We start from the raw sequence: 124876 nt of genomic DNA on the forward strand, positions 1-124876 counted from the left end.
CAGGACCAGGGAGCCCCAGAACTGGGCTTCTCCTAGCAGCCAGGGGACCGCAGTCTGTAAGCACCACTCAGCAGCGATGAGGAAGCCCATAAACAGGCGGTCCAGCCTTTCGGCCAACTTGAAAATCGGCGACTACAAGAAATGCTGCCTGACTCCCGAGGAGGAGGAAGTCTACATCCCCTTCGCTCAGGAGAGGTTGGTCAAGCAATGGGGGTCGATGCACAACGTAGCAGACAGGGCCCAGGAACGCCAGAGCATGCCTCCCCGGAGGAACCGCTACTTCCTGAACCTCAACGTCGGCGGGAAGTGCTTCCAGATCGCGTGCAAAGTGGCCGCCAGGTACCCCGTCACCAGGATCGGCCAGCTGGCCGTCGCCACCGACCCCATGAAGAAGCTGCAGCTCTGTGACGACTACTCGGTCCCGAGGAACGAATACTTCTTCGACCGGGACCCCCTCATCTTCCACTACGTCTTCCACTTCTACCGCAGTGGCGTCATGTGGATCATGCAGGAACTCTGCCCGGCCAACTTTGTGGAGGAAATCGAGTATTGGGGCGTCCACATGAAGTACGCCCAAAGGTGCTGCCGTATCCTCTTTGAGGAGAAGCAGGATGAGATGGCCGAGTACCTGAAGGTCCAACGGGAGCTGGAAGCAGAGCTGGAGCCGCTGGAGAGTGAGGTGAACTTTGAGGGCATGTTCCTGGGCACGTTCCGGAAGGCCATCTGGAACCTGGTAGAGAACCCGTTCTCCTCCATCCCTGCCAAGATCATCGCCATCATGTCCAGCGTCTGCGTGCTGGTCTCCATTGTGGGCATGACGCTGAGCACGGTGGAGGAGATGCAACACAAGACCAGCAAGAAGTGCATGGAGCGCGTGGAGACTGTCTGCGCCATCTTCTTCACCCTCGAGTACCTGATGAGACTCATCTCCGCCTCCTCTTGCCAGCAGTTCCTGCGGGCGGCCTTCAGCGCCATCGACCTGGTCTCCATCCTCCCTTTCTACATCCAGCTCCTCTTTGAGAACATGGGCGAGGGAGACACGGAGTACCACGAGGAGCTCCACAAGATGCGCAGCGTCGGGAAGCTGGGGAAGGTCCTCAAGCTCATCAAGCTCATGCGCATCTTCCGCATCCTCAAGCTGGCCCGCCACTCCACGGGCCTGCGGGCTTTCGGCTTCACCATCCGCCAGTGCTACCAGCAGGTCTGCTGCCTCCTCCTCTTCATAGCCATGGGGGTCTTCACCTTCTCGGCGCTGATGCACTCCGTGGAGCACGACGTCCCCGGCACCAACTTCACCAGCATCCCCAGCGCCTGGTGGTGGGCAGCGGTGAGTAGAGTGCCTCTGGTTACCCGCTCCACGGGTGGGGGAACCTCCATTCTTGCAGGGGGTTCCGGTTTGGCCGTTTTCCCCAAACTAATCCCCGCTGCCAATCACTGGGTGGCGTCAGCCGATGGTCACAGGGTCTAAGCCTGCTGGGTGCTGCTTCAAAGGTAGCCCCACGTAGAGCGCATTGCAGTAGTCCAAGCGGGAGATAACTAGAGCATGCACCACTCTGGCGAGACAGTCCGCAGGCAGGTAGGGTCTTAGCCTGTGTACCAGATGGAGCTGGTAGACAGCCGCCCTGGACACAGAATTAACCTGCGCCTCCATGGACAGCAGTGAGTCCAAAATGATTCCCAGGCTGCGCACCTGGTCCTTCAGGGGCACAGTTACCCCATTCAGGACCAGGGAATCCCCCACACCTGCCCGCCCCCTGTCCCCCCAAAATAGTACTTCTGTCTTGTCAGGATTCAACCTCAATCTATTAGCCGCCATCCATCCTCCAACTGCCTCCAGGCACTCACACAGGACCTTCACTGCTTCTGATTTAAAGGAGAGGCTAAAGGTCCCCGCCTCCCCCCCCCCAGCCACCAGTCTCCTCCTCTCCAGGGTTTCCGCCCCCCAAGCAATCAGAGACTGTGCCTGCGTACCTGTCTTTGCTCCTCTCACTTCATGCCTCTGCTGGTTCTGGGACACAAAGGAGGAGGGAGAGAGACCTGTGTCTTTTCACCAGGTTGACTCATCTCTGCTTCTTGGCCTCCCTCCTCCCCTGCTTCAGCTTCTGCCTCTGATTTTGGACTTATCTCTGTCACAGACTCTTCCAGCTCACTAAGCCCTGTTGCTCCTTCAGCTTCCAAACCTCCTCACAGTCTTCTCCGACCACTCATTGCTGTCCCACCCCCACTCCCCGGGCTCTGAAACTTCTTCCCTTGCTGGGTCCCAGCTAGTTCCTCCCAGCATTCCTCTGCATCCTACCAGTCCCTGACACCCTAAGCCTGTGGGTCACCTTTGACATGGGTCAGTCAGGTGATGGATAAGTAGCCCTTGCCCACCCATCTCAGCTCCCCCTTCTCCTGATTTAATCGTGTGGAATCAGACCATTAACCCACCCAGCCTTGCCCCGGGCACGAGCAACACACGCTATGCCCCTGCTTCCTGCAGACCACTGCTTGGTGCTTAAGGGATGCTGAGCAAAATGGGTCTAGGGACGCAGGTGGCGCAATGATCTAAACCACTGAGCCTGTTGGGCTTGCCAATCAGAAGATCAGCAGTTCGAGTCCACAAACAGGGTGAGCTCCCATTGCTCAGTCCTAGCTCCTGCCAACCTAGCAGTTCGAAAGCACACCAGGGCAAGTAGATAAATAGGTACCACTGCGACGGGAAAATAAATGGTGTTTCCATGCACTCTGGTTTCTGTCACGGTGTCCCATTGTACCAGAAGCGGTTTAGTCCTGCTGGCCACATGACCCAGGAAGCTGTCTGCGGACAAACGCCGGCTCCCTCGGCCTGAAAGCGAGATGAGCACCACAACCCCAGGGCTCCTTTACCTTTACGTAGTGGTCTGGCTCTGGTCTGTGTGGGCAGAAAAAGGCTTAGCTCACTGGGTACGTAGGGCACGAGATGGCAGGGAACAAGCCAAGCTGATTTGGGTGCATTGTCTCATAGAATTGCAGGCTTGGAACGGATCCCCAAGGGTAAAGGTAAAGGTAAAGGGACCCCTGACCATTAGGTCCAGTCGCGAACGACTCTGGGGTTGCGGCGCTCATCTCGCTTTACTGGCCGAGGGAGCCGGCGTACAGTTCCAGGTCATGTGGCCAGCAGGACTAAGCCGCTTCTGGTTAACCAGAGCAGTGCACGGAAACGCCGCTTACCTTCCCGCCGGAGTGGTACCTATTTATCTACTTGCACTTTGCTGTGCTTTTGAACTGCTAGGTTGGCAGGAGCAGGGACCGAGCAACGGGAGCTCACCCCGTTGCGGGGATTCGAACCACCGACCTTCTGATTGGCAAGTCCTAGGCTCTGTGGTTTAACCCACAGCGCCACCCGCGTCCCCAAGGGTACCATCTCGCAATGCAGGAATCTGGGGACTTTTCTGGCATGCTCTCGATGAGCCAGAAGGCAGGCGTGCATCTTCACTGCTTGCAAATGAGGCCCAATCCTGTTTTGGTTCTGTGTCGTTCTTTTCCTCCTCTCTAGGTCAGCCTCTCTACGGTGGGCTACGGGGACACCGTTCCGGACACATTTCTGGGGCGCATGGTGGCCTTTGGCTGCATCTCCTTTGGCATCATCTTGAACGGGATGCCCATCTCCATCCTCTACAACAAGTTCTCCGACTACTACGCCAAGCTGAAGTCCCACGAGAACGAGACCACCCTGTCGCTCAAGCTCTCGCGGAAACTCAACCTCAAGGCCAGAGCCTGGAGGAAGTTCAACGAGTGCTGCTGCGCTGAGTACATCATCCCCGGCCAGCAAGCTTCGCATCACGCCCATGCCCGCCACGGGTACCATCCCGTCCATCAGGGGCACCCCGTCACCCGCCCGCCGGGGCACCCTCACCCCCAAATGCCCCATTCTCCCGTCCACTGCTCAGACCACCTCGCTCCCCAACCGCACCCTCACCATGCGCACCCAGAGGCTCTCAACACCCACCTTGCACCGCCGTCAGGGCGGCCCACCCCTCAGCCGTCGCCGCGGCCGCCCTCCAACGCCAGGCGAGGGAGCCAGTAGAAGAAGCAGGTGGAGAGAGGGTTTTGTGGTCTTTTTTAGGAGGTTCTGCTTCGTTTGCAAATGGCCACATTTATTATTATTAGAGCCAGTGTGGTGTAGTGGTTAAGAGCGGTGGACTCGTAATCTGGTGAACCGGGTTCGCTTCCCCGCTCCTCCACATGCAGCTGCTGGGTGACCCTGGGCAAGTCACACTTCTTTGAAGTCTCTCAGCCCCACTTACCTCACAGAGTGTTTGTTGTGGGGGAGGAAGGGAAAGGAGAATGTGAGCCGCTTTGAGACTCCTTCGGGTAGTGATAAAGCGGGATATCAAATCCAAACTCTTCTTCTTCTTCTTACATATTGAGTTTATATACTGCCCTATACCCAGAGGTCTCAGAAGGGTTCACAGAATAGATCACAACATATGCCATCAGAATAAAAACAACAACCCAATAACACAAATAATTCAAAATTATTGGGAAACGATTTATACTGAACTTTTAAAGGTAAAGGGACCCCTGACCATTAGGTCCAATCGTGGAGGACTCTGGGGTTGTGGCGCTCATCTCGCTTTATTGGCCGAGGGAGCCGGCGTACAGCTTCTGGGTCATGTGGCCAGCAGGACTAAGCCACTTCTGGCAAACCAGAGCAGCGCACGCAAACGCCGTTTACCTTCCCGCCAGAGTGGTACCTATTTACCTACTTGCACTTTGACGTGCTTTCGAACTGCTAGGTTGGCAGGAGCAGGGACCGAGCAACGGGAGCTCACCCCGTCGCAGGGGTTCGAACCGCCGACCTTCTGATCGGCAAGTCCTAGGCTCTGTGGTTTAACCCACAGTGCCACTCGTGTCGCCACCGAACTTTTTAAAAACATTAAAAAAAAATTTGCTAAAAACCCAGAAGCATTATTGCTGGGGTTATTAATAACATAAGTTTCCAATAGAGAAATTTGTTTCTGTATGCTACAGCGGCCGGCCGCATATTATTAGTGCAAAAATGGAAAACAGATAAAGTGCCAGCGGAGGAAGACTGGCATATTAAACAGTTAGAATATGTAGAGTTGGCAGGGATGCCCTCTAGAATAAGAAAATGATGAAAGATATAAAGAGGACTGGATGCTATTTATAGAATATATGGGAAAGTATTATAAGGAAACAATTTACCTAGCAGGATGGTAAAAATTTTCAGCAGAGTAAGAAATAAATAAAGTATATAAAAGCGGTTGCGATAGACGGGGTGAACTAAGAAAACACGAGGAAAAATGGGGTTCAAAAGAACCATGGAAAGAGAGGACAGGAAGTCAAGGAATGTTTTCTGATTTTTTGTTTGTTAAATCTTTGAAAGGTTTTTCTTGATTGCATCATTTTTTGTTTATGCTTTGTTGATGTGGAAGGTTATCAGAAAAGCAAATAAATAAGAAATTTAAAAATAAAAATGTGCAGTGCAGATAGGGGCTTGCTTGCCTATGGCCCTGGCTTTGCCTCTGCAATGGAATACACTCACAGAACCCGAAAATAATTCCTCCAGACTCATAAACAGGCACCCATATGTCACGCATGATTCCATCACAAACAGTGAGGGAGCAGGTACTAATTTTGCATGTTATGTTGCCTGAGCCACTCTCACTTTTTTAGGTCCTTGGGGACTAGAAGCTTAGATATAAAGCTGAGAGAGAGTATCGCAACAACTTAAGATGGATATGTAAACGGGTCTGGAGAAGAGAGGTATCTAGGGTGGGGGTTTTAACTTTCTAAAAACAAAATCAAGGATGAAAAACCTTTCGCATTTGTGTGCATGGGGTCTCTGCCAACAGGACTTGGAATGGACACAGGGAGCTTACAGACAGCCACCCAAAAAAAGACACCATAGCAAATTTTGTGCATGGGTCGTCATCCAAAAAATCGCCAGCACCCCTTGTTCCGCTGAGAAAGTCAGCCATGGCGGTTGAACCTAAGCAAAGTGGCTGGATGATAAAAGGAGGAATGGTTTTCTGCTGGCAGCCGGACCCAGAGGCCCGTAGGTCATTGAAAAATGAATGGGCTGAGCTCAGGGCCAGATTTCAGTTTGATGTGGCCCTAAGCTACCAAAGGTAATGGGGCCCTTTATACGTCCAGCTGTCCTTTGTCAACAACGAATTCTCACTTTTTTTGTGTGTTGAATATATGCTATATGGTAATTTGTGGACCTAACAAGGTATCGAAAGCCATTTGCACACAACAAAATATGTATTTTATCAAAGTAATTGTTGAACTGAAATACAATTAAGAAGTATAAAGGTAAAGGTACCCCTGGCCGTTGGGTCCGACAACTCTGGGGTTGCGGCGCTCATCTCGCTTTATTGGCCGAAGGAGCCGGCGTACAGCTTCCGGGTCATGTGGCTAGCATGACTAAGCCGCTTCTGGCGAACCAGAGCAGCGCACGGAAACGCCGTTTACCTTCCTGCCGGAGCGGTCCCTATTTATCTACTTGCACTTTGACTTGCTTTCGAACTGCTAGGTTGGCAGGAGCAGGGACCGAGCAACGGGAGCTCACTCCGTCACGGGGATTCGAACCGCCGACCACCTGATCGGCAAGTCCCCTAGATTCTGTGGTTTAACCCACAGCGCCACCCGCGTCCCATGATGGGAATTGTAGTACACACAAAAAAAGCTGGGGACTGAAGTTTGGGAAACCCTGGAGTTAAAATGTAAACGGTGGCATTTCACCCCTTTGGCAATGCTCTCTTGCAGGGGTCGTCCAGCCCTGAGACCCACCTCTGACCCCATTTCACCTAGTCGCTTAATTAGTCCTGGAAACGGCACTTTTCCAGATATGCACAGTGCGACCTTAGAATTGCCCTTAAATGCAAACCAGCAAGGAACTGTGATGCCCTTCTGCATTCCAGAGAGCCACTGAAACAGACTAGAAAACCTGTGGAAAGTGATTGGTCTCGATAATATAAACATTTTGGAACTTTCGCAGCGGCAAGCTAAAGTCTGCATCGGCTGAAAGAGGGAGCAAGCTGGAGCAAGCATGCTAATCCAGGATTAAATGATTAAATGTCTCGACAGGTCAGGGTTTCTGAGCCGTAGAGCCTGACCACGATGAAGTTGCCAGGATCTTTTAATTCCCAGGTGAAGGAGAAGAATCGGGGGGGAGTCACATCCTCTGGGTTCAATTCCAGGATATTTTCTCTCTCTCTTAAAATTATTCCTATTTCCTCCCTGCCCTCCCCCCTTCTTTTTAACTGTTTTCTGTTGCTGCTCCTGCTGTAAAGATTTCTTCTAAATTAACCTTGTGTTCTTGTGTAATATAAAGGTAAAGGGACCCCTGACCATTAGGTCCAGTTGTGGCCGACTCTGGGGTTGTGGCGCTCATCTCGCTTTATTGGCCGAGGGAGCCGGCGTACGGCTTCCGGGTTATGTGGCGAGCAGGATTAAGCCGCTTCTGGTGAACCAGAGCAGCGCATGGAAACGCCGTTCACCTTCCTGCTGGAGTGGTACCTATTTATCTACTTGCACTTTGACGTGCTTTCGAACTGCTAGTTTGGCAGGAGCAGGGACCGAGCAACGGGAGCTCACCCCGTCATTGCGGGGATTCGAACCACCGACCTTCTGATCAGCAAGTCCTAGGCTCTGTAGTTTAACCCACAGCACCACCCGCGTCCCATGTATTGTTGTGTAACAAGTGTTTTATTTAAAGTTGCCATACGCCCAGAATCTCCCAGACATATCCGGAATACTGCAGTTGCGTCCAGGCGCAAATTGGTCAAATTTCTGGGAAAATCCGAACTTTTGGCAGTCCCATGTTGGCAGTGCCAAAGCGCAATAACTTTTCTGTCCGGATTTTCACTGTTTGAAATATGGCAAACCTTATTGCACTGTCGGCTGGGACTCTGTGCCCTCCAGAACCACTTATTGCTGGTGAATTTTGCAGTGTAGTCTTGTCACAAGAACACTGCACTTTTTTCTACTTCAGATTGTTCTGCGAAGCTTCCCCAGTACTGTCTTCGAGGGGCTATAGTCCAAGAGTGGGAACAAGAAGCCAGAACATTTGGGCTCCTCCAGATTTCCTTTCTTTTCCTGCATCCATGGCAATTTCTGCTCATGATGCTGTCCCATTTCCAACTATTTATAGCGCCTGCAAAAGCTTTGCTTCATTTGCAATCGGTGCTCTAGGGAAGGGTTTGTACCAACACCTGACCAATGAGGAATTTGTCAGCAAATGGCAGAAAACCATGGCTAGAAAAGCCACCTCTATTGGTCTCTCCCCCCCCCCACTGTATTACCTGGGTTATGAAGGCACCCAAAAGATGTTAAAGCAAAGATTATGGGATAATGCACACAGTGACTTGCAGTCTCGATCACACGCAGTCTGTAGTCCGCTGGCAGTAGGAGTACAATGTGGGCATGTCTTTAAGTTAACATCTTACATTAAAAACCTGACAGTACCAAACTATCGAAGGCTTTTCACTAAAGCCAGACTGAACGTCTTTCCTTCTGCAGTGTTGGATGGCAGGTTGAGAGGAGTTCCCTACCAGGACAGACTTTGCTCGTGTGCTCAAGACATCGATCCCATAAAACATATTTTGTTGCACTGTGCAAAATATGAGCAAGCCAGGGCTGAACTGATACTACACTTTCCTTTCCCGGGAAAATCAGAGGCTCACTATGTCAGGTTCCTATTGGAAGACAGGACAAATGCTAGAACATTAGCAGTGGCAAAGTTTTTATCGGTGGTTGCAAGAACAAATAATCCCTATATTCTGAACAAAATGCTTGTTTAACCTGGAGGTAGGCTGTCTGAATTGTGTATTGCTTTGTAATGATTTGTTGGGTCTCTGGACCGTAATAAAGATTGATGATGATGATGATGATAAATAAGAGACAGGACCATGGGAACCATTTTGTGTTGACAACCAAGCAGCATGATCAAACATTCCTTGTTACCTCTTCAAATGTATTTCTGTAAAAGCAGATGTCTTGCATTAACGTTTCCACCTTGGCTTGGCAATACAGAAACTTCTTGCTAAAGCCCCGTAATATATATATATTTTTAAAGGAAATCCCACAAATGTTGTGGTTTGATTTCTGTCCTGCTTTCATTGCACTGAAAGCCCTTCTGAGCAGCAGTAATTTGATAGCTTAACTAGCAAGCATCACAAAAGAGGTGATACAGAAAGCCATCTTCTAATATCTAAAGGGCTTTCGCGTGAAAGACGGGGCAAGCTTGTTCTCTGGTGCCACAGAGGGCCAGACACAAACCAATGGGTTCAAATTGCAAGAAGGGAGATTCCAGAGAATTTTCTGACCCTCCTCAGAAGGTGGCGGTTTAGGTTTTCTTGAGCTATGATCCTGCATTGCAGGGGGCTGGACTAGATGACCTGGGGTGACCCCACCCAACTTTACAATCCTCTGTTTCTAGTATTTTTTGGTTTGTTGCACTGTTTGAATTTATTTAGGTGAGCAAATAGGGCTCACCGAAAGGGCTGGGCAGACCATAAATCAGTCACAGGACACCAGTTGCTGAAATGCCAATACACTACCCCTCAGTTTAGGGACGCGGGTGGCGCTGTGGGTTAAACCACAGAGCCTAGGACTTGCTGATCAGAAGGTCGGCAGTTCAAATCCCCGCGACAGGGTGAGCTCCCGTTGCTCGGTCCCTGCTCCTGCCAACCTAGCAGTTCAAAAGCACGTCAAAGTGCAAGTAGATAAATAGGTATCACTCTAGCGGGAAGGTAAACGGTGTTTACGTGCGCTGCTCTGGTTCACCAGAAGCAGCTTAGTCATGCTGGCCACATGACCCGGAAGCTATACGCCGGCTCCCTCGGCCAATAAAGGGAGTTGAGCACCACAACCCCAGAGTCGGCCACGACTGGAGCTAATGGTCAGGGGACCCTTCACCTTACCCCTCAGTTTGGATTTAGATCTTAATTTACCTTTGCAGTTTCACAAATCTTGGTGAATCACCTTCTCACCTGTCTCAACCCCCACTTAAGACAAGAATACTATTCAGAGAAGAAGAAAAAGTCTAGTTTGGTCTTTAATAGGAAAACAGTACCACATGAAACACAGCACACGCCAAAATAATCATGAAAGCCGTAAGAAATATTTTACAAATATTTACAAGTGTCTCTGTACAGGGAACATCCAGTATTTGTATCCAACTAAATCCTACTCAGAGTAGGCCCTCAGAAAACGATGGGCTCTCCTCCATCGGTTGTCAACAAGCAGAGTTTGGGTGGCCATCTGCCAAGGATTCTTTAGCAGAGATTCCTGCGTGTCGGGGTCAGACTAGATGACCACGGGACCCTTCCAGCTCTATGATTCTAGACCCAGACCCATCTGGGTGCGACTCGCTTAATTCCATTGGCTTCAGCTGGTCTACTCTTTTGAGTCTGACGTAGCTGAAAACAACATCATCTGTACATACACACACACAAACATATATGTTTATATATTAACCCTTTGGATATTTACAGTATAGTACATTCTGTATTGAGAAGATCCTTTGGCCTGAGACCAACTTCTTTTTGCTTTATACCCACCCACTCCTTCCTCGCTTTCCCTCACCTCTCCCCAAAAAAGGAAATTCCATTCAATGGCAGGTTTATGAATACGCAACACTCAATTTCAGAACGCTGGATTTCCCTACAAGCCCATGAGAATGGAGGTTGCATGCAGGGGTTGGCGACGGGGCCAAATCAGGCCTGGAGAACAGGCGTTTCTAATGGGGCCACCAATGGTGAGACACCGCCCATGCTGAGCAACATGAGGGATGTGATACATAAGGAGCAGTCAAGTACGACATTCCTTGTTTTCCTAGAGTGGCCATGCAGGGGGATGTTTGGTCCAGCCAGTCGAGAACTTCCTGTTTCCTCCTGGCTGGGACATACTTCCTTTGCATGTGACTAGAGGTGGGCATGGCTTTACCTGCCCAGGTAACAAAAGGGCAAGGCACACCCCCTCTCTTTGATTCCTCCTTTTCCATCTTCCTTTCCTTGTGAAAACTCCAGTGACTGCCAGGATTAAACCCCAATGGGGTAGATCCACATGTACGTATTTGTAACTAAGTCTGCCTTCAGGGATCCAACTGTGAACTGAGGATGCGAGTAAACTTCTTTTGTATACTTTACACAAGATTGTGGTGCGTTTATTCTTTTAAGAGGGATATAAGGGAACTTACCAGGAACCTAATACAATGGATGCTCAGGTTGTGAACGTGATCCGTGCGGGATGCACGTTCACAACCCGCAGCGTTCGCAACCCGCGTCTGCACATCTGTGCATGCACAGGTTGAAATTTGGCAATTTAGCGCTTCTGCGCATGCGCGGCCGCCGAAACCCGGAAGTAACCTGTTCCAGTACTTTCGGGTTTCAGCAGTCCGTAATCTGAAAAAACACAATCTGAAGCGTCTGTAACCCGAGGTATGACTGTATTGAGAGGCTTAAACAAGCCTGCAACCAGCTATCCACTGTGCGTTTAAAAGGGGAATGTAAACTCTGCTAGAGCATAAAATATGGTCTAAAGCTCAGCATCAAAAAAATGAAGATCATGGCCACTGGTCCCATCACCTCCTGGCAAATAGAAGGGGAAGAAATGGAGGCAGTGAGAGATTTTACTTTCTTGGGCTCCATCATCACTGCAGATGGTGACAGCAGCCACGAAATTAAAAGACGCCTGCTTCTTGGGAGAAAAGCATTGACAAACCTGGACAGCATCTTAAAAACCAGAGACATCACCTTGCCAACAAAGGTTCGTATAGTTAAAGCTATGGTTTTCCCAGTAGTGATGTATGGAAGTGAGAGCTGGACCATAAAGAAGGCTGATCGCCGAAGAATGGATGCTTTTGAATTATGGTGCTGGAGGAGACTCTTGAGAGTCCCATGGCCTGCAAGAAGATCAAATCTATCCATTCTTAAGGAAATCAGCCCTGAGTGCTCACTGGAAGGACAGATCCTGAAGCCGAGGCTCCAATACTTTGGCCACCTCATGAGAAGAGAAGACTCCCTGGAAAAGACCCTGATGTTGGGAAAGATGGAGGGCACAAGGAGAAGGGGACGACAGAGGACGAGATGGTGGGACAGTGTTCTCGAAGCGACCAGCTTGAGTTTGACCAAACTGCGGGAGGCAGTAGAAGACAGGAGTGCATGGCGTGCTCTGGTCCAGGGGGTCACGAAGTGGCGGACACGACTAAACAACAACAACAACCAAAAGACTCTGCTAGCCCAAGTTAAGAAGGATATTAATAAACAACATATCCTCTCCTGCCTCCCTGAACATTCCCACACGACGGAGGCGATATGTGTGGCTCAGTGGCAGCCACAGCTCCCCGCCACCATGTCGTCGTACTGCTTGAGCACCACGTTTTCATCGTCGTCGAAGTATAGCAGGTTGATGGAGAACAGCTTGTCCGGCACGCAGCAGGGGCCACTGACTTCCTGGCTCAGCTTCAGGGCGTTGATGATGGAGAGGACGGTGGCGTGGTTCGTGGGCCTCATGTTCTCCCCCAGCGGGAAGGGGCAGGAACCTTTGCAATGATAGGCGTTGTACCCCCGGGGGGAGATGATCCAGCCGGACCACCCGATTTCCTCAAAGTCCACCGAGAGCGGGAGCCTCTTGCAAGGTAACTGGTTGTCCGCTGAGCGAGGGGTCCGCGTGCCGTTGGATTTGGGGGCTGCCAGGTGTCCAGGAAGGGGTGCGTTCTGATGGGACAAATCTAAGCAGGGGAGAACAAGATCGGAGTAGTAATAATAGTAATAATTTCTTATTCATACCACGCTCATCCGGCTGGGTTTCCCCAGCCACTCTGGGCGGCTCCCGACAGAATAGTAAAAGCACAATAGAACATCAAACATTAAAAGCTTCCCTAAACAGGGCTGCCTTCAGATGTCTTCTAAAAGTCAGAGAGTTGTTTATTTCCTTGACATCTGACGGGAGGGCGTTCCACAGGGCAGGCGCCACCACCGAGAAGTCCCTCTGCCTGGTTCCCTGTAACCTCACTTCTCACAGGGAGGGAACCACCAGAAGGCCCTCGGAGCTGGACCTCAGTGTCTGGGCAAAACGATGGGGGTGGAGACCCTCCTTCAGGTATACTGGACGGAGGCCATTTAGGGCTTTAAAGGTCAGCACCAACACTTTGAATTGTACTCGGAAACGTACTGGGAGCCAATGTAGGTCTTTCAGGACCGGTGTTATATGGTCCCGACGGCTGCTCCCAGTCCCTAGTCTGGCTGCCGCGTTCTGGATTAATTGCAGTTTCCGGGTCACCTTCAAAGGCAGCTCCACGTAGAGCGCATTACAGTAGTCCAAGCGGGAGATAACCAGAGCATGGACCACTCTGGCCAGACAGTCTGAGGGCAGGGAGGGTCTCATCCTGCGTACCAGATGGAGCTGGTAGACAGCTGCCCTGGACACAGAACTGACCTGGGCCTCCATGGACAGCTGTGAGTAGCATGAAAGGCCAGTTGAGAAGATTAACGTTCACTTATCTTTCCGAAGACATTTAGATGCCGCCCTCTCGTATTTAAAAGTGCCACGTTGCAAAATAAAATTTAAAGTGTTGTCTTGAGAGACAATGGAGTGCACATCCGAAGGTGAAACATCGAAATGACCTCCCTGGGGCACAAGACTTTTGGCACCAGTTTGGCCGCAGAAATTGCCGGAAGGAGCTGTACAGTGGTACCTCGGGTTACATACGCTTCAGGTTACATACGCTTCAGGTTACAGACTCCGCTAACCCAGAAATAGTGCTTCAGGTTAAGAACTTTGCTTGAGGATTAGAACAGAAATCGTGCTCCGGCGGCACGGCAGCAGCGGGAGGCCCCATTAGCTAAAGTGGTGCTTCAGGTTAAGAACAGTTTCAGGTTAAGAACGGACCTCCGGAACGAATTAAGTACTTAACCTGAGGTACCACTGTACAACTGTCCTAGGGACTCTGCTCTGGATTTGTGAAGGCCCAGGGTTTACTTCTGAGCTTTTTCTTCTCACAGCAGAGATTTAGGACCAGACTTTTCCTTCTAGATGATCTACATTCCCAGGTAGATGAAGCCCACTTTTCCCTCCCTTCTCTCTACAGCACAAAACTGCCTTCTTGGCCATCAGAGCCACTGTTGGGTGGGTGCTGAAAAATCACAGCCACAGGAATAGGGTGGGTTGTGAAAATGGATATTTCAAGTGCCAAGGAGTGGGGAGGACATGAGCATACGATGGAAACTAGGCGATGAAAGTGCATTATTCCTCGGACTATATGGAACTTGCTGAACTGACTCCGAGACCCGAGAGAAGAGACGGTGGAAGAAGACTGGAAGAAGTTTAAGGAATATTTGGAAAAATATGTTAACATTTAAATCTTAGAATAGCTTTAAAAGTGGATATAGGCTGTAGGGTTAGAAGTAGGAGATGGTGTATTTTAAAACGGTATTATCTGTAAGTAATAAAATGTGAAGATTTTTATGGTTAAACAAGTGCGATAAAAAAAATATGGGTGGAAATTACGATATATGTAATTGCTAAAGATGAGGTAAAATGAAAATCAGATAGGGGGGATTGGGGGAAACCCACCTAAGAATGTTTAGAAAAAATAAGGACAAGACAAGAATTTGTATTGTTGGTTTTTCTGTTTGTGTTGTTTATTTGTGTTATAAAATGAATAAAAAGAATTGGGGGGGGAGTGCATTATTCCAAGTTCACTACAGATGCTACAGTCTTGTATGTCCACTTTTATTACAGCAATGTCTTTGATCCTGCCGCACCGATAGACAAAAACACATTTTTCTTTACTCACCTAAGAAGGGGTTGCTGGGCAACAGGGCCCCTCGACGCCCGTCGTCGGTGAACAAAACCAGCATGGGCCTTTTGCTCTCGTGGTGATCTCTGCCCGACGCGAACTGCACGGCTCCATCGTCTAGGGGTGCTCCACCGAGGGACCGCACGGTCACCAACAGCCCCTGGTTACTGCTCTCCTCGTTCATCCAGGAGCGGACCTGCAACGTCACGTCAGACCGGTTAATGTTTTGCACGCAGAGCCGTGTGGCTCGAGAGAGCGAGCCAAGCCGCGCCCGGTGGCAGAGGCGAGGATAATTCCAGTTGTCCTTTTCTGAGCTCTTTTCCAACTCTGCAGTCTCCTCTTTTGAGACCAGAACGGCACACAGTACCCCAAATGTGTTACGCAAACATAAATTCACAGTTCTAAATACACATTGTGGGTTGTACGCAATATAGCACTAAGTCAGGCACAGGCAAACTCGGACCTCCAGCTGTTTTGGGACTACAACTCCTATCATCCACAGGACCAGGGGTCAGGGATGATGGGAATTGTAGTCCCAAAACATCTGGAGGGTTGAGTTTGCCTATGCCTGCACCAAATGCAAGGATATCTGCTCGTGGTGCCGTACTTTACAGGGGGCAAGGAGCCATGTTACGGATTGGTTATGATATCGCAAGTTACATGAAATGTTTAAATTATGTAGGGAAAAAAGGGTTTTCTGGACCAAAGCTTACAATTCGAAAAGCAACTTTTACAAAACAAAGAGAAACTTGTCCAAAATGTAGAATTTGTTATTAGAGTGGGGATCAAAAGACGAGTTTGTTAAAGCCTCAAGCGCCACACTGGGCAATAGATAGATTTTTAACCTCTGGGAAAAGTGACTTGAAGTTCACAGCATGTTATTCTTTGAAGGAGAACTACTTGAAAATGATTCACAGATGGTACTTAACTCCAAGTAGGCTTGCTAAGATGTATAAGACTGAATCAGATAAGTGCTGGAGATGCAAAGAGGCAGAGGGAACGTTCTTTCTTATGTGGCTGACTTGTAAAAGGGTAAAAGAGTATTGGGAAATGATCAAAAGCACCTTCCCAAAAAAGCCCAAGTCCTTTCTGTTGGGGATAATTCAGACTGAAATGTCCAGGTGTCTAAAAAGGTTATGTATGCTACAACTGCAGCCTGTGTTTTGCTCCATAAACAGATGGAATATTCCATAAACAGATGGAATATGCAGAGCTTGTGGACTTAACATAGAGAATAAGAGAACAAGAAGAACATACGTTTAGAGAAGATTGGAAAACATTTATTGAATATATGGGAAATAATGGTGTACAGCTGAAAACGCTGGCAGCATTAGAATAAATTCAACAGTGTAAACAAGTTTAAGGTAAAGGTAAAGGGACCCCTGACCATTAGGTCCAGTCGTGACTGACTCTGGGGTTGCATGCTCATCTCACTCTATAGGCTGAGGGAGCAGGCGTTTGTCCACAGATAGCTTCCGGGTCATGTGGCCAGCAGGACTAAGCCACTTCTGGCAAACCAGAGCAGCGCACGGAAACGCCGTTTACCTTCCCGCCGGAGCGGTACCTATTTATCTACTTGCACATGACGTGCTTTCAAACTGCTAGGTTGGCAGGAGCAGGGACCGAGCAACGGGAGCTCACTCCGTCACGGGGATTCGAACCACCGACCTGATCGGCAAGTCCTAGGCTCTATGGTTTAACCCACAGCGCCACCCGTGCAATAATGGAATACTGAATGGTTTAGTTTTTTGTAAAATATGCAGGGATGTACGATATGTGAAATGAACCATGGAAAGAGAAGAGGGGAAGTCACTGATATTTTAAGGATGTTGAAATGAGTATTTTAAATTGTAAAATGGATGTATATAGGATCTCTGCTTGCGACGCATTATTGTTCCTGCAGCCGGGTTCAAGTAGGGTCTGTGTAGACCAGAAACAACTGAACTTGCTGGATTCCTGCTCTGAGGCAAAGATCAAACACAGAACCAGTTGCGGCACGTAAAACAGTCCTGGAAACCTCTGGAGTCAATTTAGAGCCATCTCTTAAAAAAGGCATCGAAACAAACTCACCGCTTCATATGTGGTGGGAATGTAATCTGGTTAAGGAATATTGGCAAAAGTTTATAAAGGTAATTTCTGGATTATTTCAAATAAACATAGAAGTTAATAGGGATTTGTTATTTTCGGGAATACTTGGAAATAACAAAGTAAAGAGTAATAAGCAAGAGTTGTACAAGATTATGATTCTAGCTGGAATGGCAGTTATTGCTTTGGGATGGAAAGAAAAGGCCAAATGGAATATGGAAAAATGGAAGGATTATGTTTTTGAATACGTACAATCAGAAATATTCGCACAGATAGTGGCAGAGGATAGATGGGAAAATAAATGCCAAAGAATCACAAATAAATGGGCTTTTTACAGGAACTGGATAGAAAGAGGGGAAGCTAACCCTAACATACAAGCTAGAATGAACAGACTGTGTACATGGATAAAGATATGAAGAAGGAAGGACTGACCGGGGGGGGGGGCTGGAGTGGGGAGGGAGGGGACGGGGGGAAAAAGATAAACCGGATGGTATTTTGAATAGATTTTGTTATGTAAGCCTTTTTTCTGAAACCATATATATTAATGTTATGTAGTTACGCAATGTAGTATGAATGAACTTTGTTTTGTATTCTTTGTTTTATAGAATACATATAATAATGTTGTGTTACTAAGCAAATTTAATAAAACAGTAAAAAAAAGAAAGAAACAAACAAACTCACTGCTTGCGTGATGGCGAAGACCTCCCAGCCAGTTCCTTGCACGGCAAGGAGTTTAGCAGACAGTAGCTTCTTTCCTTCAGGGCTATCCATGCTGTCTTTGTCAAGGACCTGATAAATGCTCACCTGAAAGGATGGAGAGAGAGAGAGAGCAAGGTAAGCCAAAGGAACCAGGTCTTGCTCACACCAGCCCCAGAGTGCTCCAGTTTGTAAATATCCCTTCGAATCGAGGCCGTTTAAGCAATTCACAGGAAATCCCACCCCGAGGTGCGGCAGTGGGGAAAAGCACTCTGCACATGCTCTCTGGAAACATCATTTGCGACTTGTTTCAAAGCTCTGTGGGGCAGCAGGGGCAGCCCCCAGGGCTTGGAAAGAGGATTCGGATGTCAACAGTTGTATAATAATAATAATAATAATAATAATAATAATAATAATAATAATAAAATAAAATTTATTTATACCCCACCCTCCCTGGCCAGAGCCGGGCTCAGGGCGGCTAACACCAATAAAATCACAGTAAAAACGTAAGGGGGGGGGGCGATTTAAAATACAGGTTAAAATGCAGCCTCATTTTAAAGTAGCTGATAAATCAAGACCATAAGGGGAGGGGAACATAAGGGTCAGACTGAGTCCAAACCAAAGGTCAGGCGGAACAGCTCTGTCTTGCAGGCCCTGCGGAAAGATGTCAAGTCCCGCAGGGCCCTAGTCTCTTGTGACAGAGCGTTCCACCAAGTCGGGGCCAGTGCTGAAAAGGCCCTGGCCCTGGTTGAGACCAATCTAACCACCTTGCGACCTGGGACCTCCAAAATGTTGTCATTTGTGGACCTTAAGGTCCTCCGTGGGACATACCAGGAGAGGCGGTCCCATAGGTGCAGGGGTCCTAGGCCGCATAGGGCTTTAAAGGTCAAAACCAGCACCTTAAACCTGACCCTGTACTCCACCGGGAGCCAGTGCAGTTGGTGAAGCACTGGGTGAATGTGCTCCCATGGCAAGGACCCCATAAGGAGCCTCACCGCAGCATTCTGCACCCGCTGGAGTTTCTGGGACAGCTTCAAGGGCAGCCCCGCGTAGAGCGAATTACAGTAGTCAAGCCTGGAGGTGACCGTCGCATGGATCACTGTGGCCAGATCAGGGCGAGGAAGGTAAGGGGCAAACTGCTTCCAGTTGGAAGCTAACGGACTCAAACCAAGTTTTTGGGGGGAGACAAGCAAGCAGTGGAGGGCTGTGGGCGATAGCTCATTCAGTAGAGCATGAGGCTCCGTCTCAGCGCCATGAGCCCCACACATTGGGCAAAAGATTCCTGCATTTCAGCGGGGTCAGACTAGATGACCTGCGTGGTCCCTTCCAACTATGATTCTGTGATACGTTGCACACGAGGAAGACTTTATTTTATTTTATTTTATTTTATATGGGAGAACGGACTGCCTACTCCTCTTTATCATAATCAATAAACATGTCTGGAACATTTTTCTGCAAAGCTTTTCGGACCATAGATACCCTAATTCTCTTAGGCTGCCAGACCAATCAGCCTAAGAGAAATTAAAAAAAAACATTTAAAAATTTTGGCTTTCGTCATGTTTTTCAATTAATGCGTCTGCTCACTTGACAGGCGTTGATTATTAAAAGAGCAGACAACCTGACCTTTAATTTCAAAGGCAAAGTGTACCATGCTGAATTCTGCCAGAAAAGTCCTTCAACCAAAACGAAACACCAAATAAGAATATCAGCGGTACTGTAGAGAAGAGAATTTAAAGATGGAAAGCGCTGAAACAGTAAATCAGCAAAACAAAAATAAGTTTTCTGTTTATGCTCGACTGCCGAGTAACTTCAGCTGTTAACAGAAAACGAGGCAAGGAGCAAAAATATAGCAAACAACTTTTAAGCAAGCGCAAAGGTACCGTGAAAAATCATGAATATTGTCCAAGTTCCCTGCCAAAAATTGACGAGGGCACATTTTGAAGGGTTTTTGTTTTACTAGATACTTGGAAGTTTCTAATGTTCAGCGCACAAGGAAGACTTGACCATTGTTGACCCAGTTTCTATGGGGTGTGTGATTCCTGGCAACTGGGTCTTCCGAAGTCAAGAGTGCCTCTGGGCATGGAAAGAGTGGAGCTCTCGGGGAAGGCTTTGGCCACTTACCTGGCAGAAATGCTGCCTTCTGGGAAGAGGTCCGTCTGTGGTCTTTGCCCGCAGCTTAAAGAGGTGCAGCTCAGCCGTGAGGACTCTCTCGTTCTTTGCCACGCTGGACAGGATGAAGAGGAATCGCATCTGGTCACCGTGAGCTGGAGAGAGAGGAAGGGAAGGTGATTAAAAATGTCCTTTTGTCGTATTTTGTTAGCTAAAAAGTGGAAAACCCAAGAATTACCAACAATAGAAGAATGTCAGGTGAAGATGATGGATTTTTCGGAGCTAGCCAACCTAACCGGAAGAGTCCGCGACCAGAAGGAGGAGGAATATCAGGAAGAGTGGAATAAATTTAATGATTATTTAGTTAAATTTGCGAAAGTTAAACTAACTGGAAATAGCTTGCAGATACTTAATGGGCTTAGGATTTTATTTATGTTAAGTGATGAATTAATATGTTTAATTCCATAAGGTGAAGATCTAAGGATGTTAATGTTCAAGTTAAATTTCATAAAAATTGGGATTTGGAAAACCGTTAAAAGGACATGCAATGAAATTCAACCAAGGGGAAGCGAGGAAGTCACTTAACAAAGTTAATAAGTGTAATTTTCAATAAGGCTATGATGTGTGTGTGTGTGTGTGTGTGTGTGTGTGTGTGTTTATAACATTGTGAAAACTAATAAATTTTTTTGAGGGGGGGAAATGTCCTTTTGTCGCTCTCAATCAAGGCTCGTCCACACTCGACTGCCATTTGCTCAGATTCAGTGCTAAAGAGCAGGGGTAAACAGAGATGTTGGGAAAGTCCTTTTTTTTCCTGCAGCGCTTTCCAGCAAATAAAATAGCAGCTGCCAGAGGTTGGCTTGGCTGGGCAGGAACCGCTGAGCTCACCCCGCAAACCTGCTGATGCCGTGATGATGATCTGGATTCAGAACCTGGCTCAGCCGCGAAATCCACCTTTCTCTGGGTGTAGCACATAGGCAGCATTTCAGGGCTCAAAACCAGAAAAGGGAAGCGGTGGGTGAGAGAGAGAGAGAAACTGAATAAAGGACAGCTGATACATGCATCAAGGGCTCAGCCGAGATTCGAATAATTCCCAATAATTCCCCCTTCCACATCACATTCAAAAGGGCATCGGTTGTCAATCAGCCAAAGGCAAACCTCCTTGGGGAGATCATTCCACAAATGGGGAGCCATTGTGGAAAAGGCCCTGTTCTCTCCAGACCTCTCGTGGAGGAGGCACATGGAAAAGGGCCTTGGAGGACGATGGCAGGGTCAGTTCATATGGGGAGAGGTGGTCCTTGAGATTCAAACCAGCACTTTGAATTGGGCCCAGAAACTAATTGGCAGCCAGCGCAGTTGGGCCAGGATTGGGCCCGCTTTGATCACCTTCTGAAACACCGGCCTTCTTAACTTGCAAGGAACATTACTGGCCCTGCCCTTTTTTTAAATTAAAATGTCAGTGGAGGCCTTGGGCCCTTCACGCACAACAGTTCCTTCGTTGCTGATAATGCATATAAATGGCATTGAAACCATTATTGTTAGCAAAGGCAGGCAAGCACATCGTGAGCTGGGGTGGGGAGAGGGGCAGCTAGACCCTCAGGACTCACCTGGAGGCTCCAGTTTTGCCTGGCCCCCTCCAGATAGTGGTGGTGGTGGTCTGAATCTCCACATGGGTGAGATTATCATCATTATCATCCTCCAGAAGGATGTATGTGCAGTTTGCAAGCTTCAGCCCAATAGGAACCGGCTGCAAATTATCGCATAGACCCGAACTTTCCAAACTGTGTGTCACAACACCTTAGTGTGTTGGCTGCAGTGTGTTAGGCGTGTTGCACAAACGCTCCCTGCACTCCTCCAGGGGCTAGAAAGGGGTTGGTTTAACCTCCAGTTTGCTAGTAAAATAGAATTACTGTGTCGTGAAATGAAAGAGGAGGTAGAAAGGTGGTTTTCTGCTGCTCCAGAGAAGCGGACACGGAGCAATGGTTCCAAGCTACAAGAAAGAAGATTCCACCTGAACATTAGGAAGAACTTCCTGACAGTAAGAGCTGTTCGACAGTGGAATTTGCTGCCAAGGAGTGTGGTGGAGTCTCCTTCTTTGGAGGTCTTTAAGCAGAGGCTTGACAACCATATGTCAGGAGTGCTCTGATGGTGTTTCCTGCTTGGCAGGGGGTTGGACTCGATGGCCCTTGTGGTCTCTTCCAACTCTAGGATTCTATGATTCTATGAACTCAGCTCTCCTGAACAGCTCACCATACTGAAGCACAAGTTAACGCTTTGCAGATGGCATGGGAAAAAGAATTGCTCCAATCAGCCCTAGCAAATGTCCAGACCAAATGGATTTTCCCAAAGGAGGTGTATCGAGGGTCCTGATCCCAGGTCAAACAACAAAAGCCTGGTGGGTTCATTGTGCCAGCGCTTTTGTATGTTTGAGGTAGGGACCAAGCCTGCTTTAAGCCTTGAAGATGCCACTTGTGAAAAAAAGGCAAAAGATTTATACGATCTGAAGAGAAACCAGAGTATATTAAGAATATCATTTAGTAAAAGGCCAGAGGCATTCCTTTTAGGAATTTTAAATGACGATATTCCAAAAGACAAAGCTAATTTTTTTCTTATACGCAACGTCTGCAGCAAGAATCCTGGTGGCTAAGTACTGGAAAGGGAATCTGTTACCCACTAGGGAAGAGTGGCTATGTAAGCTCTCAGAATATTTAGAATTAGCCAAATTGACAGACATAATAAGACAAAAACCAAAAAGTGAAGTTAAAAAAGAATGGGAGTGCCTAAATGAATGCCTCAAAAGTCAAGGTTCGAGGGCAGAAATCTGGCTGAGTCTGGAATAACCTTGTGAAGTGAAAAGGATATGAAAGAAGGATTTATATCTAGATGTTAGGATAGAGATGATAAAGAAAACAGGAAGACACAATGAGAGATAAAGGAGGTGCTGTGGGATTGGTGGAAGTCAACGTCTTGTTGTTGCTTTAATGTTTATAATATTAACTTGTAAGATATGGATTTGTTGTTGTTTTGTTCTTGTTGTTGCATTTTTTAGTTTCCGAATGTTGATTTTTGTGTGTTGTGTATTATTTTTCGATATCTTTCGTGTTGTTGTTGTTGTTGTGTGGAAAATACTAATAAAATTTAATTTTAAAAAAAGAGGAGAAATGGATCACTGTATGACTCTGACAGCTTAGCTAAACTTAAGAACCATCAATAAGTGCCAGAACTAAGACGCATACCCCCCAAAATCTGATGGATTTGAATTGCGGTTTACATAGAGGGAGCTTATTGTGCATAGTGTTTACTTAACTGAAGTAAAATTGGTTTTATATGGGTGTTTTAACTTGGAACTGTTTAAATTGTATTGTTTATGGATAAATTTTGATGTATTGTTTTCGATATGGGCCAATGGCCGCAATAAATCTATCATCAATTTTAAAAAAAGAAAAAAAGAAAAGTGCCGCTTGTGGGGTGAAAACACACACACACACACAGAGCAGCATATGCCCAAATTTCTGCAAGGAAAATTGAATAGGTTTAATCCAGCACTTGAATGTTGAGAATCTCCTTTTTTCCAGGTGCTACAGAAACATGCATGGCCACCTAACAGAGCCAGGTGTTGCCCTCCTACATTCCACGTTAAAAGGTGGTTTGCAATGGCTCATGAGGAAAAAAAAATCCATGTTAGGGCAATTCCTAAATTAGACGTTTTTGGTGGGATTGTCCGTTAGTTAATGAATTCTGGAAACAGATTGCTACAGAAATATTGGGAATTTTGGGTAGGAAGGTGGAAATATCTAAATTAATGGTTCTTATTAGCCTGAAGTAGCACCGAGTTAGAAAGAAAAGAGGAATGTAAATGGGTAAATTTGATGGTAATTGCAGCCAGGCAGGTTATAGCGAGTAATTGGAAAAATGCAGAAGAGCTAGGGGTGAACCAATGGAGGAAAAACTGAATAATATTATAATCTTAGAACTGAGAAGATACATAAAATGAAAGGGTTTAAGGTCAGTGAAAAGGAGGAGGATTGGTTTGAGAAGATATTGAATTATTTGGGCAGGTTTGAATAATTTGGGGCAATTAAAATGTTAAAAGTTAAATAAACCTTGTGGAGGGAGGAGTGCTAAGGTATATAGAATATGGTTGAATTGAATATGTTATTATTGATTATGTATACCCAGTGTATCAGCTGCCAGGGGGGTTTCACTATTTGTGTTTTGATTGTTGGTAAAAAAAATTAAAATTAAGTGAAAATTCCTAAATTAGGCTGACGAAAAGGCTGACACAGGAATAGTGTGCAAGCTTTCATGTTCTCCAGAACTCTTCACCTTGCCTGAGGAAGAGCTCATGTAAAGCTTGCATGCTGATCATGTAACATTTTTGGATGACCTGGTAAAGAAATGTACTAATATGGAATTTTTTTTGATGGGGCCAACACAACTATGTTTATTTTTTGTGATACCTGGACATAACTTGAGTGCAGAAAATGGACATTTAAAAGAGTGAGTTTCAACACTTATTTTGACGTTAACCTCACCCCCACTCCTAAAAATGGGTCGCATCTGATGTTAGCCCTGTCAGAGCTGACCTGCTGAAATTGGCGGATACAAATCACTTGGGTCCATTAATTTTAAAAGGTTGACTCTAAGTAGATGCAACCCAATACGTTTAGAGTGTGCTAAATGTGATATATTTTGGAAAGCTAACACGTGCCAGAAGGCTGTTATTTTTGCTGCAACTGACTCGCAGTTCCCCCTCTGCAAGCTAAAATGCATGTTCGCAATTGTAAGTGAATCACTGGTTCGTTAGTAAAACTGAATTACTGTGCTGCAAAATAATGCACGTCTAAAAAAGTGTGTCCTCAACGTAAAAAGTTTGGAAAGCTCTGATCTGGTCCAAGTCCCTTGCAATGCAGGAATATGCAGCGTTCCCATATGGGGATCAAATCTGCAACCTTGGCATTTATCAGCGCCACACTCTAACCAAATGAGCTATCCTGGCTCCAATGAATCATTTCCTGATCTGGATAAAATATAAAGATACAATAAGAAGGAAAGGCAGCCGTGCTTTGTGCATAAGAATACCACCATCTCTGCACAGCTGTGCTGAATTTTTACAAAACAGTGTGCAAGCTTTGGAGTCCTTCAGAAAAACTGAAGGAGAGGTTTGTGTGAAGATCAAACCCCAAAACCCAACAGGGACAGAACTACCTAAACTATATAGAAAATTATTCATGTATGCTACTACAGCGGCAAGAATGTTACTCGCCCAAAAATGGAAAGGGAAGTTTTTAACATGTGATATTTTAGTGTATTTTTGGTTTCTATGGAAGCCGCCCAGAGTGGCTGGGGAGGCCCAGCCAGATGGGCGGGGTATAAATAATAAATTATTATTATTATTATTATTATTATTATTATTATTATTATTATTATTAAAGAATCAGAAGTTTCAGCAAAAGAAGAATGGATACAAAAACTTACGGAATAAGCAGAAATGGTGAAACTTACTGGAAGAATTAGAAGTCAAGACAAACTTTTTATAAAAGAATGGAAATGGGTTAGTGAATATTGACAGATAAATTGTAAACAGATAAGGACACTGGCAGGCTTATTGTAATAACCTGCAGTTTCATAAGAGTACATATTTAAAGCTGATGAATAAATGGGCATGTTAAGTTAATTTGGATATGCAGAAAAGATATTAAGAATAAATTTAAGGAACCGCAGAAAGAGGGGGGAGGGAGTTGAGTTTGGAAATGGCTGTAAAATTAATGTTACAGATAGGTAGCCGTGTTGGTCTGCCATAGTCAAAACAAAACAAAAAATTTTCCTTCCAGTAGCACCTTAAAGACCAACTAAGTTAGTTCTTGGTATGAGCTTTCGTGTGCATGCACACTTCTTCTGAATGCATGCACACTTCTTCTGAAGTGTACGTATCTGAAGAAGTGTGCATGCACACGAAAGCTCATACCAAGAACTAACTTAGTTGGTCTTTAAGGTGCTACTGGAAGGAAAAAATGTTTTTTGTTTTGTAAAATTAATGGAATGTATCAACCTGAAAAGCAAAAATAAAATAAAATAAAACAGGCCAAATGCCTTCATCACAAGGAAAGGTGTTAGGTTTTAGGCCAGCTGTGGGGAACCTTTGCTTTTCCAGATGTTGCTCAGCTCCAACAGACCCGGCCAATGGGGCCGTGGAGGTGATGGGAGTTGTAGTTCATCACGTCCAGAGAGTGCAAGGTTCCCCACACCTGGGCTTTAGATAGCCATCCTAAAGGCACTGCTGTTAGGGGTTGGGAGGGAGGGAAAGTTTGCAGCACTTGGTGGGGTCCCTAACAACAACCGCCCATCACCTCCCTCCTGTAAACCTCACTAAGAAAGCCTGCCTTGTGCCCCTGAGATCCTGGCGCCCCTCTTGCCAATGCCCCCTCTGCGTCGCCACTTACTTCTGTCCAAAAAGCTGCGCACCGTATTGCCTTCCAAGATGTCCGGGTCCTTGGTGACTCCATCGTCATCGGCCACCGTGTTGTAGAGGTCCACCATGTACTGGGGAGGCCGGATGATGTGCTGGGGAGATTGAGGGGGGTCCCCGATGCCAAAGACCTCCAGCAGCCTCTTGAGAGCCTGGGCTCTTGTGCCCTCGAAGCCCCCTGCCTCCAGATGGGCAGGAGAGGAGGGTCTGCAAGGGAAGGCGGGCATCCATGCCAGGAGAAGCAGAAGCTGGAGATGGAACATGGCTGATTTCTCTCCCTCTGGCTTCTGCTTCCATTTGGCTCCCCTCCAAGGCTGCACTTATAACCCAGGCTGCTGCCCATCTCTTGGCCCCACAATGAGCTCCATGGATTAGGTCCCCCTGTTAATGGGCCACTCAGGAAGGGCTAATTGCGGCGCTAACAAGGTGCGAAGGAACACACAAGCCATTTCTGGGGAGGGTTGTGGATTCTCTCCCTTTGACACCCCTTTCCAGAAAAGAGGAGGATGAACCTGGCTTGGCAGGAAGCAGAAGGGAAAACAGCTGCCAAAGTTTATTCAGTAGGCAAAGGCTGGGTTTGCTCTCCCTGGGAGGCTAACGGGTGTGTAATGGGGCCATTAAGGTGGGGATTAAGGCAGCCTTTCTGCAAGAAGGCAGGAGAGGAAAGGCTAATACACAAGCAAGAAAAAAAACGAGGAGCCAAGCAACCTTATTTCCCCGCAAAACAGAGCGTACATCATGGATTTGGATATAGATGCACAGAGACACATTAGAGGGACAGAGAATGAAAACAGGGGCATGCTTGAAACCCAGCTGTCAATCCCATCAAAACACCACACACTATTGCGTTATCCTGTAAAGCTGTATGAAAAGCTGAAGGATCAATACTTAAAATTGCTTGTCACCCTAAGCGACATCAACAAAATCAGGTATTTGCTGTCTTGCTTGGTCAAACCAGCCATGTCTCAAGCGAGCGGAGTTTGCGGCGGAAACCTCCCAACTCAGGAAAACCTCAGGAGTCCACCCTTACGCTTAATAATAATAATAATAATAATAATAATAATAATTTATTTGTACCCCGCCCATCTGGCTGGGTTTCCACAGCCACTCTGGGCGGCTTCCACAGAGGCCAAAAATACACTAAAATATCACACATTAAAAACTTCCCTGAACAGGGCTGCCTTAAGATGTCTTCTGAATGTCAGGTAGTTGTTTATCGCTTTGACATCTGATGGGAGGGCGTTCCACAGGGCGGGCGCCACCACCGAGAAGGCCCTCTGCCTGGTTCCCTGTAGCTTTGCTTCTCGCAATGAGGGAACCGCCAGAAGGCCCTCGGCGCTGGACCTCAGTGTCCGGGCGGAACGATGGGGGTGGAGGCGCTCCCAGAGATAAGAGATAAGAACCACCTGACTTATTTTAAGGATTTTTTTAAAAAAACAGATGCTTCTGAGATTGTGCACTCACTGCTTTCCTTTTCTTCCTTTTTTGCTTTTTGGCTATAACCTGTATTTGGCTGAGCAATACAATTTTGTACGTGCAAAATATTATTCCTGCGATTGTTGCATTATTATAGGAGCAGAGGAAGCTAGGCTCGCCACACGTAGCTCAGTATCCTTTACTCTCTGCAGACATCCTAGTCCTCGTGGTCCTGAATCAACGGCTAAAGAGGCTGTGTGTCCACCCAGGTCCAGGATTGCCTGTGTGGACTGCCAGAGGCTCGCTGGCGTTGCAGGCAGAAATTTATCCCAGTCCTGCATCCAAACTGCGCATCTAAAATACATTTGCAGCAGTGGCCTCTCCGGGGTGCAAGCCTGGGCAGTGTGCATGGTGGTCTTGGGCTGCTCAGACAACAAGACACCCCCCCTTTCTCAGCCTCGCTGAGGTGGTCCAAAAGAAAGCAGAGCAAGACATTTGGCCCCAGCTTGGCTGCAGGAGTTGCTGCTACAAGGTGCCATACAAACCACTCCAGATTTGCGTAGGGTCCACTCCTGAGCCTTTCCTTCTCCCAAAAATGTACCACAAGACAGAGGAGGTTTAGTATCCGAGTTTTTCTTTTCCTAGATGGGCTCCGTATAGTTCAAGCTATGGTTTTCCCAGCAGTGATGTATGGAAGTGAGAGCTGGACCATAAAGAAGGCTGAAAAAAAACAACAACTTTTTTTTGTTTTGTTTTTTACACAATTAGGGTTTTATTTTTAGCACTCACATGGGTATGTGTTTTGTGCATGTGTCTTCTACCATCATTCCAGGGAGAGCCCTGCCATGTTTTGCAAACGCCAGCCTGCAGAACTGGCAAATTGTGTTCACACAAGATGAGCCCCCCAAAAAGACCTCGCTTCAGAGAAATTATGTCCACAACCAGAATCTGTCAGTCAAGGTTATCCTTAGCCGAAAGCACACACGGCTAATGGCCATGAAATGAGTAAGGTAAAGCTAAAGGTACCCCTGCCCGTTTGGGCCAGTCTTGCCAGACTCTAGGGTTGTGCGCTCATCTCACTCTATAGGCCGGGAGCCAGCGCTGTCCGCAGACACTTCCGGGTCACGTGGCCAGCGTGACAAGCTGCATCTGGCGAGCCAGCGCAGCACACGGAACGCCGTTTACCTTCCCGCTAGTAAGCGGTCCCTATTTATCTACTTGCACTTAGGGGTGCTTTCGAACTGCTAGGTGGGCAGGAGCTGGGACCGAAAGACGGGAGCTCACCCCGCCGCGGGGATTCGAACCGCCGACCATGCGATCAGCAAGTCCTAGGTGCTGAGGTTTTACCCACAGCGCCACCTGCGTCCCAGCTCAAATCTTTAGAAGGTTCTGCTCATGATTAGACCAACTTGGGAATGGGCTTCTACTAGGGAAATACACACCAGCTAGTTCACACATAAGGTTCTGGAAGGTAAATCAAGCAAATATGAAAATGTACTTGGGTAAGGAACCCCTGACCGTTAGGTCCAGTCATGGCCGACTCTGGGGTTGCGGTGCTCATCTCGCTTTATTGGCCGAGGGAGCCGGAGTACAGCTTCCGGGTCATGTGGCCAGCATGACTAAGCCGCTTCTGGCGAACCAGAGCAGCGCACGGAAACGCCTTTTACCTTCCCACTGGAGTGGTACCTATTTATCTACTTGCACTTTGATGTGCTTTCGAACTGCTAGGTTGGCAGGAGCAGGGACCGAGCAACGGGAGCTCACCCCGTCGTGGGGATTTGAACCGCCAACCTTCTGACTGGCAAGTCCTAGGCTCTGTGGTTTAACCCACAGCGCCACTCTTTTATCACTTGAGCTGTTGTGGTTTTTGCAACCAATCGCTCTTCCCAGGGAACTGTAGTTCTAGGAGAGAAAGAGGGATCGTCAAACGACCGTTGGCCCTTGTAACAAACCATCAAGAGGAAGCCGTGTGCGTTTGAAGTACCATGAAACTGCTTTACAGTGGTACCTCGGGTTAAGTACTTAATTCGTTCCGGAGGTCTGTTCTTAACCTGAAACTGTTCTTAACCTGAAGCACCACTTTAGCTAATGGGGCCTCCTGCTGCCGCCACGCCACCGAAGCATGATTTCTGTTCTTATCCTGAAGCAAAGTTCTTAACCTGAAGCACTATTTCTGGGTTAGCGGAGTCTGTAACCTGAAGCGTATGAAACCTGAGGTACCACTGTAATTGCACGGTGAAGTTGTGACCCTCTCTCTAATAATATAGGACACTTTCAACACTTCTAGAGTTCAGTCCTGTATCCCGGCTGCGACATCTTCAAATGACCACTCTTTGCGACATTGGCATGTTCTTGTTTTTAAAAGGGGGGGAAAGCTTTTTAGCATTTATTAAATTCACTCTGTAAAAAGTCTGACACACATAAAAACAATGAGAGATAAGGAATGGAAAGTGACCCCACCGAAAGAAACTTGACAGTACAAATTTAAATCCATGCAATTTAAATTGGCTTAATCTTGAAGTGTAATCCAATGAGACTGAAGACGAGATACTTGAGGGCCTGGACAAGTCAGTAAAACACTCTTAGACCTTATGGATCCTTGGACTGATTTACATCAATAAGAGAACCAATTTTTGATGTGGTTAAAGAGATGTGTTCACCACCAGTTACAATTCCAAGCTCCTGCCGGTCAACTCTGTCAGGATGCGGCCATAAGGCATCATCTTCTTTCGTGATTTCACTGTCATCGATTATCCTCTTCAGTTCTTCCATCACACTTTTGTGTACTTAAGATCCTTTTGCCTGTTGTCTTTGTCCATTGTAGTCATATATAGTCATATTATAGTTAAAGCTATGGTTTTCCCAGTTGTGATGTATGGAAGTGAAAGCTGGACCATAAAGAAGGCTGATCTACGGAGAATGGATGCTTTTGAATTCTGGTGCTGGAGGAGACTCTTGAGAGTCCCATGGACTGCAAGAAGATCAAACCTATCCATTCTGAAGGAAATCAGCCCTGAGTGCTCACTGGAAGGACAGATCCTGAAGCTGAGGCTCCAAGACTTTGGCCACCTCGTGAGAAGAGAAGACTCCCTGGAAAAGATCCTGATGTTGGGAAAGATGGAGGGCACAAGGAGAAGGGGACGAAAGAGGACGAGATGGTGGGACAGTGTTCTTGAAGGTGCCAGCATGAGTTTGACCAAACTGCGGGAGGCAGTGGAAGACAGGAGTGCCTGGCGTGCTCTGGTCCAGGGGGTCACAAAGAGTCGGACACGACTAAATGACTAAACAACAACAATGGTTAAAGAGTACAAAACATGGAGCCAGTTATACCAAAGGATCGTTATTAAAGTATTAAAATGCCCTGAGTCACTATTTCAGGCATATTTGATCATAGGTCAAGGGGCGGGGGGTTGTCTTTGGTCATGTCCCTCCTTGCTTAGAGAGGAAATAAAGTCAAACCAAACAGGTCCTAAAACATCCTTTTTCCTTTGGTCCAGCTTATTAGTTTTTCCAGCAGGACAATATCCCAAACAGGAAGTTTGGCCCTGTCTAAACTTCTCCCCAAAACGTGCAATGATCATTCTAGCTGCTTATAAGTAGGTGCACTTTCGAGTCTTGAAGGCTGAAATAACTGAAACATCCCCCCCAAAGCATGAAAAAATTCATGTATTCGCCACCTCTTGACAACTACATCTGGGGGAGACGTTGGCTAATGGAATCCTCCTCCCTTTGGCTTGTTAAATTAAACCTCGTGTTTCGGGCGGCGCCCGTTCCAGACCCTTTAAGACCCCGCATTTGCAAGCTCGGACGGCAAAGACGGTGCGCAGCTCCCCGCTTCGGCTCCGGAAGGTATTTGTCTCATATTGGTGAGGGATGCAGGAGCTGGAGATGTCTTCGCGCCAGACAAGGCACTTGCCTCGGCTCTGAGGGTCCCTGTGTTGAGAAGAAGAAGAAGAATAAGAGTTTGGATGTGATATCCCGCTTTATAACTACCCGAAGGAGTCTCAAAGCGGCTAACATTCTCCTTTCCCTTCCTCCCCCACAACAAACACTCTGTGAGGTGAGTGACTTCAGAGAAGTGTGACTAGCCCAAGGTCACCCAGCAGCTGCAGGTGGAGGAGCGGGGAATCAAACCCAGTTCACCAGATTACGAGTCCACTGCTCTTAACCACTATACCACACAGTTGGCCGTGAGAGCCAGATTCAGGCTAGGGCGTCCTGTTAAACCAGCCTGGCTCCTTCCAGGTGTTGTAAGGCTACAACTCTACATGGGGCCCGATCCAGAGGTTCCCGCTGGTGCAAAACACCAAGTCCAGACTGCAGTCCCTGGCGTGCAACTCGCTGGCTCCATCTGGTACGCAGGATGAGACCCTCCCTGCCCGCAGACTGTCTCGCCAGAGTGGTGCATGCTCTGGTTATCTCCCGCTTGGACTACTGCCATGCGCTCTACGTGGGGCTACCTTTGAAGGTGACCCGGAAACTACAACTAATCCAGAATGCGGCAGCCAGACTGGTGACTGGGAGCGGCCACCAAGACCATATAGCACTGGTCCTGAAAGACCTACATTGACTCTCAGGACGTTTCCGAGCACAATTCAAAGTGCTGGTGCTGACCTTTAAAGCCTTAGATGACCTCGGACCACTATACCTGAAGGAGTGTCTCCACCCCCATCGTCCAGCCCGGACAATGAGGTCCAGCTCCGAGGGCCTTTTGGCAGTTCCTTCCCTGAGAGAAGTGAGGTTACAGGGAACCAGGCACAGGGCCTTCTCGGTGGTGGCGCCCCCACTCTGCACTGTGCATTTTTAAGCAGTATCGTACCCCCAAAGAATCCCAGGAACCATAGCTTGTTAGCATAGGGCGCAGGGATGATGGCAATTTATATTCACAAGCCCCGCTGAATTCAACAGGGTTTTCTCTCAGAATTGTGCAGCCTCAGGAGAGTTCAACAGCAATCCATGGAAAACCCTATCACTTGTTCCAATTCAGTGCTAAAGCACGCTGCAAAACATTGACACAGGTCTGAAGTGATATGGACACTGCTGCATTTTGGGGGGTGTGAACTACAGACCCTGTGCTTCCTGTATCAATTACTTGGCTTACGTAACATTGCAAAAAATAAATATGGGGGTGTGTTTTGCTGCAAAAAGGCTGCAAAACTTTGGCACGGGTTTAGGGGGGATCTTAAATGTTGGGGTCCATAGTTCATAATCCCGGGCAAGCACAGGTGCCCTTTCCACAGCAAAAAGACGGATACTGATGAACTGGAAAAATAAAAAATGCAGCTCCCTTCTACAATTGGATTGAAGACTTTTGCCAACTCCCAACAGACGAACAACTTGCATATAACCGCAGAGTTGCCATGGACAAATAATTCTACAATATCTGGAACCCGTTCGTGCAAATACTGTAATAGGTTAAGATCTGGTGAGGTACAATTAAAACCTTGCAAAGTATATACAGTTTTGGGAGTCCGTCCCCCCTTTATTTTCCTTTCCACACGGGTTCCATTTCTCTTTTTCTTTTCCTCTCCCTTTTATTTACGTCTCACCATGTTTAGCGCACATATAATTATGTACTTTATAATTATATATATGTACTTTATAATGATCTCTTTCAGCTTCTGCCTTCCGGATGAAGGTACAGGGTTATAAAGACTAGGACTAGCCGCCTGAGAAACAGTTTCTATCCAAATGCGATTCTGGTTTTAAACGCAGTGTAAGATAGTCTCTGTTTGAGTATATTGTATTTAATTATGGGGTATCTGAGTTTTTAGGGGGTTAACCAGGCTGGGATAGCAGGCTTGTTGGTTTTTGAATGTCTGATGTAGCTATTTTCCAATTTCGTTGTTCTGTATGGGACAACGACAATAAAGATTATCGTATAATTATATATAAACCTTTGGCACAGGTTTGGAGGGGTTCCCAATGTTGGGGTCCCTAGTTCATAGCGCAAGTGTGGATGAGCCCAGCATTGGTGTGTGTGTGTGTGTACTGAATGAATGACGCATTTTACACCTCTAGAAACCTCCCTTGGGGAATCGCTTTCCCCCAGTCTGTCGCTGAGCCCAATCCACAGAAATTAACAGGAACAATCTATTTAGATTCAGCTCTCAGGTGTTGCCATTGTGTGTGTGTGATCTCCTGTGCTTGTGCACCTTCCCCTTAGAGCAGTCTGTGGGCATTGCATGTAGAAATGCAATTGTCACTTTTTTTTGGATGTGCAGCTAGCACCTGTGCTCACACCTTTGGGGCAGCTGTGCTTACCTTAGCAGGCAAGGACTTCCAGGGTCACATTGCCCTAAGCATCTTCCGACATCAATTTCCTGGAAGATTTGAAACACAAAAGGAGAAGGGGAAATCACTTACCAGCCTCCCACTGTCTTTGCCAGGGTGGTGGGAATTCAAAAGGATATGTGTCATTCACAAATACACTACCTAGGACCACCGACCCACACCATGGAAGAAGGAAAACACAGCTTGTCTTTGCAACGGGGAAACCGGGGGGGGGGGGGGACACACATTTTGCCAAACATCATTTCCAGAGGAATTATTATTTTGGAGTTTTATCGCTGCAGAAAACAGCACACTGAAAAGGAGAGTCCTTAAAAGCTGAGCGCATAACACCAAACTGGGAGGGGTAGCTCAGAAAATAAAATCCAGATACAAGCTGACATCATCATCATCATCATCATCATCATCTATTAGGGACATGCGTGGCGCTGTGGGTTAAACCACAGAGCCTAGGACTTGCCGATCAGAAGGTCAGCGGTTCGAATCCCCGCGACAGGGTGAGCTCCTGTTGCTCGGTCCCTGCTCTTGCTAACCTAGCAGTTCAAAAGCACGTCAAAGTGCAAGTAGATAAATAGGTACCGCTCCGGTGGGAAGGTAAACGGCGTTTCCGCGTGCTGCTCTGGTTCGCCAGAAGCAGCTTAGTCATGCTGGCCACATGACCTGGAAGCTGTACGCCGGCTCCCTCGGCCAATAAAGCGAGATGAGCGCCGCAACCCCAGCGTCGGTCACGACTGGACCTAATGGTCAGGGGTCCCTTTACCTTTACCTTTAATAATTTCTTATTTATACCCCGCCCATCTGGCTGAGTTTCCCCAGCCACTCTGGGCGGCTCCCAATCAAGTGTTAAAAACAATACAGCATTAAATATTAAAAACTTCCCTAAACAGGGCTGCCTTCAGATGTCTTTTAAAAAGACGGATTGGGAGATTGGGCCCAGGCTAACAAAATGAATTTCAACAGGGACAAATGTAAGGTCCTTAGAAATAAACAGAGGCACAATAATAGGATGTGAGGGGCTGGGGGGAACCTGGCTTGACAGCAGGACATACGGAAATGATCCAGGGGTTTTAGTCGACCATGAGCTTAATGTGAGCCAACAGCGAGATGCAGCAGCAAAAAGAGGCGAATGAAATTCTAGGCTAGCATGGCGTCAAATTGAGGGAAGGAATAGTATCCCGCTCTATTCTGGGCTGCCCAGTTTAAGAGGGATATGAACAAGTTGGAAGGTGTGCAGAGGAGGGCAACCAAGATGATCAAGGGTCTGGAAAGCAAGCCATATGAGGAACGGTTGAAGGATCTGGGTATGTTTAGCCTAGAAAACAGTAGACTGAGAGGAGATATTGTCAGGAGTGCTTGCAGGAGCCAGGCCCTGTGACCAGTAGGACTTTGCAGGATTGGGGCCTTCCTAAGCTTGTTCTGGAGAGGCAAGGCGCGGCCGCACAGGTCAGGCTGCTTAGTAACTCACAGCACCTGGTGGCAAGAGCCGGGAAGGGATATAAGGTCAGCATTTCCCTTCGGCTCTTTGCCATAGCAACACGTTTCCTGCCTTGCTGCGTTTGGCTCCTTGACTCCTTGCTCCTCGGACCTCTGACTTTGTGACTCCTTGCTTCTTGATCCTCTGACCCCTGACTTCATAACTCCTTGCTTCTTGATCCTTAAACCCCTGACTTTGTGACTCCTTGCTTCTTGATCCTTGGACCCCTGACTTTGTGACTCCTTGCTTCTTGCTCCTGGGACCCCTGACTTTGTGACTCCTTGCTTCTTGATCCTCTGACCCCTGACTTTGTGACTCCTTGCTTCTTGCTCCTGGGACCCCTGACTTTGTGACTCCTTGCTTCTTGATCCTCTGACCCCTGACTTTGTGACTCCTTGCTTCTTGCTCCTGGGACCCCTGACTTTGTGACTCCTTGCTTCTTGATCCTTGAACCCCTGACTTTGTGACTCCTTGCTTCTTGATCCTCTGACCCCTGACTTCATAACTCCTTGCTTCTTGATCCTTGAACCCCTAACTTCGTGACTCCTTGCTTCTTGATCCTTGAACCCCTGACTTTGTGACTCCTTGCTTCCTGACCCTCGGACCCTTGGCTTCTTGACTCCCAGCTCTCTGACCCTCGGACTCTTGGCTTTCTAACTTAGCTTCTGGACCCGCGTTCCTGCACCCACCCCGCCATCTCACCCCCGGTCCCGACGTCCCCAGACGGGACTTTGATCGCCTGTGAACCGGACCATGACAGATATGATAGCCATCTCCAAATATCTTGAGGGCTGTTCTTTTGCCTTGGTCAAGCCACACCTGGAATACTGTGTCCAACTCTGGGCCCCACAATTTAAGAAGGATGTTGACAAGTTGGAACGTGTGCAGAGGAGAGTGACCAAGATGATCAAGGGTCTGGAAAGCAAGCCTGATGAGGAACGGTTGAGGGAGTTGGACAGGCTTAGCCCTAGAGAAGAGGAGACTTGCTTTCCATTATCATGTTGGTTGGCCGGGGCGGATGGGAGTTGAAGTCCACCCTATTAACATGAGTGGGCTTTGCAACAGAAGCAGGAAGAAGCATTTGCACCTTAATCAGCTCCAGCTTTTCTCCCTCAGAGTTGAACATCACCTCATAGTAGTATTCCATGTGGGAGACCCGGTAACAGGGCTCCCTCAGCCGGCAGCTACGCAGGATCTGGACCGCATGGTGCCCGTTTGGGGTCTTCATCAGAACAGAGTCGAAATCCGTGGACAGGCAGAAAAGCCCCTCTGAAAAGAGATCCGAGAGGGAAATAATAATTGTAATTATTAATTATTTATGCCACGCCCATCTGGGCGGCTTCCAACAAAATATTAAAATACAGTGGTACCTCGGGTTACATATGCTTCAGGTTACATACGTTTCAGGTTACAGACTCCACTAACCCAGAAATAGTGCTTCAGGTTAAGAACTTTGCTTCAGGATGAGAACAGAAATCGTGCTCCAGCGGCACAGCAGCAGCAGGAGGCCCCATTAGCTAAAGTGGTGCTTCAGGTTAAGAACAGTTTCAGGTTAAGAACGGACCTCCGGAATGAATTAAGTACTGAACCCGAGGTACCACTGCATCAAACTTTAAAAGCTTCCCTAAACAGGGCTGCCTTCAGATGTCTTCTGAAAGTCTGGTAGTTGTTCTCTTTGACATCTGGTGAGAGGGCGTTCCACAGGGCGGGTGCCACCACCAAAAAGGCCCTCTGCCTGGTTCCCTGTAACTTGGCTTCTCGCAGTGAGGGAACTGCCAGAAGGCCCTCGGCGCTGGACCTCAGTGTCTGGGTAGAACGATGGGGGTGGAGATGCTCCTTCAGGTATACTGGGCTGTTTAGGGCTTGAAAGGTCAGCACCAACACTTTGAATTGTGCTCGGAAACGTACTGGGAGCCAATGTAGGTCTTTCAGGACCAGTGTTATATGGTCTCGACGGCCGCCCCCAGTCATCAGTCTAGCTGCCGCATTCTGGATTAGTTGTCATTTCCGGATCACCTCCATCTCCACCCCTCCATCCCTCACTGCGAGAGGTGAGGTTACAGGGAACCAGGTAGAGGGCCTTTTTGGTGGTGGCACCCGCCCTGTGGACCTCCCTCCCAGCAGATGTCAAGGAAATAAACAACTATCTGACTTTTAGAAGACATCTGAAGGCAGCCCTGTTTAGGGAAGCTTTTAGTGTCTGATGTTTTATTGTGCTTTTAATTCTGTTGGGAGCCACCCAGAGTAGCTGGGGAAACCCAGCCAGATGGGCGGGGTATAAATAATAATACAAATAATACGAATAATAGTATGTTGTTGTTGTTGTTAAGCCCTGTTGGTTTCCCCGGTAGATGACATCCTTGCTCCTGCTCTGAAAAAAGTCCCAGAGCTCCAATCCACACCACCTCTTCCTCGCGTTACCTTTGGGATGTTCTGGATTGGAACACCTGCCGACGTCCAAGGTCTGTTCCAGAGGGGAGTCTGGGAAGAAGGTTTTCAGAGACGGCAGCCGGAGACATTCGGACGGGCTAGCGTTGCACTGGCAGCCCTCAATGACCTCCACCTGTCGAACGCCTTCCAGAAGCAGGAGCTCTTGCACCCGGACACTGCTGGGCTCGCAGCGGTAATTCGCCGGGCAGGAATGCTCCAACCTGGTAGAGGGTTCGGATCCTGCGAGAGAGCTGGGGAACCTCTCCTGTAGCTGGAAGGAAGAGCAAGAAGAAGAAAGCAGGGGAAGCTAAGCTTTTCGGGTACTACCGGTATATACAATTTACAGCATGGGAGAAGTCATGGAATTGGGATTTGAAATTTACAGCATGTTATAAAGGTAAAGGGACCCCTGACCATTAGGTCCAGTCGCGGACAACTCTGGGGTTGCGGCGCTCATCTTGCTTTATTAGCCAAGGAAGCCGGCGTACAGCTTCCGGGTCATGTGGCCAGCATGACTAAGCCGCTTCTGGCGAACCAGAGCAGCACACAGAAACGCCGTTTACCTTCCCACCAGAGTGGTACCTATTTATCTACTTGCGCTGGCGTGCTTTTGAACTGCTAGGTTGGCAGGAGCAGGGACCGAGCAACGGGAGCTCACCCCGTTGCGGGGATTTGAACCGCCGACCTTCTAGGCTCTGTGGTTTAGACCACAGCGCCACCCACATCCCCATACAGCATGTTATACGTTGAAAGAAAACTATATGAGATATAAAACAGGGTCAAATATATGTTGGAAATGTATGGAAAAAGAAGGCACCTTTTATCATATGTGGTGGACATTATGGTAGTAAAGGAATTTTGGGAAATGATATATAATGAGCTGAAAAAAATATTTAAAATAACTTTTGCTTAAAAACCTGAAGTCTTTCTTTTCGGAATTCCAGGTGCCGAAATCCCAATGGAGCAGAAAAGATTATTTGTGTATGTGACCACGGCTGCACGGATGTTATTGGCCCAAAGATGGAAAGAAGATAAAAGTCACTACCAGGGAAAAATGGCAGATCAAGTTGATGGATTATGCCAAAATGGCTAAAATGACCGGAAGAATCAGAAATTGGGAAGACCAAAAGTTTAATAAGGAACAGGGGAAATTTATAGTTTACCTTAAAAACCATTGCAAACAGTTAAAATTGTTAATAAGTTTGGAATAACACTTGTAATTTGATGGTGAATTTTGGCTATAATAGAGATGTAAAAGATTTGGAATGGGACGCGGGTGGCGCTGTGGGTTAAACCACAGAGCCTAGAACTTGCCGATCAGAAGGTCGGCGGTTCGAATCCCCGCGATGGGGTGAGCTGCCGTTGCTCGGTCCCTGCTCCTGCCAACCTAGCAGTTCGAAAGCACGTCAAAGTGCAAGTAGATAAATAGGTACCGCTCCAGCGGGAAGGTAAATGGCGTTTCCGTGTGCCGCTCTGGTTCGCCAGAATCAGCTTAGTCATGCTGGGCACATGACCCGGAAACTGTACGCCGGCTCCCTCAGCCAGTAAAGCGAGATGAGCGCCACAACCCCAGAGTCGGCCACGACTGGACCTAATGGTCAGGGGTCCCGTAACCTTTACCTAAAAGATTTGGATTGTATTATAAAGACACAGGAGGAAATGACTAAAGAGTAGGACCCACAAAGGGGACGAGGGAAGTCCGGGAGATTTTATGGAACCTTGTTTTTATGTTGCATGTTGGATATGTGATTGTAAAACTTTAATTTGAGAAACCAAATAAATAAAATTATTTGAAGAAGAAGAAGAAGAGGAGGAGGAGGAGGAGGAGGAGGAGGAAGAAGAAGAAGAAGAAGAAAGTGGGAGATGCTAGGCATCTTCTGAAGATATCCCACAAGGTTTAGGGTCAGAGGTTTAGGGTCAGCGGAGTTTAGGGTCAGAGTTTTCCTTCTCCTGCAGTAGTTTGGCTCCCTTCCTCCTGCCCCAGCTCCCTTCCAACAAACTAGAGTTCCCAGGGTTCTTTGGTGTGCTTCAAACGCACGGCGTTTACACAGCTGCCGAGTGTCAGCGACGGTCAAGCCCCTGCCCTGATATTTTCCTTTAGTTTCTTTTCGATAGCGGTAGAGCACCAGGTGGTGTCAGAGCTGCCTGCTGAGTTTTCCACTAAGGAGGAGGAAAATGTCGGCCAGGGCTCTGGTTGTTAAGTCGCCCAAACAGACCAGTGTCCGCTGGCTTCCTGTGCTCTTAAAACAAAAATAGACGCCGTACCTTTTTGGTTTTGAGGAAGTCCAGCATGGAGGATTGACGGGAGATGCCGGCGAAACCTGATGCGCTCCTTCTGTGGGTACCACCACAATGCGCTTGGCAGAGGCCCAGGTCGATGCTCACCGGGCTGCCAGAGAGATCTGGGTAGAAAAACAAAGGAAAGGATGTTTGTATAATAATAATAATAATAATAATAATAATAATAATAATAATAATAATACAGTCATACCTCATGTTACGTTTGCTTCATGATACGTTTTTTCAGGTTGCGTCCCAGGGCGACCCAGAAGTACCCGAAAGGGTTACTTCCGGGTTTCGCCACTCACACATGCACAGATGCGCAAAATGACATCATGCACATGCGCAGAAGCAACGAATCGCAACCTGTGTGTGCGCAGATGCGCCGCTCTGGATTGCATTCTATTCATGTTGCGAACGGGGCCTCCTGAACGGATCCCGTTCGTAACCAGAGGTACCACTGTAATGCCTTTATTGTCAACGTACAACCCGTGTACAATGAAATTAACCAAGCTTCCCTCCCTCCAACACAAACACTCAATCTCCTTGCACTCTGTGTGCTTGTCGCACAACACACCAACCCCGAAAGTCAGTTGCACTATATTATTTTCCATTCAGCAGCCTAACAGCCCACGGATAGAAACTGTTTTTTAGCCTGTTGGTTAAGACTGATTATACTTCTATATCCACTGCCCGAGGCTAGAATATTAAAGAGGTGCTGGCCGGGGTGTGATGAATTGTCCCTGAGAATTTTCCTTGCTCTCCAAAGGCAACGATCCCTTGTGATGTCATCTAGCCCATGTAGGATAGTTAGCCTTGGTGAAGACTTGACATTTTTATCCCCAAAAAAGTTTTTGATTGAGTTCCACTGAAATGAGGCTGCATTTTAATTTTTTAATGTTGTGTTTTAATTTTGTTTTTAAGCTGTATTCTAATCAATTGTTTTTATATTTGGTGTTAGCCGCCCTGAGCCCGGTCTTGGCTGGGGAGGGCGAGGTATAAATAATAATAATAATAATAATTATTATTATTATTATTATTATTATTATTATTATTATTCCCCACCCATCTGACTGGGTTGCCCCAGCCACTCTGGGCGACCTTCAACGTATAAAAACATAATAAAACATTAAACTTTTAAAAACTTCCCTATAGAGGGCTGCCTCCAGATATCTTCTAAAGGTTGTATAATTACTTATCTCCTTGGCTCGGAGGTTGCATAACTCCACACCCTCCAACATTTTTCCAATGAAAATAGGTAAAGGTAAAGGGACCCCTGACCATTAGGTCCTGTCGTGACCAACTCTGGGGTTGTGGCGCTCATCTCACTTCCTAGGCTCTGTGGTTTAACCCACAGCGCCACCCGCGTCCCCCAATGAAAATAGGGATGTGCTAAGGAAAAGCGGGGGCCGTGGGTAGCGCTGTGGGTTAAACCACAGAGCCTAGGGCTTGCCGATCAGAAGGTCGGCGGTTCAAATCCCCGCGACGGGGTGAGCTCCCGTTGCTCGGTCCCTGCTCCTGCCCACCTAGCAGTTCGAAAGCACGCCAGCGCAAGTAGATAAACAGGTACCACTCTGGCGGGAAGGTAAACGGCGTTTCCGTGCGCTGCTCTGGTTCGCCAGAAGCGGCTTAGTCATGCTGGCCACATGACCCGGAAGCTGTACTCCGGCTCCCTTGGCCAGTAAAGCGAGATGAGCGCCGCAACCCCAGAGTCATCCACGACAGGACCTAATGGTCAGGGGTCCCTTTACCTTTAAGGAAAAGCGGGACATTCTGGGATCAGATCAGAAACCGGGGCGGCTTCTGTAAATCCGGGACTGTCCCTGGAAAATAGGAATACTTGGAGGGTCTACTCCAAGCCACTGCTGCCTGAGTGAGTAAGTTCTGTAGTTCAACTGAGTGCTGCATCAATACCCATATTGCGCTCATTAAACGAGGGTCAAACTATAGTTCCCAGGTTTCTTTGGGGAAGAAATGCACTTCAGCTGAAGGACAAGGTTAAAAAAACACACGATGTACCACACATAAAAAATAGTTATTAAAACAAACGAACAAAAAACATCCAGACATTTCGCCTAAGACCAGTTTGCAATCACTGTTTACCATTCCTTTCACTGTCTTAGCTGTGTTAATAGGGTGTGAGACCAGCACCAGGTATTAGATTAGCAAACCAGTGGGAGACCGTAATCTGCAGTGTCAAATAGACAAAAGGATCAGATGGGGGGGGGGGTGGCTGGGGCCTGGGGAGTAGATATGACCTTGCAAGCACATCTCTCAATAAAGGTTTTCTTGCTTCTAAGGCTGCCCTTTCAGTATATTATGAAGGAGGCTAATGCCAAAATATACCAGCTAAGGAATGTACAGTTTTCATCCTCCTTTTTTTTTTTTTTGGCATAAATCTGACCAAGTGATTAAGCAATTCAGGGCAGCGCTATAAAAAACGGTGTTCTGAAATGCCGCGAACGCGTGGCTTTGCTTTCTGCTGAAAATGTGGATTTTTTAAAAAAGAGCTTGCAACAGCTGGAGCAAGGCCACCAGATGTTAGCAGAGAAAATAAACTGTGCTGGAGTCTCTAGGTGGTTTTTGTGTGTGTGTCTGGGATATAGGCAAGTCACTTATTCTAGATGGGGGTGTACCTCCTCTGAAGCGCCTGGTGTGTAGCTTGGGGGGGGGGCGTTCTTTCGAAGAATCATAAACTTGTAGAGTTGGAAGGGACCCGAGGGTCATCTAGTCCAACCCCCTGCAGATTGAAATACTTCTTGAAATATCAAGAAGAATGGAAGAAATTTAAAGATTATTTAGTTAAATATGTTAAGATAACTTAAATTGAATCATAGAATCATAGAATCATAGAGTTGGAAGAGACCACAAGGGCCATCGAGTCCAACCCCCTGCCAAGCAGGAAACACCACCAGAGCACTCCTGACATATGGTTGTCAAGCCTCTGCTTAAAGACCTCCAAAGAAGGAGACTCCACCACACTCCTTGGCAGCAAATTCCACTGTCGAACAGCTCTTACTGTCAGGAAGTTCTTCCTAACGTTTAGGTGGAATCTTCTTTCTTGTAGTTTGGATCCATTGCTCCGTGTCCGCTTCTCTGGAGCAGCAGAAAACAACCTTTCTCCCTCCTCTATGTGACATCCTTCTATATATTTGAACATGGCTATCATATCACCCCTTAACCTCCTCTTCTCCAGGCTAAACATGCCCAGCTCCCTTAGCCGTTCCTCATAAGGCATCATTTCCAGGCCTTTGACCATTTTGGTTGCCCTCCTCTGGACACGTTCCAGTTTGTCAGTGTCCTTCTTGAACTGTGGTGCCCAGAACTGGACACAGTACTCCAGGTGAGGTCTGACCAGAGCAGAATACAGTGGCACTATTACTTCCCTTGATCTAGATGCTATACTCCTATTGATGCAGCCCAGAATTGAATTGCTTGTGAGTAACAGATTGGCCAAGGATTTAAATATGTGAAATTGTATAATACTACGGATAGAAGTTAAAATGAAAAGAAAGATGTTAACTGAACAAGTAAATCTTATATGAAAATAGTGTTGGAAAACTGCTACAATGAGCTATATGGAAACTCAGCTAGGGGGATTTGTGGAAGTCACCCAACAATGATAACAAAAGTGGAACTATAACAGTTAGGATAAATGTTTGTTTGTTTGTCTGTTTGCTTTTCGATATTGTAATGTTTTTCTTGTTTGTTGTTATGTTTGTTATAAATTTGGAAAGTCAATAAAAAAAATTTGGGTGGAAAAAGAATCATAAACTTGTAGAGTTGGAAGGGACCCGAGGGTCATCTAGTCCAACCCCCTGCAAATTGAAATACTTTTCTGTCACTTGTACAACTTGTATACAGTGAGATTACACGAGCACCCCCCACTCATCTCTCTTAGTCTTAATTCCCCTTGTTTACTGACGCGCACCCACCAAACCCGAAAGTCAGTTGCCCTGTTGTTATCTTTTCTTTTTTTGAATATTTCTAATTAGGAATTTCAACATAACAGTTTATCAAAAATACATCCTCCTCCTTCCCCACCCATTTTTCCCTCCCCCCCTAAAAAAGAAAAACCCACCCTTCCACACACACCCCCCACCAGACTTCCCTCAGCTCCTCTCTCTGGTTTCTCAACACATGTTATTCTCTGCATATTATAAAATTGTAAAGATCCTTAATTTATCTCTCTGCGTATTACCAATAGGGACGTGGGTGGCGCTGTGGGTTAAACCACAGATCCTAGGACTTGCCGATCAGAAGATCGGCGGTTCGAATCCCCACAACGGGGTGAGCTCCTGTCGGTCCCTGCTCCTGCCAACCTAGCAGTTTGAAAGCACATCCAAGTGCAAGTAGATAAATAGGTACCGCTCCAGCGGGAAAGTAAACGGCGTTTCTGTGCGCTGCTCTGGTTCGCCAGAAGCGGCTTAGTCATGCTGGCCACATGACCCGGAAGCTGTCTGCGGACAAATGCCGGCTCCCTCGGCCAATAAAGCGAGATGAGCACAGCAACCCCAGAGTCGGTCACGACTGGACCAAATGGTCAGGGGTCTCTTTACCTTTACCTATATTACCAATAGGGACGCGGGTGGCGCTGTGGGTTAAACTACAGAGCCTAGGACTTGCTGATCAGAAGGTCGGCGGTTCAAATCCCCGCGATGGGGTGAGCTCCCGTAGCTCGGTCCCTGCTCATGTCAGCTTAGCAGTTCGAAAGCATGTCAAAGTGCAAGTAGATAAATAGGTACCGCTCCGGCGGATGACTCTGGGGTTGCGGCGCTCATCTCACTTTATTGGCCGAGGGAGCCAGCGTACAGCTTCCGGGTCATGTGGCCAGCATGACTAAGCCGCTTCTGGCGAACCAGAGCAGCACATGGAAACGCCATTTACCTATTTATTTTGACGTGCTTTCGAACTGCTAGGTGGGCAGAACCTAGAACTACTGTGGTACCTCTGGTTAAGTACTTAATTCGTTCCGGAGGTCCATTCTTAACCTGAAACTGTTCTTAACCTGAAGCACCACTTTAGCTAATGGGGCTTCCTGCTGCTGCCACGCCGCCGGAGCATGATTTCTGTTCTCATCCTGAAGCAAAGTTCTTAACCCGAGGTACTATTTCTGGGTTAGCGGAGTCTGTAACCTGAAGCGTATGTAACCCGAGGTACCACTGTACTCCATTCCGAACTTTAAAATGGGAAGCGTAATGCTGGTGGTCAATAAAAGAGATTTAAAGACTCTCTCAAGGCAAATCTTAAAAAATGTAGTATAAATACTGACAACTGGAGAACACTGGCCTGCGAGCGCTCCAGTTGGAGAACAGCCTTTGCCAAAGGTGTCATGGGCTTTGAAGACACTCGAACTCAGGACAAGAGGGAGAAACGTGCTAAGAGGAAGGAACGCTTGACAAACCGTCACCTTGACCAGCTCCTGCCCGGAAACCAATGTCCCCACTGTGGAGGGATGTGTGGATCCAGAATTGGCCTCCACAGTCACTTACAGACTCACTGTTAAAACCGTGTTCATGGAAGACAATCTTACTCGGCTACGAGGGATCGCCAAAGAAGTAGTAGTTAAATCTTGGCTGCTGGGAGACAGAGGTACAAATCCTTTGTACTTATCCTTTGGGCTAGCTCCATCTTCTGGTGGCAAAGATACACAACATAAAGCAGTGATGGCCAAACTTGGCCCTCCAGCTGTTTTAGGACTACAAATCCCATCATCCCTGACCACTGGTCCTGTTAGCTAGGGATGGTGGGAGTTGTAGTCCCTAAACAGCTGGAGGGCCAAGTTTGGCCATCACTGGCATAAAGGAATGACAGCCCATCTCTGATCAACTCCGAACTGGAGGAAACTTCCAGACAGAATCTTCAGGATTCAAGATGACCTTAACAGATCAGAGAAGACGGTCCACTATCCGACTGTCGACTCAGGACCCTAAACTGTGTTTTTATATTTAATTTCCATTTTCTTCCGTGTATATTATAATGTTCTCTTGTTGCTATGGCCGTTGGCTGAGGCAAATAAAGTTTCTATTGATTGATTAACAGATTGGAGACCTCTGCGCAGGCTGGCAAAATGAATTTCAGCGGGGACAAACGTAAGGTCTTGCAGTTAGGCAGGAAGACCCAAACGCAAAACTATAGGATGAGAGAAATGCAAAGATTGCTCCCCGCCTCAAAAACCCCCCAAACAAACCCAATGAGTCTGAATTCACACCTGATTCTTAAGAAGACCTGGAGGGGTTGGTGTTTTTCCTTGTCTGTTTTTTGCATTTCTGACATCTGCAATGCAGATGTCAAAGCAACAGCTGGGAGCTCTCACCTTTAAACAGGAAATGTTTCTATAGGTTCTGGATAAGGAAGATCGACGCCTTAAAAATGTCAAGATTTGGACTTTATTATTATTATTATAATTTTAAAAAAAGAAAATTCTTTCCAGCACTCTATGGGCCTCTGCATTTGATCGCTCTTTTGCTCTTCTTCCATTTATTTTAAACGAAAATACTGTGCCAGAACAGACAAGCAAACGGAATATCACACATATTTAAAGCGCCGGAGTATAAGAGATGCGATTGAAATATTACATGTGCCATCGTTCAAGGCCGCGATCCTATGTGCACTTACCTTTGAGTAAGTCCCAGAGAAATCGGTGGGGCTTACTCCCGAGTAGACATGTATAAGCTTGCTTTGAAAAGTAAGCTTCCCCTGACTAGAGGACTACAGGTGGGGGAGCGGGATGGGGGGAGCCTGCTACAAAGCATAGAAAAAGGGGGGGGGGGAGGTTTATATAAGTGGAAAACAGTTTATATACAGATCGTATGCATCTAAACCAGTGGTTTGACTTTATTTGACCAGACCATCGATCAATTGATTGCATCTAAAAGGTAAAGGGACCCCTGACCATTAGGTCCAGTCGTGGCCGACTCTGAGGTTGCGGCGCTCATCTTGCTTTACTGGCCAAGGGAGCCGGCGTACAGCTTCCGGGTCATGTGGCCAGCATGACTAAGCCGCTTCTGGCGAACCAGAGCAGCGCACGGAAACGCCGTTTACCTTCCCGCCGGAGTGGTATCCATTGATCTACTTGCACTTTGACGTGCTTTCGAACTGCTAGGTTGGCAGGAGCAGGGACTGAGCAACGGGAGCTCATCCTGTCGCGGGGATTCGAACTGCCGACCTTCTGATTGGAAAGTCCTAGGCTCTGTGGTTTAACCCACAGCGCCACCCGCGTCCCTTGATTGCATCTACAACATGCCAAATTTTCCCCTATGGAGCTAAACGTGATTTATATGGTTCTCCAGCTTCTTCGTTAAATCCCACAACAACCCTGTGAGGGCATAGAGCGAGTGACTGGCCCAAGCTTAAGGGCAGAGCGGGAATTCGAACCCACCTCCACGTTCAACTACTGTACCACATTGGTTTGCCCAGCTGTTAAAAGTGACGCTGATTCATGAATCGTTGCATTTGTAAATTCGTAATAATTAACATTTGATGGGCAATATATTTTCCTGCTCCTTGCCTGTTCTGTTTTTCCCCCTCCCCATATTTTTAATGTTGGCATTCATTCATCCATCCATTTTTTTAGAAAGGGGAGACTCCCATTTTTCTCTCAAGGATGTTTCCCTGGTTGCGACCACCTCAAAGCCTCGCGTGCGGTGTTCTTTAAAGCTGGAGATCAAATCCACGCTATGCACTTAAAACACAGTCTTCTTCCCCTGAAAACTTTTGGGAACTGTAGTTTCGCTAGGCGCAAACTATAGTTCCCCGGGTTCACGTCCTTCAAAATGTACGGTCGGGGTGAAAAGCAGGATATGAAAGTTTAAAACAAAACAAGCAGAGGGAACCAGAAGACGGAGCAGCTGGAAGAGAACCTGGCTTTCCAGACAACTCACCGTGTCCAATGTAGACGGACCGCCCTCGCCTCTTGCAGCATCTGTGCTTGGCAAATAGATTCCTTCCTTCGTTGAGCTGGCTGGCAGTTCTCATGCCTGGAGTTACAAATCACAACACTCAGGTTGCGCCAGCTTAACACCCAGGAAAGCCTTTGCAGCCTTTCCCAACCTGTGGGTCCCCAGATGTTGTTGAACTACAACTCCCATCACCCCTAGCTAGCAAGGCCAGAGCTCAGGGATGATGGGAGTTGTAGTCCAACAACATCTGGGGACCCACAGGTTGAGAACAGCTGCTTAAGGGAAACTAAAGGAACGGCTCAGTCGGCAGAGCACGAGACTCTTAATCCCAAAGCTGTGGGTTTGAGCACCAAGTTGGGCAAAAAATGGGGATGGACTAGAGCAATGTTTCCCAAGCTTGGGTCTCCAGCTGTTTTTGGACTACAACTCCCTCCATCCCTAGCTAGCAGGACCAGTGGGTCAGGGATGATGGGAATTGTAGTCTCAAAACAGCTGAAGACCAAAGGTTGGGAAACACTGGACTAGAGAACCCGTATGATCCCTTTCAACTTCCAACCCTTGTGATCCCTTCCATACAGGGCTGGATTTAGGTTTGATGAGGCCCTAAGCTACTGAAGGCAAAGCGACAATTTGTTGTTGACAAAGGACAGCTGAACATATAAAAGGCCCCATTACCTTAAGTTGGGACGTGGGTGGCGCTGTGGGTTAAACCACAGAGCCTAGGACTTGCCGATCAGAAGGTCGGCGGTTCGAATCCCCGCAATGACGGAGTGAGCTCCCATTGCTCGGTCCCTGCTCCTGCCAACCTAGCAGTTTGAAAGCACGTCAAAGTGCAAGTAGACAAATAGGTACCGCTCCGGCGGGAAGGTAAACGGCGTTTCCGTGCGCTGCTCTGGTTCGCCAGAAGCGGCTTAGTCATGCTGGCCACATGACCCGGAAGCTGTACGCCGGCTCCCTTGGCCAGTAAAGCGAAATGAGCGCCACAACCCCAGCGTCGGTCACGACTGGACCTAATGGTCAGGGGTCCCTTTACCTTTACCTTGCCTTAAGTTAGCTTAAGGCTTCATCAAACCTAAATCCGGCCCTGCGCCCGCGTCACTTGCGAAGGCACCCCCCCCCCAAGGCTCCCTGAACCCAGCACACCCCAAAAGAAAGGAGGAAAGAAGACTTACTGAGAGAGCTGGAGAGACAAATGAACCAGGAGAGAAATAGCATCCTTCTGGGCTGGCAGATTCTCTGCTATAGGGATCTCTATCTCCTGGGTCAAGCAGAGGGTTGCCAAGAGAGGGCAAAAGGGGGCTTGGGACATAGCAGGAAAGTGTTATCTCTGGAGGCAGCACCTCTGAGGCACCTGAGATGGATGGAGACATGTCTGGAGGGAAGATCAAAGGAGGAAAGGGCAAGCTTCTCTCCAGGAACCCTCACTTGAAAACTCATTAAATTCTCAAGTCCCTGGAGGGATGCTTTCAAGTAGTAGATGGTTTGAAAGGGGATTAAAGCAGGCATGTCCAAAGTCTGTTTTGGGGGCGTAATCCGGCTCCCGTGGCAGTACATGTTGTGGGGTAAAATCCTTAAAAAAAACCTCAATAACTTTGGGGTAAAATTGCCAAAAAAGTTCAGCAACTTTGGGGGATAAAATTGTAAAAAAAGCTAAACAACTTCATTTTTTAAAAAAATAATAATTTTTATTGAGTTTTCTATATTTGGTTACATTTCATTACACAAATCTATAACATAAAGCATTGCTCAAACAGAGCACCGACTTCCTTCCCTCCCTCTTTCTGACTTCCAAACATCTATTAATAATTTTTTGCATTTCTATACCCGCTTTTTTACTTTAAATCTTCTTCTTTTTCATAAAAAATACTTCCTTAAATTTGAATCGGTTCCTTATTTTCACATTACAAAGCATTTCAATTCAAACCTACAAACGTTTACAATTTTCTTACATATAAAATATAAATCTGGACGGAGTGGACAGAGGAAACCTCCCCCCTCCTTGCCCCGCTCTCATAGAAATTGTGAGCTTCATTAACCGTGAACCCCAAAATATGTGATCCCCTTTGTTTTGCAGCGTCCCACATTCGAGTAATGGCTACATCAAACCGAGGTTCATAGTTAACACCCCAAAACCCAATTCCAATTCACTCCAAACCGGCGCCAAATTTGGGGGAAAGTTTTACAGCGAAAAACCCCCATTTTGCAGCACCCCACAAACAGACCCTCAAACCTGGGGGGTGATGAGGTCACCCAAACATCAACACCATCCAATTCACTTCAAACTGGCACGGGTTTTTTTGCTGAAAAACAAAGCGAAACTTTTGCCAAAGTTTGGCACAGGTTTGGCATTGCATCACACCAGATCACCAGAAACTATTTCGATCTCATTGTTTTAGAGCTCCCCGCAGGGAAGGCTTTTACAGAACTGTGATTTTATGTCACACCCTCTGTGCTTTTTCACAAGGCCAATTTAAGAAATTGCCCGAGGATATTGTTCCTTAGGGGGACGCGGGTGGGGCTGTGGGTTAAACCTCAGCGCCTAGGATTTGCCGATCACATGGTCGGCGGTTCGAATCCCCGCGGCGGGGTGCGCTCCCGTCGTTCGGTCCCAGCGCCTGCCAACCTAGCAGTTCGAAACCCCCCCAGGTGCAAGTAGATAAATAGGGACCGCTCACCAGCGGGAAGGTAAACAGCGTTCCGTGTGCTGCGCTGGCTCGCCAGATGCAGCTTGTCATGCTTGCCACGTGACCCGGACGTGTCTGCGGACAGTGCTGGCTCCCGGCCTATAGAGTGAGATGAGCGCACAACCCTAGAGTCTGGCAAGACTGGCCCGTACGGGCAGGGGTACCTTTACCTTTACCTATTGTTCCTTAGGGGGACGCGGGTGGCGCTGTGGGTTAAACCACGGAGCCTAGGACTTGCCGATCAGAAGGTCGGCGGTTCGAATCCCCGCGATGGGGTGAGCTCCCGTTGCTCAGTCCCTGCTCCAGCCAACCTAGCAGTTCGAAAGCACAAAGTGCAAGTAGATCAATAGGTACCGCTCCGGCGGGAAGGTAAACGCCGTTTCCGTGCGCTGATCTGGTTCGCCATGCTGGCCACATGACCCGGAAGCTGTACACCGGCTCCCTCGGGCAATAAAGCGATATGAGCACTGCAACCCCACTGCAACATTCAAAGGTTTCATGCCTCCAGCTCCTATGCAACGTGGAAGCTATGGTAGAGAAGTAGACCGTGGCAGTAGATGCAATTCGATTGCAATCTAGGGACAAGCAGTTTTGAATTCTGTCAGAAGAGGGCAACCCAGGAAGGCTTTCTCCCTTGCAAGATTTTGACAGGCAGGCTTCCTGGTGTTGCTCTACTTAAGAACAGGTATTAAAATTTGACAGTGCTGCAAAACCGCATGCAGAACTAAACCCCAGGGCAGGCCCACCAGTGAGGCAAGGTGAGGGGGCTGCTTAGGGAGGGAGGGTGCAGAAAGGTCGTGTTTGAGGAGATCCAAGAGTCCTTTCCACTGTCCGAAAAGCTCTTACTGATGTTTAGTCAGGATCTGCTTTCTTGTAACTTGAATAATAATATTTTTTAAAAAAATAAATTTTTATTAGTATTTTCCACACAACAACACGAGAAATATCGAAAAAGAACAATACACAGCACACAAAAACCAACATTCGAAAACTAAAGAAAGGAACGACTAAAATAAAAAAATAAAAAATCCATATCTTACAAAACTATAAATGCTAAAACGAAACAACAAGACGTTGATTTCCACCAATCCCACAGCACCTCCTTTATCTCTCATTGTGTCTTCCTGTTTTCCTGTTTTCCTTATCATCTCTATCCTAACATCTAGATATAAATCCCTCTTTCTTATCCTTTCACTTCACACGGTTATTCCAGACTCAGCCAGATTTCTGCCCTCGAACCTTGACTTTTGAGGTATTCATTTAGGCACTCCCTTTTTTTACTTCACTTTTTGGTTTTTGTCTTATTATGTCTGTCAGTTTGGCTAATCCTAAGTATTCTGTAAGCTTACATAACCACTAATAGTAATAAAATTTTATTTACATCCCGCCCTCCCCAGCCGAAACCGGGCTCAGAGCGGCTAACAACAATAAAAGTAACACAACATTCTAAAATCAATTCATTTTAGAAAACAGTTCAAAATCAAATTAATGGCAAATTAATTGAAGCCATCAGTACGGTAATAATAATAATAATAATAATAATAATAATAATAATAATTAATAATAATAATAATAATAAATTGTTTATACCCTGCCCATCTGCCACTCTGCACGGCTCCCAACAGAATATTAAAAACACGATAAAATATCAAACATTAAAATCTTCCCTAAGCAGGGTTGCCTTCAGATGTCTTCTAAAAGTCAGGTAGTTGTTTACCTCCTTGACATCTGATGGGAGGGTGTTCCACAGGGCGGGTGCCACCACCGAGAAGGCCCTCTGCTTGGTTCCCTGTAACCTCACTTCTCACAGCAAGGGAACCGCCAGAAGGCCCTCGGAGCTGGACCTCAGTGTCCGGACTGAACGATGGAGGTGGAGACTTGAACTGTTCGTCTTTTGTATGCCACTCTCAAAGCAAGCTATGCATTTCAGACAGTAATTTAACATGGTTTTCTAACAGTTCTTTTTGAAATCTTGATATTTCACGACTGAAACCTTATCTGTCTTAAAAGTATCATATGGTTGGTGAAACCCTAAGTCATGGGTAGGCAACCTAAGGCCCGGGGGCCGATCCGGCCCAATCGCCTTCTAAATCTGGCCCGTGGACAGTCCAGGAATCAGCGTGTTTTTACATGAGTAGAACGTGTCCTTTTATTTAAAATGCATCTCTGGGTTATTTGTGGGACATAGGTGTCAGAGCTGCCCAAGGTCCCAGCTCACAAAGGACCAACGCCACTTCGTTGTTAAATACGAAAGTCTTTATTGAAGTTCAGTTTCACTTCCAGAGCTGCAGCGTGCAGCTCTACGTCTCAGCTTTTAGACCGCTGATGCTCCGTCTGAGTCTCCTCCCCCCAGACACCAATTTAAGATTCTAGCCTTACTCCACCTCTTCCTCTGTTCTTTCCGCCTCTGGTTCCGCCTGTCCGTTGGGGTCTCGCCCTTTCTAGACTCTTCTGACGCTGAATCCCCTGAGCCTTCTCCCTCCCTCCGGCGGGCTTTAGGAGCTGGTTCCCCATCCGGGTCTCCTGCTGTCCCCCGCGCCTGCACATTTGAACTTGGCGCGCGCGCCCAGCCAGCAACTTTCCTCCTGACCGTTTCACTGCTGCTGTCACTGCTTCCCCCTTTGGGGAGGCTAGCTGCAACTGACCTCCCCTCGGTTGGAGGCGTGGTCAGCCCTGACTCACCTTCTCTCCCCGCTGGAGGAGACGCTGGCCCTGACAATAGGAATTTGTTCTTTTTCTTTTCTTTCTTCAAAATATAGTCCGGCCCCCCCACAAGGTCTGAGGTACAGTGGACCAGCCCCCTGCTGAAAAAATTCACTGACCCTAATTTCTTGACCAATCTCATTTGCCTTTGGACAGAGGCCTTTGTTGTGTTGTTGCTTTTTTTTCTTTCTTTCTTTCTTTCTTTCATAATAATAATAATAATAATAATAATAATAATAATAATAATAATTTTTATTTATACCCTGCCCTCCCCAGCCAAGACCGGGCTCAGGGCTAACACCAGGTACAAAAACAATTGATTAAAATACAACTTTGAGGGGGGGGGAATTAAGTACAACATTAAAATGCAGCCTCGTTTCAGCAGAAACTCCAATCAAAAACTTTGGGGGGGGGGTGAAAACGTCAAATCTCCACCAAGGCCAACTCTCCAGACTGGTCAAATCAAATCAAATATCTTTAATACGGTCAGTGACCAGGAAGCAATTTATAAAAACATGACATTAAAAGTAGTATTGTGCTACAAATAACAGTAGAAATATGGCCAATTCACAGAATTGGTGCTTCTTTTATGACCAGGTTTCGACTTTTAAAGTTTTAAAAATTCAATTCAGGTGTCGCTACTGTTTATTATCATTCCTTCGATGTTTACAATTTGAACTCCGTTGTTGACGTCATTGCTCGTCTTATTCTTGTTGCAATGTAACAGTACTTTGCCACGGACCTGTTAATTTCGGGCTCTTTGTCAGCTAAGAGGTGTCTGATATAGGTGTCGTCTGTACTTTAATCAGAATTAAATTAATCAGTAATCAGAAGTACTTTAATCAGTATTTTCCTCAGAATCGGTTCGATCAGCTCTTTTCTTGAGTCTCGATATAATGGGCAGTATAAGATGACATGCCCAATGGTTTCGATTTCATTGCTGTTACAGGGACATAATCTTTGTTCGATCGGTATTTTATTGTATCTTCCCTCTAGAAGAGCTGAAGGGAGAGCGTTAAAGCGGGCCCTGGAAAATGCCCATCGGTGTTTAGCGTTGTCTAGAACTTTGAGATAGTTTGCTAGATGGGGCCTTTGGGGGTTGTATAGAAGTTTATAAGTTATCGGAAGTTGATTAAAGTCATTTTGGGCTTCAGTGTCCCTGAGTCTTTCTTTGATTATGTTCTTGGCCTTTCCCCTTTCTAAACTTAATAGATACTCTGGGGAGAGACCATATGTGGCCAGTTTTCTGAGAGTGCCCTTCAACCAACTAGATTGGAATTTGTCAAGAAGCATCAGGGAAAGTAGTCCAGCCGGCGAGTTGTTAAGTCTTAGCCAAGTGCATAAGGTTCTTATCCATACTTTGGCTTTAATGCTGTATAAGCCCGCTTCCAGTCGTAGGGCGGCGTTTGGGACGCATTTAGGTGTTTGCAGGAGTGATCTAAGGAAACCAGACTGGTCCTAGGTGGGCCAGAAAAAAGCCAGGGAAGTCCCCAAATAGGAGTTCCATCACAGAAGGAGAAAGGAAAAAGAGGGGGACTTCTCCGAAGTTTGCCCTGTGGCATTTTGCTGGAGGGTTTGACCAGGGATGCTGTCAGCAGGTGTTGCTTTTCTTAGCCTGGATGGTCAGGTGAGGCTTTTAGGGTTATTTCAGGAGTCCCTGAAGGAGCAGCTGGCCAGCTGGCTGGCCTCAAAAGGGCCTCTCCCACCTCAGCCACCTTCTTCTCTCAGGGATGCTCTGACCCACCCACTGGTTTAAGAAGCCTTTATGAAAAGCGCCTCTGTGTTGGGAAACACCTTGAGTGAAGAAACAGCGCCTGGGTAAACAAAGCCTTGAAAAGTCTTGAAGTCCTCCTTTGTGCCAGAAACAGATGCATCTTGTAGTTCTCGGCCAGCCAGTGGTTTTGGTAGACAAGTGGACATCACCCCCCAAACACCCATTTTGGCTTAAGAGAGGACTCTTCTCCCCACTCCCAGAACCTGTGGTCGGCTAGACAGCCAAACACACACACCCAGGACAGGACGAAATACCCAAAACCGGCTGAGAGCACCCAATTTCACTCTACAGTGGTACCCTGGGTTACAGACGCTTCAGGTTACAGACGCTTCAGGTTACAGACTCCGCTAACCCAGAAATAGGACCTCGGGTTAAGAACTTTGCTTCAGGATGAGAGCAGAAATCGCGTGGCGGCAGCGGGAGGCCCCATTAGCTAAAGTGGTACCTCAGGTTAAGAACAGTTTCAGGTTAAGAACGGACCTCCAGAACAAATTAAGTTCTTAACCCGAGGTACCACTGTACATTGGAAGTGGCATCGTACCACTTTAACGGCCCTGCCTTCGCCAGAAGAAGAAGCTCCAACCAAATATTAAAAATGCAATAAAACGTCAAACATTAAAAACTTCCCTAAACAGGGCTGCCTTCAGATGTCTTCTAAAAGTCAGAGAGTTGTTTATTTCCTTGACATCTGGTGGGAGGGCGTTCCACAGGGCAGGCGCCACCACCAAGAAGGCCCTCTGCCTGGTTCCCTGTAACTTTGCTTCTCGCAGTGAGGGAACCGCCAGAAGGCCCTTGGAGCTGGACCTCAGTGTCCGGGCTGGACGATGGGGGTGGAGACACTCCTTCAGGTCTACTGGACCGAGGCCATTTAGAGCTTTCAAGGTCAGCACCAACACTTTGAATTGTGCTCGGAAACATACTGGGAGCCAGTGTAGGTCTTTCAGGTCTGGTTTTATGTGGTCTCAGCGGCCGCTCCCAGTCACCAGTCTAGCTGCCGGAAGGAACAAAATATAGTCTTTGTTGGAATATTTTAATATGTCTTACTGGAAATCTGTAAAAACACCTACGTCAGTAATGAAACCGAACCATTTGAAAGCTCTGAGGTGTACAGGAGTGTCTAAATAATGAGGACACAGAAAAGAATAATAATTACTTTTTAAAATATGGAAATGATTGGTTGGGAAGGGAAAGGGAAAGGGGAAGGAAGGAAGGAAGGAAGGAAGGAAGGAAGGAAGGAAGGAAGGAAGGACAGACAGGCACTGGGCTAGGAAGGTCAAGAAGAAAACATTTAAAGGTGCACCAATCTTAATCTCACTTTTAGAAACAACAGACTGAAGCACAGTCATCCTTCGAAATTTGCACTTGACTTCTCCAAATTTTGCACCGTTATTCCTCCACAAGTAATGTGTAAAAAAAAATGGTATATACTGGGGTGGCATGTGCTGCAAGAAAAGGGTATTATTTGGTGATAATAACATTCAAAATGCATTATATGTGCAGAAATTCTTTGCCCCCCCCCCCAAAAAAAGGGAAAAAAAGGTTATATTGGGAAGAACTGCATGCTTCAGTTAACTAAGACAATTACGGGTTTTCACACTGCTAACCTTCTTCCCAACAATCACTGGAATGCTTTTAACAATATTATTAAAGTCACACGATGTTCATCTCAAGTCCCTCTGAGGGTGTATCGGGGTGCCTAGACTTATTGAAGCACAAACAGCAGCAATGCCAGCAAAACATTGGAGTGGAACAACCATTTCACCAAAGGATGCTAGACAATGCACAAAAGGGACATTTAGGCTTAAAAGCAAACAGCAAAGCAGTGCTTTTTTCTTCTGTGACTGATAGTCAGGAATCTTACAGAGGGGAGTACAATACATAATGGAAGTTTATATATATAGTTTTTATTAAATTTTCTGTTTTACAATTTAAAGTACTCATTTTTACATCCTTAAGGTATCAGTGATGACTTCCCTTCTTCTCTTTCCATGGTTCATTTTTCATATCCATAAATCCCTGCATATTTTACAAAAGCTATACCATTCTGTATTCCATTACGGCATCCATCAAAACTTATTTACACTGTTGAATTTATCTTAATGCTGCCAGAGTTTTCAGCTGTACCCAGTTATTTCCCATACATTCAATAAATGTTTTCCAATCTTCTCTAAACGTATGTTCTTCTTCTTCTCTCATTCTATATGTTAAGTCTGCAAGCTGCACATATTCTGTCAAGTTGCCATTCTTCTTTGGTTGGCACCTCGCTTGTTTTCCATTTTTGAGCTAATAAAACACGGGCCGCAGTAGTAGCATACATAAATAACCCTTTTTGACACCTGGGAATTTCCGTCTGAATTATTCCCAACAGAAAGGACTCTGGGTTTCTTGGGAAAGTACTTTTAAACATTTTTTTCAATTCATTATGGATCATTTTACCCTTTTACAGGTCCACCACATATGAAAGAAAGTTCCCTCTGCCTCTTTGCATCTCCAGCACTTATCTGATTCAGTTTTATATATCTTAGCAAGCCTAGGTAAAGGTAAAGGGACCCCTGACCATTAGGTCCAGTCGTGGCCAACTCTGGGGTTGCGGCACTTATCTCACTTTACTGGCCGAGGGAGCTGGTATACAGTTTCCGGGTCATGTGGCCAGCAGGACTAAGCCGCTTCTGGCGAACCAGAGCAGCACGCGGAAACGCGTTTACCTTCCTGCCGGAGTGGTACCTATTTATCTACTTGCACTTTGACGTGCAATAACCCACAGCGCCACCCATGTCCCCTTAGCAAGCCTACTTGGCATTAAATACCATCTGTAAATCATTTTCAAGTAGTTCTCCTTTGAAGAATAACACGCTGTGAACTTCAAGTCACTTTTCCTCTGGGAAAATCTCTGGAAAAGCGATGCATAATGGAAGTTGAGAGGCAGAGTGCTACCGAATTTTGGCGCCACTGAAACCGGAGACCCGGGGGGCCGCTGCTGACTGTTCCATAACAAAGGCATCATAATTCCCTACATTTCAGTGTAATTAGAACAGGTGCAATAGGTACGTTTCTTCTTGCGCCCCGAGAAGCCAGACTTCCTTACACAAGCAGTGAAATAAGAAATATTTAGCCTGATAGAACCAACCTGCTTAAGTCTCATGAACGCATGGAGGGGTTAATACTGTCCTATATCCTCTCAGTCTCCTCTTTTCCAGGCTAAACATCCCCAGCTCCTTCAACCGTTCCTCATCTTTTTTTTTAAAAAAAAATAATATTTATTACTTTTCCAACCATTTAAACACTACAAAAAAGATCAATACAAAAAGAAAAAAGAACCATACAATACAATACAAAAACACTGCATAACACTGACACATTAAACTAACAAAGCAAAACAAAAACAGCTTAAAACACATCAAACAATTTCAATATCTTATCTTTCATTCACTTATTTCCACGACCTCCTCACACCTCCCTTTTTGTATTCCACTTCTATTAATTGTTTCAGCAATTCCTTTCCATCTTCCCTGTTTTCTATCCTATAATTATCTTAACATATTCTAACCTTATTTTTTCCTTTAATACTCTATTAATCTCAGTGGCGTAGCGTGGGGGGTGCAGGGGGGGCGGGCCGCACCGGGCGCAACATCTGGGGTTAGGGCAAATCCATGGGTTAGGGGGCGCAAATCCACGGGTTAGGGGGCACAAATTACTTGCCTTGCCCCGGGTGCTGACAACCCACGCTACGCCACTGATTAATCTATTTATACTTAATTCCTTATAACATTTCTACTAAAGCCATATAACTTCATTCCCACATTTTTCTAACATTCATTAATTTTACAGTATTTCTGTAAATAGTCTTTAAATTTTTTCCAGTCTTCTTCCACCGACTCTTCTCCCTGGTCTCGGATTCTGCCAGTCATTTCCGCCAGTTCCATGTAGTCCATCAACCGTTCCTCATCAGGCTTGGTTTCGAGACCCTTGATCAGGGCAGACTTAAGCATATGCGGCACCCGGGTGCAAAAATCCGCGCCCACCCCCCCGATTGCCCAGAGTTGTCGACTTTGGGGGGGGCAGTGCGCTCTGGGCCAGCCGTCGAGGTGCGCAGGCAGGGCAGAGCAGGGCACAGAGGGGCGCGAGGCGGTGGCAATAGGCTGGGCACCTCGTCGGGTGGGCAGCTAGTAGTTAGTAGAGAATATATAATAGAACAACGACATCACTCAAACCATAGGAACAAGCCAATCAAAGTTCATATGTACAAATGAATTTTATTATTACAGTCACAGACCAGTTCCGGCTCACTTACAATATCAGGAAAATCATAAAACACAACAGGAATACATTGAGTTGCAATTGGGTATAACAGAGACAATTCAGATATAGCGGCAGTTAAAAATATATATTAAATCTTGATCACTAAAATATAACCTAGAATTGTCAAAGTTCATATGTACACTATTACAGGGGATCTGATTATCTCACACTCTCCTGTACTATTTCGGACACGTGGTTTATATACTTAGGTACGTGTTTGCCTTGTAAATTATATGAAAATTTATTTGATATTTGAGGCCTTAGAATTCTTAGCATGTGAGTTCCTTTTCAATCACTCCCTTCCGCACAAAGGAGGTTTCTTCCAGACACAATGTCAAGCCACAAACGTCTCCGTTTCCTGGCCTTCCCACCATCAACAAATTTAAGTTTGTCCGGCGACACCAAATATTAGCCCGGGGTGTGCGTTCCTGCGTCAACTCACTGGGCTCCTTGTGCACGGCACATTCTTTCGGGAGGAATCAGTGGGGAGGGTGGAGAACAGGGGCAAAAATAATAATAATACGGAGGGGAATGATGAGCTGTTTCCTTCAGGGGCTCAAGCCAAATATTGACTGGAGTCTTTATTTAGCCGGAGTCCAGAAAGCAGCATTTTGGCTCCACTTCCTCGTCAGAGTTTGCCAACGTTTTTCCACCGGGAGACGACACTGGCAATGGAAAGGAAATTTACCAGGCCGTGACCCTGCTTGAATGCCAGGGCTTGGCACATTAAATAAGTTGGAGTTCTTGTTATTAAATATACCAAGAAAAAAGCACACCAAGAACTCAGGCCAATGTAAGTTTCAATAGTGGTCCCTGCTCACATGTCAATAGTCAATAGTAACAAAAACTAATCCATTCAAAAGTATGTATTCTGACAAGAATTACAAACTCAAGTACAGATTACAAGAGAAAATTTGCAACGAATTATTGTGTTATTCTGTTATACATATCTTTATGTGTTTGAGTCTGTAATCTCTGTTAGATTTTCTCTTTTTCACCGGACAATAATGCACAGAAAAGCTCAAGATACACGTTGATCTACCCACACACTAGTTATTCCTGAGAAAGGTAGAAAATAACAGGATATATTTATCCGAAAGTCTTCAAACTTACAGGGAAGATTCGAAACCGAGGAGACCAGAGATTCACTGAGGACTGGAATAAATTTACAGAATATATTAAAAATATATGTGATGAACAGTTAACGTTTGTAAGTTTCCAAGAAGCTCTGTGAGAAGTACTGGTAGAAATATTGCTTAAAAACTATGATAAGTCTAATAAAGTGCAATAATAAATTGAGAAATGTGAGAAGATGTGATAATACGGAGAATTGTCAGACATGCTGGTGGAAGCCCAAAGAAGTAGTTGGGTGATACCCAGCTCTACCTCTCTTTCAAATCAGAACCAGTGAAGGCGGTGAAGGTCCTGTGTGAGTGCCTGGAGGCAGTTGGAGGATGGATGGCGGCTAATGGATTGAGGTTGAATCCTGACAAGACAGAAGTACTGTTTTTGGGGGACAGGGGGTGGGCTGGTGTGGAGGACTCCCTGGTCCTGAATAGGGTAACTGTGCCCCTGAAGGACCAGGTGCGCAGCCTGGGAGTCATTTTGGACTCACAGCTGTCCATGGAGGCACAGGTCAATTCTGTGTCCAGGGCAGCTGTCTACCAGCTCCACCTGGTACGCAGGCTGAGACCCTACCTTCCCGCGGACTGTCTCGCCAGAGTGGTGCATGCTCTGGTTATCTCCCGCTTGGACTACTGCAATGCGCTCTACGTGGGGCTACCTTTGAAGGTGACTCGGAAACTGCAACTAATCCAGAATGCGGCAGCTAGACTGGTGACTGGGGGCGGCCACCGAGACCACATAACACCGGTCTTGAAAGACCTACATTGGCTCCCAGTACGTTTCCGAGCACAATTCAAAGTGCTGGTGTTGACCTTTAAAGCCCTAAACGGCCTCAGTCCAGTATATCTGAAGGAGCGTCTCCACCCCCATCGTTCTGCCCGGACACTGAGATCCAGCTCCGAGGGCCTTCTGGCGGTTCCCTCATTGTGAGAAGTGAGGCTACAGGGAACCAGGCAGAGGGCCTTCTCGGTAGTGGCGCCTGCCCTGTGGAACGCCCTCCCATCAGATGTCAAAGCGATAAATAACTACCTGACATTCAGAAGACATCTTAAGGCAGCCCTGTTCAGGGAAGTTTTTAATCTGTGATATTTTAGTGTATTTTTGGTTTCTATGGAAGCCGCCCAGAGTGGCTGGGGAAACCCAGCCAGATGGGCGGGGTACAAATAATAAATTATTATTATTATTATTATTATTATTATTATTTGGATGTTAAATTGTGTTTAAATGTATATTGGAAAACTAATAAAAATTATATGTGATTGAAACTGAGTCTCCATCTGCGAGCTGATAAATTATAAGGATCAACGTTACTGTCGAGTGAAGAGGAGGAGGAGGAGGCGAGCCCGCGGGGAGGGCGCTGTCCATGGTGCGCCTCCCTCCGCTCCTCCGGTTGGACGCCTGCCTGGGAAAAGTGGGTGGGGAGCCGTCGGGTGGGGCGGTGGCTGGTCCCTCCACCTTCTCCCCGCAGCCCCGGGTGCCCATTCCTGGCTTGGCTGCTCGGTGCGCTCGCCATGGCCGCGGAAGGGCGACCCTCGACGGCGCTGTCGTGCCTGCTGCTCCTGCCCTTGCAGCTGCTGCTGCTGCTGGCGGCGCGCCCCGACGGTGCGTACGGCCAGCATCCCTGGAGGCAGCAGATCCGCTGGGAGAGCGGAGGGAGGCTCTTCAGCCTCTTCAACAGCGCCGCCCGCTTGCGGCCGCCCCGTCGGGGTCCCGCCGGCGACCACCAGCCCCAGAGCCTCTACCTCAGCATCGCCGCGCGCCCCCACGGCGGAGCGCTCCGGACCGCGGCTCCCGGGCGCGTCCCGCGGGCCGGACCCGTCGCCCTCCAGGCCACCCGGGGCTTCCCCGGCTGGGGGGAAGAAGGCTCCGGGATGGGGGTCCGCGCCGTCGAGGCCAGCCGGGGAGATGCGCCCTCCGGCGGCGCGGACAGGGGTCCCCGAGGGCGCAATGACTCGGCTCCCGGGACCCCTTCTCCAAGCTTGCTGCAGGAGCAGGTCACCCCAGGGGCTGATCGAGGGAGCGGCCCGGCTGGTAGCTGGCCTCAGATGGGGGGCAACGAGATTCAGGGGGACCCCGTCCCCGAGGAAGAGGGATTCCAGACGGCCCCCAGCGCCTCGACCAGGGACGACCCGCGAAACCCCTTCCAGCGGTGGAATAGCATCTTCTACGACGTCTACCCCGGCGCCAGGCAGCGCCCTTCGACGGCAAGCACCCCCAACGGGAGGCCGGGCTATGGGACCCGATTATTTCATCATGGTGAGCTGGTTGGGGAGTATTGGGGGGGGGGTGATGGAGCATAGAACCCTAAATATTAAGAGTTGTAGAGTTGGACCATTTAGTCCAGCAGGAATCTTTCACCCAAATTGGGATTCGAACTCAGGACCCTGAGGTTAAGTGACTCGGGGGGGGGGGCACTGGTGTGGGGGGCAGAGAGGAGTGAGAGAGCACCTGCTTTGCCCAAGGAAGTTCCCCAAAGGAATCTCCGGGTAGAACTGGGAGATGCTGCCTGCCTGGGAAACTCTAGAGAGTTGCTCTAGATGCTGCCAGTCCGTGCAGACAACACTAGGCTAAGTGGCCCAAAGTGCTGGCACAGCTGCCTGCACATCTGGGACCTGAGTTGATTGTACGTACGTGCCACTGTTGTTTTCTTATATTTATCACTTTTCATTGCTTTATTTAAAAAAAAATACAATTGTTTTAGATATATATAACTGTTTTACATATGCCATTATGTTGTAAACTGCTTTCGGATGTCAGTTTGTAAATCTTTAGGGAACTGGCTGTTTTTAATGAAATGGCTGGCGCTTTTCTTGTAATTATCTGATTTTCCATGTCTCAGCCATTCAGATATTTGGGGGTGTTATATATTGTTTGTAAGGGTGGCCAACTCCCAAGAGAGTGGCCAGTGATCTACCCCCTTTGGGGGGGTTCAGAGTTGATGAACTTTTTTTAGGAAGGAGGAAGGCCCGTTTTTTGAGGTTTCAGGGCAAAGTTGTTTAGCTTTTTTTAGGGGAGACAAAGTGGTTGAATTCCTTTGGAGGGAGCCAATAATCTGCCAGTGATCTGCCACAGATGTCCAGTGATCTACCGGTAGATCGCGATCTACCTGTTGGACATGCCTGGATGGGAGTGGTTTTAATGGTTGTAGCTTGCAGGATTTTCTCTTGTAGAGTAACACATACCTTGGACAATACGGATTGATATAAAAGTTAGCGTATGGAAGAATATGCGGTTGTAAATGTTCAAAATGAAACTCCATGGAAGGGGGTGGAGGGGAAGTCCCGAGATTTGGAGGAATCTCTGCATATGGATATAAAGGTAAAGGTAAAGGGACCCCTGACCATTAGGCCCAGTCGTGACCGACTCTGGGATTGTGCCGCTCATCTCGCTTTATTGGCCGAGGGAGCCGGCATACAGCTTCCAGGTCATGTGGCCAGCATGACTAAGCCGCTTCTGGCGAACCAGAGCAGAGCAAGGAAACGCCGTTTACCTTCCCGCCGGAGTGGTACCTCTTTATCTAGTTGCACTTTGACGTGCTTTTGAACTGCTAGGTTGGCAGGAGCAGGGACCGAGCAACGGGAGCTCACCCTGTCGCAGGGATTTGAACCACCAACCTTCTGATCAGCAAGTCCTAGGCTCTGTGGTTTAACCCACAGAGCCACCCGCATATGGATATATATTTGGATTATTATAACTTTGTAAAGACAAATAAAAATGTTTGCAAGAAAAAAAGTTAATGGTTGTAGATGATTGATAGATAGATAGATAGATAGATAGATAGATAGATGGATGGATGGATAGAGATAGATGATAGATAGATAGATGATAGATAGATAGATAGATAGATAGATAGATAGATAGATAGATAGATAGATGATAGATAGATAGATGATAGATAGATAGATAGATAGATAGATAGATAGATAGATAGAGATAGATGATAGATGATAGATAGATAGATAGATATAGATAGATATAGATAGCTAGATAGATAGATAGATAGATAGATAGATAGATAGATAGATAGATGATAGATAGATAGATAGATAGATAGATAGATGATAGATAGATAGATATAGATAGATGATAGATAGATAGATAGATAGATAGATAGATAGATAGATAGAGATAGATGATAGATAGATAGATAGATAGATAGATATAGATAGATAGATAGATAGATAGATAGATAGATAGATGATAGATAGATAGATGATAGATAGATAGATAGATAGATAGATAGATAGATAGATAGATAGATAGTTCTTCATTGTTGTAACCTGCCCTGGGACTTTATGGTGAAGGGCAATAAATCTAACTTGTTTAGATGGCTTCAAATTATAAGAAAGGAGACTAAAACACCAGGAACAACTTTCTGATGGTTAAGAGTTGTTTGGCAGTGCAATGGTCTCCCTCAGGAGGTTGTGGACTCTTCTTCCTTGCAAGTTTTTAAGCAGGGATGCTTTCGCTGAGATTCCTGCATCCCCAGGGAAGTTCGCCTGGCACCATCATTACACACCTTTAGGCGCCAAGCAAAAACATTCCTTTTTAACCAGGCCTTTGGTTGATCTTGACATCCAACACCCTTTTAGAATGTGGCTTTTGGAGGGTGGGGTTAATGGGTTACTGCTCTTTGTTTGATTTTATATGTTGTGGTCTTGTTGTAAACTGCCCTGAGACCTCTGGGTATAGGGTGGTGTATGTTGAAATAATAATAATTATTATTATTATTATTATTATTATTATTATTATTATTATTATTTTACTGCCAACACTCAACAGAGCCCAAATCTGAGCTGCTGGCTCTGCTTAGGGGGCGAATGAGTTTTCCTGACCTTCCAGTGTCTCCTCCTCCCTCCTAGGGCTCCCGGATTTAATTCCCGATCCGTACTTCATCGAAGCAGGCACCTACATCCAGCGGGTCCAGCTGTACGCTTTGAAATGTGCTGCGGAGGAGAATTGCCTGGCAAGGTAGAGAGGAACGTACCTTTGCATTTACGTCTCGGGTGCATGTTGGGTGAAGCCAATGCGATTGCATGGGGCAATTATTATTATTTTTTCAAAAATGGGCAAAGAAAAATTGCAAGGGGGGGGGTTGTTTGCAAGGGATATAGCACAATAGGGCCTTCTCCTCTCATGGTGCAATCCAGACCAGGAGAGCCAGCGTCTGTTTTCATCTTGCAGGTTTACGATTCCTTGCGCGTTGTTTTCCACAGTGGAATTCCATCAGAAGGTGGAAGATTTTCCATCCTTGGAGGGGTTTTTTAGCAGAGGCTATCTGGCCTTCTGGTCGACGGGACGCGGGTGGTGCTGTGGGTTAAACCACAGAGTCTAGGTCTTGCCGATCAGAAGGTCGGAGGTTCGAATCCCCGCCACGGGGTGAGCTCCGATTGGTCAGTCCCTGCTCCTGCCAACCTAGCAGTTCGAAAGCACGTCAAAGTGCAAGTAGATAAATAGGTACCGCTCTGGCGGGAAGGTAAACGGCGTTTCCGTGCGCTGCTCTGGTTTGCCAGAAGCGGCTTAGTCATGCTGGCCACATGAGCCGGAAGCTGTACTCCGGCTCCCTCGGCCAATAAAGAGAGATGAGCGCCGCAACTCTAGAGTCGGTCACGACTGGACCTAATGGTCAGGGGTCCTTTACCTTTATCTGGCCACCTGCAACTGATGCTTCAGCTGAGATGCCATCATTTCAGGAGGTTGGGCCTTCAAGGTCCCAACCAACTATATAATTCTATGATTTTTATTTTAGTTCCGTAGTTGTTTAGAGCTGAGTCACTGTCCAAACTCAAGCGGACTTCATCCTCCTTGAGGGCAAAGTTGCCCAAAGTGCATCCAACACAATTTTCACAGGGGTATGATGACCGCCTCTTTCCATACGAACCTACCTCATAGCTGTCAACTTTCCCCTTTTCTTGCGAGGAATCCTATTCGGAATAAGAGATTTTCCCTTTAAAAAAGGGAAATGTTGACAGCTATGACCTACCCAGATCCTGAGATCATCTTCTGCGGCCCTTCTTCGTGCGTCTCCTCCTCGAGAGGTCCAGAGGGTGGCAACACGAGAACGGGGCCTTCTCTGCAGTGGCTCCCCGTCTGTGGAATGCTCTCCCCAGGTAAGTTCGCCTGGTGCCTTCATTATACACCTTTCAACTAAGCCAGGCAAAAACATTCCTTTTTAACCAGGCCTTTGGTTTTTGATTGACATCCTTTTAAAATGTGAGGTTTTGGGTTGTTGCTTTTTTATTTTGATTGAATATTTTGTGGTTTTATATTTTGATTTTGTTCTGTGAGACCTCCGTGTATAGGGCGGTATATAAATTCAATTAATAATAATAATACAGTGGTACCTCTGGTTACGTACTTAATTCGTTCCGGAGGTCCGTTCTTGCTCATTTCAACTTTGAAGGCATTTTAGAAAAAAATACTGCTCCCTTTCCCCCGCTCGGGTGAGCTCCCGTTGCTCGGTCCCTGCTCCAGCCAACCTAGCAGTTCAAAAGCACGTCAAAGTGCAAGTAGATAAATAGGTCCCGCTCTGGAGGGAAGGTAAACGGCGTTTCCATGCGCTGCTCTGGTCCGCCAGAAGCGGCTTAGTCATGCTGGCCACATGACCCGGAAGCTGTACGCTGGCTCCCTCGGCCAATAAAGCGAGATGAGCGCTGCAACCCCAGAGTCGGTCACGACTGGACCTAATGGTCAGGGGTCCCTTTACTTTTACTTTACCTTCCCTTATGGGGTATTCCAGAGCCCAAATAGAGTCCTCAAGTGGGTTCCCCATCGGCAGGAGAAAATGACAGAGGCCAACCAGAGTACGGTGGTACCTCGGGTTAAGAACTTAATTCATTCTTAACCTGAAGCACCACTTTAGTTAATGGGGCCTCCTGCTGCCGCTGCACCACCGCATGATTTCTGTTCTCATCCTGAAGCAAAGTTCTTAACCCGAGGTACTATTTCTGGGTTAGTGGAGTCTGTAACCTGAAGCGTCTGTAACCTGAAGCGTCTGTAACCCGAGGTACCACTGTAATAAAAGTCCTGGAAGAAGCAGAAGCCTGGAGAACTGGCTTCACACTTTGCATAATTAGCAAAGGACTGGCTCCAGGCACACTGGTCCAGGGATGCCAGGATTTAACAATGGCTCGTGAAATCCCAGTTCCCCACCATCAGCTTGTTTCTGGGGGTGTAAAGGTAAAGGGACCCCTGACCATTAGGTCCAGTTGTGGCTGACTCTGGGGTTGCAGCGCTCATCTCGCTTTATTGGCCGAGGGAACCGGCGTACAGCTTCCGGGTCATGTGGCCAGCAGGACTAAGCCGCTTCTGGCAAACCAGAGCAGCGCACGGAAACGCCGTTTACCTTCCCACCGGAGTGGTATCTATTTATCTACTTGCACTTTGACGTGCTTTCGAACTGCTAGGTTGGCAGGAGCAGGGACCGAGCAACGGGAGCTCACCCCGTCGTGGGGATTCGAACCGCCGCTGCAGGGCTGTTGCGTTGCAGTTGGGCAAGGAAGGCAGCGTGAGGGTTAAGGCGCCTGTAGCCATTGGGCAGCACCCTGGAACAGCAAACGGTCCTTTTCTGCTTATTGATTCTAGCTGGAAAAACGCAAAAAAAAATATTGGTGGGGAGGGTAGAATGAAATGACTCCGTTTCCTGTAAACACCCAAACAAACAAAGCTGTTCTCCCAGGACAGGGGATGCCAAAGGGTCAAGCCTTTGCTTGTTTGCTCACTCAGTCCATGAATGGCCTCTTCTTTCCCTCCTCACCTTCCCTCGCCCTCCCGAATAGACTCCAAAAATAACTCTCTTTAGAGCTCTCGAAGCTTTGTTATGCTAGCGCAAGTATACTCCCCCTGCCAGCTGTGGAGAATTCCCAACCAGTGGAAAAGTTTCTAGTCTGGCATCCGAACTTCTGTCTGCATTGGGGAGAGGCATAGCTCAGAAGGAGAGCATCTCTCTTGCATGTAAAAGGTCTTGGCTGCCAGCCAGAGTCGACAGCACTGATCTAGATGGACCACTAGCACCAGGATAGCTCAGTGGGTTAGAGCAGGCATAGGTAAACCCAGCCCTCCTGATGTTTGGGGACTACAACTCCCATCATCCTTGACCTCTGGGTCCTGTTAGCTAGGGATGATGGGAGTTGTAGTCCCAAAACATCTGGAGGGCCGAGTTTGCCTATGCCTGGGTTAGAGGAATGTGCCGATAACGCCATGGTTGCAGGTTCGATTCCCGTATGGGCAACTCTGGCTATGGGGTTGGACCAGGTGATTCTCTGGGTCCCCTTCCAACTCACCTTTGCACCTGCCTTATGGGGGGGGGGCATTTGCAGGCCTAACTTGGGCCAGAGGGCTGCCTTTATCTTCTAGGAGGCCACATGCTTGTGGAGGGCGGGGCCTGTGGCAAAAATGGGTGGGGCAATGCATGCAAATTTCACATCTGGACAGTAGGACGATCACTAGGTGAACTCCTTGCCCGTCTCGCTATCCTGCAGCCGGAAAAGAAATGGCTTAGAGTTCGTGGACACACCCCAGCTAGGAAGAACTAGGTCCCTTTACCTTTTAAAGGTGCCAGTTGGACTTGAGGGGTTTCTTTAAGTATTTAGCCTTCAGAATTTCATCTAACTTACAGTGCAACATATAACGAACGGTGATCTCAGCCGACTGACATCCGCAGACACGGAAGCGCAGTTCTCCGGGGATGTTTTTAATATCGCTCTTCCGGGAAGTTGGTTTTCATTGTCTTCACTTCCGGTCAGTACCTGTTTCAGCAGCTCCCTGCCCAAATCCCGTAAGACTTGGGTTCTGCTTTTGGAGGGGACAAAAACCCCCAAAGAGGCATCTGTTGGGACAGGATAAAGGGTTAAGGTAAAGGGACCCTTGAGCATCAGGTCCAGTCGTGGCCGACTCTGGGGTTGCGGCGCTCATCTCGCTTTACTGGCCGAGGGAGTGGCCAGTCATGTGGCCAGTGGCCAGCAGGGCTAAGCCGCTTCTGGCGAAGCAGAGCAGCGCACGGAAACGCCGTTTACCTTCCCACTGGAGTGGTACCTATTTATCTACTTGGACTTTGACGTGCTTTCGAACTGCTAGGTTGGCAGGAGAAGGGACCGAGCAACGGGAGCTCACTCCATGGCGGGGATTAGAAACCACTGACCTTCCGATTGACAAGTCCTAGGCTCTGTGGTTTAACCCACAGCGCCACCCGCGTCCCTTGAATCCTTGTTGGGACAAGATACTGGCATCCAACTTGGCTCCTCCATCATCCATGGCCTCTTCTCCCTCTCTTTCCTGCAGATCTGCCTACCAGCCAGGGTTGAGCAACATCAGCTACCGGGTCCTCCTTCGCTTCCCGCAGAGGGTGAAAAACCAAGGCACAGCGGACTTCCTTCCGGTCAAGCCATACCACGCTTGGGAGTGGCACAGCTGCCACAAGTGAGTAAGCCAAGCCAAGCCAAGCCAAGCCGGGGTGATCAGCAGGGGCCGAACTCTCTCTTCTGCATTTCTGTCCCCAGTAGATATCCAAAAGGGATGTTGAAAAGCAGGACCTCAACAGCTATCCCCACTCGCGTTTCCCAGGGACTGCATGCCCTCCATGTAGGATGCAACATAAGCAGTCAAGCACAACACTTCCTGTTTGCCCAGAGTGGACACACAAGGGGATGTTGGTCCACTTCCTGGTGACTTCCTGTCACACCTGGTCTGGAGCATCCTTCCCCTGCGTGTGACCAGGTAGATGGGCGTGACCCTGGGAGACCCCATAAAAGGGCTGGTCACTCAGCCTCTTCTCCTTCTTCCTCCTTCCTCCTTCCTCCCCTCTCTCCTCTCCCCTCTCCTTTTCTTCCTCTTCTCCTTCTCCTCTCTTCTTTTCTTCCCCTTCCCCTTCTCCTTCCCCTCTCTTCTTTTCTTTCTCTTCTTCCCCTCCCCTTCTCCTTCTCCTTCTTTTCTTCTTTTTCGCTTTATTCCATCTTGATGTTCTGTTGCTGTCTGCTAGCTCTCAGCCAACAGCACATGGACACAATCCCCATATGAGATGAACCCACACTCTCTTCTGTAGCTACAAGCTAAATCCTGCCTTCAGGATCATACTGCGAACTGAATGTAAGTAAACTTCTTATTACTTTTCAGAGAGGACTGTTGAGTCTTTATTCTTTTTAAGATGGAACAAAGGGGATTTACCAGGAACAAATCCAACCTGGACAAGGCAGACTGGATCGCTTAACTCAAGAGAGACTAAAGAATCTACCAACTAGCTTCTTGCAATATGCAAAGGGATGTATTCTCCTACCAGCTCACTAGTGTGAGTGTGGAAGGATAATATTTAATCAATATATCTTCTCCTACTATCCATGACATTCCCATACTCCAAGTGTCCTGATTTTCCAGAAATGCTTGCAAACCAATAAGAACATTGGCAGAATTATTGTAATAACCTGCAGTTTTATATGGTTGGAGTAGATGAATAAATGAGCAAAATAAGTTAATTTAGAATATGCATTCAGGTAGGTAGCCGTGTTGGTCTGACGCAGTCGAAATAAATTAAAAAATTTAAAAAATTGTCCAGTAGCACCTTGTTGTTGTTGTTTAGTCGTTTAGTCGTGTCCGACTCTTCGTGACCCCATGGACCAGAGCACGCCAGGCACTCCTGTCTTCCACTGCCTCCCGCAGTTTGGTCAAACTCATGCTGGTAGCTTCGAGAACACTGTCCCACCACCTCGTCCTCTGTCGTCCCCTTCTCCTTGTGCCTTCCATCTTTCCCAACATCAGGGTCTTTTCCAGGGAGTCTTCTCTTCTCATGAGGTGGCCAAAGTATTGGAGCCTCAGCTTCAGGATCTGTCCTTCCAGTGAGCACTCAGGGCTGATTTCCTTCCGAATGGAGAGGTTTGATCTTCTTGCAGTCCATGGGACTCTCAAGAGTCTCCTCCAGCACCAGAATTCAAAAGCATCAATTCTTTGGTGATCAGCCTTCTTTATGGTCCAGCTCTCACTTCCATACATCACTATTGAGGAAAACCATAGATTTAACTATATGGACCTTTGTTGGCAAGGTGATGTCTCTGCTTTTTAAGATGCTGTCCAGGTTTGTCATGGCTTCCTTAGAGACCAACTAATATGTAGAAGATGCTTAAAAGAAATTTAAGGAACCGCAGAAAGAGGGGGAAGGAAGTCAAGTTTCGAAATGTTCAAATGATTGTAAAATCAGTGAAATGAATAAACCTGAAAAGCATTTTTAAAAATTTAAAACAAAAAACAAGAGAGTGGAAAAAGCTTTCCTCTATCACTGCAGATTAAAAATAATGTTAATAAGGAACCTGGACCTTTGTCTTTTAGCCATTATCACAGCATGGAAGCCTTTAGTAACTACGACCTGTTGGATGCCGTCACTCACAAGAAGGTGGCAGAAGGACACAAGGCCAGCTTCTGCCTGGAGGATACGACATGCGACGCGGGAGTCCGGCGACGATACGCTTGCACGGCTCACACTCAGGTGAGGGGAGAAGAGACGCAGGGACAGCAGGGTTCCCCACCCCTTTTTTTACCAGCCTCTGCTCCTCTGCCTTTGTTCTGCAGGGGACGTTCATGCCTTTCCCTGCCAGTTCCCTTGTTGATCCTCAGACAGGGCACTTTTCTCCTTGCCAGTCTTGGTGCTGACCTTGAAAGCCCTAAACAGCTTCAGTCCACTATATATGAAGGAGCTTCTCCACCCCCATCGTTCCGCCGGACACTGAGGTCCAGCTCCGAGGGCCTTCTGGAGATTCCCTCACTGCGAGAAGCCAAGTTACAGGGAACCAAGCAGAGGGCCTTCTCGGTGGTGGCACCCGCCCTGTGGAACGCCCTCCCACCAGATGTCAAAGAGAAAAACAACTACCAGACTTTTAGAAGACATCTGAAGGCAGCCCTGTTTCGGGAAGCTTTTAATGTTTAACAGACTACTGTGTTTTAATACTTTGTTGGAAGCTGCCCAGAGTGGCTGGGGAAACCCAGCCAGATGGGTAGGGTATAAATAATAAAATAATATTATTATTAGCCACTTGGCCACTTAAATGAAAGCCGGCAATCAAAGCTAAAGCTATGCAATATTAGAAACACCAGGGCAAGGCAGCAATATTTTATTTATCACAGGTTTTTATGGCCATTTTCACCTTGAGCTCATGCGGGGGATATGAATGTGATAAATAACATAAGCTTTAGTGGCAGCTCTTAAAATTACAGAGGCAGAAGGAGCCAGACAGCCTCGTAGAAAGGGGTGCTGGTTGGAGAAGGCTGTACAAACCACGTTCAGAGAAGTATTCTGTCCAAAAGAAATACTCAGAGCAATGTGATGTTGTCTTCCTTTTTTTAATTTTTTAAAAATTTTATTAAGTATAAATTAGAAAACATATTTACAACAAAAGAAAATACAAAAAAATACATATAACCAAGGGAAAAAATTAGAGAATACTTTGTCTCTTTTCAGTTATTTATACCTCTATAAAATGCTATTCACAATAAAGGAGTGAAATGAAAGACAAGCTATCAGAAAAAAGAAAAAAAGAACAAAGAAAAAAATAAAGAAGTAAAAGAAAAAGATCATAGGTGAAAATTTTTAAAAGTAGATAACTATTCACTATACATAGCTGTTTCCCATCTACCGGTATATTTATATTCAATTGTATAATTTCATCTTGTCCTTATCTACCTTAAATAAAGTGGTGGTTTTTTTAAAAAAGACTTCCACCGTTTGCCTCACGCGTTTTTAATAATCTGTTCGACACCTGAATTGAATTTTTAAAACTTTAAAAGTTGAAACCTGGTCATAAATATAAGCACCAATTCTGTGAATTGGCCATATTTCTACTGTTATTTGTAGCACAATACTACTTTTAATGTCATATTTTTATAAATTGCTTCCTGGTCACTGACCGCATTAAAGATATTTGATTTAATAATCCGTTCATCAGATCCTCTGTTCTTCATGTGATGTTGTCTTCCATTCAGGGTCTGGGTCCTGGCTGCTATGACATATACGATGCTCACATTGACTGCCAGTGGATTGACATTACAGACGTCCCCCCTGGGAATTATATCCTCAAGGTATGGTTGGCTGCAAAGCTCAAACTGGCAGGGAAATGGGCGTGGTCATGAGGGGTCATCCAGGAACACAGGGGCATTTTGCCTAGCCAGTATAACAGACACGGGTGGCGCTGTGGTCTAAACCACTGAGCCTCTTGGGCTTGCGGATCGGAAGGTCGGTGGTTCGAATCTCCGCAACGGAGTGAGCTCCCGTTGCTCGGTCCCTGCTCCTGCCAACCTAGCAGTTCGAAAGCACGCCTGTGCAAGTAGATAAATAGGTACCAACTCCGGTGGGAAGGTAAACAGCTTTTCTGTGTGTTGCTCTGGTTTGCCAGAAGCAGCTTAGTCCTGCTGGCCACATGACCTGGCTCCCTCGGCCTGTAAAGCAAGATGAGCGCCACAACCCCAGAGTCGTCTGCGACTGGACCAAACGGTCAGGGGTCCTTTTACCTTTTAAGGAGGATAAAGCTCTCAACAGAAACCACAGGAGGGAAGGACGTGGCTCTTGTGCAGGGGTAGGCAACCTAAGGCCCGTGGGCCGGATGCGGCCGAATCGCTTTCTCAATCTCACAGGTTCATGCAGTTAATGATAATAATAATAGATGGGATGCGGGTGGTGCTGTGGTGTAAACCACTGAGCCTCTTGGGCTTGCCAATCAGAAGGTCAGCGGTTCGAATCCCTGCGACGGGGTGAGCTCATGTTACTCTATGCCAGCTCCTGCCAACCTAGCACTTCGAAAGCACACCAGTGCAAGTAGATAAATAGGTACCACTCCAGCAGGAAGGTAAACGGCATTTCCATGCACTCTGGTTTCCGTCACGGTGTCCCATTGCGCCAGAAGCGGTTTAGTCCTGCTGGCCACATGACTCAGAAAAATGTCTGTTGACAAATGCCGGCTCCCTTGGCCTGAAAGCGAGACGAGCGCCACAACCCCATAGTTGCCATTGACTGGACTTAAGCATCCAGGGGTCCCTTTACCTTTATTTTATATTTGAGAGCCTAGAATTCTTGTAACAAGTCTTTCCTGGTGAAGAAGAAGAGGAAAAACAAGCCTTATTAAGATCTGAGCTTGCAACAGTTAAGGACACCGCCTGATTTTAGGAGAGGTAACGGTGGGGTAGAACTTGACTGTATTGTTCTCATCCCATTTTCAAGGTGACCGTTAATCCGGACTTCTTGGTGCCCGAGTCAGACTTCACAAACAATGCTGCCCGGTGTGATGTAATATACACAGGGACGCATGCCACCGCAAGGAACTGCAAGATCACCAGGTACCATGAGGGAAGAGTGATTTGTAGCGCTCGACGGGGCCCCCTAAAGTCATCTAGTCCAAACCCCCCCTCCCTCAGAGCAGGGACAGTTTCCCTGCCTCCGTTAGGTGAAAAGAGAAGGCAGTAATGATGCCGTCAGCACATCGTCAAGAGTATTTTTCTCTCCAGGCAGCCATGTCTTTCCGCAATGTTGTTGTTGTTTAGTCGTGTCTGACTCTTGGTGACCCCCTGGACCAGAGCACGCCAGGCCCTCCTGTCTTCCACTGCCTCCCGCAGTTTGGTCAGACTCATGCTGGTAGCGTCGAGAACACTGTCCCACCATCTCGTCCTCTGTCATCCCCTTCTCCTTGTGCCCTCCATCTTTCCCAACTATACGGACCATTGTTGTTCCGCAATACAGAACAACAAACCCCTGTGCTGCAAGCTTAACGCAACCAACAATACAAGCAACATGAAGACCAGTATACTAGATAGCACTGCAATTCTTATTGCATAATATACATGATTTAGTACAACAAAAACAAAATGTGTACACTTGTAAATTCTCTAATATATTTGAAATCAGATGAACACACGTCTGTCAATCTTTGAAAGTCCGTAGAAATATAATAAGTCTATGGTTGAAACAAAGGTCCGTATGGTTAAAGCCATGGTTTTCCCAGCAGTGATGTATGGAAGTGAGAGCTGGACCATAAAGAAGGCTGATCGCCGAAGAATGGATGCTTTTGAATTCTGGTGCTGGAGGAGACTCTTGAGAGTCCCATGGACTGCAAGAAGATCAAACCTCTCCCTTCTGAAGGAAATCAGCCCTGAGTGCTCACTGGAAGGACAGATCGTGAAGCTGAGGCTCCAATACTTTGGCCACCTCATGAGAAGAGAAGACTCCCTGGAAAAGACCCTGATGTTGGGAAAGATGGAGGGCACAAGGAGAAGGGGACGACAGAGGATGAGATGGCTGGACAGTGTTCTCGAAGCTACCAGCATGAGTTTGACCAAACTGCGGGAGGCAGTGGAAGACAGAAGTGCCTGGCGTGCTCTGGTCCAGGGGGTCACGATGTCGGACATGACTAAACGACTAAACAACAACAACAATTGGTTGAAAGAAAGTAATAGATGCTATCCTGTGGGCTAAGCGGTAAAAAAAAAAAAATTAGGCGTTCATGTAGGACAGTGATCCTGGATAATCTAACTGTTTCGCTGGAATCTTCTTCAGCACAACCCATAGATTAGAAAAATGCACAAGGAGCAGTGGTCATGAAGAAGATTCCAGAAAAACAGTCAGATTATCCGGCATCACTGTCCTACATTTATTATTCACTTACTACTTCGGCACCATGAACGCCTAAAAAAAGTTTTACCGCTTAACCCACAGGATAGCATCTATTCCTTTTTTTCAAAATTTGTACTAAATCATGTATATTATGCAATAAGAATTGCAGTGTTATCTAGTATACTGGTCTTCGTGTTGCTTGTATTGTTTGCTGTGTCTTTCCGCAAGGCACAGAAGTATAATACCTGCGTACGGTTCAGGACGCCTCAGCTAAAAACGGATATTGCCGAGTGGGAAAAGGCTGAGGAAAGAGCAAGGAGAATGATCCACAGGGTGGAGCAACTCTCCTTTGAGAAAAGGGTTTTGGACTGTTTAGTTTAGAGAAAAAGCAAGTTAGAGGGGGCACGATAGAAGTTTATAAAATTCGGCTTAGCGTGGAGAAAGTGGAGAGAGAGAAATGTCTTCCCCCCCCCCACACACACACAACACCTAAACTCCTGGGCATTCAATGAAGCTGATTGTTGGAGTCAGGTCAGATTTTTGATTGATTGATTGATTGATTGATTGATTGATCTACCACCCTTCATCTTAAGATCTCAGGGCGGCACGCTCAGTCAAATACAGGATAAAACCATGATATAGAAGAAAACATTTTTGACATTTGCAGAGGAGTGCGATACCACCAATGCAGCAATTTCAAGGAGCCCATTTGCCCTCGTTTCTATTTTTCTTTTGACAAAGTAATAATCATAAATAGATAAGAATAAAAATGTTCACCTCACACCACTGAGACTATTCCATTGTAATTATCCAGCCTCCCAAAATTTCAACACCTCTTGCGATGGTTTGACCCCTTTCCATTTTAACAATTCAGATTCTACAAACACCTTGCCTATCTCCTCAAAACCATTTCTCCTGCATATTCCCCGTCTTAACCTTAACGGCACATGTTAATTTATCGTTCACGGCTATATCCCACTCCTCTTCATACCATTATTCCATTTTATATTCTGCTTGCCCCTTCTGCTTCCTAGCTATCATAATTCGTGCAGCTGTCAATAAATTTGTGAGCAAGTCCCATTTGCCCTTGTTAAGAGAAATGGAAAAACATTCGCTGCAGGATTTGCAAACCTTGGCTGAAATAGCTCCGGCTGCCACGAATGGCACAGAGTCCCCCTTCGCTGCTGGCCAAGGCCTTAAGGAATCTCCACAAACATTCTGCTTTCTCCAGAGCGGAAGGTCGAGGGCGGGAGAATTTGGCAGCATTGACACAGCAGAATGCTCTGTGACTTGTATCAAAATGATGTTATTGAAGGATGTGGGTCGATTTAGAATATACTAAATCATGATTTAGAATATACTAAATCATGTATATTATGCAATAAGAATTGCATAATATACATGATTTAGAGGGGTTGTGGCAGAGAGAGAGAGAGAGAGAGAGAGAGAGAGAGAGAGAGAGAGAGAGAGAGAGAGAGAATGGACATGGAACACAGAAGGTATTACACACATGAAAGAAACACGTTAGGAATTCTAGATGCTGAAATCTCAAGGGGGCAGAAAAGACTATTTATGTATCCGACCATGGCTGTGCAGGTGTTATCGGCCCAGAGGTGGAAAGGAGATGAAATCCCTACCAGAGAAGAATGGGAAATCAAGTTGATGGGTTTATGCCGAAATGGCTAAAATGACAGGAAGAATCAGAAATCAGGAAGACCAAAGTTTTAATAAGGAATGGGGGGGATTTATAACTTATCTTAAAAACCACTGTAAACAGTTAAAATCATTAGCAAGAACCCATTAAGTTAAGAAGCTATGTTTTTTCTTTTTTAAATAGATGAATGACTATTGCATTGAACAAAAATGAACACAATGTTAGAGGTTTTTATGAAGTAACAAGTTGGATATCATGCATGTGGGTGAAGGGTTTTTGGGTATAAGGGGAGATGGTTGCAGGGTTAGATGTGGGGAATTTACAGAAATAATATATTCGTGTTATGTACAGTGTTGAAGGAGTATGGCAATCAACATGTAGTGTGAAATAATTGAAAATAATAAAAAAATTATTAAAGAGGGGGAATAAACTGAGCCGTAGAAAAGCAAAATAAAATAAAATCATTAGCAGGATTGGAATATCACTTGGAGTTTAATGATGAATTTTGGACACAGTGGAGATGTAAAAGATTTGGATGATCATAAAAGATGCAGGAGGAAATGATTAGGGAAGCTTTTAATGTTTAATAGGTTTTGTATTTTAATAGTCTGTTGGAAGCCGCCCAGAGTGGCTGGGGAAACCCAGCCAGATGGGCGGGGTATACATAAATTTATTATTATTATTATTATTATTATTATTATTATTATTAACAGCAGGACCCACAAAGGGGAGGCGGAAAGTCCAGGAGATTCCTTCGAATCTTGTTTTTATGTTGTATGTTCGATATATGACTGTAAAGTTTTAATCTGAAAAGCCAAATAAATAATTTTTTCTAAATAAAAGAAAAAACATGTTCGTGAATTGATGTTATGACTCAACTGCTATTTCTTTCCTTTCTCCACCCTCTGCAGCAACTAAACGGCGACCCGATCGCAGTGGAGCGAGACGGCTTCATACCCCATTTCCCCTCAAATGCTTCAAACCATCTCTGCAACCCCGCCGGACCGAAGGAGACTCTGTGGCTCGAGACGCGTTTTAAAATTTGCCCAGCCCTCACTTCCTATCCTGTCCCAGCTTCCGCCAGTATTAAGTTTTAGGCATTCGCTTTTAGGGAGACTGCTGATATATTGATGCTAGCCTAGGACTTGCCAATCAGAAGGTCGGCGGTTCGAATCCCCGCGACGGGGTGAGCTCCCGTTGCTCGGTCCCTGCTCCTGCCAACCTAGCAGTTCAAAAGCACGTCAAAGTGCAAGTAGATAAATAGGTACCGCTTTGGCGGGAAGGTAAACGGTGTTTCCGTGCGCTACTCTGGTTCGCCAGAAGCGGCTTCGTCATGCTGGCCACAGGACCCGGAAGCTGATCGCCGGCTCCCTCGGTCAATAAAGCGAGATGAGCACCGCAACCCCAGAGTCGGTCACGACTGGACCTAATGGTCAGGGGTCCCTTTACCTTTCCCTTACCCAGAGAGAGAGTATAGAAGAGGAGGGGGCTGCCTGAACCCACCCACCTCCCCTTTCCCAATGCAGAGAAAGCCCACATTGCACAGAATATGGTACCCAACGATAAAGAAATTTACACTAGGTCATTTTCTAGGTCCCAGCTCTACAGTTCTGCGGCTCTAAGAAATCTCTGAGAAAAACCACCAGCATCCCCCAGGGGTCAGCAAACTTTTTCAGCAGGGGGCCAGTCCACTGTCCCTCAGACCTTGTGGGGAGCCGGACTATTTTTTTTTTGGGGGGGGGGGAATGAACGAATTCCCATGCCCCACAAATAACCCAGAGATGCATTTTAAATAAAAGGACACATTCTACTCATGTAAAAACACGCTGATTCCCGGACCGTCCGCGGGCCGGATTTAGAAGGCGATTGGGCTGGATCCGGCCCCCGGGCCTTAGTTTGCCTACCCATGAATTCTAAGCCTTTCCCTGCCATAAATTTGAGGTGCTTGTGTTATTTCAGTGGTGCAGCAGGATTGATGCCAGCATAGAGAGTGCAGCAGCCGTGTGCCCCAAATAAGTAAACCTGCAATTGCCACGCCACCAGCCATCTAGGGATGGAATTAGAAACCACGCAATAGGCACATCTCAGAGCCACGTCTGAATGGAAGCGCACAGCTCCTTCGAAAGCCACGCTCCTCTGAGCTTTGTGGTGCGGCCTTCCAAGCAAACGATACGTACAAAAATTTACCTGTTCGGAAGAAATGTGCATCGATTAGGCGAGGCGGCGTAGAAAGATGTATCCGGAGAAACTGGCACTAAAAAGTTGCCAGATTCCCATGAGGAGTTTGTTTGTTTTCCCCTTCAGTGAAAATTGCAGCAGAAATGTGGAGGACTGGTTTTGTGATTGGAAAAATTAGGAACCTAAGAGAACCAAAACTGACCGATTCATTCATCCCTAGTGCCAAATGTCCTTTGGCCCAGCAGAAGGAAGACCTCACATTTTCCCAGCTCGCCTTCATCCCTCCTTTATCCAGCTTCACAACACTCTTTGCTTTTTTGCCTCTCCCCCTGGCAAAATGCAAATCTTAAGCTTGATGCAAAGGGGTGAGGGCACTGTCCGTGGGGGTCTTCTGTGCAAAGTGCATTGATGGTGCTTTAATACTTAAAAACAACAACTAGGGGCTGCAGCTTGCTCTTTAGCCAACCCCTCTGACCTTCCCGTTAATCCCACTAGAGCTTCGCCTTACTACCCCACGCAACTACAAAACTCGCTTTTCACCTCCCCAGCCCTATCCATGAACCGTGGTAGACTTTAGGCTTCCAAATTTCAGTCGTTTAGTCGTTTAGCCGTTTAGTCGTGTCCGACTCTTCGTGACCCCCTGGCCCAGAGCACCCCAGGCACTTCTGTCTTCCACTGCCTCCAGCAGTTTGGTCAAACTCATGCTGGTAGCTTTGAGAACACTATCCAACCATCTCGTCCTCTGTCGTCCCCTTCTCCTTGTGCCCTCCATCTTTCCCAGCATCAGGGTCTTTTCCAGGGAGTCTTCTCTTCTCATGAGGGGGCCAAAGTCTTGGAGCCTCAGCTTCAGGATCTGTCCTTCCAGTGAGCACTCAGGGCTGATTTCCTTCAGAATGGATCAGTTTGATCATCTTGCAGTCCATGGGACTCTCAAGAGTCTCCTCCAGCACCAGAATTCAAAAGCATTCATTCTTCGGCGAGTGGAAGACAGGAGTGCCTGGCGTGCTCTGGTCCAGGGGGTCACGAAGAGTCGGACATGACTAATCGACTAAACCACAACAACAACAATAACAACATATCAGCTGGGTGTTGTTTTTCTGGCTCCCCCATGATTTCCCAGCTTTTCCCCTCGCCTGCCTCTGAGCTGCAACCTCCCTCAAACCCCCATTGTAAATCTATCCTGTCTTCCTCTTCCTCCTCCCTGGAAGTGGCAAGATGGGGGCAGCCGGTCTCCACCATTCCTCCTTTGCCCAGTCCCTGAAACCTGGCTGATTTCATTCAGAATGGAGAGGTTTGATCTTCTTGCAGTCCATGGGACTGTCAAGAGTCTCCTCCAGCACCATGATTGGTACCAGACATGGTACCAGGAGTGAAATACACTGTGGGAAAGTACCATGGGATAGTTGAGGGCTCCACATCCTTTATCTCTCTTACATAAGACAGCTGAGAAGTGGAAGAGGAAGAAGTTTAAAACAGACAATTTTTGTCCTTTCGGTGTTTCTCCCTTCTTGGTGCATTCAAACAAAAGCAGAGGGTTGAGTAAACCAGAGTAAACCCTTGGCCAATAAAGCGAGATGAGCGCTGCAACCCCAGAGTCGGTCACGACTGGACCTAACTGTCAGGGGTCCCTTTACCTTTCACAGCCCAAACCCTCAGCCTGTCACCTGCTGTGTTATGTACTAAGCTTGGATCCTAGAACAATAGGCAGGTAGGATCGTAGAATGCAACAACTGATTGGCCTGCAGGAAAAGACCAATCAGGCTCCAGGAGGGAAGCAGAATCAGCCAATCAGACGGGACTCATTGTGTAAATACAGTGGTACCTCTGGTTGTGAACGGGATCCATTCCAGAGGCCCATTCGCAACATGAAAGGAGCGCAACCCGCAGCGGCGCATCTGCGCACACGCGGGTTGCGATTCGCCACTTCTGTACATGATGTCATTTTTGCGCTTCTGTGCATGCCTGAGCAGCGAAACCCGGAAGTAACCCTTTCCGGTACTTCCGGGTCACCGCGGGACGTAACCTGAAAGAACGTAACATAAAGTGGACGTAACATGAGGTATGACTGTAATGTATATAAAAGCCTGAGGTTTTTTGGTGGGGGGGAATTCAATCACTGTTTTACAAGCTGCAATAAAGAGCATGAAATCACTGCAGGACTCGGAGTATATTTCATGCTGCCTCAGCGATCTCCCTTGGTGGTTAATAGACCAGCCTCTCTGTGCCCTGGCTCGCACTCTTTTCATCAGCCAGGCGTGATTGTGTTTGGTTACTGTCTGGAACGGCAGCCCACCACAACCCACAGCTTTTGCAGGTGAAGTTCTCCCAACCAAGAATGATAAACATTTCCCCTTGGCTGCTCTTCTTCCCTCAGCCCACAGATCCACCCAAACCACAGTCATCTGGGCTCCCTCCTGGTGGAGAACAGGGCACTTGAACTTCCCCAAACCTTCTCCTACACCCACCCGAGGGCCAAAACCTCCGTTATGGCAGCCACAAATAGGACATCTGCCCATTCCGGTGTCCTGGGCTGCAACACACCCCAGAAGCCCATCTTTTTGTGGTGCGGTGAGCATGCCAGTGGCACACCTGTCTGGACCACAGATTGCTCACATAAGAACTGCATGTCGGAGTGCAGGCATGGAATGTTTGCACATTTCCAGGGGCTGAGGTCACAGCTGCTTCTGCCCTAGAAACCTGGCCAGATGTGCATCTTTTAACTTGGGAAAGGATGGGCAAGCCAAGCATTTGGTTGTTTGGGGTTGGGGGCAAGAGAGGTAATTCCCTCTCATAATTAACTGTCTGCTAAGGGGATGCGGGTGGCGTTGTGGTCTAAACCACAGAGCATAGGGCTTGCCGATCAGAAGGTCGGCAGTTCGAATCCCCACGACGGGGTGAGCTCCCGTTGCTCGGTCCCTGCTCCTGCCAACCACCAGTTCGAAAGCACGTCAAAGTGCAAGTAGATAGGTACCACTCTGGCGGGAAGGTAAACGGCGTTTCCGTGCGCTGCTCTGGTTCGCCAGAAGCGGCTTAGTCCTGCTGGCCACATGACCTGGAAGCTGTACACCGGCTCCCTTGGCCAGTAAAGTGAGATGAGCGCCGCAACCCCAGAGTCGTCCGCGACTGGACCTAACGGTCAGGGGTCCCTTTACCTTTTTTTAAGAGAAGCAGTTGGGGAGGGGGATTGGTAATGGAAAGGCAGAGGGAAGTCAAAGAATTCTGGAAATGCTAAATGATGAGATGGAAGATTTGTTTGAATTTAAATTTGTTATGTAAAACTTAATAAAAATATATTAAGAAGAAAAAGATCGGCCTTGCCTTTGGAACCCGGGTGCTCTCTTTTTCTAAGCCCAAAGGAGGCCTCGCATCCATCTCTCTGCCCTGAAAGTGATTGATCTGCCGCAAGAGAACAGAGGGGATTTCAGAGGCTGCCAAGCTTCTAACACCAGCATGAGAGACAAACCGGGACAAGAACTTGCAAGGGGGTGAAAACGCACATGGCGACTATAGGCGAGACTTGAGACAGTGGTGCAACAAGGTGTGCCTTGCGTCAAGCTTATGCACAGCTGCCGCTCTGGCCAGGGGCAAGACTTCTCCCAGTGGATTCATGCCAAGAGCAGAGAGCCATTGACGTACATTGCACAATTCTATTTTTCCCCCACAGGAGAGCGGCGCTGATGGCACAGAAACAAAGTTAACGCATATGTGGCTGAGCATTCCACATTGCGTCCAGGTCAATGCCGGATTTATGCATAAGCTAAACAAGCTAGAGATTAGGGCCCCAGTCTCTTGGGGGCACCAATTTTTTTTAAAGGGAAATCAAACTGGATGTACATTTCCAAAAAAGGGAAAGGTAAAGGGACCCCTGACCATTAGGTCCAGTCGTGGATGACTCTGGGGTTGCGGCGCTCATCTTGCTTTATTGGCCGAGGGAGCCGGCGTGCAGCTTCCAGGTCATGTGGCCAGCATGACTAAGCCGCTTCTGGCGAACCAGAGCAGCGCACGGAAATGCCGTTTACCTTCCTGCCGGAGCGATACCTATTTATCTACTTGCACTTTGACGTGCTTTCGAACTGCTAGGTTGGCAGGAGCAGGGACCGAGCAACGGGAGCTCACCCTGTCGCGGGGATTCGAACCGCCGACCTTCTGATCAGCAAGCCCTAGGCTTGGTGGTTTAACCAACAGCGCCACCCACACCCCACATTTCCAAAATATAAGATAAAAAAACAAATAAGATAAAATAAAACCTACATCAACAGTGCTTTGTGTTGTGTAGGCTCCCATTTGTTATGTGCGAATGGCTTTAGATCCCTATTAGGTCCATAAATTACCATATAGCATATATTCAACACACAAAAACAGCGACAATTTGTTGTTGACAAAGGACCGCTGGACATAGAAAGGGCCGCATTACCTTCAGTAGCTTAGGGCCTCGTCAAACCTAAATTTGGTCCTGATCCAGGTGTTTCTAATTGCTGGCCCAAGGCTTCACCTGAAATTTTTGCAACCACAGCTTTCTGCTATGACCATTATATGCCTGGGAAGTTGGCCTTTTCAGTTTTTTTGTTTCGCTTTTGGTCATTTTTTAAAAAAAATATTTAGTTTTCCAGATTTTAAAAATTTGCAGACCATTATCAAACAGCCAACATAGAGAATTCTGAAGAATCTCATGAACTTCCCTCCTCCCCTCTGTGGGTCTATAAGGACCTTTTGCTCTCGAATCTTGTCTATTAATCCAAATCTATGAAATCTCCATTACACTCATTAAGCTATTGCAATCCTACTAATAGTTTTTAATTGTTTGCAATGGTTTTTCAGGTAAATTATATATTTTCCCCATTCCTTATTTTTTAAAAAAATTGGTCCTCCTGATTATTGATTCTTTCGGTCGTTTTTGCCAATTCGGTTAGGATTAGGGATACTGGAGTAAAGTCTTCAGGAAGAATACATGCACTGGCCAAAATATTGTACACAAATGCATTATATTACAGGACACACTTAAAGGCTCTGAGAACATTCAGATGCTGCCTAGCAGATCAGACCAACTCAGTACTGTCTCTACGCCATGGGTAGGCAACCTAAGGCCCGGGGGCCAGATCCGGCCCAATCACCTTCTAAATCTGGCCCGCAGACAGTCCGGGAATCAGCGTGTTTTTACATGAGTAGAATGTGCCCTTTAATTTAAAATGCATCTCTGGGTTATTTGTGGGGCATAGGAATTCATTCATAATTTCCCCCCCCCCAAATATAGTCCAGCCCCCCACCAAGGTCTGAGGGACAGTGGACCAGCCCCCTGCTGAAAAAGTTTGCTACACCATAGAGATAAGATAAATGAAAGAGGGTAAGGATTTGCTGATTTGATTATTTAAATGGGAATACAAGAAGGGGAGGTGTGAGGAGGTCAAAGAAACAAGCAAATGAGTTTTAAGTTATGAAAAATGGAATTGTTTTTAATTTTTCTTATTTTTTCTGTGTTTTTATATGTTGTATTTTTATTTTTATTTTTTCCTTTATTATGTGTTCTTGCATATTTGTTTTTGTAAAATTTCAATAAATATTTCTTAAAAAAAAAAAAAAGTTTGCTACACCATGGGTAGGCAAACTAAGGCCCGGTGGCCAGATCTGGCCCAATTGCCTTCTAAATCCAGCCCGTGGACAGTCCGGGAATCAGCATGTTTTTACATGAGTAGAATGTGTCCTTTAATTAAAAATGCATCTCTGGGTTATTTGTGGGGCCTGCCTGGTGTTTTTACATGAGCAGAATGTGTGTTTTGATTTAAAATGCATCTCTGGGTTATTTGTGGGGCATAGGAATTCATTCATAATTCCCCCCCCAAAAAATATAGTCCAGCCCCCCACCAAGGTCTGAGGGACAGTGGACCGGCCCCCTGCTGAAAAAGTTTGCTGACCCCTGGTCTACACTGACTGGCCGCAGCTCCTCAGGCTTTTAGGCAGGGAACTGGAGGTGAGGAGGACAGGATTGACCCTGGAGGCTTCTCCCTGTTCAGAAGATGCTCAAATACATTCTCCACTGAGACGGTTCAGCATCCTCGATGGAGATCTGGCATCCTCTAGTGGAACATCCCTTCAAAAACATTCCTGTTTCCTTGTAGAGTCCACAACAGCCCGTTTGCAACCTGATTGTGGAGTCACTCTGTTATAAGGGGGGGGGGACTGCTCCTTTTCCCTTATGGGGTACCCAAGAGCCCATATATGACACAACCCTGATGGCAGAAAGTGAGGAGGAATTAAAGAACCTTTTAAGGAGGGTTAAAGTGGAGAGCGCAAAATATGGTCTGAAGCTCAACATCAAAAAGACTAAGATCATGGCCACTGGTCCCATCACCTCCTGGCAAATAGAAGGGGGAGAAATGGAGGCAGTGAGAGATTTTACTTTCTTGGGCTCCATGATCACTGCAGATGGTGACAGCAGTCACGAAATTAAAAGACGCCTGCTTCTTGGGAGAAAAGCGATGACAAACCTGGACAGCATCTTAAAAAGCAGAGACATCACCTTGCCAACAAAGGTCCGAATAGTTAAAGCTATGGTTTTCCCAGTAGTGATGTATGGAAGTGAGAGCTGGACTATAAAGAAGGCTGATCGCCGAAGAATGGATGCTTTTGAATTCTGGTGCTGGAGGAGACTCTTGAGAGTCCCATGGACTGCAAGAAGATCAAACCTCTCCATTCTGAAGGAAATCAGCCCTGAGTGCTTACTGGAAGGACAGATCCTGAAGCCGAGGCTCCAAGACTTTGGCTACCTCATGAGAAGAGAAGACTCCCTGGAAAAGACCCTGATGTTGGGAAAGATAGAGGGCACAAGGAGAAGGGGACGACAGAGGACGAGATGGTGGGACAGTGTTCTCGAAGCTACCACCATGAGTTTGACCAAACTGCGGGAGGCAGTGGAAGACAGGAGTGCCTGGCGTGCTCTGGTCCAGGGGGTCACGAAGAGTCGGGCACGACTAAACGACTAAACAAGAACAACAACAAAGAGCCCATATAGAGTCCTTTTGTAGGTTCTCTATCAGTAGGAGAAAAGAACAGAGGCCAACCAGAGAATATCAAGAAGCAAAGCAGCTAGTAAGCCTGATCTTTATTGAACTGTTGCAACAGGGTGCTCCCCCCACACACAAGGGGGTGAGGGACCCCGAGCCATGCGCGCAAGCCCTTATATAGACATTTTAAATTGCCCGCCCTGGAGTCCAAGACAACCCCAAGAAACATCGTGCATACATCACAGAAGGGGCGGACTACAACAGAAATCTGAGCGCGTTGTTTTTTCCCTTGTCTGCTAGGTTGCTCGATTGGATTACCTGGGCATCCTGGCCACTCTTTTCTTACTCAGTTCCTGAATCCAGGTCGCAGGCTCACACCACATTCATATCTTAAAAGTGCCCTTAGGACAGGATTTGTGAAAGAGACAATGGGGAGATTTCCCATTTCCTTCGACCTTGCAGAGAAATATTTGAGGTCATTTTGGGAGACAGAACGGTTTTGGGACTTTTCTGTGTGCTTCAGACATGTGGTTTGCATATTTGTATGTTTGCTTGGTACATTTATGAACATCTATAATATATATAGGGACGCGGGTGGCGCTGTGGGTTAAACCACAGAGCCTAGGACTTGCCGATCAGAAGGTTGGCGGTTCGAATCCCCACGACGGGGTGAGCTCCCGTTGCTCGGTCCCTGCTCCTGCCAACCTAGCACGTCAAAGTGCAAGTAGATAAATAGGTCCCGCTCTGGCGGGAAGGTAAACAGTGTTTCCGTGCGCTGCTCTGGTTCGCCAGAAGCGGCTTAGTCATGCTGGCCACATGACCCGAATGCTGTACGCCAGCAATAAAGCAAGATGAGCGCCGTAACCCCAGAGTCGGCCACGACTGGACCTAATGGTCAGGGGTCCCTTTACCTTTACCTATTATATGTTGTTGTTGTTTAGTCGTTTAGTCGTGTCCGACTCTTCATGACCCCATGGACCAGAGCACGCCAGGCATTCCTGTCTTCCACTGCCTCCCGCAGTTTGGTAAGACTCATGTTTGTAGCTTCAAAAACACTGTCCCACCATCTGGTCCTCTGTCGTCCCCTTCTCCTTGTGCCCTCCATCTTTCCCAACATCAGGGTCTTTTCCAGGGAGCTCTTCTCTTCTCATGAGGTGGCCAAAGTATTGGAGCCTCAGCTTCAGGATCTGTCCTTCCAGTGAGCACTCAGGGCTGATTTCCTTCAGAATGGATACGTTTGATCTTCTTGCCGTCCATGGGACTCTCAAGAGTCTCCTCCAGCACCAGAATTCAAAAGAATCAATTCTTTGGCGATCAGCCGTCTTTATGGTCCAGCTCTCACTTCCATACATCACTAGCCTATTATATATAAGACCTTAAAATTCTTATATCAAGTCTCTCCCCATCCCTCCCTCTCCCCGCTTTGGACAATAATGTGGGGTCTCCGGAAAAGCCACAGAGGCCTGTTCTTGTAATTCTGAAGAGAGGAATACTACCCCCGCGAGTTAGCAGATAACCTCAGCCACACTTGACTTTTGAGGCTGCAGGGCTCCAAAATAAGGTGGATGGAATCTGTCAATACTAAGCCGTCCCCCCTCCAATGCACATTTTGCAGCAGTTGCATTCTGCAGAGGGTTCCAGAAAAAAGTAACAGTGCGCCAAGGTGGATTGATTCTGCTTTATTGGTGACTCTGCGATGCTTCCCCCAAGCTGTACCACATGCTTGCTAAAGCACAACATCTGCAGAACGAAACGTTACAGGGTTTCAGCAGGAGGTTACAGGATGCGCCCCGGCTGGGGATGAAGCGGTGCGGCTGCCCCCGAACTTTTGCAGTTACGAAACAGCGCTGAAAGCAGGACTTGTGTGTGACAGCCCCGGCAGCATCCCGAGCACATATCATCATAAACGTTCGATACAAAAGACACCTGGAAATATCCCTGCCCGTAGCCACATCAGTCCTAAGCGTGTGATTTCTTAACAATGACCACCACCACCCCTCGATTCACAGTTAATATCTGAAATTCCCAGAGCTTCGGCTGGTAAGAGAAGCTGCACCTCCTCCTAACCACCTCCTCCTAAACATGAACCCAAACCAAGAATCCTGCGATTATTATTATTATTATTAAAAAAGCAAAGATGACTTCTTGATACAAAGAATAATAATAGGAAAGAAAATGTACCATGAGGCTACTTCAAAACGATAAAGGATAAAAGAGGCAGATCCTGGAAAAAGATTTAAAATGTTTGGATGTCCTACCTAGGCAGATGTTTGTTACCACAAACACTTTAGGGAAGGAAGTTCTCATAACCTACTTTTCGCTGCCTGCAACCCAGAGACACCCTGATATTTGTGAAGTGAAGCTCCCTCCGATATCCGGAACACAAGCCATGTGGTTTGTAAATGCAGCCTTGGTCCCAGAAAACCTGCCACGAGGCCCCTAGCAGAAAAGACCCAAAGGATAATGGGGCGTCATGTTCTGCCCTGGAATGGCCGATTTAGCGAGGCAAAACCCTTCTCTCGCACATCACATCTGCACCATAATCTAGGCACCATAATCTCCCATAATCTGGGCACCATAATCTCCCATAATCTGGGCAGCAGTCTCTCCGCACTCTGAAGCCCAGCGAGCAAACAGAAACAAGACTTTTGGGTTTCAAAGTTTGCCATCGGAACCTCATTTGGGGGAAGAGAACGCCGACGTCCCGCTCTCTTCAAACCCTCAAGACGGCCGGCGCATCCTGGGGCCGAAAAAGAGCAGAACGAGAAGCCCCGGGCAAGACGGGATATTTTTAACAAGCACAAAGTTCCACCTTCAGGCTACAAGTCCCGAGCACGCAGGGATGTCGCCCGCCATGCTGGGTCCCGGCAGGAGCGCTGCATCATGGGATACGTAGTCCAGGAAGCACGCCACACCAGTGATTAAATAAGGAGCCGTAGGTCAAAGAGTCGTTGGGACGCTGGGCCAGGAGGCTGGGTGAGGGGGCACAGCCCTCGAACCCACGGCCGAGACGGATCTGCTCCCGTCTCCTCACCCCGCCCCAGGAGGGGAGGGCGCTAGCGGATGCCGCAGTCCCCTTCCCCGCCCCGCAGCTTCTCCAACTCGATGGAGCGCACCAGCTCTTGCACGAACTTCATCTCGGACGCCAGCTGTTTGGCCAGGGCCTCGTAGCGGTTCTCCAGCTTCCGGTAGCGCCGTTTCAGCCCGTTGGCCGCCAGCGAGGCGCTCCGGGCTTCCTCCTGCGCCTGGCGCTTGAGGGCCTCCGTCTTCTGCATCTCCTGGCGGATCTGCCGCAGGTCCTGGCCCACGGCTTCGTTCTCCTCCTTGTACCACAGCTCCTTCTCCTCGTAGATGGAGCGCAGGGCCTCAATGTCTTCGCGGAAGGACTTCTTGCTCCGCTGAAGCTCGCGAAGGCCCTCCTCGGCGGCCGCCACCTCCTCCATGACCTTGGAGAAGCGCTCAAAGTTGACGTAGGTGTTGTTGGGCGGCATGCTGGAGTGGGACTTGATGGTGTACTCCTTCAGGCGGGTCGTCTTGAGGCGGCGGCGCTCCGGCTTCTTGCTGTTGTCCTCGTTGCGGACGTTGCGGCGCTTGATCACCTGCAAAGGGTCAGCGGGGAGACGCTCAGAAAAGAGGCTCGGGCAGTTGCTTCTCTTTCCCCCCCGCCACCCCCATTCCAGGGGGTCAGTCTAGAGCAGGGGTCCCCAAACTAAGGTTCACGGGCCGGATAAGGCCCAAGGGACTCATTTATCTGGCCCGCGGCGACCCCCGCCGCCCGATCTTACCAGCTCTGCACAGCTGCCCACTTCCGGGTTGGAGGATTACCGGAAATACTGTATTTTTCGCTCTATAAGACGCACATTTTTCCCCTCCAAAAATGAAGGGGAAATGTGTGTGCGTCTTATGGAGCGAATGCAGGCTCCTTGGCCTCAGCGATAGCAACACGAAGCCTCCGAAGCGCAGTGGGAGTGCTCCTGCCGCGCTCCGGAGGCTTCGGGTTCCTTTCGCTGAAGGGTAGGTGCCCCTTCAGCTAAGGCGCAGCGCCCCTTCAGCTAAGCGGGAGGAGAAATGGAAGGGGGTCTGTTTCTCCTGCCGCTTCGCTGAAGGGGCGCTGAGCAGAGAGGGGGAGATTTTTTTTTTTCCTTGTTCTCCCCCTCTAAAACAAGGTGTGTCCTATGGTCGGGTGCGTCCTATAGAGCGAAAAATAAGGTAAATTGTGTGCAAGCACAAGCGTTATTCGCGCATGCGCAAGCCTTAGTTCCTGTGCACCTCCGGGTCAGAGGAGGCCCGTGCGCACAAGCTATTTCCGGTGCTCCTCCAACCCGGAAGTGTGCCAGAAATAGTGTGTGTGCACACATATGGGCACGCGCTCCTCCGGCATGGAGACACTGGCCCAAGGCGCAGTAAGTTTGCTGACCCCTGGTCTAGGGGACCCACAGAGTCTCTCCCCACTCAGCAACACTACCCATCCTTTTCATCTGAGACCAAAAGTTTCTATCCTTTAAATCTTTACACATCTATTTACTTGGGGTTTGGGCTGGGGGTTCATCAGTATGCGGACGATACCCAGCACTACCTCTGTTTTAAATCGGAACCAGTGAAGGCAGTGAATGTCTTGTGTGAGTGTCTGGAGGCGGTTGGAGGATGGATGGCGGCTAATGGATTGAGGTTGAATTGAGGCGGGGTATAAATAATAAATTATTATTATTATTATTATTATTATTATTATTATTATTATTAATATTATTATTATTATTATTATTGCAGGCTTGTTGGCTTTTGAATGTCTGATGTAGATTTTTTCCAATTTCGTTGTTCTGTATGGGACAACGACAATAAAGATTATCATATCGTATCGTAACCCAGCAAAAGGGGAAGGGAGGAGAAGCACCGCGGACCCCTCCAGTCACCTTGCAGCCCCCACTTCAAAACAAAAGACAAAGTGAGTGAGGAGGATTCTAGAATCCATTTTGAACCTGCAGGTCACAGTCAGGGTGAGCTTGTCAAGAGGAATGTGCCCTTCGTCTGCCACCACCGCCAACCCGTGTGCTCCAACCCCTTTCACCATCCTCCCACAGCAGCTCCCCAAAGGCTGCTTGCTGGGCGATTTTGTTTCCCAAGGAGGCAGGGAGCTGAATCACCGTCTCCTGAACTTGCTGGCTCCCATCTTCTCCCCAACCTGCCCTCCCCAACACCCCCTTTCTTCCTCTGCTTCGTGGCTTAGATCGTAAGGCTTTGCTACCGATCTTACAAATCTGGAACCCTGCCTGGTTCAAGAGCGGGTGGAAAATATAGCCTAGGAACCGCAAGCCAACATTCTGAAACATCTCGGTTTTTACCTTAATCCACGGGTGCTCCAGGCTCTGGTCGATGGTCATCCGCTTCCTGAAACAGAACGAGGAGCAGAGGTCAGTTAATAATAATAATTAATAATAATAATAATAAAAACAACAATAATAATAAATTTTATTTATACTCTGCCCTCCCCGGCCAGAGACGGGCTCAGGGCGGCTAACAACAGTAAAATTACAGTAAAAACATAAAAAACAATTTAAACAATTTAAATTTAAACAATTTAAAATACAGGTTAAAATCCAATTTAAAATGCAGTTCTGAATTCACTCCACAAATATCTCAACAATAAAACGTCATTGTTTGACTCGCTTCCATCGAGCAAATTTGGAGGGAATTCTTCCAATTTTTCTTCTTTTTGTAATTTTTCTTCCTACTTTTTCCTTTTCTTTTTTATATGTGTGTGCTTATCTGAAAAAATATGTATGTATGTATTTGTATGTATTTTGCTTGTATTTTGTAATAATTATGCTAAATAAAATTTAATATTTATATTTATAAAATAAAATAAAATGCAGTTCTGTTGGGGAAATCATTAGCGCTGTGGCGTTGGACCTGAGAGTTACCTGGCTTTTGCAACTAAGCAGTTCTGTTATTCTAACCCCCTTGCAATGCGGGAATCATAGCGGAAGAATCCCTGGCAGATGGCCACGCAACTTCTCCTTAAAAGGAGAGCCCAACACCTTTCACGGAAGTCCGTTCCACTCTCGGACAGCTCTTGCTTTCAGAAAGTTCTTCCTGCTGTTTAGTCAGAATCTCATCCTTTCCACGGAGGCACAGGTTACAGCAACAGCCAAGGCGACATTTTCCCACCTTCGCCGCATCAAGCAGTTGGTCCCTTACCTTTCCCGCCCCGACCTGGCCGCAGTGATCCATGCGACGGTCACCTCCAGGCTTGACTACTGTAATTTGCTGTATGCAGGGCTGCCCTTGAAGCTGTCCCAGAAACTCCAGCAGGTGCAGAATGCTGCAGCGAGGCTCCTCACGGGGTCTCTGCCATGGGAGCAGATTCACCCAGTGCTTTTCAAACTGCATTGGCTCCCGGTGGAGTACAGGGTCAGATTTAAGGTGCTGGTTTTGACCTTTAAAGCCCTTCACAGCCTAGGACCCTCGTACCTACGGGACTGCCTCTCCCGGTATGCCCCACGGAGAGCTTCAAGGTCCCTAGAGGTCCCGGGCCCTAAGGAAGTTAGATTAGCCTCAACCAGAGGCAGGGCCTTTTCAACACTGGCCCCGGCCTGGTGGAACACTCTGTCTCATGAGACCAGGGCCCTGCGGGATCTGATTTCTTTCCACAGGGCCTGTAAGACAGAGTTGTTCCGCCTGGCCTTTGGCTTAGAATCAGTTTGATTCCCTCCCCCTCTTTCTTTTTTCCTTTCTCCTCCTGTGTTGAGGCTGCATTTTAACATTGTATTTTAATCTTGTTTTTTAAGTTGTATTTCAATCTGCTTGTTTTTATTACTGGTTGGTAGCCGCCCTGAGCCCGGTCTTGGCTGGGGAGGGCGGGGTATAAATAAATTTTATTATATTATTATTATCTTTTGTCACTTGAATCCGTTAATTTGGGTCCTACCGAACTTGGAGGCCAGCTTGCTCCACCTTCTCTGTGACCGCCCCCCAGATATGGGTGATGATTAAGCGTCTCCCTCTCAAATGGACAACACGCCAGGGACACAACGTGCCAGGATTCTGTCCAATACAAGCCCTGTGGAAACTCACCTTGCTCATTTCCTCTTGGTGTTCGAATGGAGCGTGTTGTCCATTCAAGAGGGTGATGCTTAATAATTTTATAAGAAAATACTGCTCCCTTTCCCTTATGGGGTATTCCAGAGCCCATATACAGTGGTACCTCAGGTTACATACGCTTCAGGTTACATACGCTTCAGGTTACATACGCTTCAGGTTACATACGCTTCAGGTTACAGACTCCGCCAACCCAGAAATAGTACCTCGGGTTAAGAACTTTGCTTCAGGATGAGAACAGAAATCGTGCGGTGGCAGCAGGAGGCCCCATTAGCTAAAGTGGTGCTTCAGCTTAAGAACAGTTTCAGGTTAAGAACACACCTCCGGAACGAATTAAGTACTTAACCCGAGGTACCACTGTAGAGTCCTTAAGTGGGTTCCCCATCGGCAGGAGAAAATGACAGAGGCCAACCAGAGTATATCGAGAAGCAAAGCGGCTAGTAAGCCTGATCTTTATTCAAGGAACTATTGCAACAGGGTCCCCACCCACCACATGCAGGAGGGAGGCTGAACTCCGAACAAAGCCCCTATATAGACTTTTGAAATTGGCCACCCTATAGCCCAATTACACCCCCTTAAACATCATACATACATCACAGAAGGAGGAGGTCTACAGCAGAAATCCCTCCTGCCAGGATACCTGATAATGGTCACTGATTGCATTGCCTGGGTAGCCAGGCCATTCTTTTGTGATGGTTAATTAGTTCCTGAGTCCGGGTCACAGGCTCAACTGATTCATACACAAATATACCCTTAAGACAGGATTTATCAGCAAAAGACCATGGGGAGTCTTTTCCCATTTTCCTCCCTTACTGCAGAGGAATATTTGAGGTCACTGGGAGAGTCAAAGTGGCTTCAGGATTGCTCTCCTGTACTATTTCAGACACATGGTTTATATGTGTGCATTTATGAATATTTATTCTATATTGTATGGTTACCAGACGCCCCCATTTCCCGGGGACGGTCTCTGGATATACAAATTCATCCTGGAGAAGAGTGACTAGTGGGGTGCCACAGGGTTCTGTCTTGGGCCCGGTCTTATTCAACATCTTTATCAACGACTTGGATGATGGACTCAAGGACATCCTGATCAAATTTGCAGATGACACCAAACTGGGAGGGGTGGCTAACACCCCAGAGGACAGGATCACACTTCAAAACGACCTTGACAGATTAGAGAACTGGGCCAAAACAAACAAGATGAATTTTAACAGGGAGGAATGTAAAGTATTGCACTTGGGCAAAAAAAATGAGAGGCACAAATACAAGATGGGTGACACCTGGCTTGAGAGCAGTACATGTGAAAAGGATCTAGGAATCTTGGTTGACCACAAACTTGACATGAGCCAACAGTGTGACGCGGCAGCTAAAAAAGCCAATGCAATTCTGGGCTGCATCAATAGGAGTATAGCATCTAGATCAAGGGAAGTAATAGTGCCACTGTATTCTGCTCTGGTCAGACCTCACCTGGAGTACTGTGTCCAGTTCTGGGCACCACAGTTCAAGAAGGACACTGACAAACTGGAACGTGTCCAGAGGAGGGCAACCAAAATGGCCAAAGGCCTGGAAACGATGCCTTATGAGGAACGGCTAAGGGAGCTGGGCATGTTTAGCCTGGAGAAGAGGAGGTTAAGGGGTGATATGATAGCCATGTTCAAATATATAAAAGGATGTCACATAGAGGAGGGAGAAAGGTTGTTTTCTGCTGCTCCAGAGAAGCGGACACGGAGCAATGGATCCAAACTACAAGAAAGAAGATTCCACCTAAACATTAGGAAGAACTTCCTGACAGTAAGAGCTGTTCGACAGTGGAATTTGCTGCCAAGGAGTGTGGTGGAGTCTCCTTCTTTGGAGGTCTTTAAGCAGAGGCTTGACAACCATATGTCAGGAGTGCTCTGATGGTGTTTCCTGCTTGGCAGGGGGTTGGACTCGATGGCCCTTGTGGTCTCTTCCAACTCTATGATTCTATGATTCTATGATTCTATGAAATCTGTCCCCGGACAAAATCCGTCCCCGGATTTCATTTAATGTCCCCGGATAAGTGTTGTAGACTTATTAGTAGAGAATGAATGTTGCGTGATTGGTTCGACGGCACAAGACACATCATACGGGGACTTCCGGCGAGGCAAAATGGCCGATGCCATGGCAGCGAGCAGCTCCTGAAGCCAGCCAGAGCCAATTGCGCTACCAGGCTGGCTCCGGGCTGCTGAGACTGCCGCTGGGGAACTGGGAACACCCGGCGCGTCAACTGGGGCACCACTGACACACACACCCACGACCCAAATCGAGCCAGGAGCAAGAGTGCCTGGCCACCCGGCCGACTGCCCAGTGGCGCTCTGGGGCCAGGAAAACCCCAGAGCCGACGCAGGGAGAAGGAGGAGAGGAGAAGGAGGAGAGAGAAAGAGGAAGGAGAAAAAAGAGGGGGGCCCCAAACTTGCCACGCTGCTGCCCCACCGCCGATGAGGAGAGGTAGGAGAGTACCAGGAGGGCAAGGACATGTGGCCGAGCCCAGGCCTGACCCGAGCCTACTCCATGGCAGCTAGCGGTCAAAGAGACCAGGCCAGGGCCCAGAGGAAGGCTGCACGACAGAGGAGAACATAGAAGAGAAGATCATAGAGTTGGAAGAGACCACAAGGGCCATCGAGTCCAACCCCCTGCCAAGCAGGAACACCATCAGAGCACTCCTGACATTCTGTTGTCAAGCCTCTGCTTAAAGACCTCCAAAGAAGGAGACTCCACCACACTCCTTGGCAGCAAATTCCACTGTCGAACAGCTCTTACTGTCAGGAAGTTCTTCCTAATGTTTAGGTGGAATCTTCTTTCTTGTAGTTTGGAACCATTGCTCCGTGTCCGCTTCTCTGGAGCAGCAGAAAACAACCTTTCTCCCTCCTCTATGTGACATCCTTTTATATATTTGAACATGGCTATCATATCACCCCTTAACCTCCTCTTCTCCAGGCTAAACATGCCCAGCTCCCTTAGCCGTTCCTCATAAGGCATCGTGTCCAGGCCTTTGACCATTTTGGTTGCCCTCCTCTGGACACGTTCCAGTTTGTCAGTGTCCTTCTTGAACTGTGGTGCCCAGAACTGGACACAGTACTCCAGGTGAGGTCTGACCAGAGCAGAATACAGTGGCACTATTACTTCCCTTGATCTAGATGCTATACTCCTATTGATGCAGCCCAGAATTGCATTGGCTTTTTTAGCTGCCGCGTCACACTGTTGGCTCATGTCAAGTTTGTGCTCAACCAAGACTCCTAGATCCTTTTCACATGTACTGCTCTCAAGCCAGGTGTCACCCATCTTGTATTTGTGCCTCTTGTATTTTTTTTGCCCAAGTGCAATACTTTACATTTCTCCCTGTTAAAATTCATCTTGTTTGTTTTGGCCCAGTTCTCTAATCTGTCAAGGTCGTTTTGAAGTGTGATCCTGTCCTCTGGGGTGTTAGCCACCCCTCCCAGTTTGGTGTCATCTGCAAATTTGATCAGGATGTCCTTGAGTCCATCATCCAAGTCATTGATAAAGATGTTGAATAAGACCGGGCCCAAGACAGAACCCTGTGGCACCCCACTAGTCACTCTTCTCCAGGATGAAGAGGAACCATTGATGAGCACCCTTTGATATTACTTCTTTTTTAAAAAAAAAAAACACTTTTTAAAAATAACTTTTTTTTCTTTTTTCAAAAAAAAAAGGTGTCCCCAGATTCTTTGAAAAAAATCTGGTAAACTTACTATACTGGAGATCTTAAAATTCTTATAACAGATGTTTCTAGCGGGTCACACAAGAAACGACTTCCTTTGCAATGATTCACAGAATCTTAGATTTGCTGTGTCGGAAGAGGGTCATCAATGCGGGGCGTGAACTCACCATTCCGTGACATTATAGAGCATGGATGGGAACCTCCTGTCCCTGGGACAACTTTGACCTGCCAAATTGTCCAGTTTGGCCCATGAAGCCATTTCCCCAAAACCGCATTCACTTCTCAATCCGCTGCAAGGGCTGCGCTGGAGAAGCAGACCGCTGCAGGGAGCAGGATTGGGTCCCTCTGCTGATGCGTTTAAAAGTCACTCCCGCTTTCTCAGCACGTTCCCACTGGCAAAGCAACCCCCCCCCGACATATCAGCTTTGACCGCCCACCTGTCAATCACCTGACATCATGACATCAGGTGACTGGCAGGCGGTGGCTCTGCCCACCTGTCAAAGTTGACCAGCCGGGTAGGGGAAGAGGCAAACGCGAGGCTGCGAAAGTCCACTATCCCTATTCTATGCTTTTAGAAGCTGCATGAGGCGGCAACACATGAGCAAGTACAAGCTAAACAGGTTTTGCGCACAGGTGTCTCACGCCGCCTAATTTATTCAATTTTCTCCGAGGCTTCGGGAGAGGCAAGGAGGGACGTCAGAGGCCTTGAACAAATGTAGTCAACAGGAAAATATATATTTGCCTTGGGAAAACACCCTTTTCTCTCATTGTTGTCGTTTAGGAACATCTGGCCTGGCAAAGAGATCTGTGCAGCCTGACAAAGAGATCTACACTGGCTCCCAGTACGTTTCCGAGCACAATTCAAAGTGTTGGTGCTGACCTTTAAAGCCCTAAACGGCCTTGGTCCAGTATACCTGAAGGAGCATCTCCACCTCCATCGTTCAGCCCGGACACTGAGGTCCAGCTCTGAGGGCCTTCTGGCGGTTCCCTCATTGCGAGAAGTGAGGTTACAGGGAACCAGGCAGAGGGCCTTCTCGGTGGTGGCACCCACCCTGTGGAACGCCCTCCCACCAGATGTCAAAGAGAAAAATAACTACCAAACTTTTAGAAGACATCTAAAGGCAGCCCTGTTTAGGGAAGCTTTTAATGTTTAATAGGTTCTTGTATTTTAGTGTTTTGTTGGAAGCCGCCCAGCGTGGCTGGGGGGACCCAGAAAGATGGGCGGGGTACAAATAATAAATTATTGTTATTATTAGTATTATGCCAAAGCTTGCGCCGATCGCATTAGTGTCGTCTTGAGAGAGACTGAGATATGACTCACGAGGTTCCACGTTCAAATTTCACCGCTGCCATTAACGTTGCAGGGGCTGGGGTAGGCTGCATGCAGCGATGGCCAAATTTGGCCCTCCAGCTGTTTGGGGACTACAACTCCCATCATCCCTAGCGAACAGGTCAGGGATGATGGGAACCGTAGTCCCAAAACAGACACCCATAACCCACCACCCGCGTTTCGTACTTGGGATCCTTGACGAGCAGCCGCCGAATGAAGTCCTTCGCCAGCTCGCTGGTGTTGCTAAAGTACTCCTCGTCAAAGTCATAGTTGACAGCAGAAATGTTGGTCAAGGTTTCTTGCTTCGTTTCGCCCAGGAACGGAGAGGCGCCGCTTAAGCTACAAGGGCGAAAGGATAAAAAAAGAAGAAGAAACGGCTTTATTGAGGCGTTTTGTAACAAGTAACCAAACAATTTAAACCAGGCATGTCCAAAGCCTGTTTCAGGGGCCTAATCTAGTCCATTTAATCCAATCCCCATGGCAGTATATGTCCCGGGGTAAAATCCTTAAAAAATCTCAGCAAAACTTCAATCCTAAAAAAAAAAAACCCAACTCAACAACTTTGGGGTAAAATTGTAAAAAGAGCTCAACAACTTTGGTCGGCCCTCACGCGTGTTCACTTCCTCAAATCTGGCCCTCTTTGGAAAAAGCTTGGGCACCCCTGATTTAAACCATCAATAAAAATCCACAGATTTTTTTTTTTAAAAAATAATTTTTAAAGCAGGAATCCAAGTCGACGAAGAACGTACCATACTCTGTAATCGAAAGCTAGCAAAAGTCTGGGAGGGTGAAGTACATAAGGAGGTAGAATTGTAGAGTTGCAAGGGGCTCCCCAAAGGTCCTCTAGACCAACCCCCTGCCAGGCAGGGAGCACGGATAAAGCATCCCTGACAGGGGGCCAGCCAACGTCTCTTTAAAAAGATCCGATGGAAAAAACACCATCCACAATCAGGATTCGAACACAAGAGCACTCTCCCAACCCATCCAGAAGACTCTTGTTATGTCTCTATGATCTTTACGGTATCCGCTGCTCTCGGCCCCCAAGGCTTGCTTGACCCCAAAGCAAGCTGCTGTGCCCTTTGACCACCAGAAGGGCAGCTATGGCTTCCTGGCTGGGCTAAGATCTCCACCCACCTTGAACCCGAGTTACTGACACCAGCATGCGCTAAGTGCCGGATATAAAAGGTAAAGGGACCCCTGACCATTAGGTCCAGTCGTGGTCGACTCTGGGGTTGCGGCGCTCATCTCGCTTTATTGGCCGACCAATATTGGCCGACCGGGTCATGTGGCCAGCAGGACTAAGCCGCTTCTGGCGAACCAGAGCAGCGCACGGAAACACCGTTTACCTTCCCGCCGGAGCGGTACCTATTTATCTACTTGCACTTTGACGTGCTTTCGAACTGCTAGGTTGGCAGGAGCAGGGACTGAGCAACGGGAGCTCACCCCGTCGCGGGGATTCGAACCGCCGACCTTCTGATCGGCAAGCCCTAGGCTCTGTGGTTTAACCCACAGCGCCACTTGCGTCCCAAGCGCCGGACCTAGGGGGGGAGAAAAACCCAAAACAGAAAGCTAAGCCCCCTCTTCCCCAAAGGCGCTGCACTACTCAACATGCAACCCTTCTGGAGAAGCACAGAATTGTCAAATTGGAAGGGACTGCGGAAGTCATCTATAATAATAATAATAATAATTTATTATTTGTACCCCAACCATCTGGCTGCGTCTCCCCAGCCACTCTGGGCGGCTTCCAACAAAGATTAAAAATACGTTAAAATGTCACACATTTAAAAATTCCCTGAACGGGGCTGCCTTCAGATGTCTTCTAAAAGTCAGTTAGTTGTTTATTTCCTTGACATCCGATGGGAGGGAGCCACTACCAAGAAGGCCCTCTGCCTGGTTCCCTGTAGCTTTGCTTCTCGCAGGGAGGGAACCGCCAGAAGGCCCTCGGCGCTGGACCTCAGTGTCCGGGCAGAACGATGGGGGTGGAGACGCTCCTTCAGGTATACTGGGCCGAGGCCGTTTAGGGCCCCCTGCAATGCAGGAATCTTTTGCCTCACGTGTGTCTCGAACCCAAAACCCTGAGGTTAAGGGCCCTGCGCTCTACCGGCAGAGCTATGCTTGTTCTCCCAGCACAGGGCTCGACTTTGCGCAAGGTGTTTTGTTTTGAAATACTCACAGGATATAGGTGATGACGCCGATGCTCCTGGAATGAAGGAAGGGAAAGGAAAGGGAGAGGATCAACATACTAGCATCGAAATGTCCCAAAAGACACAGAAACATGGGGTGGGAGATCTGCAACCCCCCCCAAAAAATGCTGCTGGACTCAGCCCTAGACAATGCCTGGTGTTCCCCAGTTGACTCAACAGCTGCGCTGACACACGGCTGAGGACAAGGAGTCAGAAATTAGCAATAAATCTGGCAGCAGAAAAGGTCAGCACCTGAGAGCATCTTTGGGTCCCAGCAGGGAGAAGCAAGAGAAGTGAGATTGGGGCAAAGGGGGAATTTTTGATTTGAGTTTCTACTGAAATGCGGCTGCATTTTAATGTTGTATTTTAATCTTGTTTTTAAGTTGTATTTTAATCAGTTGTTTTTATACCTGGTGTTGGCCGCCCTGAGCCCGGTCTTGGCTGGGGAGGGCAGAGTATAAATAAAAATTATTATTATTATTATTATTATTATTATTATTATTATTATTATTACAGTGGTACCTCGGGTTAAGTACTTAATTTGTTCCGGAGGTCTGTACTTAACCTGAAACTGTTCTTAACCTGAAGCACCGCTTTAGCTAATGGGGCCTCCTGCTGCCGCCGGGGCACAATTTCTGTTCTCATCCTGAAGCAAAGTTCTGAGCCCGAGGTACTATTTATGGGTTAGCGGAGTCTGTAACCTGAAGTGTATGTAACCTGAAGCATATGTAACCCGAGGTACCACTATATTATTATATTATCCCGCCCATCTGGCCGGGTTTCCCCAGCCACTCTGGGCGGCTCCCAACAGAATATTAAAAACACGATCAAACATTAAAAAGGTCCCTAAACAAGGCTGCCTTCAGATGTCTTCTAAAAGTCAGATAGTTATTTCCTCGACATCTGATGGGAGGGTGTTCCACAGGGCGGGTGCCACTACCGAGAAGGCCCTCTGCCTGGTTCCCTGTAACCTCGCTTCTCGCAGGGACGGAACCGCCAGAAGGCCCTCGGAGCTGGACCTCCGTGTCCGGGCTGGACGATGGGGATGGAGACGCTCCTTCAGGTTTCCTGGGCCGAGGCCGTTTAGGGTTTTAAAGGTCAGCACCAACACAACACAAACAAATAAGCCATGACAGATTAGAGAAGAGGAGACCTAGGAAAGGAACTTGGGCTGCCTCAGCAAAGGACCACGAGGAGGGGAAAGAGGACGATTTCAGAAGGTTTAGGGTCGCCTAGCGAGGGAGAGGGGTTAAAAAGCAGGAAGGAGAGGAATTGGGTAAGGGACAGTGTAGAGTAGTGTAGATTTTCCCCAACAGAGGTGCTCCGAAAGCTAGAGAGCATCTGGGATCTGCCCAGGAGCTTTCCTGAAGTTCTCTTCCCAGGCCCAGGGTGCTACAGACCTTGGGAAGTGGTTCATAAACAAATAAAAATCCACGGAAACTGTGGAGTTGGAAGGCTACCCCCCAAGGTTCATTTAATCTGCAGATGAAAAGTTCCTGACAGATGGCCACCCAGCCTCCGTTGAAAAACCTCCAGCGAAGGAGATTCCCACAGAAAGGTAAAGGGACCCCTGACCATTAGGTCCAGTCGCGGCCGACTCTGGGGTTGCGGCGCTCATCTTGCTTTATTGCCTAGGGAGCAGGCGTACAGCTTCCGGGTCATGTGGCCAGCAGGACTAAGCCGCTTCTGGAGAACCAGAGCAGCGCACGGAAACGCCGTTTCCCTTCCCGCTTATCTACTTGCATTTTGACACGCTTTCGAACTGCTAGGTTGGCAGGAGCAGGGGCCGAGCAACAGGAGCTCACCGAGTCATTGCGGGGATTCGAACCGCCGACCTTCTGATCGGCAAGTCCTAGACTTTGTGGTTTAACCCACAGTGCCACCCGCGTCCCATCACAGCGAAGTTACTGTGCATTTAATAATAATAATAATAATAATAATAATAATAATAATAATAATAATGCATTAAATTCCACAGGAAATCTAAGCCAAGTTTATTTTACTCACCACATATCAGCCTCCAGGCCCAAAGGTTCGTAGTTGACTATTTCTGGAGCTTTGGAGAGAGTGATGAGAAAAAAATAAGCATTTCTGGGACAGAGAACCACAACCAACCAGGATCTGTGCATCTGCCTCTCAAATACTTTGTGGGTCCAGATATATGGAGATACGTTAAGGTAAAGGACTCCTGGATGGTTCAGTCCAGTCCAAGGCGACTCTGGGGTTGCGGCGCTCATCTCGGTTTCAGGCCGAGGGAGCCGGCGTGTTGAGCACAGACAGCTTTCCAGGTCGTGTGGCCAGCAGGACTAAACCGCTTCTGGCGCAACGGGACACCATGATGGAAACCAGAGCGCACGGAAATGCTGTTTACCTTCCCACCGGAGTGGTACCTATTTATCTACTTGCGCTGGCGTGCTTTCGAACTGCTAGGTTGGCAGGAGCTGGGACCGAGCAACGGGAGCTCACCCCATTGCGGGGATTCGAACCACCGACCTTCTGATCGGCAAGTCCTAGGCTCTGTGGTTTAGACCATCCCCTCATTTCCAGGCTGAGGGTTTCTCCTGCTTGCTCGCCCCTCACCCCTCAACCATCAACCACCCCATTCCGTTGCACTCCCCCAACAGCCTGGTCTAACACACATACCTACAAACTCGGGAGTGCCAAAGATGTTTTTGAACTCGTTCCCTGCTTCAATCTTGTGGGCAATGCCAAAGTCGATCAGCTTGATGCGAGGGCTTGGGACGTTCTTATCAAGGAGCATGATGTTTTCAGGCTGGGAGGGGGAAACGTTGAGAGAACACATGAGCACTAAGTCTCTGCCGCCAGAGGATCAGGGTAATGTTGTTTTTATTATTTACAAGCTCCTCATCTGACCGAGTTTGCCCCCTGCCACTCTGGGCGGCTTCCAACAGAATATTAAAAAATGAAACATCAAATAATAATAATCATAATAATTTATTATTTGTACCCCGCCCATCTGGCTGGGTTTCCCCAGCCACTCTGGGCGGCTTCCAACAGAGACCAAAAATGCACTAAAATGTCACACATTAAAAACTTCCCTGAACAGGGCTGCCTTCAGATGTCTTCTGAATGTCAGGTAGTTGTTTATCTCCTTGAAATCTGATGGGAGGGCGTTCCACAGGGCGGGCGCCACTACCGAGAAGGCCCTCTGCCTGGTTCCCTGTAGCTTTGCTTCTCACAATGAGGGAACCACCAGAAGGCCCTCGGCGCTGGACCTCCATGTCCGGGCTGAATGATGGGGATGGAGACGCTCCTTCAGGTATACTGGACCGAGGCCATTTAGGGCTTTAAAGGTCAGCACCAACACTGAATTGTGCTCGGAAACGTACTGGGAGCCAATGTAGGTCTTTCAAGACCAGTGTTTTGTGGTCTCGGTGGCTGCTCCCAGTCACCAGTCTAGCTGCCGCATTCTGGATTAGTTGTAGTTTCCGGGTCACCTTCAAAGGTAGCCCCACGGAGAGCGCATTGCAGTAGTTCAAGCGGGAGATAACCAGAGCATGCACCACTCTGGCAAGACAGTCCGCGGGCAGGGAGGGTCTCAGCCTACGTCCCAGGTGGAACTGGCACGAAATGTTAAGAACAATCCAATATAGGGCTGCCTTCAGATGTCTTCTAAAGGTTGTACAGTGGTACCTCGAGTTAAGTACTTAATTCGTTCCGGAGATCCGTTCTTAACCTGAAACTGTTCTTAACCTGAAGCACCACTTTAGCTAATGGGGCCTTCCACTGCCGCCACCACGAAGTTTCTGTTCTCATCCTGAAGCAAAGTTCTTAACCCGAGGTACTATTTCTGGGTTAGCAGAGTCAGTAAACTGAAGCGTATGTAACCCGAAACATATGTAACCCGAGGTACCACTGTATGGTTACTTGACATCTGATGGGAGGGTGCCACTACTGAGAAGGCCCTCTGCCTGGTTCCCTGCAACCTCACTTCTCTCAGTGAAGGAACTGCCAGAAAGCCCTTGGAGCTGGACCTCCTTCAGGTATTCAGAGCCAAGGCTGTTTCCGGCCTTAAAGATCATCACCAAAACTTTTAATTGCGCTCGGAAACGTACTGGGAGCCAACATAAATCCTTTAGGACCGGTGTTATATGCTCCTGGCGGCCGCTCCCAGTCACCAGCCTGCGGCCTAGGACCCACATACCTACGGGACCGTCTCTCCTGGTATGCCCCGCGGAGGACCTTAAGGTCCACAAATAACACCACTTTGGAGGTCCTGAGCCTCAAGGAGGCTAGATTGGTCTCAACTAGGGCCAGGGCCTTTTCAGTACTGGCCCCGACTTGGCGGAACGCTCTGTCACAAGAGACTAGGGCTCTGCGGGACTTGACATCTTTCTGCAGGGCCTTTGGTTTGGACTCGGTCTGACCCTTATGTTCTCCTCTCCCCTTATGGTCTTGATTTATCAGCTACTTTAAAATGAGGCTGCATTTTAAATTGCATTTTAACCTGTATTTTAAATTGGGGTTTTTTCCCCCTTTCCCTCCCCCCCCTTTTTCCTCTATTATTTTTTTACTGTGATTTTATTGGTTTTAGTCGCCCTGAGCCCAGCTCTGGCCAGGGAGGGCGGGGTATAAATAAAATTTATTATTATTATATTGTGTGAGCAGGATCTCACCTTGAGGTCAAAGTGGGCGATGCGTTTGGAGTGGAGGTAGTGGACGCCGTCCAAAATCTGCTTGAGGAACTGCGTGGCCTCCTCCTCCGTCAGCGACTCCTTTTCGGCCAGGAAATCGAAGAGCTCTCCGCCGGAGACCAGCTCCAGGATCAACACCACGTCCGTCTTGTTCTCGAAGATGTCATGCAGCGTGATGATGTTGGGGTGCTGGATCTCGCGCAGGATGTCAACCTCCCGCTCAATCTCCTCGCGGCTCACCCCGCGGCGGCTGGAGGACAGGCGACGCTTCTTGATGAACTTGGCCGCGTATTCCAGGCCGCTCTTCTTCTCACGGCACTTGCGCACGATCGCAAACTGGCCGCTGAGAGGGGGAGAGAGGGACGGAAAACGTTCACTTGCAGTCATACCTCGGGTTACAGCCGCTTCAGGTTGCATTTTTCGGGTTGCGGACGCCGAAACCCGGAAGTACGGGTTACGTCCGGGTTTCGGCGGTCGCACATGCGCAGAAGCGCCAAATCGCACTTTGCGTATGCGTAGAAGCACCAAATTGCAAGACACGGGTTGCGAAAGCTGCGGGTTGCGAACGTGCATCCCGCACGGATCACGTTCGCAACCCGAGCATCCACTATATTTTATTTTTATTTTAAATTTTGCTTATGCCGTTCAGGTTTATACATTTCACTAATTTTACAGTCCTTTTGACATTTCAAATCTTGACTTCCTTCCCCTTTTTCTGAGACTCCTATTTCCGACACCGCACATCATTCCTCTGTGTAAAGTAAAGGTAAAGGGACCCCTGACCATTAGGTCCACTTATGGCCGACTCTGGGGTTGCGGCGCTCATCTCACTTTATTGGCCAAGGGAGCCGGCGTACAGCTTCCGGGTCATATGGCCAGCAGGACTGAGCCGCTTCTGGCGAACCAGAGCAGCGCACGGAAACGCCGTTTACCTTCCCGCTGGAGCAATACCTATTGATCTACTTTCACTTTGACGTACTTTCGAACTGCTAGGTTGGCAGGGGCAGGGACTGAGCAATGGGAGCTCACCCCGTCGCGGGGATTCGAACGGCCAACTTTCTGATCGGCAAGCCCTAGGCTCTGTGGTTTAACCCACAGCGCCACCCGCATCCTAAACGTTTCTGGGAGCGGCTGCCGAGACCATATAACACCGGTTTTGAAAGACCTGCATTGGCTCCCAGTACGTTTCCAAGCACTATTCAAAGTTTTGGTGCTGACCTTTAAAGCCCTAAATGGCCTCGGTCCAGTATACCTGAAGGAGCGTCTCCACCCCCATCGTTCAGCCCGGACACTGAGATCCAGCGCCGAGGGCCTTCTGGCGGTTCCCTCACTGTGAGAAGCCAAGTTACAGGGAACCAGGCAGAGGGCCTTCTCGGTAGTGGCACCCGCCCTGCGGAACGCCCTCCCACCAGATGTCAAAGAGAACAACTACCAGAGTTTTAGAAGACATCTGAAGGCAGCCTGTTTAGGGAAGCTTTTAATGTTTGATGTATTACAGTATTTTAATATTTTTTTGGAAGCCGACCAGAGCGGCTGGGAAAGCCCAGCCAGATGGGCAGGGTATAAATAAATTATTATTATTATTATTATTATTATTATTATTATTATTATTATTATTCCACAAATCGGTTCTATGAAGCCAGGCAGGACCATGAAACTGAAGGAGATATTTTGCAGAAAGGGGATATTTGTGGATTTCCCCGTGCTCCAAAGTGGACCCAGTTAGCACACAGCACATTCCCGACACTCCAGTCTGCCCCAGCAAAGAAGCACTTCCTGGTTTTTGTGAGCGTGAAAAAGCTGGGAGACATCTACACTAGTTGCTAAAAGAGGAGAAAATGTCCGTCACACGCATATTGTTTCACAAATTCTGAGTCTTTCCATAGAAGGAAAGGCCTACGGAAGAAGAAAAACCTCTTTGCGCTCTGTTTTAATAAAGCCGCGGGCATGAGGACATCGAAATGCAGCTATTTACATTTTTCAAAGGTGAGATCACACACCAAGCTAGCTTTCCATATACGGCTGCCGCTGCAAAAAGAAAAGGACAAGGAAGCAGAGCAAAAGCAACTCAACCTGATTTATTTCTGCTGGCTATCAGCAAAAATTCATCCGGACGGATAGCAATGAGGCGCGGGGGGGGGGGGGAACAAACAGATTTTGCACACAAGGTTTTCTTAAAAAACAAACAAAAAATAAGTGGACTGGCTTTGGTTTCTCAGTTCACCACTGTGTCCAAAAAGGGGGAATTTGATCGCTAATTGGGATCTTAAATAGGGCTGCCATATTCTCAAAAGTGAAAATCTGGACAAAGTTGCGGAGTTTTTGCGGGGGGACGATGACGAAATTGTTGAGCCTTTTTGGGGGAAACATATCCCAAATCAAATTTAAGATTTTGGGGGATTTTTATATAAGCATTTTTTATTTCTTGGGGGATTTTTTAAAAAAATTCCTGTCAATAGAAATTTACAGCCTGAAAAATTGTATTATCATTTTGTGAGATTCTCATGACTTTCCCCAACATCCCCTAACATGGGTCCTTATTACAATAATTAAGACTACATATCAATACGTTCTCGGCTATTTTGATTTGTCCAAATGGTCCATAACCTTCGTTACTTTACAAGTGATTCTTATAGTCCAGCTAAAGTTTTGATTTGTTTACAATGGTCTCCTATTTAAATTATAAAATTTTTCCCGTTCCTTTTTAAAGTCCTTGTCTTCTTAGTTAGGTTTTTTTTTTACAGTTATATAAAAAAAGACTGATTTGGTAATACTTACGAGATAAAAATTGGTAATACTATCAGAAATACGTAGACCGATAACTATGAAGTGATTGTGAGGTTTAGTAAGTTAACTGTTTATATTTGGGCAACTTTTCTGCTGTGCTCTATTGGAAGGAGAAAAATAATCATAACAATTTAAACAATTTATTTTAACTAAAACAATAACGTTATAGCACATGTATCCATGTTTGTTAACTGATGTGGTTAAACATTTTTAAAAAAAAAAAAAACACTTAGACTGAGTTTTAGCACACATGAAAAAACAAATCTTTATTTCCTGATGGACTATAATGTAACTTAAATGGAAAAACACCTTTAGATAGATTTTTCATCCAAAACCATTTTATTTTAAAAATCCAATTTATTTTTTTAAGAAAATCAATTTAAATAAAAGAAATCCAATTTAAATTTTTTAAAAAAATCCAATTTAAATTAAAAAATCATTTTTTAAAAAAATCATTGATTTTTATATTCACCCTGGCGGGATTTACGTCCGCAAAAACAAGCATACAATGAAGCTGCCCTACTGCTACCAAAGAGGTGACGGTGTTGCAAAGGTCTGGGGCCGAATCCTGTGTATATCGTCAGATCAGGGTGAGGCCGCAATATTGGGCAAGCATCTCGCATCACCCCCTGAAACCACAGTTGCGACACCCGTGCATTCTGTTGTTTTTTTTAAAAAAAGATATTTATTGAAGTTTTACAAAAACATAAGTTTACAACATAAAAAAAGTCATATAAAAAGAAAAAGATACAAAAAAGAGAACATAGAAAAATACATGAAAAAAGAAGAATAAAAATACAAAATACAAAAGACAAATAGCTAAAAAAGAATTAAAAACAAATCCGTTTTTTGTAACTTTGAACTCATTAGCTTATTTCCTTGGCCTCCTCACACCTCCCCTTTTTGTATTCCCATTTAAATAATCAAATCAGCAAATCCTTACCCTCTTTCGTTTATCTTAACTCTGTATCTTAACATATTATAACTCTATATTTTCATCCATTATCAATTCATTTTTGCATATTCTTATTAACTTTGTTGCTAATGCCACTTATGTTCAATCCAACATCGTTTTAACATTCATTAATTTTACAGTATTTCTGAAGGTAGTCGTTAAGACACCCGTGGATTCTGAGTTCAGGATACGGGTGAGATCCTTGCGACACCCTCACTTCCTTTTCCCAGGCTGGGGGGGGCGGGGAGACTGCCTCAAATCTGCTGGCCAGACTAGAATTACTCAAGACAGGAAACGTCCCTGAAATAGTTTGTGCAGCTGACGCACAAGTCAAGAATGCAGAAACGCCGCAAGCGATGCTCCGGGGCGATCTGAAATTCTAGTGTGAAGTCAGAACCCGCTTGTGTGAGGCAAGCACACAGGATGCAGACACAAAAAGCCGAAAAATCGAACCAGGGTTTGATGTTTTAAGCCCCAGCATGGCAACAGTCTCCTAGGCTGCCAATTTTTATTATATTTTATGTTTCACCTTTTAGAATATTCATGTAAAGAACCTTAAGATATCAACGGGACGCGGGTGGTGCTGTGGGTTAAACCGCAGAGCCTAGGGCTTGCCGATCAGAAGGTCGGCGGTTCGAATCCCCACGACGGAGTGAGCTCCCGTTGCTCGGTCCCTGCTCCTGCCAACCTAGCAGTTTGAAAGCACGTCAAAGTGCAAGTAGATAAATAGGTACCATTCCGGCGGGAAGGTAAACGGCGTTTCCATGCACTGCTCTGGTTCACCAGAAGCGGCTTAGTCCTGCTGGCCACATGACCCGGAAGCTGTATGCCGGCTCCCTCGGCCATTAAAGCGAAATGCGCGCCGCAACCTCAGAGTCGGCCACGACTTGATCTACTGGTCAGGAGTCCCTTTACCTTTACCTTTACGATATCAACAACTATCCCTTCTCTTTCAATGGTTCACTTTGCAGAACATAAATCCCTGCATATTTTACAAAAGCTATGCCATTCCGTATTCCATTACTGCGTCCATCAAAACTGATTTACACTTTTGAATTTATGTTAGCGGTACCAACGTTTTCAAATATACACAATTTCCCCCCATATATTCAAACATTTTCCAATCTTCTCTAAACGTACATTCTTCTTGTTTTCTTATTCTATATGAGGGGTCAGCAAACTTTTTCAGCCGGGGGCCAGTCCACTGTCCCTCAGACCTTGTGGGGGGCCAGACTATATTAAAGAAATGAACGAATTTCTGTGCCCCACAAATAACCCAGTGTTGCCTTTTGAATAAAAGCACATATTCTACTCATGTCAAAACATGCTGATTCCTGGACTGTCCACGGGCCAGATTGAGAAGGCGATTGGGCCGCATCCGGCCCCCAGGCCTTAGTTTGCCTACCCATGTTCTATATATTAAGTCTGCAAGCTGTGCATCAGCTTAAGTTGCAATTCTTCTTTGGCTGCAACCTCGCTTGTTGTCCATTTTGGGGCTAACGAAACAAGGGCCGGTGTAGTAGCATACATAAATAACCTTTTTTGACACCTGGGAATTTCCTTCCGAATTATCCCCGACGAAAAGGACTCTGGTGTTGTTGCTTTTTTGAAAAAGTACTTTTAAACATTTTTTTTTCAATTCATTACGAATTATTTCCCAATACTCTTTTACAAGCCAGTCCATTCTGTTATGGCGTCCCAGAGCTCTTTGCAAAAAGGCCCTTTGAACTAACCTGAACCAACAAAAGCTGCAGGCTGTTTATCAACGTCGCTTCGCTGAGATTTCCAAGGGAGAAGTTGGAATTGTCCATGGGAGTTTCGCGATATCATCACGAATTGATCAGCAATAACTTTAAAATAACTTGCACCAGCGCACACACAAACGATCACACCTTGCTTCCTATAAATTCACCATCGGGGAACACACGTGATCTTGGAGATTTCTTGCCTTTTTATTGCTGGCAGTTGTCGACACTGAGGTCCAGCGCCGAGGGCCTTCTGGCGGTTCCCTCCCTGCGAGAAGCCAAGTTACAGGGAACCAGGCAGAGGGCCTTCTCGGTGGTGGCACCCGCCTTGTGGAACGCCCTCCCACCGGATGCCAAATAGAAAAATAACTACCAAACTTTTAGAAGACATCTGAAGGCAGCCCTGTTTAGGGAAGCTTTTAATGTTTAATAGGTTATTGTATTTTAGTGTTTTGCTGGAAACCCAGCCAGATGGGTGGGGTATAAATAATAAATTATTATTATATTATTATTATTATTAACTGGGCTGCTCCTCCCTCGTTCCGCATTCCTGCCTAATTACCTCCTCCTGTCTCTCCATGTCTCTACCCAGACACTGAGGTCCAGCACCGAGGGCCTTCTGGCGGTTCCCTCACTGCGAGAAGCCAAGTTACAGGGAACCAGACAGAGGGCCTTCTCGGTAGTGGCGCCTGCCCTGTGGAACGCCCTCCCACCGGATGTCAAATAGAAAAATAACTACCAGACTTTGAGAAGACATCTGAAGGCAGCCCTGTTTAGGGAAGCTTTTAATGTTTGATGTATTACAGTATTTTAATATTTTTTTGGAAGCTGCCCAGAGTGGCTGGGGAAGCCCAGCCAGATGGGCGGGGTATAAATAATATATTATTATTATTATTTCTCTCTCACACACACACACAAAACATGCAAGCAGATGCACAACAAAGTACTCAGCCACCTCACCTGCCCAGTTCTTCCTCCATCTCATAGTAGTCCTCCACATTTTCTTGGCGGAAGGTGGACATGGTTTTCTCCGCCCCGCTCACCGGGAAATGCGCCCGTCACCAAATTTCCAGACTGCCCGGCGCTGGATCAATACTAAACGAAGAGGAAGGATAAAGATCAGTCAAATGTTCCTGCAACGGAGGAAAGGAAAGTGACTGGGAACGGCCGCCGAGACCATATAACACCAGTCCTGAAAGACCTTCATCGGCTCCCAGGACGTTTCCGAGCACAATTCAAAGTGTTGGTGCTGACCTTCAAAGCCCTAAATGGCCCCGATTCAGTATACCCGAAGGAGCGTCTCCACCCCCATTGTTCAGCCCGGACGCTGAGGTCCAGCGCCGAGGGCCTTCTGGCAGTTCCCTCACTGCGAGAAGTGAGGTTGCAGGGAACCAGGCACAGGGCCTTCTCGGTGGTGGCACCCTCCCATCAGATGTCAAGGAAATAAACAACTATTTTACTTTTAAAAGACAACTGAAGGCAGTCCTCTTTAGGGAATCTTTTAATATTCGTTGTATTTTAATCTTCTGCTCAAAGTTTTTAATGTCTGGTGCTGTCTTGTTTTTAATATTTGGTTGGAAGCCGCCCAGAGTGGCTGGGGAAACCCAGTCAGATGGGCGGGGTATAAATAATAAATTATTATTATTATTATTATTATTATTATTATTATTATTATTATTCCCTGCCTTTTCCCCGTGACAGGAACTCAAAGCGGCTTCCTTCGGAGACTCCTTTCTCGCCTGCTGCTCCCCCATCCCTAGAGATCCCAGCCATAAACTGCAGCCTCCACCCCCAACCTTCCTCCACCCCCCCAAAAGAATCCCAGCCCCATTCACACACACAGCAGTTGCCGTCCAGACCCACAGACCCCTCTGCACCCTATCTTTCCAAAAGTGGCGGCCCTGAGACTTAACCCCATATCAAAAGCAGCCCCACGACTTAACCCCTTCCCTCCCATCAAAAGCATCACGACTTAACCCCTTCCCTCCCATCAAAAGCATCATGACTTAACCCCTTCCCTCCCATCAAAAGCATAATGACTTAACCCCTTCCCTCCCATCAAAAGCATCATGACTTAACCCCTTCCCTTCCAATCAAAAGCATCACGACTTAACCCCTTCCCTCCCATCAAAAGCATCACGACTTAACCGCTTCCCTCCCATCAAAAGCATCACGACTTAACCCCTTCCCTTCCAATCAAAAGCATCACGACTTAACCCCTTCCCTTCCAATCAAAAGCATCACGACTTAACCCCTTCCCTCCCATCAAAAGCATCACGACTTAACCCCTTCCCTCCCATCAAAAGCAGCACCCCCCACGACTTAACCCCTCCCATCAAAAGCAGCCCAACCTCAAAACGTAACCCCTTCCCTCACATCAAGTGCCCCCCGCGACTTAACGGCAAAAGCATCCCCACAACTTAACCCCTTCCCTCCTGGCCACCACCTATCCGCCAGCCGTTTCTTAGAACCACAGAAGTGCAGAGCTGGAAGGGACCCCCCAGGGTCATCTAGTCCAGCCCCACATTTCCTCCCCACCCACCTCTAAGGAGGGGGGGGGAAGCCCAACCCTATATTTCTGGAAACTCCCCTCCCCTTCCTCCCTAACAAAGCCTTTTCCCACGAGCAAGCCCTCGCTCCCCCCCACAAGCCCCAGCCTCAAACCCCTCGCGTCTCAGAGCCCCACATATCTGCCCCCCGCCCCCTTTTTGCTAAATCTAGGGGCCCCCCCAAACAAAAGCACCTCTTTCGCGATTTCCACTTCCAAACCCCCATTTAATAGCATCGAAATGCAAAATATCCTCCTGCAAAAGAGCGCAGCCTCCCCCCCAAACCACCCCCCACCCCATCGCCCACCTTAGGAGGGCGAGAGCGCGCCCGGGAGGCGAGGAAGGCGCGTCCCCGAGAGAGAGAGAGCGAGAGACAAGGCGCCGCGTCCGCCCGCATTCCAACACTGGCCGCAGCGGCTCTCCCCATTGGCTAAAGCGCGGAGGTGACGTCACAGTCCCGGGCTCCGGCGCCTCCCCCGCATCCCCGGGCAGGCGGTGACGTCATTCATTCAGCCAGCAAGGCAGCCGAGCAAGCCTTGCAGGGGCGGCGCAGCAGCAGCAGCAGCTCCTCGCAGATTTGGCTTTTTTTTTGCTGCATGCAAGCTCTGAAAGAAATGGGAGTGCCTGATCACCTCATCTGCCTCCTGAGAAATGCAGCATGTGAATCTAATGGGTAAAGCAACGCCACACAGCCCACTTTGAGGGAGGGTAAGCGGAACATGGCCACTGGTCCCCTCACCTCCTGGCAAATAGAAGGGGAAGAAATGGAGGCAGGGAGAGATTTTACTCTCTTGGGCTCCATCATCACTGCAGATGGTGACAGCAGTCACAAAATTAAAAGACGCCTGCTCCTTGGGAGAAAGGTGATGGCAAACCTAGACAGCATCTTAAAAAGCAGAGACGTCACCTTGCCAGCAAAGGTCCATATAGTTAAAGCTATGGTTTTCCCAGTAGTGATGTATGGAAGTGAGAGCTGGACCATAAAGAAGGCTGATCGCCGAAGAATGGATGCTTTTGAATTATGGTGCTGGAGGAGACTCTTGAGAGTCCCATGGACTGCAAGAAGATCAAACCTCTCCATTCTGAAGGAAATCAGCCCTGAGTGCTGACTGGAAGGACAGGTCGTGAAGCTGAGGCTCCAATACTTTGGCCACTTCATGAGAAGAGAAGACTCCCTGGAAAAGACCCTGATGTTGGGAAAGATGGAGGGCGCAAGGAGAAGGGGACGACAGAGGACGAGATGGTGGGACAGTGTTCTCGAAGCTACCAGCATGAGTTTGACCAAACTGCGGGAGGCAGTGGAAGACAGGAGTGCCTGGCGTGCTCTGGTCCAGGGGGTCATGAAGAGTCGGACACGACTAAACGACTAAACAACAACAACAAGCTGAATCAGTAGAACATGAGAGTCTTAATCTCAGGGTTCCGGCCCCACGGTGGGCAAAAGATTCCTTCATTGCAGGGGGTTGGGCTGGATGACCCCACGGGGTCTCTTCCAACTCTATCATTCTGTCACTCATCTTTGTTCCGCTCTGTCGAAAATCCCATGTGGACTGATCGTTATTATCACCATAATCATTGATTAAATTTACCAGTCACTTGTGACCCAAAGGTATCCAAGCAACTTACAGCAATATATATATTGTATGCATACATAATTTCAAAGGGGCAGAGGAACCAGAGACCAAATTGCAAACATGCGCTGGATTATGGAGAAAGCTAGAGAGTTCCAGAAAGACATCTACTTCTGCTTCATTGACTATGCAAAAGCCTTTGACTGTGTCGACCACAGCAAACTATGGCAAGTTCTTAAAGAAATGGGAGTGCCTGATCACCTCATCTGTCTCCTGAGAAATCTCTGTGTGGGACAAGAAGCTACAGTTAGAACTGGATATGGAACAACTGATTGGTTCAAAATTGGGAAAGGAGTACGACAAGGCTGTATATTGCCTCCCTGCTTATTTAACTTATATGCAGAATTCATCATGCGAAAGGCTGGGCTGGATGAATCCCTAGCCGGAATTAAGATTGCCAGAAGAAATATCAACAACCTCAGATATGCAGATGACACAACCTTGATGGCAGAAAGTGAGGAGGAATTAAAGAACCTTTTAAAAGAGGGTAAAAGAGGAGAGCGCAAAATATGGTCTGAAGCTCAACATCAAAAAAACCGAAGATCATGGCCACTGGTCCCATCACCTCCTGGCAAATAGAAGGGGAAGAAATGGAGGCAGTGAGAGATTTTACTTTCTTGGGCTCCATGATCACTGCAGATGGTGACACTGCATTCCTTATCAGCTATAGCTCTGCCTTATCCATTTCTGTACTGCTTCCATGTTATTTTGATACTGGCTCTTGTAGGAACGCCTTGGTTTTAAGTAGGAGAGTTGGTCTGGAAGTCTGGAGCAGGGTGTTCTCCCTGCTCCGTGCAAATTCTCCCTTCTTCCTCTTACCTGTATTATTTGCGGGGAGGGGGCTTCAGCAGCAGCCGCAGCGGTGCAGGTGTAATACCCTGCAAGAAAGAAGGAATCCCTGAATGTGTGAATGGTCTGTCACTGACCAAACGACCAGGGACGGGGCTTCAAAAAGCCGTTGCAGGAAGTCGAGTCCCAGGTGAGCAGAGGGCTCTTGGGTTCGGATCCTGTTTCTGGCGAGGGGCGAACCGATGGGGGGCAGGGGGGCGGGCTGCCCCAAGTGCCACCCTGAAGGGGGGTGACATTCCGCACCCCCAAACCCACAACTCGCAAGCGGCAAAGCAATGAAATCCCCCTGTCTCCTTACCTGTGAGGCGAGAGGCCGTTGTCTCGGCTCCAGGCCCTCCCGGGATGCGGCGGCTCCCAGGCTGAGCCTTCTCCTCGCTGCAAAACAAAAGGAGACATCAGCCGGTGCCTGGTACCCAGCCATGCAAGCCCTAGTCTGGGGCAGGAGGGTGGGGACCTGGGAAGGGGGCATTTCATCCTACCTGATCTTATTAACTGCCCCACCCTGAACTCCTCCGTGCGGGCATCTGGGCTCTGTCCCGACCGGCCTGGCACAGAGGCAGCAGCCAAAGTCTCCCCCGGCTCCGGAATCACTTGGGAGGTGTTTTTGATGGGGGGAAGCCTTGGCTGCTGCCTCTGCGCCAGGTACGGCCGGGTAGGAGCCATTCCCGCACGGGGGACGGAGGGAGGGTGAGGCAGGCGAGGATCGGGAACCGCCGGGAACCGCCGCGGTGGTCTGTCGATCTTGGTCCCGGGAGCAGGCTCTGGAGCCTCATCCCTGGAGGTGTGGCCCTGTAGAGGAAGCAGAAAGCATCTGATGAGTAGGGGCCGGGGCGGATGAAAAACTACGGCCCCATTTTTGATGGCCCCCCCCCAAAGAAGTCCCACAAGGACCCCTTCCTTCTGTCCCAGTACCTGATGTTCGCCACGTTCGCCACGTCCCTCCAGGGATTTCGCCAGGACGACGTAGATGTTGGGGAAAGGCTCCCTCCCTGCAGAGAAAACGGAGGAATCAGCAAGCGCCTGGATCCCAGATGATAGCACCAGTCTGGCGCATGAGGCAGGGGGGGCACAGGAAGGAAACATTCCTAAAATATGGGGCACTCCACTTACCTGAAGTGGGAGCCTTTCCCCCCTCGTTCTGGCCGGCCTCTCGCCTAAGAAACAAACAAGCTCTGTTATTCTGATTGCTGGAGGAGTTCCAGATAAATACATAGATGATAATATTTCTTATTATCATCTATATACTTAGACATATTTCTGGACATCTTTCGGAGCCAATTTTGTGCCCCACACCTCACCTGCGCCCCTGGCGGGGGCCCACCGTGCCACCCCCTCGCTAGGGCCCTGCCTGGACCACAGAGAAACCCTCTCCATAAAAGGACAGGGATCTCTAAATCAGGCCTTCCTCCTCCACCCCCAAGATCCCTGGGAATCACTTCTCCTGCCACACAAGGTCGCAACATACCTCCGGATGTTGCTGTGTTTCCCTGCACCGCTGGGCTGCTGCTGCTTCCCCAAACCACGGCCCTGCAAAGGGAGAAGGACATTGTACTCTCTAGGGGGGCACAGCAAGCCCCCCTGACAGGCTGCCCATGCCCACGTCACCACAGGCTGCCAGCCTGCTCCTGCCTGGGCGCCTGACCCCTTGCTTGGAAGGAGGGGGGCAAGGGGCTGGGGCGAGACCAGCCTGCAACCCCCCAACCCAGCCCTGTTTCACGCAGGTCAGCACCATGACCTCCCTGCACATGTGGGGAATGGGTTCCCATGGAATTAACTTACCACAATCTCCAGTGGTTGATTCATCCTTTGCCGCCTCAGCAGCTTCTTTTGTCCTAGGGGACAGAAAGGAAAATAAAAAACAGAGGAAGAGGTTACAGGTGGGAAGACTTATAACACCTTATCGAAATGACACCAAAGAAGGATGTTCTTCTCATTATAGGGGATTGGAATGCTAAAGTAGGGAGTCAAGAGATAAAAGGAACAAGTGGCAAGTTTGGCCTTGGAGTTCAAAACGAAGCAGGGCAAAGGCTAATAGAGTTCTGCCGAGAGAACAAGCTGGTCATCACAAACACTCTTTTCCAACAACACAAGAGACGACTCTACACATGGACATCACCAGGTGGGCAGCATCGAAATCAGATTGATTACCGTATTTTTCGCTCTATAAGACGCACCAGACCACAAGACGCACCTAGTTTTTGGAGGAGGAAAACAAGAAAAAAAATATAATAGATCTCAGAAGCCAGAACAGCAAGAGGGATCGCTGCGCAGTGAAAGCAGCAATCCCTCTTGCTGTTCTGGCTTCTGGGATAGCTGCGCAGCCTGCATTCGCTCCATAAGACGCACACACATTTCCCCTTACTTTTTAGGAGGGGAAAAGTGAGTCTTATAGAGCAAAAAATACGGTATATTGTCTGCAGCCAAAGATGGAGAAGCTCTATACAGTCAGCAAAAACAAGACCTGGAGCTGACTGTGGCTCAGATCATCAGCTTCTTATAGCAAAATTCAAGCTTAAACTGAAGAAAGTAGGAAAAATCACTGGGCCAGTAAGATACAATCTAAGTCAAATCCCTTATGAATACACAGTGGAAGTGAGGAACAGGTTTAAGGATTTAGATTTGGTGGACAGAGTGCCTGAAGAACTATGGATGGAGGCTCGTAACATTATACAGGAGGCAGCAACTAAAACCACCCCAATGAAAAGGAAATGCAAGAAAGCAAAGTGGCTGTCCAACGAGGCCTTACAAATAGCGGGGGAGAGAAGGCAAGCAAAATGCGAGGGAGATAGTGAAAGATACAAGAAATTGAATGCAGATTTCCAAAAAATAGCAAGGAGAGACAAGAAGGCCTTCTTAAATGAGCAATGCAAAGAAATAGAGGAAAACAATAGAATGGGAAAAAAACAGAGATCTGTTCAAGAAAATTGGAGATATGAAAGGAACCTTTCGTTCAAGATTACCAAGGACAAAAGTGGTAAGGACCAAACAGAAGCAGAAGACATCAAGAAGATGTGGCAAGAATACACAGAGGAATTATACCAGAAAGATATGGATGTCTCGTACACCCCAGGCAGTGTGGTTGCTGACCTTGAGCCAGACATCCTGGAGAGTGAAGTCAACTGGCCTTAGAAAGCACTGCTAATAGCAAGGCCAGTGGAAGTGATGGTATTCCAGCTGAACTATTTAAAATTTTAAAAGATGCTGCTGTTAAGGTGCTACACTCAATATGAAAGCAAGTTTGGAAAACTCAGCAGTGGCCAGAGGATTGGAGAAGATCAGTCTACATCCCAATCCCAAAGAAGCGCAGTGCCAAAGAATGCTCCAACTACCGCACAATTGCACTCATTTCACACGCCAGCAAGGTTATGCTTAAAATTCTACAAGGAAGGCTTAAGCAGTATGTGGACCGAGAACGAAAACAAAAACCATCCCAATGAAAAGGAAATGCAAGAAGGGGGAGAAATGGAGGCAGTGAGAGATTTTACTTTCTTGGGCTCCATGATCACTGCAGATGGTGACAGCAGTCACGAAATTAAAAGACGCCTGCTTCTTGGGAGAAAAGCAATGACAAACCTAGACAGCATCTTAAAAAGCAGAGACATCACCTTGCCAACAAAGGTCCGTATAGTTAAAGCTATGGTTTTCCCAGTAGTGATGTATGGAAGTGAGAGCTGGACCATAAAGAAGGCTGATCGCCGGAGAATGGATGCTTTTGAATTATGGTGCAGGAGGAGACTCTTGAGTGTCCCATGGACTGCAAGAAGATCAAACCTCTCCATTCTGAAGGAAATCAGCCCTGAGTACTCACTGGAAGGACAGATCCTGAAGCTGAGGCTCCAAGACTTTGGCCGCCTCATGAGAAGAGAAGACTCCCTGGAAAAGACCCTGATGTTGGGAAAGATGGAGGGCACAAGGAGAAGGGGACGAAAGAGGACGAGATGGTTGGACACTGTTCTCGAAGCTACCAGCATGAGTCTGACCAAACTGCGGGAGGCAGTGGAAGACAGAAGTGCCTGGCATGCTCTGGTCCAGGGGGTCATGAAGAGTTGGACACGACTAAAGAACAAGTTGCTTTGGGAGACGATAATCAGGCATAGCCCAGTTCTGTGAAGCTTGGAGGGGTGTGTGAGGCATCTGGGCTTTAGCAGCACAGTGGTGCCTCGGGTTAAGAACTTAATTCGTTCTGGAGGTCCGTTCTTAACCTGAAACTGTTCTTAACCCGAGGTACCACTTTTGCTAATGGGGCCTTCCGCTGCCGCCGCGCCGCCAGAGCACGATTTCTGTCCTCATCCTGAAGCAGAGTTCTTAACCTGAGGTACAATTTCTGTACAAGCCAAGCCCTGGCTCCATGGCTCACCTGAATCAAGAGAATCTTCTTGCTTCCAAGTTTGGAGAGATCCCCTTCGTGCTGCGTTAAACGGCCACATTCTCGGAGCAATGGCGGCTGTGTCCAGCTCAGCTTCAGCCCCCCCCCCTCGTGCCGCCTTCTAGAACCCACCGCTCTCAACCGACTCTCACCTGCCCCCCCTTCAAACTCCCTTTCCAAGCCTCCTTCCATCTTCCGTCTCCACCAGAATTCCACTCTCTCTCTCTCTTCCCCCTCCCTCCCTGCTTTGGAATTGTAATAGCATCACCTCACAATAATAATATTGCCACTCATCTCCTCTAGGCCTCCTACCTTGAGAATCCATCTTTCTCTACCAACTCTCACTGTCATCTGACAGGCATCCCCTTTAAAACCAGGGGGGGGTCAAAGTGTGCTGGGATGAGGCCACCTCTCTATCTATAGATTTATTGCGGCCATTGGCCCATATCGAAAACAATACATCAAAATTTATCCATAAACAATACAATTTAAACAGTTCCAAGTTAAAACACCCATATAAAACCAATTTTGCTTCATTTAGATAAACACTATACACAATAAGCTCCCTCTATGTAAACCGCAATTCAATCCATCAGATTTTGGGGGGTATGCGTCTTAGTTCTGGCACTTATTGATGGTTCTTAAGTTTAGCTAAGCTGTCAGAGTCATACAGTGATCCATTTCTCCTCTTTTGAAATAAAACATTCATCAGGTATCTAGCGACTGCAAGGGATCTACTTGTATCTTCGTCGTTTAATAAGTATATTATTTGGGCTTCCTGAGGTCCGTCAGCCATTCTCGATAAATATGGGGCCAGAAACTTGGACCGTGAAGCCGAATGTAATGGACAACAGAAGATTATATGATATAACGATTCTATAGATCCACTTTTACAGTCACAGAGGAGTGAGATCTGGGATGAGGCCACCGTGGGTCAGGCCAGAGGGGGCTCGTGGGGGTGTGGTTGTGTCTCCCCTTCTTCTGCATCTTGCTCCCCCACCCGTTCCTTCTGGTGCTCGAGAGAATCAGAGCATGGCAGAGCTGGAGGGGGTGCCAAGGGGCATCCAGTCCAACCCCTGGCAGTGCAAAGATCCTGCCCACAGCCAGCCCCTGGCTGGGCTCCACACTCCCACCACCTTCCCCCCAGCCGGATGCACAGACCCCTTGCCATTCTGCATGGGGTGGGGAAAGGGGAGAGAGAGAGATGTTTTGCTCCCTGTCCCTCTGGACATGGATATGAGAGCCCTGTCAATATCTAAAGGGCGTCCCAGGGAGGAAGCTTGTCTTCTCCTGCTCCAGAGGCCCTCAGGACCTGAAGCCATGGCTTCAAGCGACCAGAAAGGAGATTCCAACTCCAGGAAGAACTTTCTGACAGCAAGAGCTGTTTGACAGTGAGAGGAAATCCCTCAGAAGGCGGTAGACTCTACTTCCTTGGAGGTTTTCCAGCAGAGCTTGGAACGGCCATCTGCCATGGGTTCTTGAGCTGAGATTCCTGCATTGCAGGAGGTTGGACTAGAGCGTGTTACTTCCAGGTTTCAAAGCTCGCGCATGCACCAATGCTCAAAATGATGTCACGTGCATGTGCAGAAAGGCGGAAAGCGACGCGTGCGTGCGCAGATGTGCCGTCGCTAGTTACGTTCGCTTCTGGATGCGAACGGGGCTCCGGAACGGATCCCGTTCGCATCCCGAGGTACCACTGTACTGTAGCATACATTCAACACAAAAAAACAGTAGCAGTTTGTTTTTGACAAAGGACAGCTGGACATAGAAAGGGCCCCATTACCTTCAGTAGCTTCAGCCCTCATCAATCCTAAATCCGGCCCTGCGTCGGACGTTTGGCTTCCGAAGAACGTTTGCAAACCAGAACACTCATTCCAGGGTTGCGGCATTTGAGAGCTGGAAAGTTTGAGTTGCAGGGTGTTTGAGATCCAAGGTATAACTGTATGTTCTTTTAAATATTTTTTTTTCTCCGTGAAAAAGACCCTGATGTTGGGAAAGATGAGGGCACAAGGAGAAGGGGACGACAGAGGACAAGATGGTGGGACAGTGTTCTCAAAGCTACCAGTATGAGTTTGACCAAACTGCGGCAGGCAATGGAAGACAGGAGTGCCTGGCATGCTCTGGTCAAGAAGTCACCATGTTCCCTAAAGCACTGGGGATCAGCTTGCCCAGACCTTACAACCCACCTCTGACTTCCCAAGCTGCAACATGGGACCGACTTCCGCATTTCTGCTTACAGTTTACACTTAGAGGGGGAGGAAAGCGGGGAGGGGGGGAATTCACTGGCAACCAATACACCCAAATTCACTGGCATCCCTTGGGTTTCAGACAGTACATGGGTAGCTTTAATTTCGTGACTGCTGTCACCATCTGCAGTGATGATGGTGCCCAAGAAAGTAAAATCTCTCACTGCCTCCATTTCTTCCCCTTCTATTTGCCAGGAGGTGATGGGACCAGTGGCCATGATCTTAGTTTTTTTGATGCTGAGCTTCAGACCATATTTTGCGCTCTCCACTTTCACCCTCATTTAGAGGTTTTTTAATGGTGACTTTATGGGACAATAAACTCCAACAGCTCCTAATCCTTGGGCATGTCAGCTGGGGCCCAAGGAGTCCAACATCCTCTGGAAACCCCAAGGCAGCTAATGTTCCTCCAGGATGCCTCCAGCTAAACTGGCTGCCATCGTGCCAAGTGTTGGGCAAATCTAGTTTAGAATGCAGTGCGCTCGGCGTTCAGGCTTGTAGATGCTTCAGAAACCAGGCATGGCAGCAAGAACTCTTGTGGATACCTGGTTCTTGCACCATACCACGCTCAGTTATCGGTTGCCTTTTTTGTTTCCTGGACCAATTCCAGCTGCTCCTTACACTTCCTAAATCAGGAGTGGGAACTGCCCCGAGATCTACGGATAAAGGGCGGTTATATGAATTTATTAAATAATAATAATTCTGCTTGCAAGGCTGTTTCCCCCAAACCACACCCTCCCATGCTAGATAGCAAACACAGATCGCAAGGGACGGGTCATATTGTTCCTTTTTGCTTGGAGCAGTGTGTTCCCGGTGCCCATCAGCTGGTAAAATGTAGGGTTGGGACCAGTGGCGTAGCGTGGGAGGTGCAGGGGGGCCGTCCGCACCAGGCGCAACACCTGGGGGTTAGGGTTAGGGGGCGCAAATCCACGGGTTAGGGGGCGCAAATTACTTGCCTTGCCCCGGGTGCTGACAACCCACGCTACGCCACTGGTTGGGACTGGCAATACACAATGCCCTTTGTGCAGCCAGCTGTTGGGAGCCCTCCATAAGGAATTTTGACAGGTGGAGACAACTCACGTGTACATGATGCCATGCGATTGACCTGTGGGTTGCCCCACACAGCCAGTCCGCCCACTCGGTGGGGTCAGGTAGTAAAGATCCGGACCCCAAAGCCCAAAAGATTCCCCACGTGAATATATCTAACATGAGCCTCCCCAAATACAAACTTCAGGCTGAGTCTACCTTAAGAGCCATTAGGCTGGTAGGTACCAGCAGGCCAGACGCAGGTGGCGCTGTGGGTTAAACCACAGAGCCGATTAAACCACTTGCCGATCAGAAGGTCGGCGGTTCAAATCCCCGCAATGGGGTGAGTTCCCGTTGCTCGGTCCCTGCTCCTGCCCACCTAGCAGTTCGAAAGCATGTCAAAGTGCAAGTAGATAAATAGGTACCACTCTGGCGGGAAGGTAAACGGCGTTTCCGTGCGCTGCTCTGGTTTGCCAGAAGCGGTTTAGTCCTGCTGGCCACATGACCCGGAAGCTGTACGCCGGCTCCCTCGGCCAATAAAGCGAGATGAGCACCGCAACCCCAGAGTCGGTCACGACTGGACCTAATGCTCAGGGGTCCCTTTACCTTTAAGCAGCAGGCTAGACTGTGTGACCTCAATGCTTGCAGATATCAGGCTGTCTCAAAAGACAATGGAGTGCACCTCCAGGTAAGCCTGGGCAGTGAATATGGGGGTCCTGCGCTGCCCAGATGACAAGACTCACTGATGGGCTCCAAAGGAAAGCAGAGCAAGACACCTGGCTGCAGGTGTTGCCAGTGTACAGGCACCACCCAACCATTTTAGGGAAT

The 124876-nt window shown here is 47.6% G+C and overlaps 5 protein-coding genes across 6 annotated transcripts in view; 2 read left to right on the forward strand and 3 right to left on the reverse strand.

Annotated features, from left to right (window-relative positions):
• The window catches only part of LOC310753372 (potassium voltage-gated channel subfamily V member 2-like), a 5445-nt gene extending 56 nt beyond the window's left edge, over positions 1 to 5389 (forward strand). The window contains exons 1-2 of the mRNA XM_083594616.1: positions 1 to 1327; positions 3518 to 5389. The exon at positions 1 to 1327 is cut by the window's left edge and continues 56 nt beyond it. Of these exons, the coding sequence (XP_083450742.1) occupies positions 77 to 1327; positions 3518 to 4048 (1782 nt within the window). The 5' untranslated portion in view covers positions 1 to 76 and the 3' untranslated portion in view covers positions 4049 to 5389. The remainder of the gene's footprint in view (positions 1328 to 3517) is intronic.
• Positions 5390 to 12286: 6897 nt separating this feature from the next.
• On the reverse strand, positions 12287 to 26377 carry LOC310753224 (bone morphogenetic protein 4-like; the record flags this gene model as incomplete). The annotated part of the gene is made up of 5 exons (XM_083594281.1): positions 12287 to 12724; positions 14792 to 14990; positions 17561 to 17683; positions 19697 to 19839; positions 26125 to 26377. 5 exons carry the CDS (start codon positions 26375 to 26377, stop codon positions 12318 to 12320), a joined length of 1125 nt encoding a protein of 374 aa, XP_083450407.1. The 3' UTR covers positions 12287 to 12317.
• Positions 26378 to 62517: 36140 nt separating this feature from the next.
• Positions 62518 to 80573, forward strand: LOC310753503 (protein-lysine 6-oxidase-like). The gene is made up of 7 exons (XM_083594874.1): positions 62518 to 62783; positions 65390 to 65498; positions 69807 to 69944; positions 71841 to 71997; positions 73488 to 73583; positions 74719 to 74834; positions 78670 to 80573. Exons 1-7 carry the CDS (start codon positions 62573 to 62575, stop codon positions 78674 to 78676), a joined length of 834 nt encoding a protein of 277 aa, XP_083451000.1. The 5' UTR covers positions 62518 to 62572; the 3' UTR covers positions 78677 to 80573.
• Positions 80574 to 88598: 8025 nt separating this feature from the next.
• Positions 88599 to 114400, reverse strand: DAPK3 (death associated protein kinase 3). Of its 2 annotated transcripts, none has more exons than XM_083594711.1 (9): positions 114241 to 114400; positions 112345 to 112479; positions 105880 to 106240; positions 103886 to 104015; positions 103250 to 103298; positions 101233 to 101259; positions 99246 to 99398; positions 92274 to 92319; positions 88599 to 90533 (listed from the first exon to the last, which is right to left on the reverse strand). In XM_083594711.1, exons 2-9 carry the CDS (start codon positions 112404 to 112406, stop codon positions 89991 to 89993), a joined length of 1371 nt encoding a protein of 456 aa, XP_083450837.1. In that variant the 5' UTR covers positions 112407 to 112479; positions 114241 to 114400; the 3' UTR covers positions 88599 to 89990. The 2 variants fall into 2 exon arrangements, with proteins under 2 accessions (XP_083450837.1, XP_083450838.1); XM_083594712.1 differs by having other exon boundaries at positions 114128 to 114243.
• Positions 114401 to 115084: 684 nt separating this feature from the next.
• Positions 115085 to 121142, reverse strand: LOC310753520 (uncharacterized protein). Its single transcript, XM_083594906.1, has 8 exons — positions 120771 to 121142; positions 118193 to 118245; positions 117879 to 117940; positions 117524 to 117567; positions 117326 to 117402; positions 116893 to 117202; positions 116712 to 116788; positions 115085 to 116442 (listed from the first exon to the last, which is right to left on the reverse strand). The coding sequence occupies exons 1-8, from the start codon at positions 120838 to 120840 to the stop codon at positions 116389 to 116391; spliced, it is 747 nt and encodes a 248-aa protein (XP_083451032.1). The 5' UTR covers positions 120841 to 121142; the 3' UTR covers positions 115085 to 116388.
• Between the last annotated feature and the right edge of the window lie 3734 nt (positions 121143 to 124876).

The sequence above is a fragment of the Podarcis filfolensis genome (assembly GCF_964270895.1).
Source record: "Podarcis filfolensis genome assembly, chromosome: 18".
In the NCBI taxonomy this organism is placed as follows: domain Eukaryota; kingdom Metazoa; phylum Chordata; class Lepidosauria; order Squamata; family Lacertidae; genus Podarcis; species Podarcis filfolensis.

Bases quoted from the DNA above. Each gene is read 5' to 3' on its own strand.
- LOC310753503 (XM_083594874.1), top strand. From the start codon at position 62,573: ATGGGGGGCAACGAGATTCAGGGGGACCCCGTCCCCGAGGAAGAGGGA. The intron at 65,499-69,806 runs GTAGAGAGGAAC...TCTTTCCTGCAG, and splicing joins GAGGAGAATTGCCTGGCAAG to ATCTGCCTACCAGCCAGGGT. The intron at 69,945-71,840 runs GTGAGTAAGCCA...TTTGTCTTTTAG, and splicing joins GAGTGGCACAGCTGCCACAA to CCATTATCACAGCATGGAAG.
- LOC310753520 (XM_083594906.1), bottom strand. From the start codon at position 120,840: ATGTGGCCGTTTAACGCAGCACGAAGGGGATCTCTCCAAACTTGGAAG. The intron at 117,941-118,192 runs GTAAGTTAATTC...CTCCCTTTGCAG, and splicing joins ATCAACCACTGGAGATTGTG to GGCCGTGGTTTGGGGAAGCA. The intron at 117,403-117,523 runs GTAAGTGGAGTG...TTTTCTCTGCAG, and splicing joins GGGAAAGGCTCCCACTTCAG to GGAGGGAGCCTTTCCCCAAC.
- DAPK3 (XM_083594711.1), bottom strand. From the start codon at position 112,406: ATGTCCACCTTCCGCCAAGAAAATGTGGAGGACTACTATGAGATGGAG. The intron at 106,241-112,344 runs GTGAGGTGGCTG...TCCCCCTCTCAG, and splicing joins ATGGAGGAAGAACTGGGCAG to CGGCCAGTTTGCGATCGTGC. The intron at 90,534-92,273 runs GTAAAAACCGAG...GACCCTTTGCAG, and splicing joins TGGAGCACCCGTGGATTAAG to GTGATCAAGCGCCGCAACGT.